Source organism: Protopterus annectens, chromosome 1.part2, assembly GCF_019279795.1.
Source record: "Protopterus annectens isolate FY-2018-M chromosome 1.part2, PAN1.0, whole genome shotgun sequence".
Taxonomy (NCBI): domain Eukaryota; kingdom Metazoa; phylum Chordata; order Ceratodontiformes; family Protopteridae; genus Protopterus; species Protopterus annectens.
The window spans coordinates 670,060,952-670,205,130 of NC_056727.1; positions in this window are offsets into that span (position 1 = coordinate 670,060,952).

Below are 144,179 nucleotides of genomic sequence, written 5' to 3' on the forward strand. Positions count from 1 at the left end.
GTAAGGCCATAATAAGTTAAATGCTACTGGCTGCCAAAAAGCAATTATTAGAAACTGGGAATTAAATTCTAAACCATATGCAAGCGAAGTACTGAATATTGTAAAGGAGAGAAAATAATTGGAGTTGACATCTTTAGAAAAGAAAAGCAGCAAATTACATAGAAATAAGTGGAATGTATGGGAACAATGCATATAAAATTATATTTAGAAGTAATGAAATTTAAAGGAAGGCAAGAATTCAGCACTTTATGCAATGCAGTGAATGAAAATTGTTAAAAAGAAAACATATTTGCATGTTGCATAAAATAAAGGAAACATTATTATGATTGTTTTCTTTGCCACTTTTTTAAAAAAATGCTGTTTAATAAAGATGTTTAAAAACAGCTTCATTGAGAAAAGAGCTTTGACTAGAGACAATAAATGTTAGTTATGCCTGAATTTAAAATAATTTTTCAACACTGATTTTAAACTAATTTCTCATGACCCACATTAATGTGTCTGTTTTATATAATAGGTTGCAATATTAATGTCATAATCATACTATCATTTTTAATTACTTCAGGAAAGGACACAGCCTTCCATACTGATTACTTTGGGCATTTAATTAATTTGTTAAACTAAGATTTAAACAGTATAATAACACACCATATACAAAAATATCAATAATTACAGTTTTAAATTACCCCTTTTAGGATAATTATAGAAACAGAATGAAAATGTTATATTTCTATTTTAAGTATAACATCAGCTGTAAGTCAGATGTTCTCCAACACATCACACATATATTCATATTTTTTTTCAAAATACTAATCATTTCTTATAGAAGAGTCTTTTTTAATAGCTAATTAGTTTAGCATTCTAGAGTTAACTATTGTCTGAAGAATATATTCCTAAGGCATATTGTAATTTTGAAGACAAATTCTAGAGACAACATAATTTTTTCTCTTTCTGTCTTTTACTCTTGTTCTCTTTGTCTGTCTCTGTCTCTCTCTGTCTCTCTCTCTTTTTTATTCATTTTCAGAACAAACCAGTGCGGGATGACATGGGTGCTTTGTCACGTAGTAGGTATAACAAAGACTTAAAAGTGTTTTGCATGTTTTTGCCTAAGCCAGGAATGATTAAGGTAAGATCATCACATTTTGGTTCAAATCAAAATTAGGTAATGACTGAATTGTGACAGAAAACTATATTACAGCAATAACCCATGTCTGGGTGTGGGTAATGCTGGATTTACCCACGGTTGGTGTTGTTTGGTCATGAGGGCGAAGCCCGAGTGGCCAAACAAAGACAACCGTGGGTAAATCCAGCATTACCTACACCCAGAAGTGGGCTACTGCTATTATACAATGACATTATTTAAGAAAAAAATACTTATTTTTCTTAAATAATGGCATTGCATAATGCCTCCTTGCTGCCCTTCTGCAGCTGTCTGGTATTCTGCAGCAGTTCTGATGTACTGCGCATGCGTATCCTTATGCAGTACATCAGAGCTTTGGGTGGAAGCAACGGAGAAAGCAAGATCTCCGTTGCTTTTTACAAAGTGTCTCGCTATGTTAAAGGAGTTTAACATAGTGAGACAGCTTTAAAAAAAGCAACGGAGAAAGGAAGATCTCCGTTACTTTTTTTAAAGCTGTCTCGCTATGTTAAACTCCTTTAACATAGCGAGACAGTATCTAAACAGTGACGGAGATCTTGCCTTCTCCATTGCTGTAAAAAAAGACTTATACTAATGGAAAATGTCCGGGCGACCAGACCTTTTTCCAGTAGTATAAGTCTGATTTACAACGTGCACGCTGACCCAATCAGTGTGCACGTTTTGGAATACTAATGGGGAGGGTCGTTGTATAATTGCCAATATCCTGACTAGTATGTGTTTTAATTACAATTATTCTGTTTTTACCCCATCATGAAAAGAGTCTGACAATTGCAACTTAACTATGGCCAACCATGGTTCTCCTTTCTGATCATTTTCTCACCTCTAGTGCTGGCAGGTACCCTGATCCAGACACACTTATCCTTACATACAGAGGTTTTCTGCTGTTTTTCTCCACAAGTACCTCTGTGCTTATGTCTGCTGTTTCATAATGTTTCATAATGTAGCTTTTTCTTATGGCTTCATGTTGCTTGTCTTTTCAAACTGTTTACATCAGAGTGGCATTTAATCACTTAATTTTTGCTTGTTTTCTGTTTCATTGTCATCTTTTCTTTGTCATTTTACAGAGTACTCCTTGTAAAATAAAGCCATTTAGTAACAAAGGAATCTGACCTGTTTTTACTGGGTCCTTCTTTAGATTGCTGTGAACCATTAAACTGCTGCCTTTTTTATTAACCACAGTCATTCTACACAGGGACACCATTTTGTAACTAGTTCAGTCTAACTCTAATCTATTTTTGTGAGTCAGACCTGCAATTTAATGCCACACCATTACCAGAAATGCAATTTGCTTACTAACTCTGCTAAATGTATGTCAGGAGACATTTAACTTTTGACTTAAAAAAAGATACAATTTTATTATTGAGGACTACTTGCCCAGCCAATGTACCCCTTTTCTCTTTCTAAGCAATTAACTGCAGATTCCTTGCTAGGCAATATATAATTCCTTTCAACAACAGCTACATTGTTTTCAGCACCACCTAAAATTGCTTCGTGCCTATCACACATATCCTCCATCAACTTTTTTAGATTCAAAAGCTCATCAGGAAAACAAATATGTTTTCAGAACCATCTTGATAAATAAAAATCTACTTTGTATCACCTCTAAACCCCATTCTCTGTATCTTCAACTTTATCACCTTTGTAGGTCCACAGCTTATTTTTTTATCAAGCTTCCTGAGTGCTACCATTTAAGTGCTGTCCCTATCACAATGACTGTCTTGTTGTCACCACAGACTGTGTGTCATTCCTCTGATTATCTGTTTGCTGCATTTTTTCAACAGTTCGTACTGCCTCAGTTCTTTATCCAGTTGTTGTATTTCAAAAGTGCTTTTACAGTCATTCATGGGGCTCCCATGCCTTTGTCTTCATTGCTTTTCCTATGCCATCCTGTTAATCTCCCCATCTACCATTACCGTCATGATTGTACCTCTTATTCCTTGTCTCCACACCTCTCTCATTTCCAAAGGGTACATTCCACATCAGCACGCCCATCCCTCGCTCTTCGTCTTTTCGCTTCTCTTTATTTTCTGTATTCATCTCTCAGCAAAACTGGCCTTCTTCCTAGCCATTATGGCTTTAGCAAATGTGCACTGTCCCTCAAAGCTTTACTTTTCCTGTTGCCAGGTATCTCTGGAGATACACACTTTAAACATGTTTCCATTTTGTCATTATGAGTTCAGATATGGAATATTATCTTCTATAAATGCAGCTTACTATTGAATAATCTGTACCCTGGATTAGTGTAAATAGTGTGATTCACTTAATTATGGACACCTGCACTTTTCTAACTGATGTAGCCATTGTTTTTGTCTGAATAATAATACTTCTGACCTAGTGATTAAGTACTGACTCATTCTTGGGACCTGTTTTTTAATTACAGAAATACATTCCCCTCAACTAAGCATTGTTTTCCAGTGCATATTTAAACAAGGGTAGCACTCCCCAGTTACCATACCTTTCAACCTCTTAGAGCAAGAAATCTTGAGAAAGCTATAAATAAAAGTTGGACAAAGGCCCAAAATAGGGATGATTTTTAAATATTTTTCTTACAAACATCGAAAGTTGATAGAATAACAGGTTTTGAATTAGCATGACATTTCTGAATGGCATGGAGTCTGAAACTCAAATGTCTGTCATTATTTTTTAACTTAAATCTTTAATGATTTGCCAGTAATTTGCCAGAAAACCACAATTTTATGTAAAATTGGCAAAAATATGAGGCAGAAATCTGGACGTTCTACAGGAGAGGTATGCCAGCTACAACTATTTCTACATTACTGTTCTTGGTCTCCACATTATTACATATCTGAGCTAGGTGAGATGTCAGCAGTTTATATAGTCAGTGCAGCCTGTGATAAGTTTGCTTGTTCTAACACGCCAGTAATGTTCTCAGTATATCCTTAAGCAGTTGAGGTATTGTGTTGTCTTGGGGAGTGCTCTACTTTAATCTTTGTTTGCAATGTTGACAGGAAAAAAAAAAAACGCTGATGGGTTAACAACAAATGTACCTGGGTGTTACTTATAGCTACTTCTGATACTACAGAAATTCCCTCTCTTTCAGTTACAGCTCTAGCAGTACATTTTGCAATGATATGAAGGAATTAAGTGAATGATTGTTTACTTACATGTTTACTTCTCATTATATATAATAACCTCTCTGCCAAAAAAATTATAATTACTAATGTCACAGATGTTTCACACTCTGAACTAAGAAGCATAATTTATAGCAACTTCTTTGATATCTCAGTTTTTCTATTGCATGTTGTCAGTTTAATCTTCTTTTTAGTTAAATAAATGAAAGAAAAAAATGTAAAACCCTCTCTAGAAGGGGGTGCAGTTGTGAATGACTAAACAGTAAAATTCTTCAGGTTGGTTATCTATAAGTACTACTTTCACCTTCCATAGCTAATAACAGTCTTTTCTTCAGTAAGTTTCCAACTACAATTTAATGCTGCAATAAGTACTTATTTGCGAAGTGATACTTTTGATGTGATCCAATAGCTAAACCCCTACATGTAATTTTTGTGACTCTCAAGTAGGTTCTTTCTGATTAACTTTGGGAAGTGCATGGAGTGCTCTGATTATGCTTCAATACTGGCAAAAAGACAAACTAATTAAGCGCTACAGTAATGTGAGACCAGATCTTAACAAGTATTAAGCATCCCCTAATCGCTGTTGAGATCATGTCTTGTACTACACACTCACAAATGACAGTGCCAAACCACAGTGGCAGAATTTGAAAAATATCTTTTTTTCTATCTGCTTTGCCTCCAATCTGTTTCTGACTTTTTCAAAAAATATTGCCCTGATGTGTTTTGCTGTCCATTTGACACTCACTAAGTGCTTTACTAGCTATGAAACTGAGCAAAAAACTTTCTGCTTTTATTTTCTTCTTTTTTTTTACTCTAACTAGTAGTACATGGAGCAGATAAAGGTCCATAAAAGAATTATGTAACTCTGTGTTATGTGTTCTCAACATGGATGCCAAGATTTACCTCTCGATCTTTGTTCTCAAGGTGAATTCCTTAGCATCTGTGTCTCAGACACATAATAAAGTAGTTATTATTGGCAACCTGATCAGAATCCACTGTCTCCTAAATGAAGAATTGTATATGATACAGAGCTGATATCCGTAACAGCTGCAGGAGCACCTTTGTTGTACCATCATTTTACAAGCAATTTACACCACCCTTTTAACAAAAAAAATAATAATCTGAGAGTGTGATTGTGGATTTATTTAATATATTTAGCACTGTAGCACACACCTGACAATGGTCCCAGAAATCCATTAACTGGTTACTATCTAGAGAAACTGACAAAACAAGAGATTCCTTCTGTGCTAGTCTAGTAATAAAATATAATGTATACCAGAGTTTGATCTTAGAGTCTCCATTCTGCAGGATTTAGCACAAATCCTACCTGCCACAAGTTCAGTCAACCTGTTGCAGTATGTTGATGATGTGTGTGTTACTGCTAATAGTCTGTACTTAAGTTTCCATGGTGCTTTCACTGAAGGGGGGTATCTTTCATTATTTGGCATCTGGTTTTGAATTACAGTTGATCAGTCAATCAATAAATCAGTCAATTAATGAATCAGTCATTTAGTAAAAACAAAAATTGTGTAACTCTAGACCGTGTGACAGTTTCTAATATCTACATCTACCTGCCAAGATAGTTAACATTTTCAGACATACATTGTTTTTGTCACAGTATTTGCCTCTTGCCACCATGTCCTTACTTATTTTGCATCTGTTTTTTTTTCCAGCAGTAGGACTTTTTTGCAAGTAAAAGCAAAGCTGCACCTTGATGCCTTTCACCTACCATTATCCTTGTCAGTTACATTTTGCGAACATATTCACGCTACAGTTCTACCCATTGCAGCAACCTAGAAGACAATTTCTGCACTCGTGTCACACAGCAGCATGTTTTCCTTAGCATCACTTCTCCTTCCTCTCAGCTTCTGTTAATCTTATTGCTGCATTGCAGAGAGGGGCTGTTTAGGTCTCTGCTGGCACCAGGTTAACTATATGCCAACTGGGATGAACTATTTCCAGTTTTTTTTCAAGAATTAGGAAAGGAATGGTCCCATGAAGTCTCCTCTAAAAATATTGTAATTGCACTGGTTTGTAAGGTCCACCTGTCTTTATCTGCATATTTATTACAAAACACCATCATGCTAGTGAATAAATTCTGGTGTCCACTGATACCTTCACCAGCCAGTATCACATGCCAAATGGTACCCCTTTGCTCACCCAGTCTCTGATGGACTTTACTTGCATCAGTTAAATAGCAGGAAAAGTTATACAGCTCCTTTAGCTTCATTCTGATAGGTGATCTGAACCGATTTAAATCTGAGTTCTCTGCATTTAACTGTGTTTTCACAGGCTGTTTCTAAAATTAAAAACATCTGAAACACCATCACACATGTCCCCAGGATTCCGCAGCTAGTGACCTCTGTACATACATTATGGTCACTCAGCAAGCTCTCACTGTATTTAAGAAGCACCTGTTGCAGACTTGTCCTGGAGAACTAGCTTAGTGCTTAGTTATTAGTTATTAGTTATTAGTACCAGTACAGTTTATCAGTTATCAGTTGTCATTACTGTGATTTGCATTATTCTTAACTGCTTTAAGAAACAATGTTGTTTTTGCATGATCTCCTTACTTGAATATGTTTCTGTGTTTCTTTCCGCTGTAAACAATTTATCTTTAGCAAGTAGTGCTGACATACAGATTGCAACATGCTCTGCTATTACAGTTTAGGCATACTGTTCTGATTTTCTTAATTAGCTGCTTGCAAATGTATAAGTCTTCTGCAAATCTTAACAACTCCTCAAGGGAATTACTATGTTGTGTTATGTGAAGGAGGAACATGGATAATTTGAGTGATTTTTTCCCTAGTGCTTAATGCTTATGTGTGCTTCTGTCTTACAAACACCACTTCAGTTTGAAAAGTAACACTAAATAGCGTTACTCTGGGCACATACAGAGAATAAGTTCCGGCAGCTGTAATGTCTCGGTGATTTCTATTGGCTTTGCTACTATAGAAAGGTATGTGCTACAGCTGTAAGGTGTATTTATGGTACTATTTTATTGTTAACAAGCCTTATGCTAATATGGTCTGATCAGGGATGACCTTAAGCATAGGTGAACTAGGCAGTTTTCTAGGGTAATATTGCCATACAGCTGGGGGTACCTTTTCATTTACTTTTTTAACATTTATTTTTACTTTGAAGCAAAACTCTTTAAATATTTTTCTCAGTTTTCTTGCCCTTGTTTTACAGTGTTTTTTTGTTACTATGGCAACAATTTCATAGCCCATAGTACTCTCACAAGAAAGTTTAAATTGACAGCAAAAAGAGATAGCCCGAGATGAGTGACTGCGTGCTTCTTCCCCTCTCAAAACAAGCTTTATGTTTACAGCAATAGTGGAGATGGCCTGCCTTACCCCCATTACTGATATTGTGGACTTGACTGACTTTTCATCCCCAACTGTACCTGCACTTGGACAATAATAATTGGCACATTGGTATTGCTAGTTTGCACAAGCAGGAAACAAGTTATGTTTAAATCAGGAGGTGTCTGATGTTATAAAAGTAGTCATTTGAGAATTATCTGGGCATATTATTAACCTTCTGCATGTCAGTGTAAAACTGTACTTCTTTTCTTTTGCTAGAGGTTATTTTGTGTCACCTATACATGTAGAGATAGTAAACATTTTCCTCACATTTGGAATCATTGTATTACATTGCTATTTTCACACATATATGGTTTTCTGTGGGAGACAGAGTATCTGGAGTGGGTCCCTTTCCTCTTTAAAACTGATTGGCTACTGATGAGACCCAAGGAACCATCACACAGCTGTGACTTACCAGCTGTGTTTACACAGCATTTATTTTATATGGACTTATAATTCCTCATGACAGTGTCCTCAGAGCAGTCAGAGAAAAAAATAACCATGTCGTTGGTGATTCCAATGCTGCAGTGTATTTTCTTGGCAAGTGGGAAATACTGTATTCAGAGAAACCAAGCAGGAATCCTAAACTAAAATGATGGGTATGGTTTCAGCTTTTCTTCCCTCTGCCATCTCATCATCTATTCTGTGTAGACTGCAGATCTGTATTTTATTTTCCTTTTCTATAATAACATTCCTCAACAAGGATGGTGTAGTCAACATTGCTCATCGAGGATGGTCTAGTCTCTGGATAATGCCTTAAAAGTAAGACCTAGAAGTTGGTAATCCATGAGGAAAGGCAGTAGTGGTCTGATTTGTGATATACTATAATATCACCTGCATAAAACAGGAAATGGTTTTCACTATATTAACAGTTAGTGACAACACTCTGCATAATTCTGAAGAGTCACTCTTTATAATAACACAGAAAGGGCAAAGCTGGTTTTGAAAACAGTATCTAAAACACTGCAAACAAGCTCTGCATGATACACAGTATGAAGCAAGACAGTAAATATAACAAGTATACCCTGAAAGAAACAGGCTGGAGATGAGGAACATGCTTGTAAAATATTCAAATAGCTCAAGGAAATGTACGAGTCACAAAATAGTTCTTTTTTTCAGAAAGCAGAGCTATGCAATGACAGAGACACAATTTTATGAGGACTTGATATTTTGTTGCATTTCTGCAATAATAATAGGGATGTATACAATACTTGTTAAAAGAGTGCATATTTTGAATGCAGACCAGGATTTCAGTGAAGGATATTATTCTATTGTATGTTTGATCAATTAATTTCTAATGTTACGGGATACGGTTGTTTATACTGCACATTAATTATTAATGATTATCAGAGTGCATATTTCTATTGTAGACCAGGATAACGTATCCTAGAATAGCAAGTATGTGTTGTTAGTCTTACCTTAAGAGGGGCTAAAATTACATGGTGTTTCTCTAATGGTTTCTTAATCTTCCAATAGTCTACCTAACATATTACTACAGACCTTCCCTTGTTCTCCAACATCTTACCTGCAGTGTCTTATTATATACAATTACTTGACTTACCCATCCTATTTTAGTGCACCACAAAAACAGGTAACTAGATACTGTAGATAGACAGATGGATAGATAGATAGATAGATGGATAGATGGATAGATAGATAGATAGATAGATAGATAGATAGATAGATAGATAGATAGATAGATGGATAGACAGATAGATAGATAGATGGATAGACAGATAGATAGATAGATAGATAGATAGATAGATAGATAGATAGATAGACAGACAGACAGATAGATATATAGATGGATAGATAGATGGATAGACAGATAGATACATAGATAGATAGATAGATAGATAGATAGATAGATAGATAGATAGATAGACAGACAGATAGATAGATAGATAGATAGATAGATAGATAGATAGATAGATAGATAGATAGATAGATAGATGGATAGATAGATGGATAGATAGATGGATAGATAGATGGATAGACAGATAGATAGATAGATAGATAGATAGATAGATAGATAGATAGATGGATGGATGGATAGATAGATAGATAGATAGATAGATAGATAGATAGATAGATAGACAGATAGATAGACAGACAGATAGATAGACAGATAGATAGATAGATGGATAGATAGATGGATAGATAGATAGATAGATAGATAGATAGATAGATAGATAGATAGATAGATAGATAGACAAAGTAAAATAATTAAAAACCTTTAGTATACTAACTTCTTTCCTACCTCTTCTCTTTTATCTCTTTCTTCCTGATAGTTGCTATATCAAGACACCTGTGCTTTTCCTTTACCATTTACTTATCAGTGTTAAATCTCCCTGCATGTGAAAGAAACCTTCTTTGCCAACTATGCTACCAGCATCAAGATAAAATCCTAAGTGTCTGAAAACACAGTAGCAGTCCAGAGGTCACCTTTCTCTCTCTCTCTCTCTCTCTCAGTTAGCAAGCTGTCCTGGATATGTATAAAATTATTGCATCTAGGCAGTGCATTTATGCTGTTAATATATTCGGAACAAGTGTATATACAAATGTATACATCTGTTGTCTAGCAGGTTTCTCAACTCCATAAGCAGTAGCATTCATTTCCTTGGAAGATGGATTCTAAGCTCTGTGAGGTTCTTTACTGATCCTTTAATTCCCTGCAGTCAGTAAACTGCAAGTTTATACATTTCCTGATACATTTATAGATACTTCAGCTTCTGTACCCTCACAAGTTTGATTTTTTCTGCTCTTTTTGTCTGCCTCCAAACTAAACTCTACATCTTGGTCCATAGCAGTAGTGTGCATGTGTGAAATGATTTGATACTGCTCAGCACTTTGATTGGCTGCTTGTTTCACTCGCCTCTCACCTCCAACTCCTACCATCCACAGGGTCTCAAAAATGTATACTCATCTATTGGATCCCACAATTCTCACACTCAGCCAATAATCTATGAAATCTTACAATGTGACCCAACTGCCCCAAATTACATATCATTCTTATAATTAATTCCACCAGCTCTTTCTATGACAATTCATTTCTAGTGAAAAACAAAATGTCTGCGCCTCTAGAACATACCCTCCTTCCAATGAGAAGAAAAAACATTACATCCTGCTATAAATTTTACATCACACAAAGTAAAACTAATCAGTGTTTCTGCACCCCCATTACAATTAAATGGAGTTGTGAAGCATTGTAATAGTTCTTTTATGCCTGTCACTCATAGACTCTCTTCCTTATACTATAGCTACAATCTCTCACTCTCCTACATAACTCTCAGTTTATAGTCATCCCCTTAGCTAAATTTATATGCATCTGACCACACCTCAAACAATTAAGCAGCACAGGTACACACATTTCACCTGATATCTATATAAAAATTCTGTCCAGTATACTCTCCTGCTGTCCCCTGTACTCTCCACACTTTCTTCTTTGTCCCACTGGCAAATCATATTACAACAATACCAATACATATCCTCCATAATCTGCCCCACTTGCTGGTCAGCCTTGCAGCTCCACAGTCACAGTGAAAAAAAAACGTTCTAAGCTTGTTTCCTGCCTTTCCTATAAGTCATCTAGTCCAGATACATATTTGCTGTATCCAGGACTGTTTGTAAGCTTCTGAGCCCTAAGTCTTTCTGTGTCGGAGGGAAGCCTTCTAGCTTAATTTTGTTTCTTAGAACTAGCCAGTTTTCTAGTTTCAGCACTGAAATCTGTTTGTTTAAGCGCAGCACTTGTTCAGAACTCATTGTAAACACTAAATAAGCTACAAATTACTACATCACTCAACTTTCCTCACTTGTCTAGAGGAAAACAGTTTTTAGTACTTAATAAATAAGCACCTATCCAGGCATGTCTAAGGCTCAGCTCCCGGTGTTTTCTCCTGTCTACCTGATGAATCTGGGCATCTTGGGGCAATGCAGCAATTGCCTCATGTACACAGACAACACTCTCCTCCTACCACTCAACACTACAACCTGTGAGAGATGCACTTATATAGCCAAACTGGAAGCAAAGCTCTCTTCACCCAAGACTGGACTAGACAGTCAAGAGGAGAAGGTAAACACTTGCACCACACCACACTCATCACACAGTCCCTCAAAACCTACACCACCAAAACACACACATAGAAACACAAAACACACACCTACATTCATGGAGGCTCTCAAAAGAAATCTACCCAAGCAACAGGGACCTCCAAAGCAGAAACGCAAGCAACCTCCACCCCCCCCAACCCAACCCAAATGACACATAGCCCACAAACTCAGTGTGTCACTCAATCACAGCCCATAAGACATAACAATGTAACCAACACTCTAGTCATAGGTGACTCTATAGTCAGGCTCACTGATGTTCCACTCACCAGGCTAAACAAGGAGAAAGTTACTGTCAGCTGCCTGTCAGGTGCCAGGATCCGCCACATAATGCATGCACTCAGGGTCACTCCACAACAAGTACAAATATGACTCTGTCATTGTCCATGTTGGTGTGAATGACCTGAGGCATACCTCCCTGGACTACATGAAAAGAGACATGGAGGAACTGTCCGATCTTGCAGCCCAGGCAGGTATGACCCTAGCCCTGAGTAGCATCCTGCCATCACCCAGAATGATAACACAGTACAAGGACAAAATGATTGACTTCAACAATTGGCTAAGCTTCTGGTGTCTTTCTAAGGGGATCCAGTATCTGTCTGCCTGGGATGACATGATCAACAAACCATGATGCTTTGCCAGAGATGGCCTAAACCTGTCGCCCTTGGGATTCCTGATACTGGCTAAGGCTCTTGCCACCCCTATAGTGCCCTTTTTAGGCAAGATTCAAATGACAAATTCACCACCATAACAGGTACAAGCAAGTAAAATCTGAGGGTAATGCTACTTAATGCTAGAAGTCTAAACCTCAAAATGCACTCACTCAAGGCACTGGAGAACATCGACATCTGTGCAGTGACAGAGACCTGGTTCAAGGCTCCAGAGAGCACCCCTGCATTACCAGGTTATAATTCATACCACACCTTTCAGCCATCTGACCTGGACCGAAGCACTAAAGGTGGAGGCGTGTCCATATTCATTAAGGATATCCACACCTCCAGGCTAATTGCTCAGCATAATGCATCCGAGATTATCCAAGTGCAACTAACTCTGGGCAAGACCGTAATCTAAATTGTAGCTTGCTACAGATCTCCCACCATGCCCCAGGATTCCCACTCCTCATTTCTTGATACACTGGAAAGTATTAGGGTACAACCTAACACCCTAATAATGGGTGGTTTCAACTACCCCGCCATTAACTGAGAAAACTACTCATGTACCAACTCTTGTGCTCAACGTTTTCTGGAATTCATAAATTCTAATGCCTTGGATCAACTTATCCACACCCCCACCAGGGGCAGCAATATCCTAGACCTGGGCATTACCAACATGGGCAACTGGTGTTCCACACCAGAGGTCAATTCCTCGTTGGTCAGATCCGACCACAAGCAAATCAACCTAGACATCCACATCCCACCCCCACCCCCCCCATTAGGGAAACCACCGTAAACAATTTCTCCAAAGCCAACTTCATGCTTCTTAAGACAGAAGTGGCAAACTTCACATCACCCATGCTGATGGACAATAGAGGTACGACTGCTGAATCCTGTACAACTGCACTTTATAAGCACTTACACGAGTGCATGGATCGTGCAATCCCTAACAGAACCAAGATGCTATCCTCCAAAAAAAAGGAAGCCAATCTGGTGCCTCCCTGCTATAAAAAAACTCTACAACAGAAGAACGAAACTGTGGCAAAAAAGAGTAAAATCCTGTGATTGGAGGAACTCCGTGGTCAGCCTCAGTAACAAGCTGAGATCCCTCATAAAATCCTCCAAAGCTAGTTACAAAAACAAAATTGCCACTGATTCTAAAGACAACCACAAAGCATTCTATAGCTATGTCAAGAATCTCAATGGCCACACTCAGATCTGCTCTGAGTTACAGCACAATGGCACTAAATATACAGAACCAACTGATATTGCCAACATCCTGGCAGATAGGTTCAGTGGTAACTTTACCCCTCTCTCTTCCCCCAAAGTGCCCATCTCTATACCGGAAGAATGCAAAGTTCCTGTAATCACAGCTGCACAGGTAAAAAACACACTCTCCAAAGCCAAGAACACAGCATCCATGGGATCTGACAACATCTCAGGCTGCGTTTTACATGAACTACAGAACGAACTGGCACCCCACCTAAGTACCATGCTCAATCATAGTCTCACCTCAGGTTTTGTGCCCACTGAATGACAGAGTAACAGTTATCCAACTCCACAAAGTGGGAGCCACCACAGACCCCAGGAACTACCGCCCCATTAGCCTGACAAGCCTGGTCTGCAAGGCTATGGAATGTATCATCATGGAATTTATAAACAATGACACTGGTAATCTCCAAACTCTAGACCCTACCCAGTTCAGGTTTGTAAAAGGCAGATCATGTCTCCTAAACCTGATAGACTTCTTTGAAGTGGTCACCAAAGCCATAGATGAGGGTAAGGTGGTTCACACAGCCTATCTAGATCTCGCCAAGGCTCTCAACTCCATCTCCCACTCTGGAATTATAGATAAACTCACTAAATTAGGTATAAATCCCTATGTCACAAGATGGGTTGCCAACTGGCTCACTGACAGAAGCCACACTGTGAAAGTAGCAGACTCTAAATACAACTTCAGACCAGTGACAAGTGGAGTACCACAGGGTTCAGTCCTAGGTCCTCTCCTGTTTGGTATCTACTTCTCTGAAGTACAGGCTAACACAGAAGGTCTTTGGCTAACAAAGTTCGCAGATGACTGCAAACTAGGAGCCATAATCAAAACTCCTAATGATGTGGACATCCTGCAAAAGGGCCTCACTGAGACAGATGCCTAGTGTCAAAGCCATGGCCTCAAGCTCAATGCCAAAATGTGCATTGTCATCCCTTTTGGTAAAAACTCTGTACCCATGAACTACCACATAGGCGGTAGTCTACTTAACACTGAACGTGTGATAACAGACCTTGGGACACAGGTGGAGTGTAGTCTCTCCTTTGATAATCACATCGCCACAGTAGTCAGGAAAACTTTCTACGTGGCACACCTCATCACAAAAGGTTTCTCATCTAGGAAAAAGGAGGTCATTGTTCCCCTCTACTCATCACTCATTAGACCCATTATAGAGTACAATGCCCCTTTTGGTATGTACCTCACAAGACATCTACAACAACTGGAAAGGCTACAGAAATACCTCACAAAGAGGATTACTGGCCTCAAACAGATGCCCTAGGCAGATCATCTCAAAAAACTCCAGCTTTACTCTGTCGCATATCGCCTACTCGAGGCGCTCTGCCTAACATACAAAGCTATGTCAAACCCAGAGCTGTTGGACATGCTCCACGTAAAGAAATCCCAATCCCTCTGAGCTACATGCTCTAGGGACCTAAACCTTGTCACCACAATAAACAGAACATGTTGGAGGGATAGATTCCTGTCCCAGAGACTTCCCATACTCTGGAACAAACTACCTATCTATATCAAACAAAGCTCCTCATTAGCACTCTTCAAGAAAAATCTTGATGATTGGATGGGAGATAGGAAATTCACCCTGGGGATCACTTCTGTGGCTCTGCTTGACAGGGGCACAGGAAAATAACTTTCTTGGGTGGCAAAAGTCAGGGTACCGTTTGGCTAGGCTTATATAGGCCCTAGGGCCAATAGCCTAGTACCTACCTACGAACCTATGAACCTACCTCTCATATATTTATCTCGGCCTACAGTACATCTTACCACATCCCTGCATTAACCCATTTCTCACCTTCAGCTCCTGAATATATCACATCTCACAATCAAGACTACCACCACTCCTTCTACATTTCCAATAATCTCTTCAGTGTGAGTCCCACCTGATGACTAAATGCTAAATACCTACTAATTAAGCCAAAACTGTATATCCATTGCCTAAAATATAAACTAAAACTAACAGTCATCCCAAACACACCCTCTTTACAACATATATTCCACTTTGGATATGTGGTGGCGTTCATCTCAACCTTGGACTATCAGTCAAAGTAACACATGCCATGCCTATATTTCCTATGAGTGCTAACTCACCATCTAAAGAGTTTGACAGCATAAAGGATTAAGGCTATGAGCTGTTAAGTAATTGCTTCATTTGGTGCAGAGGTTGATTATTTCACTCTTGAGTTGATTGACCCTCAGTAAGTCACTTAACTAGATAGTGCTTTGGGGCATTTCTGAAACTGGGCTAGGCTCCCCAGTGTTCTCCTCAACTGCATGCCTAGTAACTAGTTATGAACCTATGAACTTAAGAAAAACAGTGATAATACAAGCCTTAGACTCCCTAACATCGGTCTTTGAAGCATCTCCAACTAAACTCCCGATCTCCATTTCTGGGTTGCTCTCAGCTCTCCAGACATCCTGTTAGTAGCCGAAACCTGACTTAAACCAGGAGCTAAGAATGAGGAGACTGACCTGCAGGGTTACAACACCCTCACAGCTGGCAGGGAAAAAGGGTATTGTAATGCTGTAATCATATACCCAAATAACCTGCACCTATCACTGTACCCTAGTAAAATACCCCTCTTTAACTATTCTGAAATATTAATTGATTTCCTACAGCTAAACCAAAACAAATGTAAATGCATTTTAGCCCTATACATTCCTCCCAAACAGAAATAATAACCTATTTAGATAAGAAGACTTCAATTAATATTACCAGGAAACATGCATACTAGGTGATCTGAACTTAGATTGCTTCAGCAATGACCAGCAATCATTGTCATCACACTCTCTTAACTTTCCAGATTTACCCAACTTATCAATAGTCCTATCAGAACAGCATCAAGGACTCTATCCTTGACTGGATCTTACTAACCCAAAAATAGTACAGGCTGGAATTCTCCTTGACACCTTGAGTGACCATCACCTTACATATTCCTTTTAACACTGGAATATAAGTCTCTCAAAGAATGTGTAGCTGCACTGGCTTGCAGCAGTTGGATTCCCCTTAAAGTATCTCCCATGGACACTGTCATATTTGTGAAAATGCTATCTGAACAAGCCATAAGCAAAAGAAAAAGGGTTAAAGATAATCCATCTCTTTGGCTAACATGTGCAATTAAGCAAGTAATTAAAAATAAAGCAAGAAAATCCTGGCACAATAATAAATGTCAGTCTAACTAGCAAATCTACAGGCTGTAATGTACTATAACAAAAGAGCACATACATTCAGGCAAGAAAAATACTTCATTACAGTTCAGCAAACTCAAATCAATAGCTACAAACTCTTCTAGGCAACTATTAACATCCTTCTTATCTATCTAACAATTCTAATCTTAGCAATATGCCCAGTCTCTTGCCTTCTGAACACAATGTTAACATAGCCTATAAATTCAATACTTGTTTCATTAATGCAGCTCCCGTGCTACTTAAAAACAATAATACTGATAATACACCTCCTTTTAACCCCAAACCACAGCAACTAGACTCAACAGCTATCATGAGAAAATTACTATCTAAACTTAAACTCTCAGTCCTTGTAGCAGAGGGTCTTCCAGATACAGAAAACTTGCTGCCAAAGCTCTGGCTTATCCTGTTTCATTCCTCACGAGCAGAGCTATTACAGAACCATTTGCCCCCCCCCCCGTATGGAAACAAATGCATATAATACCATAGTACAATGGGCTAAATCCGCTAACCCTCTTCAATTTTAGACCTATTCCTCCTCAAGTCAAATCCCTATCAAGATATTGTCATTATCTGTTCCTAGATCATCTAGTATATAAATAATACACACAGCTTGGATTCCATCCAAACCATAGTACAGATATTGCATTATTAGCATTTCTTAACTCTATCAATCACAGCAGGAATGAAGGGAAACAAACCTCATTAACATTTCTGGTCCCTTGTACAGCATGTGACATGCCAAAACTACTTGACACACACTTCAAACTTGGTTTCTCCAATAGGAAGCAGGACTATTAGACCCCGGACGGTTTAACCCCAATGCATTTCTACACAATTTCATGTATAAATTTATATGTATTGTATATGTGATTTTTTAGTGGACAGTTCGACCCCGGACTATTTGACCCCAGACTGTTTGACCCCAAATATATTCTAGTAAGTACTTTATCATTATGTTATTATTTAATCAATTATTCAATAATAACACTGTTCATTTTTCATTGTAAATATATATATTTTTTACTTTAATATTTTTATTTAATTGAATTATTACATTGGTTAGTATAAATATAACACAAACTTTTAACATATAATAATTAGTGTTATGTTTTATCCCACATTGGTCAAGCCTAAATCATATAACCACTGACTAATTAACTAACCAAAACATTGCTGCATGTGCACATCTCATACAACATATTGAAAAATATAACAAATATATATACATGAATGACTGAAAACTAATTCACATAGTAATAACTACTAATTACTAAAAAAAAACCTTAAAAGGATTCCACATTCAATGACGTATTCTTAATGACTACTGCTTCATAATCGTGAAACTAACCTCCTGTACCCTCCTGTACGTGTACATAAAACACAGTGTGTCAGGTTTTAATGTCTCACTAAAAAATAACACATAAGCGATCAGATGTAACACTCAAGCATATGCTTGAGTGCATCACCAAAAACTAACATATCTAATATTAAAATATAATTTAATAAAAACCTTTAAAACATGTAAGCTCACTCAAATACTACTTTCTAATGACTGGACCGAACGTTTGAACTGGCAAATTATAAACATGTGCATCCGTATCATGTCTATATATTATCTGTGGAACAATGGATATAGTGCATAAGTAAAAATTATCTAAATGCAGACCAAACATCTGATGATGCAAAAGATATGATGTAAAAGAACTGGCTACAATAAATAACAACTAAACCTGCACCTACAAAGCTAAGACACTTGCACTGTTGTAGAGATAATAATGCTGCACACCGAACAACTAAACTATAAACTACAAATTAATTTAACTAATTGCATTTTTTGTAAAGTAAGTGTAGTCAAAGCACATAAACAGAAAAGAAAAAGACTGTCTAAACCAGTCTTTCCTTTCTATTTATGCTTTGATGTGCTTCGGCTTCACTTACATAATTTTTTTTATTTGGGTCAAACCGTCCGGGGTCTGGGCGTAGTACAAACTGGTCAGGGGCGAATTGTCCGGGGGTGAATCGGCGGGGTCCAAACATCCTGTACCCCTCCAATAGCACTAGAAGGTGGCTTAATAACTATCTTGCAGACAGAACTTGGTATGTGGAAGGACAAAATGTTTTCTATACTTTGTTGACTATTACTATAGCTGTTTTCCCTGTTTTCCCATGGATTCACCTTAGGTCTCCTACTATTCAATTTATTTACAAACAAGCTGCCTGTTGCCACAGGTCAGTCAACTCTTCTGTGAAACCATCACTATGCAAGAATTACAGAACATCACTCAGCAATTACATTTGTCCATTGAGAACTGGATAGAATAACCTCAGCTGCTAATTAATCTAAATAAATAAACAAATAAATAAATAAATAATGCTATCCATCACTAAAACCTACTCTGATGTAAAATTAGACATCCCAGTCACAACCTCATAAATTAGCCCATAGAACTAAACTTCTTGTCGTTATGATAGATAAGAACTTGTCATTTGACCTGCTCATACAAAATGCAATAAAGAAAACTTAACAGAAATTTCACAGGAGTCCTATATGGCGTAAAGACCTATCTCATAGATCACGCCTGTAAATCCACTGCTTCTGCTTATCTTCTAGCAACCTATCTTTATGCTTCTCCAATATTCACAAACCTTTATTTGACTCAGTCAAGCTGGAGCAATACTACAGTAACACAGCGAAATCTATGGCAACTCTCCCCAGTAGATCCCACCACCACATAGCCCTCATAAAATTAAACTGAATGCACTCTCCCTGCTACCTATAATATTCCCAGTTAAAAGTAGTCCATACAATTCTATATCAATAAGACAAATATCCCTCCCTAACCACTCTCCTGACATGGTATTCACCCAACAGAGGTCTTTATTCAGAAGACAAACACCTCGCCTGCACACAAAATCACACAACTGGTGAAACTCTGTAAGCCAACTACATCTCCTAACTATGGAATAACATTCCTTTATCTGTTGAACAGTAGCAGAAGTGCACAGTTTCAAATAAAGTCTGGGGTTATACCTAGTAGACAGCTAGTTATACCACTGTGATTCTCCTCCTGGCTATGTGCTATATGAATTGGTCAGATTAACTATCATGTCTACCACTTATATTTATTTTTTTCTCTAGTACAATCTTACATATATAAATCATCACAATTATGTCATTACAAGCACATCACACCAGAGGATTATGCTTTTCTGTTTACTAATTTTCTAATATACTTACTTACCAAAATCTTTAGCATTTTCTAACTTGATCTTACTATATATATATATATATATATATATATATATATATATATATATATTTATTTATGACATTTGTTTAACGGGAAAGTCCACTGGGCTGACAAGAGCTCATTTTCAGTGGAGGCCCGGGGAGAAAAGCTCCAATAGGCTAATACAATACAGAAAATTATAGTACAATGCAGAGGCGGCTACCACAAGGTAGTTACAAAATTTTCAAGAATACTACAATACCAACAATGGCAGCGAAGTGACGCAACTTAGAATTACAAATGTAGAATTAAACTGAAGCAAAAGACAAAAAAGGTGATTTAAATGAAGCAAAAATCATCTGTGAATTAAGAAGAAAGCTAGGTTTATCAGTTTATGTGTGGAGTGACAGTGTATAACTGTAAATGAATTAACAAATATATCTGAAATCATTTATTATATTTGTATGAACTGACTGCAAGTACTGCAGAATTATTCTGTTCTATCATGGGTATTCTAAAGATGCTTGTTATTCTGGAATCTCTCTGAAATAGTTCTATTCCTTCAAAAGTCTTTTAAGTGATTTTCTGTCCAGGCTTCCAATGAAATGGGATCTTTTATTGCCCCCATAGACTATTCCTGTAACCAAGTGCAAATAAATGAAAAACCAACAAAACGAATGAATGAATGAATGAATAAATATATAAATACATTTATAACAGTGAACTGCCAAATAGTAAAGTAATAAAAATGTCAAATAGTTGAAAACAGTAAACATCTAAAATGTAAATAATGCAGTTTATAATTCACAGAGAAAATATAAGGATCAAAACAATATAAAATCCTTTGTTTTATAGGGGTACTGTGCCCCCATACCTTCTTTTGCAGGGGCTGTATACCTCCCCACCTTTGCTTACTATATCTACTTACTTTGAGATTATATTACATTGGAATAAGGGAAATATTAGATCCGCTGTTGTCATTTTCATTCATTCTTCAACAAATGTGTCCCGGATCCCATCCTCATATCCGACTCAGCCTCTTTGCTCTAGATTCTAGGATACAACTCTCGAGCTATCTTTTTACGCATAATGCCCCTGAACACTACATTTCCTCATATCTCATTTGCCACTCTAATGATTCGGTCTGGAATGCGTTCTCTTGCGCTCTATATCTTCATTTTAGTGGGAAGTGTGAGTAAAAAAAAACTTCACAGAGTTTAACTTTCTTTCTTCATTACAAGTTTTATAGTATCCTCTCTTTACCTGGTAGGCTAGCTTATCCCTTTTGCCATCCTCTGGTATTCTTTTATTGTCATCGTTGGTATTTTACATTTCTTTCCTTTACTTTCTTTTACCTTCTCGGTGAAGTATTATTAGTGCTATCATTGCTGGTATAACTTTTCCATTAGTGTGTGTGTGTGTATATATATATATATATATATATATATATATATATATATATATATATATATATATAAATAGATAGATATAGATATATATAAAAATTCTTGCTTATAACTTTATTTTTCTCTTGATAACTATGCAGTTGGGCTTAGATCTGAACTATGGCCAACAAGCCTAAAGGATTTAAAAAGTGTACTTCGTGTGGGTTTTTCCCCAAAGGGATTGTGTCTATTGCTTAGGTCCTTTTCACCTTGAGACGTCTTGTCCTATTTGTGCTGGCTTCAATGCCAGAGCCATTAGCAGTCATCAAAATAAGCCAGTGCTTAAGGGCCTTTTACCTGCTTCTGTACTTTCTTCTGCCATTTCTACATCAGGGTCTCAACCCTCCCTCTCAGAAATCAAAATCTGTGGAGCCCAGGGGGCATAGAAAGCACTCCCCTGTCAGGTCTTTTAAGTCCACTCCAATATCAGAGATGCCTGCTAAAGTTCCCAAACATTCGGATCCTAAACCCTCAGATCCAATGTCTCTTACTTCTAACTATCCTCAGCTCCAAAGCCCCTACTTCTCTCCACAGCCAGTGTCTCCTAGGCTGATCCCCATTTTTACAGGAGACTACAAGAAAGTCTTCTCAACCTCCTTCTACTTCCTTTTTATTAAGGTCCTCCTGAAGACTTTCTGAAGCATGAGTGGATAGGATGATGAGAAAATACCTCAGAACACAGATCCAGATGGGGATCTTACCATCTCCATTTCCAATCAAATCTGGAGCCTTAAACCTCCCTCACATATAGTCATCACTCCTTTTTCAGTCTGGGCCTTTGTTTTACAGCCCCAGGATCTGAGATCTCCAAGAGCTGAACCATCGGATCCAAGGATGCTTTTGTCATCGACTCTGACTACTTCCCTGATCCATTTGGCTCCAACTCCCCTTGAGCAGGACATGTCTAGGAGCAGTAGTACTGGCATTGGATCTGAGGGAATGACTTCAGCTCAGAAGCTTTCTGAGACATCTCTTTCCCTTGGGGCCTCGCCGTTGGACAGTTTGGCTCAGACTCCTGCCTTGGAGAAAAGGGTCAGGGAGACACTTGGTATGTCTAATCCAAGATTCTCAGCTCTGGTCATATTGGCTTCAGCTTCTCCTTGTCCATCTGACTTTAAGGTGATAAAGAGAGTATTCTCTCACTGGAGAGAGGTCTCCACTCTTACTTCTTCAGATCCTATTTCAGTTCCCTCTTTGGATCCTGTATCTGAGTCTTTTCATCCTATGCCACAGGGACAGCCAGCCTGTAAGAGCTTCCAGGCAGCTCCAGTTAGGGAACTTCACACCTCTTCCGATACCTCTCCAGAACACTCCACTGATGAGGTCCCCAAAAGAGGTTCTGCAAAAGGAAATACTTAAATTCCCCTCAAGAATCTTTGATGGAAGACACCAATTTCGATGAATGGGAAGAATCCCCTAGATCCCCACAGAAAGATGTCTCCTCTGAGATGTTTTATAAATCCTATGCCAGAAAGGTGGTTGGCCTTCCCAAATCCCTTCCCAAGAGGAGTCTGTCTTGTAGAAGCATTTGGGTCTGGTCCATCTACATCTTGGGTTATCCCCCTGGTGGATGAACTTATTGATCTCATCTCCGATGGGCATGGAAGGAATCAGACACAGTCGAACCAATCCCCAGATGTCCAGACAAGATTCTTAAAGCACCTACAGATAGACAGTATTGGAGTAAGGGAATTCCCAGGGATGCCATGGTTGTTGTGGCAGCCACTAAAAAGGAGCTGGCTGAGAAGAGCGTCTCTTTCCATCCCCCTAATAGAGAATCTAGGGCATTGGACAGATATGGGAAGCGTGCTTATGCCTCAGTGACCTTTGCCTTACAGTTGCTAAACTACCTGGCACATTTCACTAGATTACAGAGGGACTTGATTAAGAAACTCTCTAACTCTACCCCTGTGTCCATGTCAGCGGAGGAAGAGAAAACATATTCTTCACAATTGGCCACCCTACAATCTATATCTAATGCAGACATGAGGTTAATCTCTCATGCAGTGGAAGGTTCCTCATGGGCCACAGGTTCAAGCATAGCCATTAGGAGACATACCTGGATGAGACTGTGTGACTTTGTGGAGCCCTTTAAGCCATCACTCATCTAGGCTGTCTTTGATGGATCTTCTCTGTTTGGGCTCACTGTTGAAGAGACACTTTCCTGGAATGAGCAAGATGGAAAGACCTTGTCTGCCATGGAAATCTGTTTTTCTACCCTGCAGAGACCTTTCTCTGGAATCAATGCAGTGGTAAGAAGATCTGGTTCCAGAAATTTCAAGACCTTTTCAAGAATCATGCAGAAATTTTTCTTCCACAGGCAGAGGGGGAAATAATAACAATGGAAGATGCTGCCCACTTGGCAGATGGGATCCATAAAAACAAGGGTTCCAAGAATCCTTCTCGGACAGACCATTTCAGTGCTCCTGAAAGGTTGCCTAATTGTTCTTCTCTGGAGAAAGTTGGGGGCACTTATTTTTGTTCCCAAAAGCCTGTGCAGCCATCACAAAAGACACATGGGTGCAAAGCATTTTATCCAGAGGATATGCCATTCCATTTTTACAAGTTCCCTCAGTGAAAAGTAAATGTCTCCCCAATGTTCCACCCAATCAGTGGGAATCAGCAGCTCTGGAAATTCAAAAACTGCTAGACAAAAGAGTCATCCAAGAGGTCCCACCAGACCAAAGAGGATCCAGATTTTACTAAAGGTTCTTTTTTTCATGCCAAAGAAAACAGGGAATCTGAAAACTATCTTGGATCTCAGCTATCTAAACCAGTTTGTAAAAATTCTGGATGGTCACAGTTCAATCCATTCTGCCTCTGTTACAGAATGATGGCTGGATGTGCTCCATAGATCTTCAGGATGCATATTATTACATCAAAATGAACAGATGCACTCGAGGATATCTGCACTTCTGGCTGGGAGCCAGACATTGTCAGTTCAGAGCCCTGCCCTTTGGTCTCACCACATCCCCAAGGGTGTTCACCAAATGCATGGCAGTGGTAGCAGCTCATCTAAGATTGCAAGGATTCAGGATGCTTCCTTATTTAGATCACTGTCTCCTCACTGCAGCAACAAGTCATCTGCTAGAAAAAGCCAGGGATTACTTACTCCAATTATCCCAATCTCTAGGAATCACCATCAATCTCTCAAAGTCCCATCTTCAACCAGGCTTGTATAGATACGGTCAATCCTCTCCCTCTCTTACCACAAGTCAGAATTCTCACTTTGAGACTACATGTCAGACAGGTTCTTTCTCAACCCTCTCCCCAAGCAAAACTGATTCTCAAAGCCCTAGGGTCAATGGCTGCAGTGATTACTTTGATAAATATTGCTCTTCTTCATTTGTGAATCCTCCAGTGGACTCTGGCAGTACAATGGTACATTCTTCAACACCCCTTGCAACATCCTATAAAGCTATCTCAAGTTTGCAGGGACTTCCTTTTGTGTGGGCTCAGTCCAATAAGATTTGTCAAGGATGTCCCTTTGTTCTTCTTGGACAGTGGACCCTGGATCTAACCTCCTTTCACATCTATCAGGGATGACTCATCCATACATAGCAGGTCTCAAGTTGATGGCATGTTTTCTCCAATTCCAATGAGGGCTGGACATCCCAGGCTTTCATCTCCTGTATGCCAAACTGTATTTTCATCTCAGAAGCCCTCTACAAGAAAGATTTATAAAAGTAAATGGAAAAAAGTTCTCTTTTGGGCTCAGGAGAGATAGATGGATCCTTTCACCACTCCTTTCCCTGCTGTTTTATATCTTTTGCCTCTATTTTTCAGGGTGGTGCAAGTTAAGTTTCTCCACCATCAAAGTTCAGTTGACAGCCATCTCTAACTTCCACAATGGTGATAATGCTTTCATTTAGCTTCATCCAAGTTATGTAAGGCATTTCTTGAAGGTACTTAGACCTCTGATAAATTATCCTACTTCACCAAGGAATGTTACTGTTGTATTACAAAATTTAGTACAATCACCCTTTGAGCCCTCAGCTAAAGTAGATCTCAAATTTATTTCTTGGAAAACAGTCTTTCTTGCCGCTATAGCTTCTTCAAGGTGAGGCTCTAAACTCAAAGCACTCACTTCAAAACCACATTATTTGATTTTCCATAAAGGCAGTACCTTACACACTTCCTTTTACCTGAAGTTGCCTGAGATACAAACATCAATCAATCATCAACTTGCCAGTTTTCTTTCCTAAATTTGACAATAAAGAAGAATACATGCTTCACATTTTAGATGTACGTAGGCTACTTTGTTTCTAAATTCCTAGGATGAAAAGATTTTAGAAAAACTGATCAATTATTTAATTTGTCAAAAAACTGGGAAAATCAATATCAAAAACTGTGATAACCAAATGGATAACAGATTGTATTTTCCATGTTTATTCTTTGAGAGGTTTAACCTTGCCAAGACAACCAAAAGCACATTCTACTATGTCAATGGCTACGTCAGCTGCTTTTTGGGCAAGAACTTCCATTGATGACATTTGTGCAGCTGCCACTTGGTCCAGTGCCCATACCTTTATTGTGCATTACAAGTTGGATATCATCTCTAGAAACAGGGCTGCATTTGGTTCTGCAGTTCGAAACATCCTTCCATGAGGGCCAGCCAAGGTTACTGTAGCTGGGCACTCTGTCCCATTTGTTGAGGAACGAATGAAAAATACAACATCAGACATAAACGTTATGTACTCACCATAACTATGCATCTGTGCTGTCTATTTTCATTCTTTCTCAAGTTCTCCCCATCTTTCTCCTTCCATGTCTTTGGGAGTGACCTTATGAAGTTTTTGGTTAGGTACCACAGTTCTGGTTTGAGCCCCTGTCCTGTTAGTATTTCACTTTTTCTACAGTACCATGATACTGTTTGATATTTATAAAACTGTATAACAGCAGCAAACTCGATCTGAGGAAAATCAGTGTTCAGGGGCATTGCGGGTAAAGGGAAAAGCTGAAGAACCGGGTCCTAGAATCTAGAGAAAAGCGGCTGAGTCTGATCTGAGGGTCAGATCCAGGAACTATTTGTTGAGGAAGAATGAAAATGGACAACACAGATGCATAGTTATGGTGAATACATAACTTTTATTTTATTTATACATTAAATATTTTCATGTCTTCAAGACAGTGCATTTTCTAAGTTAATATACTAGCCTTAAAACAGGAATATATATGTATAGTGCTTGCCTGTTTTTAAAAAAAAAAAACAAGCTTAACTTATCTGTCAAAGTAATCTTTCTTCAGTTTATGTTTATACGGATCTACTTCAGTAGATCGAGTTATAAGAACACCGAAGACAACATAACCAAGACTAAAACGTCGAAACCACACAAAACCGAAAATGAACATGCGCGAACCTCATAATACTGAATTTACATAACTGAAACAGCAAAAAACCAAAGCACAAAACACCAAAAATAACCAGATGATGTGACGTGATGTACCACTACCATCCAATGCCATAACGTATTAAAAACGCTCACACAACACCCATATGTGCATCGATAGATACGTATGTCTGTGTTGCAAAACAATTACTTGCAATACACCATATTGCCATTTTCCACAGTACATTTCCAACAGAACAGTGCTCAAAAACATGACATCTCCACAATAAAAGTACTCAGACCAATTACAATTCTTCCCATTAGTGCAGTACACGTATTTCATATCTTCAGTAGTGCTGCTATGGCTTTAAGAAACTCCAACACAGAGTATCTGCTTTGTGTTCCAACAAAAACTCAAGCTGTTGTTGCCTCTGCAGTAACTGGCATTTCTTAGGCGATGGTGGACAGCCTGCAGACATCCAGATTCTCAACTCATCCACTCTGTTCTGTTCCCTGGCTAAAGTGAACATCATAACACACAAATCCGTTGCATGATTCCTGAACAAACATCTCAGCCGCCTATGCCATGCCTCTACAAAGTTTTGGGTACGTGGCAGAAATAAAGCATTCAACTCCCACACATTCCAAAATTGTACAGGAAACAAAGGTGGAAATCTAGACACTACATTATGTCTAGTAGTGAAATTTCTCTGCTTCCCTAGTAAATACCAGTCTGAGAAATACTTTAGCAAATCAGAGCCCTCAGGAGGAAAATTAGCACGTAGTAACTGAAAGGCAGGCAACACCTCATCCTCTGGCAGAAACGCTAATGCTGCCAAACACTTCACTGACAATTGAAATCTATATGAACTGATGTACAACCCAGCTAACCCAAGAGACTGCAGTTTATGCCAGATATTCCTTCCATAATGGAAAAAACAGTCCTTTGAAACAGCCCCATTAATGTTCAAATGTTCTTTTAAAGCTGCTATTTCAAAATCACACAACACATAGTTGACATTGATTTCAAATCCTTCTGCTGCCATCAATTCAAACAGGCAGTTCCACATCATGTTGTATGATCTTAAGGGCTTCTTAGACATCAGTGAAAACATCAAAGGTACTGACTTACTGTAAGCTTCATACTTAACTAATCCATGAATGCTGTATAGTTGTCTACATACAGTCTCTTTACTAAAGTATATTCCATCCATTAGCCAAATTGTTGCTCTGGACATATCATACAGATTATTAATAGTGGTAAACACTATCACAACAGTATTACTGGCAACATCAACAGATTTCCTTTGCAAAAACATTCCGTCTTTCAACGGAAATAGCATAACATCTAAGGTTTCCAATGTTAAACAATCATCTATCATTGCTGTAAAGTGTTTCTTTCACACTCTTGTAATCTGTTGCAACAAACATTTCCTACTAGGCATACTTGCAGCTAAGTCTAACGATGTGGAAGCAAGCACATCATCCACAATTAAACACGGTGTATCTCTTGATAGCTCAGCCCTTTGCTTTAAGTTATTACACACTGAATACTTTTCTATCTCACAAGGGTCCCCAGCATGGTTATGGGTGCCCGACTTGCATAATTCCTCACCATCATTAACATAAATCGTTACAACCCTTCCTCTACATTTGTCTCTACATTTGTATTTATAAGCCAAGCATTTCTTAGACTTACAGGACTTTTCCAAATGATAGAGATAGCCGTCCACAACAAGCATATTCTTTCCTTTCTGTGACTGCATCATTTCATACACAGTTCCAATGCTTCCTGGAATGCCATACGTCACATCAGCCACCTTTACTTTCCAGTAACTTTCCGGTACGTAGTACAACAGGTTAAAGTGGTATACCCTTTTATAACATTGCACAGCTCAAATTACGTGCAATAAGCCACCTTCCATATGCTGTCACTGTCCAGGCCATAGTATAATCAGTTACTGTAGTATATATAGCATTACATCTTATGGCTCAACTGCTAACAAATTAAACTAGAAGGCAATGTTCGCAGATTCAAGTTTCAGCCTTTTACACTTTTGGTTAACTCAACCAGCGTAAGGGGTATACCTTTATTTTACAAAACACAGCGCACAGAACATAACATAAGACATCAGTAGTGTGAAATCAGACATCAGTAATGCGATTTATCTTTCTGATTTACCGTAGAACCTAGTGAACTGATATACAGTTACATACCATATTACTACTCACAGATAACATACGGTAGTTAGTAGCTTTCGAATATATACTATTCCACATTTTGCATTTTCGGTCATGTGTGGTTTTGGCGTTTTAGTCTCGGTTATGTTGTCTTCAACGTTCTTATAACTCGATCTACTGAAGTAGATCCGTTTATACATATAACACAAGCCCATTTCATTAGCTTATTTTGGTACAAATAATTTTCAGTTTAAAAGAAAACAAATGTCAAAATGTGTAACACTTGTACTAATTATCAGCTATACACTGTCACTGAAATATAGGCTGGTATTTGTTAAAGTTATGTGAACAGCAGCATGACAGAGAGGCATGTGTAGTTTTGCATAAAATTCAGCATGTGACCCCATGATGTGAAACTTGCATCATGAGTATTAGATAAAGAGATTACATGTTGTAACAGGATGGTGTTTACTGCCCAGTTTGATATTTTAAAAAATATCATGAAATTAATGGATTTTTCAGAAAGATGACTATTTACAAAGTAGACTATCCTTTGCATTCACAAGCAGCCATATGCAACTTGCTCAACGGCCATTTAAATCTCAGTATATTAGTTATGTGGGGCTGAGAAGACTGAGGTAATAATGCAGCTCTTAAAACGATATTCTGCAATGCACAGCTTTTCAGTGGAAGTCAAAACCAAGTGAAAGCACACATGCAATATTTATAGAATATTTTAAATGGAAATGTTGCTACCTATCATTTTATATAGTTTGTGACCCCCATATCAAGTTTCCCAGTAATGTACATCTTCCTTCAGACTCAGCGTTGTTGAAATAATGTTCAGGTATTAGTATGAAATCCCAGCCATTGGTGTATGTTCCTTATATGCATTTGCTCCCTTATTCATTCACAAAATTGGATGATAGAATACAAAAGTGTTTCTAGTCATTTTTATATTTCCTGTTTTCCTTTTCCAACATGAGACCAGTGCATTCTTGTGTCTTCTGACTTCAATGAGGGTGTCACGAGCTTGTGCTTACACTTGTATTCATTGTCACACAATAATATGTGAAGGTATGGGGTTTAAAACCACACCTCTGTTACCATATGTCAGGGATAAGGGCTACATTTTTTTAATCTACACCTTTGTCTCAAATAGAAACCACACATGAGGTATCCAGCCTTAACCACTTACAGCAGATGAGCACCGATGTTTTGGGATATGAGCTGCAGAAGCCATGCCCAACTCAAATTCACACTAAACTGCTGCAGAGAAGGGATATGAGCACAAATGTCCAAGGAACTCACCAACTGCAAACTCAGCTCACTGACTTTCAGTCTTAATTTCCAACAGTTACTTTATCTTGGCTTTAGGTATTGCATTCACATGCACAGTCATTTTCAGAAGAAGCTAAGAATGCCGTTGTATACCACAACTCTGTAAGTTGTTCACTACAACCAGTAGGAACAGTTTGACACACACAGGACACAATTATTGCACGATTGTTAAAATGAGCCAGTTATAATTTAACATGTTATGATAGTTTAGTTGAGTTAAAATTCACTACAGTATGCAGTTACCATCAATAACATTAACATGCCATCAGCAGCAAACTTTTGAAACTGAGTAAATAAAATGTTTAACTTAATAAAGAAATTAGACATTACAGTCTGAAAATGAAGTATACAAACATATATGTGACATCTCAGAGAAATGTGAAATAGCTGATCAGATGGCATTACAAAATGCATGGTTTACTTAGCTAGATAATCCTGACACTGACTCCAGGGAGAAATACTAGATTCTGTCTACTACCACCTATAATGTGCATTATATAAACAGGCAAAGTAACTGGAAATGAACTCAGTGATGCAGGGTAGCAGAGAGTTCTCAGACATATACTTCCAACTACTAACTGAACTGAAAATGTCTGCTGAGCCATTTTCTTTTTAATAAAAGTCACACATCCTGAACTGTGGAGGGGTGTTGATACTGGAAGATACAAAGTCAGCACAGTCTTTTTAGCTACTTCCTTTCTGCATCAGGTCATGAGGTGTCCGCCTCCTTCATATATGACAATATCTAAATTCCAGACAACACAACAGATGTTTGGGAAAATTCCAACTACATGATGTAATGCATTAATTTGACAGGAAGCAGGTGATAAAATGCAGAAAACCCTGTAAATGTGAATAATCATGTGTGTGTGTGTGTGTGTGTGTGTGTGTGTGTGTGTGTGTGTGTGTGTGTGTGTGTCTGCTATGGTAAGAGTCTCTTCTACAGAAATGAAAAAAAATAACTGTAAAGTTTCTGTAGATTTCTTGCATTCTACATTTTAGTGCATCTTTAATGAAAACAAATGCATGGTTTGCATTTTTACATATTTTATCACATTATTTGTATTTTACATTTTTGCTGCATATTTAGAGAAAAAAAGCAGTTTTAATTTAGCTTTGTCACAGATATTAATCGTTGCTTTTTCTCTTATGGAAAAATAAAACAGATTTTGTATAGCTTCTTACATTCCACCCCCATTTTTAGACCTAATGTGGGCTTTCTTGAGTCACGATCAACAAGTAAAACTTGAGTAGAAGGTTATTTCTTTTAGTTATTTTACCTAGTTCCCTGTCATAACAAAACCTTTGCATTTGCCTTACTGGCACCACTCTTATGCTAAACTGGCATGTTGTAGGTACAGCAATATTTAAGTATCTTACTGTTTCAAGCAATGTTCCTGCTTAACCCCTGTGAATTCTCTACCAAAGAAGTAGGGCTGAAGTGTTTGGCCATCCCAATCTGTCATTAAGCATTTAATTTTATAACTACATATGCTTCCTCCCTGGTTGAAGTCTGTGACTAAGGTACATTCTAGATGGTGTTCTCCCTTTTAAGAAACCTAATTAATTACAACCCGGCAGATGTAGTTTGAAGTATTCACTTGGAGTTCTCTTGGCGTCTCCTTGAGCTTTTGTAATGCTTGCTCACAGGGTAGTGTTCAGTCCATCTTTTATTGTTTGTTTTCAGGTAAAGTTTGTAAATGAAATAGCTATTGTGTTATACTGAGGTACAAATGTTCTACAGTCCATAACTATTCATATAAATGTTTTTCACATGGTGCTCCACTAGTTGGCATATCACTGAATGTGTCCCTAACTCCTGTTGTATGGCTCATATTTCCTGTACCTGAGTAGGATATAGCTGCTGGGAAAGTAGTACCTCATCCATTGAGCTGTCAGACAAAGCCTCACTAACAAGGTTTTCCACAGGATCTCCCTTGACTTTCTCCTTTAACCCACTGCAATACTGAGTACTAGTGTTTTCTATCATGATAAGTCTTCATCAAGGTCTGCATCTGGGCTCCCTATCTGGCAAGTCTGCCATGTAGAGGATGTCACTTACCCTCCTCATCCTTATAACAGTGAAAGGACCCTCCCATGCTGCCTGCAGCTTATTTTTCCAAGCAGAAAAAAGCACCCCTATCTTTTGTCCAACAATATATTTTCAGGCTGTAACTGTCTCGTCATATCAGAATTTTTGATGCTGTCGTGCTTGTGATAAGTGCTTGTATGTGCGCCCCATGAGTACCCTAAGCCCAGCCCTGAAATGTAGGACATACACCACAACAGACACCTTATGGGTATTGCTTTAATCTTCCCACTTGTCATGAATTAAATCTAGGAGGGCCCTCACCCTGGTACCATGAAGTAGCCTAAATGATGAAAAAATGGTGGATTTCTGTGACACCTCTCTGTTTGCAAATGGGAGATGGTTCAGATTTTTGTCCCTCTCCTGTTTAAACTGATCTGTAAATGCTGTCAGCCTGATCTTAAGATTAGATGTAGTCTTCACTTGTTTTACCCTACAATGCCTTCACAAACAGGTCAGCAGGTCTGACAAGAAATTAGCACTTCTGTCTTTTAATATTTCTCAGGGAAAATTACTTCTCGCTGAAAAATTCTAACAAAGCATTTGCCACTGTCTCTGTCTCAACTAAGTATAGCAACACTGCCTCAGGGTACTTTGTTTTATAGTCCACCACCATCAATATATATATCTTATCTGTGGCACTTTTGATACAGAATCACTCCAAAATTACTGTAGCTGCTATTTGAAATGATTTCTTAATAACAGTCAAAGGCAATAAAGCAGATTTGGTTTTGTTTCCTCCTGTTGCAACCTTTTGGCACTGCTCACACACCTTGCAGTACCCTCCCATATCTTTTCCAATGCCTTGTTAATAGCTGTTTTGCATACACCTCCTTTTTATGCTTTATGGCTGTGTTGCAGAGAAAAAGGAAATTCATGGACAATGGCCAGAAGCACCCATCAGTAGACCCTTGGGACTTCCAAATGCTGCATTACTTCAGGAGTCCTTTCTCTGTACAAGTCCTTGTCCCAGAGTATGGACTCTCCTGCCATTGAGAGTCAGGAGCTTTCTTGGCCCAGGTTTTTTAAGGTTGGATCTGAGAGTTGTGCCTGTTTCAATTCCTTCTCTCCAGTCCCACTTCCAAAGGAAGTCTAACATCTTTTGACAGCTGTGACTCAGGTTCGGGATCCTGGTACCAGTTGCTGATGCCACTAACTCATTTCCTGAAGTAACTTCTTCCAAAGGAAGTCCAAAATCTTTAACACATGTGGCTGTGATTCAGGTCAGCTACTACTACCCAACTCTACCCCTGAGGTAGCCACATTAATAGCTTCTGAGGGAGGTCTGGACAGCAAGTGGGTCTCTCACCTTCTGCTGTCCTATGCACTTGTATCTGGCTCCATGCAACTGCATGTATTCAAGGTACTATATCATCAAAGGTGTTAAAACATCTGCCTGCATATCATCAAATACTGCCAAAAGTTTGTTTCTTTGCCCATAGTCCAAGTCAAAGTGAACTGTCTGACCAAAATTAACTGAAAAGGTCTCCCCCATAGCCATAACTAGACTGGACTGGCTGGGCAAGTATTTCTCCTTTCTAAAACTGAAGGCTTAACAAGAGTTACATCTAACATAACTTGTTTTAATAGGCAGATTTAATTACTTCCAAATGAATCAAAGGTAAGAATTTTGTTAATAATTATGTTATGCTCTAGTACCTAGACAAGTATGCTGAATGCATAATCAGTATTAACCACACTATATCTATAAATGGCTGCTGAATTTAATAAAAAGTTACTTCTCTGTAACTGTAAACAACTCTGGATTCACTGTTTCACCAGGCAAAGGTTAAAGGCATATTTATTTTGTTTCAAATCAGTATCTAACTCTTTTTCAAACTGAGTAAAGTTTTCTTTTTTCAGAGCTTATGTAAATACTGCATATTTAATTGTACTAAAAACTTTGTACTAAAGCCTGTGTCTGTTGTCAGTGGTTGACAGAGATAAAGTCCAGAGTAAAACCCAGGTGACCTGATTTCAATTAGCAGCTTGGACATTTGACAATGCAGGTAGGACTAATGGAGTGTGCCCATCTTCAAGGGAAGGGACAGTGGTTCCTGTCCAGCTTGTTCCACTACTCTGATAACAAGGACTCAGCTAAAGAGTAGATGCCCATCATGATGCAGCAATCTGGTGCTAGGAAGATGGGGACATGGCCACCCAAGCTGGTAGCCCCTGTTAGTCAATTTGGGGAGCACATATGCATGGACAAGGGGGCATAGGCAGTCATTCAAACTTGACAAACTAACTACTACAAATCCATACATTGATGTAAGTGCTCACATCACCATCAGGGATGAGGTAAGACATAAAAATGAAAAAGCACTCATTGCTTGAAAGCTAGTGAGAGCACAAAGTACACTTGATGCCACCTAGATGATTGTCCTTTTCCCAGACAGGGTAGTATCTGATCAAGGGGAGGCTTGATGATTGGCAGGTACAGGAGAGAAAACCTTTACTACCTTGTAGCCCAAGTTGTTGCTAAAAACATCCCAGAACCAGTCCACTTACCCAGCAAAAATTTTGCATGCTTATAGATTCAGTGGACTGAGCTTTGACTGTACACATGGTAACTATCAAATTGTCCTTAGACCAACATGTGGGAGTCCCTTTAATTTACACTCTTTAAAAAGCTGTGACACTGACATATTGACATACTCTTCAAAACTCATTTGACTAATTTCTAACTCTTTCTAAAATGTAAAACAACTGTTGTGCAATTCAGAGCTACTGAATTAACCAATGAACTAAAATGCTGTAATTAGACTCCCCTAAAACAACTATCTCTTAGATGAAGCTGTGCAGTACTTTAACTCAACCTTCCTAAACATCTTAAACTACTAGAACTATTAGAATCAAAACTAACTATGCCCCATGGCTAACAAAAGATACTAAAACATTAATGAAAGAAAGGGACAAAGCTACAGTTTCACAAAAACAAAACCACTACCTTGAGACAAAACTATCAAGAACTCTGGAACAAAGCCAAAAAACAAATCAAACTTGACAAACTAACTACTACAAATCCATACAAGAAAAATATGCTAATAACCCACAAAAATTCTGGACCACAATAAATAATTTACTGCACCCAGCAAAATCCACCACCATCCCCTATATTGCCAAACAACCATGAAAACATTCCCACCCAATTTAATAAATTTTTTACAGCAACAGTCCAATCCCTAGCCAACACCCAAAATAGTACTTGTACCCCCATAGCAATAGATAACCCAACAAATCCCAGCACACAACACTACCTCTCCAGGTTTTCCCTCCACCCAGTCTCTACAAATACAATTGCTAAACTCCTCAAACAACTTAAACCAACCACACTGGCAGCTGATAATCTTCTAGCAGATTTCCTTCAGATGACATCTGAAGCAATAGTGTATCCAGTGTCTATCCTAATAAATAGGTCAATATCAGAATGTAAAGTTCATCACTCATGAAAAATATCACATATTATATCACTGCACAAAGGTAAATCCCTTGAGCTGACCAACTACCACCCCATTGCGATTCTATCTCCTCTATCTAAAATGTTGGAGAGCGTTGTTCATTCTCAACTCATGCAGTTCTTTCTAAAAAAATTACCTACTATCCGAATCACAGCTCGGCTTCAGACCTTCCCATAGCATCACCACAGCACTACTCTCATTCACTAACACTGTCAATCACCATAGAAACAAAGGACTATTCATATCCTCCATATTCTTAGACTTATCCAAAGCCTTTGATATAGTTAACCATATTATACTCCTAGAGTCTCTATCTACCCTTAACATAAGCTCCTCCACCATATCTTGGTTCAGTAACTATTTATCAGATCGTCAACAAGCAGTTCTATGGCAAGGCCAACTGTCCCCCTTATTACCAGTAGCCATAGGCGTCCCTCAAGGGTCTAGCCTCGGTCCTTTGATGTTCTCACTTTTTACTAACCAGACAGCCTCAGCCTCACTCTCACCCTCAGTAATGCAGTACACAGATGACACCACCATTATATGTGCTGCGCCCACCCTAAATGAACTTCAAACCATAAATCAAAATAACTTTACCCATGCAGAATCATGGTTCACTAACATCAAACTTATTCTTAATCCCAAAAAGACAAAACTCATTCTCTTCAGTCCAGGAAAATCTCCCCCTCAAAACAATGAGTTTATCATAAAATCTAAAGATAATATAAAAATCAACCCAACCACGCACACTAAATTGCTAAAAGTTAACAAAAAGCTTGGTCTCCTTTATAGGAACAAACAGTTCATCACCAAACATACCAAAGCCACTATTGCAAGGACTCATCTCCTGTCTATTCTCCTTTATGCCTCCCCTATCTTTACCAACCTTCACCACAGCGAACTAAACAAAATGGAATCTTGTTAAAACAAGATTGCCAAGTTTGCCACAGATGCCTCTCACAGATCCCATCACTGCCTTGCCCTCAAGCAACTAAATTGGCTTGACTTACCACAGCTACTCTTACTCAACCAACTCTTAATAGCACACAAGCTCTACTACCTTCCAGAAAAAAAACAGCACTTCAGCACTTAATTCATCCATATACCACCACTAGAGCCTTAAGATCTAATAATCAAAACCTCATCAATGTCATCAAACCTAAAAATGAAGCTGGGAAATCTCTTTTTGCCTACTCCATTGCCAACATCTGGAATTCACTCCCAAGCCAGTTAACTTCTACCACCTCCCATCTCCAATTTAAAACTCCTCAAAACCCATTACTTAAATAACTGATTTTGCTCATGCTACTCCCCAGGTTAATCCACACACTGCACTGTTGCTAGGAATCTGCCAAGCTCCAACTATTCCAATGATAAGTCCTTTACATTGCCAGTCAACCTGTTTAACTAATGTAAGGTTCTGAACAGAACTAATAATCTTCTTCTAGTGAAAAAACAAGTTGAAACTCTCAAGTTTTTCTAGCGTGTATCATTCAATATAGAAAATACCTAGAAATTGTTAATGCTTGCTTATGTATGCCTGTCTGTATACTTCCATGTATATTTGTTTGCTCATATGTTTTCTTATTGTTATGTGAAGCTTTTCTCCCCAGGCTTCTGCTGAAAATGGACCTGTGTCCAGTTGGACTTCCCTGGTTAACAAATGTAAAATAAATAAATAAATAAAAATTATTTTTTAAATTGATTTGTTAGTTGTAAGGGAACAAACAGTTTCTGGTGACAAAACTGTTTTGCAGGTTGTATAAGTTCAGTCTGAAAAATCCACAACATTGGTTATCAATAAATATGTAATATAGTTGGGCTATCTCATACACTTGATGCCAATAATATGTGAGGGAACATGCCTTAAACTGATAGCACTGCAGCCAAGTAATATGTGAGGGGCAAGAGATATGGAATTTTGATCCACATACCTGTCTTAAATGAAAATTATATTCATGAGGCGTTTGTCTTTATGAGTGTACAGAAAATTAACAATGCTGCCTTGGGATATGATCTATAAAAGCTACATCCACATAAAAATTCAGGTCTATATTAAATCAACGAATGCTTAAAAAAGCAAACACTGATTTATTGACCCAATGTAAGCAAAAGCTTACAATCCCGAACACTTACAACAGCAATTTTTTTTCCAGGAAAAAAAAAAATCACTGTTCCAAAAAAGAAAAAAAAAAAAACAAAAGAAACTTTAAAACATTACATAAATGTGCCCCCCACACCCCCCTGCTTAGATATACTAACTCTGAGATTGCACTACAGTGACGAAAACGGCAAAATAACAAAGGCGGCCAAGCGATTTCTTTCCCAGGGAAAGAATTTGCTTATATGCCGTTTCGGTATTTTGGCGTTTCATGCTTTCCAGTTTGATCAAGATGCATTAGAAAGAATGCGTCTTCGATCATATAATAGTGAACCAAAAATCCATACCAAGAACCAGCATAGCAGGGTAACTGGCTTTCCAGGGAGTTTCCTAACTCACTCTTACTGTCTTATAGTGCTAAATTAACAGCATTGACTATATCTTGGTTACAAATATTATACACACACACACACACACACACACACACACACACACACACACACACACACACACACAGTGATTAATAATATCACAGAGTTCCACAAACCCTCTTTCTCAAAATGTAGTTCACTGTCTGTCACCTACCCGTCCAGTCTGACACACCCAGGACAAAATTACTGTACCATTCTTAAAATGTGCCTAGTACTGCCTAATATCTTATGGCAATTTTGCTAAGCAGTCCTTTTCCCTGCTTGAAAGGTAGATGCCAATAGCTAGAATTCATCTTTGTAGTGCATTTACCCTTAAACACATTAAGAATTCAGCAACTGCAAACTGTTAGAAGTGAATAAATAAAATTCTTCCCTTAAAGTAATTGGGCAAAACAGTCTGAGAATTACATACATAGACAGATATGTGATTGAACATAGAAATATAAAATAAGTTTTAAACAGATAGATGTCATTAGAAAAGCATTGCATGTTATTTCTGCCCCTTACTCTAGGTTCATAGGTTCATTGTGTGTACTAAGCTAATGGCCTTGGAACCTTTACAAGCCTAGCCCATAGGATTCCCCTGGCATCGTGCCACCCAACCTTAGTTCCCAGTACCTCTGTCGAGTAGAGCCACTGGAGTGATCCCCGGGGTGAATTTTCTATTTCCCATCCACTCATCAAGATTTCTCTTGAAGAGGGCCAGTGAGGTGCTCTGTTTGACATGCATGGGAAGTCTATTCCATATCATGGGCAGTCTCTGGGTTATGAACCTGCCCCCCCAGCACAGTCTGCTGATTGTGGTAATGAGGTTGAGGTCTCTGGAGCATATGGTGTGGCGGGATTGGGATTTCTTTAGATGTAGCATTTCTAACAGAGCTGGGTCAGACATGGCTTTGTAAGTCAAGCAGAGATTGCCTCTAAGTAGGCGATATAAGAAAGAGAATAGTTTGAGTTTTTTGAGTCTGTCCATGTAGGACAAGTATTTAAGGCCTAGGATCCTCTTTGTGAGGTACTTTTGCAGCCTCACCAGTTGTTGCACGTGTCTTGTGAGGTACATGCCAAATGGGGCATTGTACTTGATGATTGGCCTAATGAGGGAAGATTAGAGGGAGACAATGACCTCTTTCTACCTGGATACAAAACCCTTAGTAATGAGATGTACCACATAGAAGGATTTTCTGACCACAGTGACAATGTGGTGGTCAAAAGAGAGGTTGCTGTCAACCTGTGTCCCAGATCTCTTAAAAAGACTTCTGTGTTCAGTGGACTACCATCGATGTGGTAATTCATGGGAACCAGGTTTTTCCCAAAGGGGAGGACGACACATTTTTTGGCATTGAGCATAAGGCCATGGTTCTGACACCAGTCATTGGTCTCAGTGAGGCCTTTCTGTAGGATGTCAACATCACTTGGAGAGTTAGTAATAGCTCTCAACTTGCAATCATCTGCGAACTTTGTCAGCCAGAGTCCCTTCGTGTTGGCCTGGGCTTCAGAGAAGTAGATACCAAACAGGAGAGGACCCAGGACTGAACACTGTGGGACTCCACTCGTGACTGGTTGCCAGTCTGACTTGGGGTCAGCTACTTTCACACTGTGGGTTGTGTGAGCCAGTTTGCAACCCGCCTAATGATATAGGGGTTAATGCCTAGCTTAGTGAGTTTTTCTATGATTCCTGAGTGGGGAATGGTATCAAAGGCCATGGCCAGATCAAGGTAGGTTGTATGAACCACCTTGCCATCATCCACAGCTCTGGTGTCTGACTCAAAGAAGTCTAGCAAGTTGAACAGGCATGATCTAACCTTCACAAAACCAAACTGTGTAGGATCCAGAGTTTGGAGATTCCCTATATCCTTGTTTATTAGGTCAAGGATGATGCGTTCCATAGCTTTTCATATCAAACTCGTCAGGCTAATGGGGTAATAGTTACCAGGGTCTGTAGTCATTCCTCCTTTGTGGAGAGGGATGACTGTAGCAGTTCACAATTCAGTAGGGACAAAGCCTAAGGTGAAGCTGTGACTGAATAGGGCACACAGGTGAGGGGCCAGTTCACTCTGTAGTTCATGTAGACCCTCAGATTGCATTTGTTTGTAGCTGTTATGGTGATAATTTGGTATTTGGAACACCGCCTAAAAAAGGCAATATAGGGGTGGCAAGAGCCTTGGCCAGTATCCGGAAGCCCAAGGGTGACAGATGCAGGCCATCTATGGCAAAGCATCAAGATCTGTCAATCATGTCATCCCAGGCAGACAGATACTGGATCCCCTTACAATGACACCAGAAACTTAGCCAACTGTTGAAATCAATCATTTTCTGCTTGTACTGTGGTAGCATTCTGGGTGATGGTAGGATGCTGCTCAGGCCTAGGGTCATACTCGCCTGGGCTACATAATCTGAGTGCTCCTCCATGTCTCTTTTCATGTGGTCCAGGGAGGTACATCTCAGGTCATTTACACCCACATGTACAATGACAGAGTCATATTTGTACCTGTTGTTGAGGGACCTGACTGCGTGTGTTATGTGGCAGATCCTGGTACCTGACAGGCAGCCGACTGTTGCTTTCTCCTTATTCAGTTGCTCAATTTCAATTAAAAAAAAGGCACACTAGTGAGTGGGACATCAGTGTGCCTCACTATCGAGTCACCTATGACTAGTGTGTTGGGCATGCTGTTTTGCCTTAGAGGCTTTGGTTGAGTGGCACACTGTTTAGGAGAGTTATGTGTCTCATGATTAGTGTTGTATTGTGGTGGTCGAGTGCGTTTCTGCCTTGGAGGTCTCTGCTGTTTGGGTAGATTTTTATTAAGAGCCTCCATAAAGGTGGGTGTGTGGTTAGTGTTTTTATGTGAAGGCAGTGCTGGTGTGTGTTCTGGAGGGCTATGTGTTCCATGTGGTGTGGTGCAAGTGTTGACCTTCTCCTCTTGAACAGCTATTCCAGTCTTGGCTGGAGAGATTACTAGACTCTATCCATCTATTCCAAAGACATGCATCTGGAGCATTTCTCGCTGGGCCTCCACTGAAAATAGGCTCTGTCCTAGTTGGACTTTTTTGGTCAACAAATATTAAATAAATAAATACAATAAATATCAGTAGTTGGAAAGTATAGATTATAAACAGTCAAAGCAACTGGAAATTAACTTACTGATGCAATGTAGCAGGCATTCCTTAGCCATACACTTCCAGCTGTTAATTGAACTGACTATAGCTGTTGGTCTGAATTCTCTAGGAGAAGAGACGTTCTACCTGAAATTTGGGGGGGGTATCTTAGAATAACAATACAATGGGAGAAACTGCATCACTGAAATCTTTTTAGTAAACCCATCCCCCTTCTTGCATCATGTAAATAATTTTGTCTTTTTCTTGTAAAATCAAATTCAAATTCCAAACAGGAGATGTTTTGGGAAGCCCTAGCAACATGACATAATCCATTAATTTAGTGTGTGTGTATGTGTGTGTGTGGAGGAGGATGTGAGAGAGAAAGAGAGATAGCATGCATATTTACATGTGTGTGTGTGTGTGTGTGTGTGTGTGTGTGTGTGTGTGTGTGTGTGTGTGTGTGTGAGTGTGTGTGTGTGTGTGTGTGTGTGTGTGTGTGTGTGTGTGTGTGTGTGTGTGTGTGTGTGTGTGTGTCTAGCCGCCACTGTTTCACCTTAGAACTCTTGCAGTCTTACTGAAAAAAACAATTACAATTTTTATACAGATATTTTATATATTGCATTTTATACTTTTCTGCAGCTTTAAGAAAAACATGACATGTTTTGTACAGTTTTTCCATAGGTTTTCACATTTATATTTTACATTTTTGCTACATCTTTACTAGAAAGAAAAAAATAGCAGCTGCAGGTTTTATGCAGCTTTTGCACATTCCTCATTCCTCATGATTTAAACAGTTTGTGATGTTTAAATGTTTTTTTGTAGATGTATAGTTAAAACTTTGAATAGGGTAACATTTCAATGATCCTCATCAGGCCTCATTGTTCCCTAGACTATCATGGTAGCACTTGATTTAGAAGCATCTAATTTTCACACAACAGCTGACAGTGAAATTCTGGTGCCACTGCTGTTAGCTAAAACAACTCTATTTTGAAAAAGTATTCAAATCAAAGTGTGTTGTATGTAAGGGTCGATATTATATCCTCGAAGAGGCATTCCATTGAATGCCTGTCCATCGACCCTTAAAACACGAACTGTCAGAACAGTGAACCACCACATCAGCGATTTCTTTCCCTGGAAAAGAAATCGCTTGCGCTAAAAAGAACACATCACTACAAACATCACAAAGTGGAGGGCTGTGCCCCACACGCCCCCCTAACAAAATATAACAACTTCAAGATCGCAGTACAGTGGGGAAAACGGAAAACTAACAAGGATGGCCAAGCAATTTCTTGCCCAGGAAAATTAAATCGCTGATTTGGCCGTTCACTGTTATGACAAGTTCGTGTTTTAAGAGTTGATGAAAAGGTGTTCGATGGAATGCCTCTTTGCGGACATAATATAGACCTGTATGGTAAAGAACATAAGCTTGATGTGTTAGTTTTAGGTTAAGTGACTAATATTCTTATTACTTTATTTATTCATGTATTACTTATTTATATTTTCAACAAAATCAATCCAGAAAGCAAGAACAGGAACACTGGTGGGAAAAGACTTCAGAATCAAGTACTGCTCAAAACATAAATTTATTACTTAAAAAAAAAAAAAAAAAAAAAAAAAAAAAAAACTCATAAAAACAACAATAGAGGTTAAGCGCTTTCATCCTCTGGTAACTGGACTTATCAGAAGAAAAAAATTTAGTTAAGAGTATTATATAAAAAAATTTAAAAAATTGTTTTAATTTTAGCTGCAGTAATCTTTTAAGTGCACTGCGTATTGCTGTAAATTATTTCTTTGCAACTGTTACATGTTTTTACTAGTTGGTTTGACAATATTGTAGCTGTTTATGCTGGCACTCTGAGGACATTTTACTACTTTGAATATTATGTAATCAATTAATTTAGTATGATGTATATAAAAAGGCTTCTTGACGTATGGGTAATTGTTCTGATGAAATCCAGTTACCAGAGGACGAAAGTAGTTAACCTCTATTGTTTTATGAGTTTTTTTAAAGTAATAAATTTATGTTTTGAGCAGTACTCGACTCTGAAGTCTTTTCCCACCTGTGTGACTTTTCTTATTTATATTTTCCTCATTTTTGCCTCCCCACAGGTGACTATCAGCTGCTTCTAGGACATCTCTTCATCCACTGGGTTTTTTAAACCCAACTGGCCTTCCCTGGACTAACTCTGACCTTTGTTCAGGGCTGGTGAGAAGATACAGACACCTGGAGTGCACTGTATTGCTGCCAAGATGAGTTTTCTTCTCCTACATTCTCATCCTTCACTATGTCCAGCTCCTAACAGCTGACCATCAGCAACTCCTTGGATTTAACTTCATCCACTGTGTTTCCTGAACCTAACTAGCTTCTTTCACACTTACTCTAACCCATGTTCAGAGCCATTAAGAAGTCTCCTGGTTCATGTCTTACTGCTGCCACGGAATGTTTTCTTTTCCTGCATTCCCACCCCTTGTATTGCCCAGTAACACCATCTGGGTTGGTGGATTGTACAGTGGGTATCAGTATTGATCTACCACTTACTTTTCAAGGGACTACCAGTGGTAGGACTATCTTGACCATCCCAAGACAGCATGGGTATGGTTGTTACCCTGATCTCCATGAGGGAAACCAACCACTTGAATGCATCCCAGGTATGTGCCACGCGACTCAGGATGAATGTGCTCTTTCTTCCCTTCCATGTGCCATCAAGTGGTCAGATACTAATTAAATTTGGGTCACCTGAGTCATAATCAGGGTTTTATCCCTCCATGTCACTGGACCAGGCTGCATCATTATTATTATTATTATTATTATTATTATTATTATTATTATTATTATATCTGTAGCTAACATTTTAGTGATATTCTCATTTCTCTGTTGAACAAAATATATGTCTGGTTGAAAATGATATGCTTTAATTTACATTGCTTACTTTGTTGCAGTTGTACAAAAGCAACACCTTGAGTACACAGGCAACATAAACAAATGTGCTTGCAACTAAATTGTTTTTGTGCAAAGGTAGCCAATAAAATCTGAATAATTTGTGTTACGGGGAACAACTGTTCTAGCTACACCCTCTCTTCTGTATTTTTATCTTCTCATTTTGAGGTGGTTGCAACTTGGAGAAAGAGCAATTTGTAAAACACAGAATGTTATACTTTTTCTGTGATGTTACCATTTGAAACTTGTAGACTAACACATCTGAGCACTCAGATACTGTTGCTATACAGAGCAATGAAAATGAATCTAACTATTCAGTGTTTCTTATCAACACTGCACTAGTTTTATTTATTTGCTTATCAGTACTGCACTGTTTATTTATTTGCTTAAACAGTACTGCACTGGTTTTATGTTTTTTTATTAAGAGTGCTGCACTCTTTTTATTTATTTATTTGACTGAATTATTTATTTGTCTGTGTCTCCATTTATGTATATTTGCTGACCTCTGGTTGAATTTTTGTTTTTCTCCAACCCAACTGCTGTTGTGTTCTTAAAGTTGGTGGCTTTTGCTGTTGCCTGCCCTTACAGTAAATTTGATAAGGGACCCATCTCATTAGTTCATTGTACCTAATACAGAGATTATTTGGGAAGGCCAAACCCCTTAGTTCCTTAACCTTGAATTTCCATCTGTTCCTCCTCTCTCCCTTTCCACTTTACCGGAAAAAAAACACTTTATTCAGCTGCTTTTTACTGTATGTGTGTTTCCTCCTCCTGCTCTATTACTTTATCTTGCTTTTTCTGCTACTTGCTGTGGTGTGTTTTCTAAAGTGTTCAATTGCATCTTTTCTGTTGCATTTATTACTGCCTGTTTATAGCCTATTTAAATTGTAAGTGTTTTCTAAGCCTCTTAGTTTTGGTTTAAGCACTTGAGCTTTAGGCTTACCCCTTAGCTCTCCCTGGCCTTTCTCTCTCAGATTCTGACAAATATGGATGGATGATTTCCTACAGTTTCTCCTGCCAGTCTGGCTGATATGGGCATCCTGAGACCATGTAGCAACTGCCTTATGTACACAGACAACCACCTACTACTACCACCTTGGAACACAATTTTCAAGAGATGTAATTACATTAGGAACTTTGAGTCTATGCTCTCTCCCTCACAAGACAGTCTATCTGGCACTGAGAAGGTTGTCAACACAATCACTACACCTCAAACACCATCCACACGTACACAACAAGCACCCACATATGTGGAAGTCCTCTACAAAAACATACGCAAACAAAGGAGACCTCTGAGGCAAAAACACACACAATCTACACAGCCATCCACACCACATACCATGCATAGTTCACACACCTGTGTCTCACAACCACTAAGGCTTAACCATAAACCAACATATTAGTCATAGGAGACTCCATTGCTCGACACAAAGATATGCCTTTCAACAGGCTTGATAAGGAGGAAGTTGCAGTTAGTTGTCTGTCAGGGGCCAGAATCCACCATATCACCCATGCACTCAAGTCTCTCAACAACAGGTACTGTTATGACTCTCTCATAGTCCATGTTGGTGTGAATGACTTGAGACATACCTCCCTGGACTATATGAAGAGAGACATGATTGAACTCACTGAATATATGTCCCAGGCGGGTATGTCCCTAGCCTTAAGCAGCATTCTACCATCACCCAGAATGATGTCTCAATACAAACAGAAAATGACTGACTTTAGCAATTGGCTTTAGTTTCTGGTGTCATTCCAAAGGGATCCAGTACTTGTCAGCCTGGGAGGATATGATCGATAGACCACGATGCTTTGTCAGAGATGGCCTGCATCTGTCTCACTTGGGTTTCAGGCTCCTGGCAAAGGCTCTTGCCTCTTCCCATAGTGCCTTTTTTAGAAAAAGTGATGAGGTTAAAACTACCAACATAAAAATTTCAACAAAACGCAAATTAAAGGTCATGCTGCTAAAGGCTAGGAGTCTAAACATGAAACTTAATTCATTGTAAGCATTATTAATCATAGAAAATGCTGACATCTGTGCAGTCACAGAAACCTGGTTAAAAGCTGCAGAGAGCATCCCAGCCTTACCTGGTCATCCTATCATACATTCAGACCCAAAACTCTTGGTAGTAAAGCCATAGGAGGTGGAGTTTCAATATATATTAAAGACATACATGCCTTCAGGCTGGTCAAACAGTATGACGCACAGGAGACATTCCAGGTGCAGTTGACCATTGACAAGATCCCTTTACAAATCATAGCTAGCTACCAGCCCCCAAATCTACTCAAGATGCCTAATCTGCCTATCTGGACCTATTCAAATCTGTCAAGATTCAACTCTTTACCTTGATTCTGGGTGACTTTAATTACCCAAACATAGAATGGAAGAACTACTCATGCCAGAACACAAATGCCCAGAAATTCCTCAATTTTGTCAATACAAATGATTTGGTACAGCTAGTTGATACCCCCACAAGAGGTGATAATATCTTGGACATGGTATTAACCAACATGAGTAATCACTGCTGTATCCCTGCAGTATCATCCTCCCTGTTAAGATCTGACCATAAAGCAGTCACTTTTGAAGTCACCATCTCCCCCAACCCCTCTCTAGCTAGGGTCAAACAAAACAACTTCTCCAAAGTTGATTACAGCCTACTGAGGGATGGTGTAAAATGAATGGTGCATGGCCAACAAAACTAGTACTGCAAAAAACAAAGAACCATGACTTGGCAAATAAACCATAATTCAACAGCTGTTCAACAATTGTTTTAATAATCATAAAAACACAGAATAATAAGCGTTGTCGTCCCATATACAGAGACTTCATAAGATAAAGTTCAGTGCTCAACCACATCTTCATGCACCCTTACCCTCCCATTAACTATTCAATTCACTAATTAAATTAACCATCAATCATCCTTAAAGTGATAAAAACATTTTTTCCCTTTTCATTAAAACATTATATATAACACATGTTAAGTCATTCAAACATACTTAAATGTCATTATTTTTCACCAAACACACTCTGAATACATTTTTTTTTAATTTAATCTATTACCTCTTCTAAATTGAAGCTGCCCTCTCATTTAAAACAGGTTTAAGAGAAACCTGATCATTCAACCCTGGGAAAAAACTGGCATTCAATATTAACTGCCACATTAACTCACGCTTCATTAAGTAACCCTTCCAGTCACCAACTCTGGGGTTAACTGTTATGCTTTCTAAAATACCAAATACAAAATGAGAAAATTTTGTACATATAACAGAATGCCTGTACAGAGTACTAGCCTCTCTTTTGCAAGTTATAAATATGCTCATAAATTCTGTTTTTATGTGCTTTCTCCATCTTCCCTACATAAAAGGCAGAACAGGCATTACATTTAACCAAATAAACAATTCTTTTACTATCACCCTGCTCCCTAACTTGTTATCCAAAATCAACCTATCCTCATTAAGTAGATACAAACACTGGTTACACCTACCACATGGACCTGTCCCCTTACTTATAACTGTAGCACTGACCCCATTATTCTCAAACATACTTTTGAGATTCTTCCCAGTCTTGTATGTGAACACATGGTCCTCACCCAGTAGGTCATAAAGTTCCTTATTAACATTAAAAATATTCCAATTCTTTTTTACTATAGACCCAATTTCCCCCGTATATTGTTTAAATTCAAGCACAAATGCCTTTTCATGTTTAACATCTTCCACCTTTTCCAAAGAATTCTCCAAACTTGTTCCCAAAAGGGATTTATATCTTGACCCCTAGCCCTGATAAACTTCCCTAATAATATCATCCACCATTTTATCAGGGTAACATCTTCTTCAGTTTAATAAGCTCATCCCATACCTCAGCTTGTTCTGAGGTCATACTAGCAATGTATATAACTTGTCCTTTCATCAAGTTTTTCTTGTAAAAATGAGGATGATTACTTGAATAATGCAGATAACTGTTACAGAAAAATATCCTTCCTAAACAAGTTTGATTTAAACCCTTCTGCAGTGTGGGAAATGAGTGTGGTCAAATAACTAATCATTTCCTTATCCCAACATTTAGTAAAATGAAAGTATTCAATACTACTATTTAAATATTCCACAAAATTGGACATCTCCTCAAAAGGCCCATCCCACGAAATAAATATATCATCCAAATACCTAACATATAAATGCAAATACCTGGCAAAAGGACTATTAAATGCATACTCATTCTTCCATCCCAGCATGACAATGTTTGTGAACACTGGGGCACATGCTGCCCCCATTACCACACCAGCAATTTGCTGGAAATATTCTCCTTCAAACTGTATATAATTGTTTTCTAGCACCAATTCCATCAACTCAACAATAGTCGCTATCAACTCTTTAGATAAAGTGGACTATTAAAACTGCAAAAGGATGCATCTTTGACCCCTTTGCAGATACTATGGGTCTAAAAGGTGGATTGGCCACTCTTTTGTGTATTTTGGGAATCCCAAAGATATTAGGAATAATCGGATTGGGCTGTTTTAGAAATTTATATATTTCTAAACAAATCCTATTTTCCAAGAGAAATTCTTTTAAATATGAGTCTACATGCCTACATGCAATTTAAATTTGATTTTTGAAATGAGTGAATAAGTCTCATTATTATGCAACAACTTTGTCATAACATTCTTATAATCTTCCAAATAAAACAACATCCCTCCACCCTTATCTACTTTCATAGCCTGAATATTTTTGTTGTGCCTAAGCATGTAAAAAAATTCGCTTTCCTTCTTAGTCAAGTTTACATAAATCCTTTTATCCTGGGAGAAAACTTTGTATAGATCCTCCATAATTGCCTTCTCAAAAATCTGGATTATGGGATTAAGGGGTGGGTTGAAAGTGCTACATATCTTGAGGTTTGATAAAGTACATGTCCCTCTGTCTTTCTCATTATGTTCTTTAAAAAATACTTCAAGGTTCAGTTTTCCAAAATAGAGTCTGCAACGTCTACCCTCCTAGTTGAAATAAACTTAAAACAGTTCATTAATAGTGTGAAATACTCTACAGTAAGGAAAATCTCAGTGTAGCTGTAAATCTTAAAATCATTATAACAACATACAACCCTATCGTCATAATAATTTATCACCTCCTCCTTGATCCCCTTCACAGCCCCACCCCCCTCTCTAGGAACTGGCACCAATATCCAAAACTATACGAAAGCACTATACAAACATTTATATAGCTGCATAGAATCAGGAATACCTGACAGGACTAAATCATCCTCTGCAAGAAGTGTAAACCTGTCTGGTGGACACCTGCAATAAATAAACTTTATAACAAAAGAAAAAAATTACTGTCCAGGGTCAAGAAGGAGCAGGTGCCCAATTGGAAGCAGTCTCTCCTTAGCATGAGCAAGAAAATAAGAGCTCTAGTGAAATCCTCCAAAGCAAACTTCAAGTCCAAATTGGCCAAATCTACTAGAGACAATTATACGGCTTTCTTCACATATGTCTGCAATCTCAAAGGAAGCACCCAGATCTGTTCAGAACTGGTGGTCAAGGACACCACATATACAAATGCCATAGTTATAGCAAACTTGCTGGCTGGCAGATTCAGTGAAAATTTCACCTGTCTGCCCCCCTATCAGTAAATCAGGGCATTGCCAGTACCTGCTCCCTTCCCCTTATATCTAGGGATCAGGTCATCACTGCTCTCTCAAAGGCAAAAAATACAGCCTCCATGTGACTCGATACCATCCCAGGCTGCATCCTATATGAACAAAGGCAGGAACCTGTAGCAGCACCATTAGACACCCTATTCAACCAAAGACTGAGTACCGTCTTTGTCCCAGCTGAGTGGAGGACAGCCACTGTCATCCCTTTGCACAAAAGTGGAGCATTCATCAAGCCAGGAAATTATAGACCCATCAGCCTAACTAGCCTGATGAGCAAGGCCATGGAACGGATTATCACGGACCTCATTAGCAAGGACATTGGCAACCTCCAAACACTCAATTCCACACAGTTTGGCTTAGTCAAAGGAAAGTTATGCCTGTTAAATTTGGTTGACTTTTTTTGAGACAGTCACCAAAGCTATGGACGAGGGGAAGATGGTGCACCCAGATCTGTTCAGAACTGGTGGTCAAGGACACCACATATACAACCTGGCCAAAGCCTTCAACACTATTCCTCACTCTGGCATAATAGACGAACTCTCTCAACTAAGCATCAATCCATATGTTACCAGATGGGTAGCTAACTGTCTCACTTATAGAACCCACCTAGTCAAAATAGGGGAAGCCACCTCAAGCAGTAGACCCGTATCGAGCGGGGTACCCCAGGGTTTGGTCTTGGGGCCTCTGTCATTTGGGATATACTTTTCTGAGGTGCAGGCCAAAACCAGTGGGCTGTGGCTGATCAAGTTTGTAGTTGGCTGCAGGCTGGGCGCTGTCAAAAATTCCCCTAGTGACGTGGACATCCTCCAAGAGGGTCTCACCCAAACAAATGACTGGTGCCAGAAACATGGCCTCAAGCTGAATAATAAAAAATACATCATCATCTTTCTACATGGCCCATCTCATAAGTAAGAATATCTCATCAGGCAGAAGGAGGTTATAACATCCCTGTATTCTTCCCTTATAAGGCCCATTATTCAGTACAACAACCCGTTCAGCATGTACCTCGCAAAGCACATGCAGCAGCTGGAGAGACCACAGAGGTTCCTCACTAGGAGAATCCAGGGCCTCAAAAATCTACCATACACAGATAGGATAAAAGCTCTATGCTTCTATTCAGTTTCATACAGGCTCCAAAACGGTGACCTCTGGCATTCAAGGTGATCTGGGACCCCACCTTGATGGGAATGCTGCATATCCGCAAGTCAAGCTCCACTCGAGTAACCCACACACACGGCCTCAGCATGGTCTGTGACATCAACAGGACTTGGTGGGACAGATTTGTGTCCCACTGACTCCCCCATCTGTGGAATAGACTCCCTCTCCACATCAAGCAGAGTATCTCTTTACCCCTTTTTAAGCACAACCTAGATAACTGAATGGGAAATAGAAAATGCATCCCCGAGATTCCACTTGTATCCCTGCTGGACAGGGGCACCAGCTGCTGATTTGTCTAAACGTGGGCTAAACTCTTGGCTAGGCTTATAAGGGCCTCAGGGCCAATAGCCTAGTAACTTCCTATGAGCCCTATAAACAACACAGTCTTCAGCAATGGAGGTCAAGCAAATGTGGTGTGGAAAGTAGGATTAAGCAGCTGAAGAACTCAGACCCTGTCTTTTATCGTCAGTCGGAAGAAACTGCACCAATACTACACCATTCATACATTTGCTACTAGTCTCACCAGTGGCACTCTAGGAGACATCCACAGCTGTTTCATGCCGCAATCTCTTAGTAACCTTTATCTTGACAAATAAATCCATTTTTACTCCTTTCCAAATTGCTCAACTACAGCGGGAAGGGTACTCTTTACTAGTGCAGACAGGAAGGGCACTCTTTGCTAGTACAGATGAAGAATTTCACACCCTTTTTATTTCTACACAGAGTCCAAGGCAGCTGGAAGAAGAATGCAGTCCTTGTACTGCTACCCTATTAGAACATTAATGACACATTTATTCAACCATTCAGGAAGCTGTGTTTCTAATTCTATATTCAATTAGCATTTTTGCACAATATCCTAAAATACTGATATGCCCAGTAAGAAATAAAGTACAATACTTAATTTCTAGTTCTTACATTAATACTTACAGCGTCTTCTAAAACAAGTGTTTAATGCAAAGCCATCCTAATGCTTGCCTGAGTTTCTTCCTAGCAGGTGAAATACGTGCTGATGAGGTAATAATGCTTTTATGTTCACTTTCCTCTTGTGAGGCACTGCTTTCACTTGAAGTGGCAGGCTTTTCTGCCACATTTTCTATTCTTGCCATGGCAGTGCTGGCATTTGAAGTCACTTGTATTGCATAGATTTCCTTTGTAATCCCTTATATGATTGATTTAACCAAATAATGGTAACTCGTTTTCCAGCAGATGAAACGTAGCTCTTCTGGTCTCTTTTACAAAAAAGGAGAGAAGACAAGACAGGGAAACAAAAATTGAAGTTTATCATTGGTTTCTAAAGTTGATTCTTCAATTATTACAGGCTTTCTGAATAACAAAGCCTCAAATGGCAAATTAAAATGCTAATCTGTGCTGGTCTGCTGACTCAGCTTAGCTCAGAACTTGTGTTTTCTTGATAAGTTTTCAAATATTTTAAATATTACATTTTTAAATGGCTCATTCTTTGTAAGTATTGGCACAGCTGAGCACAAACATAAGAGATAAAAAATTCAGTACATTCATAACTACATCACAGTCATTACACAGGAAGTTGTCACTCTTTAACTTTCCTGCATTTTTAGATTCTGTCAAGATATCTTGTAGGCATGAGTAGTAGTGTCCTTCAAGCTGACCTATATGCAAAAACAGTTATTCCCATAACCATTGTTCAGGTTGTTCTTAAATTATCTAAACTATTGCTTGCTTTAATGTAATTTGGTAGTTTATTCCCTGCACCTGCTACTCTCTCAGAGAACTAAATAGTACACTTCTCATTCCTATATAGTCTTTTGCTGTTTTTAATTTCGCCAAGTCATTTGGGTTTCTAATACCATGACTGGAATGGACCCCATTCCTAAGTCAAAGTATGATTAAAGTTCATGAAATTAGTATTGTTTCACTCTTTGATGTTAGCCAAAAGTGCTCTTCGCAGCACCCGCAATGTGCCCAGTAATGACTTCTTCTGCAATTCGTACGGTGTTACATGAATTGGTAACATACCTAAATAAGATTGTAAATTCTTTTTTATAAGACCAGTTGCTCCTACTACTATTGGAACTGTCTGGGTATCTTTCTTCCACATGGCTCTTGTTTCTGCCTGCAGCTCGAGGTATTTTATGACTTTGTGTCTCTCTGTACGCAAGCCACTGTAGTCACTAGGTATGGTAATTTCAATGAACAATGCTACTTTTGTCTTCTTTTCTTGGACCACTATATCCGGTTTTCTAGCCTCTATCTTTTGGACTGTTGGTACTGGGTGATCCCAAGTGATGTAAACTTCATCATTTTCTATGATTCTCTGCTGCTCATGTTTCCAGTGTTTTTCAGCCACTTTGATACCATAATGTTTACACACTCTCCAGTGTAACAATCTCACCACATTAGTATGCCTTTCAGTATACAGTCCCTCTGTCATTAGAGAGTCGCAACCAGCAATAAGGTGTGTGACTGTTTCCAATTTGGTTCCACAAAACCTACATATGTCTGTTTCTCCCACATGTTCAATGGACTTAGTAAACCAGTGTGTACATAGCCCACTATCTTGGGCTGCCAATATTAACCTTTCCTTTCTTGATGTAAATTCACCTCTCATTAACCATTCCTGCATTTGTTCTTGATCAACATGAGGTTCTTCCAGAAGTTTTCTATACTTGCAACTATATTTATATTTTTTCCACATTTCTTGCCTTCTCATCTCGCCCTTCACCTTATATTCTTTCTTTTATTTTTTAGCACATTCAGTTGCTGCCTGGTTTTTATCCACTTCTGGTTTGATTTCCATTCCTGCTTGACGTCGATATGCTTCTGCTAAATTAAGCAGAGATGTCATCTTAAATTTATTCTCCTCATGTTTCAAAACTTTCACCACATTTGGATCTTGTGAGGTCAGTAGATATGTGTGGAGTCCCACAATTGCAGATCTCTACATGTAATCAATTTCAAGGAGGCCCATCCCTCCTTCAGAACGGGGAATATATAATCTTGGTATACACTGATTTTTATAAATCATTTGGTGAGCATGAAGCATCCTTCTTGTTTTAATATCCAATCTATCCAACACTTTTTGGGGCCAGTCAGTCACTCCAAAACTATAAGTTAGGACAGGAAGAGCAAATTGATTTATAGCTTGGATCTTGTTCCTAGGTGTCAATGCTGTTTTCAGGATTAATTTAAGTCTTCTAAAGTACTCCTTACTAAACTTTATTCACATTTGTTCATGTTTTATTGCTGATCCTTCATCAATTCCCAAGTATTTATATACCCCCTCTTGCTCAAGTTCTTTTATATCACATTCTTGTCCCAAACTGATGTTTTCCTGGTGCTGCAATTTTCCTTTTTTAAAGGTCGCTTTTGCACATTTTATGTAGGTGGTCTGATGATTCTCTAATACTTTCAATAACCCTAAACATTCCCAGAGGTAGTTGTCTCTAAATGCCCTCTATACCTGAATAAGGTCTCCTCTTAAACATCTGTATGAGACTCTGAGATCAGAGATTTCAGTCTTTCATAATAAATTATGGATACCCTTGATATATTTCCACTGTTCTCTTTCTAATTTACTAATCTGGTTTCCATGCTGTTATTCCATACTCAAGTCTGCGTTTAATGTAACTGACAATGATTTCCTAGACTTTATAAATCTTTTTATACAACCTATAGTTCTATAACTATCATTAACCAATTGGTTGATATTGCTAGAAAGACGTAAAGCTGGATCTACCCATATATCCATGTCCTGAATCTACAGTTTCAATCACTGTGTGCTGTAGTAAATATTCACCTTTCAATAATGTCTCCCAAATCCAGTATGCTTAGTTACTGATGTGTTTATCAGCATATTATTCTCCTGTGCCCAAATGGTCAACTTAGTCAAGTTCTTTTGCAGACATGCCTTATCTGTAACACATGTAATCAGTTCATCCATTTTCAGGTCATCTGCATACAGATTGTAGAACACCTCACATAAAAAACATAGATTTGAAATAAACAATCTAAACAACTATGGGTCTAGGACAGTGCCATGTAGGGCACCCTGACTCTAACCAAAGAATTGTACCTGTCCAGTTGCTGTATGATACTTATCATGTCCTGTTTGTAAGCCATGCAGCTATCCATCTTATCAAGAGTACCTCAATACCCAGTTGTTCTAATTTACTGATCAGAGTTTTGTGCATGACCCTATCAAACACTGAAGTTAAATCTATATAAATTACATCATAATACACTTTTTCATTTATAGCTGTTATTATATTGTTATAGAGTGTCATGTTACAGGTGCTTATAGATCTATTTTCAATGGTTTACTATTAAAATGTCAAATGGAAAAATATTTTCCATTTGACACACTGAACCCCCCCCCCCCCAAAAGCCAAAATGTACAATACGGCACAATGTCAAATCAGCTGAATGAATTCAGCAGATTTGACATTGTTGCCGAAGAGTTTATGTGATGTCTGTATAGGAGCTCAGATACAGTAAACTCCTATACCTAACATCACGTTTTTGCAGAGGGGGAAAGCCCCCCTGTACCCCCCACACCCCCTGCTTAACTACATATTCCAACTCCGAGATTGCACTAAAGTGAGGAAAGAGATGACTTTCCCACACAGCTCTGTACCACAATCGCTGTACAGTACTTTGAGTTTATATTAGCGAATGCACTGTGCATTCTCTGATATAAACTTTTGAGCACGGAGATGTTCAGCAAGATAGAAATTCGAGCTTCCATGTTTTGATTTTCCATCTGCGAAGATTCTCCCATCCACCTTTTGATAGTAAACTATTTTCAACATATGCATGCTGATATATGTTTCCAGTTCTGACAATAATTTACCCACTATAACCTTATCCATTATTTTTCCACAACATGAAAGTAAACCTATGGGCCTGTATGACAATGGGTTTGTCCTTCTCTCCTTAAACTTAAAAATAGGCTTAACAAGTACACGACTCCAATCTTGAAGAATCTTCTCATGTTTAAATAACCTAGTAAATAACAGATACATGGTACTTTGCATGCCAAAGTGTTCTCAGGTCATTATTACTAATTCCTTATCCTCCCTGTAATTTGGTTTCAGTTTGTGTAGTTTTTTTTCAATATAATATAATTTGGTTTCAATATCTGAGGTTACCTAGATGTTACTAGGACAATTTATCACCCCCTTTGTGGAGCCTAACTGCTTTATGTAAAATTTCGTAAATATGTCTATAAGCTGTTGTGTCTGAGAATAAATTTTAGAATCTGCATACATCAATGAATTGGTATATCTTTTCTCCTAACACACTTTATGTATCTATAAAAATCATTTCCTATTATGCTCAATATCTTCATATAAATTTTTCCTCAAACTTTTCTAGAGCTTGACTTACACTGTATATAAATTGTCTCTCTAGCTTGTTTATTTCAGTTTACAAAGTTACACTTCAACATCTTTTCCATTTCTTATACTTTTTGTCTAATATTTTAATCAAGTAACTTGTTATTACAAAAATATATCCTCCTGACATTGTGTACCTAGATCCTGATGTTAAACATTTTTTGACTTCTGTCATTCAAACAATTTATCTTTCAAAACTTGTCACATTCCTTCTGTGTTTTTTCCACTGAACACATCACTCCAGTTAGTTTTACATAGTGACTGTTTTGCATCTACATAATCTGTTATTAATCATCTGTGCATTGGTTTAGATTTCAGTTTGGCCAAATTATCTAGCAACAACTTAATCTTCAGAACCCCATAATCACTGCACATCAATAGTGGTAAAACTTGACATGAAGTGCAGGTAATTTCTTTAGGAACACAAACAATGTCTAGTATGTTATGTTCCCGGGTAGACTTTTTTTTACAATCTGAAGCAATTGTTGTTCCTGAACATACATTGTAAATAATTCCTTACTGATGTTGTTGAATCGATATTATCCCGGTCTGTTTCTGGTAAATGTAACTCCCCAGCCACTATTATTCTTCCCTCCTGTGTTGCATGCAAGAAAGGTACGAATTTGTCTAAGTCATCAGAACTTGATATTGGTGGTCTATATACTCCAATATTTGTGTTATGTTCCAGGGCTGTCATTATTGTCACAGTTACACAATCTATAGTATTTGTGTTATCACCAAACATGTACTAATTTATTTATTTATTACTTTATGTATTTATCATTTGTTGACCAGGAAAGTCCAACTAGGACAGAGTCTATTTTCAGCAGAGGCCCAGGGGGAAACACTCCAGATGCATGTCTTTTGAAGGTGGGAGGGAACCCATGTGAATGCAGGGAGGACATGCAGACTCTGCACAAAAGGCACCCCAGCCAAGAATCGAACCAGAAAACCTCTTTCTGTGAGGCAACAATGTTAACCACTGCACCACTCAATAACAGGTCTCATAACTCCCTATCATAACACCTTCATCTCATTTTTTGTTAGAATGTCTGTTACAGTAAAAACATTTATACACTGAAAAAATTGATTGCCAGTCATTATTCCTTAACCATGTTTCACAAACAATAACATCAGTCTTGTAGGAATGTAGCAAATGTTCCAATTAAAAAAAAACATTATTACTAAATCTCCTAGTATTAGCAACCATCAGAGATGAATCAAATGCTGCTATCTTTGAACTGTTCAATTTTCAAACTGGCAAAAATCCTGCCTTGTGTTTGTCAATTATTGAACTATATCAGCTGCAGAAATTCTCCTCCCTGGTCCTAGCAAGTGCATGCCATCCTGTTTAAACATGTGTGTCCAAAATTTAGCTTGGATGCTGTATTCTTTTCCGTGTTTTAAAATAGGCCATTTTTTTCATGTAGGTATTTACCCCCAAAATCTTTTCATTCATGGTGACCTGACTCTCCATTCTATATCCAATTTGTGAAAAGCATGTTCTAGTATCTCTACAAGCTATGCTATCCAAGAAGGCTGTAATTCCTTACTAAGAGTTAGAAAGTCCTTGCAGATGAGATAATTTGTAAAACACGAATAAAGATGGATTCATACTTCCTTGCATTAAAGGCATTCTAAGGCATTTCTGACATCCTGCATTTTTGATCCTGGCAAGCCTAACACCATTCAGCATTCATTATTTTTTCTGAAAATGAAATTATCAGTTTCTCTAATAATGGAATCTTCAGTTATAACTATATAATTTCTGACCCCATCTGAAGACTCTTCAACTTCTAATTTAGTAATAGCTATTCTATCACTTGTTACAAAGGAAAGATCATCACCGTTAGACTATTAATCTCACTCTTTACATTGCTTATTACATTTCCAAGCATACAATTCTCATCCAACTGGCTTTGTACATCCACAGCTTGAGCCATGTTGTCAACTTCTGTCTTTATCCTCTTTTTTCTTACAGTAATGTTCTTCAGTCCTTCCAGGTTAAATTTTGATTTCTTCCTTCTCACCTGCCCCTTGCCTCACTTTTGGAAAAATGATGCCTTTTCCTATAGACTGAAGGTTTTCCAAAAGAAAAATGCTACCATCCCTTGTAATCTGTGCATTATATAATAAAGTAATGTCCTTTTTAATAGTATTCTCTTTGCATTATCACCATTATTCAGTTTCTTTTTCATCCGTGTTATTTGTTGTGAACATCTTTCTTTAATTTTCTTCTAAATGATTTGGATTCTCAGATTACTTGCTCATAGGTAAGTACTAGGGCAGATGACATTCGGAGATATTTTAAACTTAGCCAATTTCCCTTGGTGAGAATCAAACCCTGCACATTTTGTCTCTGAGGTAACCACCTCAACCATTGTGCCAGCCCTCAACCCTTCCTGAATTCCAAACTTGTCACTGGTATTCGTTTAAAAGTTGAATGATCTTCACTAATAATAGACACTTCCTTTTCTATGTGAGTTCTATTTGCACTTTGCCTAATATTATTTCTCATCAGTCCAGTGATTAACATAGATTAACATATATAGCAACAGTTCTCCAGGCTGTGCCAATTTCACAAGTACAATCATCATCAGTAAGTGTATATTTACTACTAATAATGGTAAGCAAATCATGCAGTTTTGACATGAAGAACACAGGTCACTAGTGTTATCAAATGTTATCTTTAAATATACATAGGTTCATAGGTTCATAGGTTGGTACTAGGCTATCGGTCCTAGGGCCTATACAAGCCTAGCCATAACAATTTCCTGGCTATTTCTTCCCACAGTATTTACTTCCCTGGACCCCTCTCTAACAGGGTGACTGACGTGATCCCCGGGGTGAATTTCCTATCTCCCATCCAATCATCAAGGTTCCTTTTGAAGAGGGCTAAAGAGGCGTTCTGCTTGACATGTATGGGCAGTCTATACCAGAGTCTGGGGAGTCTCTGGGTCAGGAACCTATCCCTCCAACATGTTTTGTTCATTGTGATGACAAGGTTTAGATCCCTGGAGCGTGTGTCTCTGAGGGATTGGGATTTCTTTAAGTGTAGCATGTCCAACAGCTGTAGGTTTGACATGGCGTCATATGTTAAGCAGAGATCACCTCTAAGTAGATGATATGCGACAGAGTATAGGTGGAGTTTTTTTAGACAGTCAGCATAGAGCATCTGCTTTAAGCCTGTGATTCTTTTAGTGAGGTATTTCTGCGGCCTTTCCAGTTGTTGAAGATGTCTTGAGAGGTACATACCAAATGGGGCATTGTATTCTATAATGGGCCTAATGAGGGATGAGTACAGTGGGACAATGACCTCCTTTTTTCTGGATGAGAAGCCCTTAGTGATGAGGTGTGCCACATAGAAGGATTTCCTGACTGTTGTGGCAATATGGTTATCGAAGGTCCACCTGTGTCCCTAGGTTTCTTATCACATTTTTGGTGTTTAGTGTACTGCCACCTATGTGGTAATTCACAGGTACATGTTTTTTTCCCAAAGGGGATAACTATACATTTCTTGGCATTGAGCTTGAGCCCATGGCTCTTGCACCAAGTATCTGTTTCTGTAAGGCCCTTTTGTAGAATACCCATAGCATTTAATACAGTGTACAAGAGAGTTGTGCTTTAGCAAATCATTAATGGCATACTCATTTAAGGAATCTGAACAAAGAATTCTAAAATAAAAGTCTAGTCAAAATCAGTTATCATAGCATTCAAAAAGATTTTAAGTCAGCGTCTATGAGAAAAATATTGGCAATATCAACTAAATATTAAATTAGGTACAATTAAATCATTGCTCTGAGTGACAGTATCAGTGTGACAATCACACAAAAAAGCTGGATTTCCTTTACATCACTGTTGCTTGCAGTCACACCTCGTTATAAGAGTAAAGATTAATAAATCATAAACCAACACAGGACTTTTTCAGATAAGCTCTGGATTATCCTTTCTGGAGTCTATGTGAATTTATAGCCTTGGGATGGCTAGAGTTTGTGGGTCTAAAACCTATCTCTTTCTAATAACAGACAATGAAAATTAGAGGTAAAGCAACAAAATGTAAATCAAAGCAAATAAATCTTACTGTCTACAAGATATTTATTTCTTCCTACAAACAGTGAAAAATACAGGGAAAAAATAAATTATAAATCAAAATAAATCTTCTCTTACCAAGCAACTATATACCAACATAGGATTGTTTCAGATAAACTCTGGATTGTCTTCTCTATAGCCTGTCTGAATTTATAGCTGACTAGGCCCCTTGGGATGGTTAGAGTTTGCCTGCATTTGGCACTGAGATGATAATGCAATAAAAACTGCTTGCCTGTGGGTATTGTTAGGTCTAGCTACACAATGTGTACTTTACCTACAAGAGCAAAGTCCATAAGTGGGCACATTATATAATTCAAGGAAAATCATAATTATACCCTTGAATGAACTTTATTTATTGTTATTATACAATAGGGTATATAAAGTAGGTTTTCTTTTAAATAATTCTGCTGTATATTACTTTGTCTATTTTTTTCTAAGTAGCAAACATCAGAGTGCACTATCCTTCATGTGTACATCAACAGATGGGTGTACACTAATGCAGCATGACAGCTTCAGCTAATGTTTCATATGCACTGGCTTTTTATCTGTTTGCAATTACATTTTTATTCTGGTCACACTGATCACTTACATTTGGTTTGGAGAGTTTTCTTTCTTATTTTCAAAAATGTATTTTGGATTTCTACTCATGAACTTGAGGCTTATAGGTTTATAGATTCATTAGTTCATAGGTAAGTACTAGGTTAACGGTCCTCGTGGGCCATTTTAAGTCTAGTCAGTTTCCTTTTTTGTGCTTGAAATAACCGATCCCATTTGGTTTTAGATTGGCATTACACATCCCATTGTTGATAATTGTATATTACCCCTAATAAAGATAATAGGATCATACCATAGATGATTTGAGGGCACCCATGCATGGGATAAAGCATTCAGGAGCTGCTTCTGTCCATTAGTAGTACAGAGGCAGTCCCAGAGTAAATTTTCTGTTTCCTATCCATAGATCCAAGTTGCTCTTGAATATGTTTTATGGGGAAAAGCAGTCTGTTCCAGAGCAGTGATATCCTCTGAGAGATATAACTGTCCCATCCAAACTGTTCTGTTGATGTTGCAAAAGATGTTTAGATCTCTAGACCAAGTAAGTATTTCTGATGCCATTTTGACTATCTGAAGTGCAGTAAATCCATCAGTATTGGGTTGGAGGATGCCTTGTATGGACACAGGCCACCTCTTAACAGTCTGTAGGATATCAAGTATAGTGACGGCTTTGAGATGGTGTATGTAGGACATGTTGTTTAGGTCTTGTATCCTTTTTAGTAAGTTAATCCTTTTGATCAGTTAATTGTGATAAGAATTACTCTTATTTTCAAGGTGACCTTTTTTCTTTGTAGCGGTAATGGAGCGTTGTCAGGGGAAGGTCAAAAAAGTCAAGGTGATGGGGTCTGGCATAATGATTAAGGTGTTTACTTTACAGACACAAAGTCCAAGGTTTGTGTCTCACATTTGAGAAGCATGGTTAGGTTTATTCATAGGTTCATAGGTTCATAGGTAGGTACTAGGCTATTGGCCCTAGGGCCTATATAAGCCTAGCCAAAAAGGTACCCTGGCTTTTGCCACCCAAGAAAATTAATTTCTTGTGCCCCTATCGAGCAGAGCCACAAAGGTGAGTTTATCTATAATTCCAGAGTGGGGGATGATGTCAAAAGCCTTGGCAAAATCTAGATAGGCTGTGTGAACCACCTTACCCTCGTCTACAGCTTTGGTGACTTCTTCAAAGAAGTCTATCAGGTTTAGGAGACATGATCTGCCTTTTACAAACCTGAACTGGGTGGAGTCCAGAGTTTGGAGATTACCAATGTTTTTGTTTATAAGTTCCATGATGATACGTTCCATGGCCTTGCAGACCAGGCTCATTAGGCTAATGGGACGGTAGTTCCTGGTGTCCATGGTGGCTCCCCCTTTGTGGAGTGGGATAACCGTCAATGTACGCCATTCAGTGGGCACAAAGCCTGAGGTGAGGCCATGATTGAACATGGTGCTTAGGTGGGGTGCCAGTTCATTCTGTAGTTCATGTAGAACGCAGCCAGGGATGTTGTCAGGTCCCATGGATGCTGTGTTCGTGGCTTTGGAGAGTGTGGTTTTTACCTGTGCAGCCGTGATTACAGGAACTTTGCATTTTTCCAGTATAGAGATGGGCCCTTTAGGGGGTGAGAGGGGGGTAAAGTAAACACTGAACCTATCTGCAAGGATGTTGGCAATATCAGTTGGTTCTGTATATTTACTGCCATTGTGCTGCAACTCAGAGAATATCTGAGTGTTGCCATTGAGATTCTTGACATAGTTATAGAATGCTTTGTGATTGTCTTTAGAATCAGTGGCAATTTTTGTTTTCGTAACTAGCTTTGGAGGATTTTATGAGGGATCTCAGCTTCTTATTGAGGCTGACCAGGGAGTTCTTCCAATTATGAGATTCTACGCTTTTTTGCAACAGTTTCTTTCTTCTGTTGTAGAGTTTGTTTATGGCAGGGAACCACCAAATTGGCTTCTCTTTTTTGGAGGACAGCATCTTGGTTCTGTTAGGGATAGCACGATCTATGCACTCGTGTAAGTGCTTATAAAGTGCATTTGTGTAGGATTCAGCAGTCGTACCTCTATTGTCCATCTGCATGGGTGTTGTGAAGTTTGCCACTTCTGTTTTAAGAAGCGTGAAGTTGAAGTTGGCTTTGGCGAAATTTTTTACAGTGGTTTCCCTAATGGGGGTGGGGGTGGGATATGGATGTCTAGGGTGATTAGCTTGTGGTCGGATCTGACCAATCAGGAATTGACCTCTGTTGTGGAACACCGGTCATCCATGTTGGTAATGACTAGGTCCAGGATATTGCTGCACCTGGTGGGGGTGTGAATAAGTTGATCCAAGGTGTTGGAATTTATGAATTCCAGAAAAATGTTGAACAAAAGAGTTGGTGCATGAGTAGTTTTCCCAGCTAATGGTGGGGTAGTTGAAATCACCCATTATTAGGGTGTTGGATTGTACCCTAATATTTTCCCATGTATCAAGAAATGAGGAGTGGGAATCCTGGGGCATGGTGGGGGATCTGTAGCAAGTTACAATTTGAATTGCAGTCTTGCCCAGAGTTAGTTGCACTTGGATAATCTCAGATGCATTATGCTGAGCAACTAGCCTGGAGGTGTGGATATCCTTAATGAATATGGACATGCCTCTGCCTTTAGTGTTTCGGTCCAGGTTAGGTGGCCAAAATGTGTGGTATGAATTATAGCCTGGTAATGCAGGGGTGCTCTCTGGAGCCTTGAACCAGGTCTCTGTCACTGCACAGATGTCAATGTTCTCCATTTTAAGGAGTGCCTCGAGTGAATGCATTTTGAGGTTTAGACTTCTAGCATTGAGTAGCATTACCCTCAGATTTTGCTTGCTTGTACCTGTTACGGTAGTGAATTTGTCATTTGAACCTTGCCTGAAAAGGCACTACAGGGGTGGCAAGAGCCTTAGCCAGTATCCGAAATCCCAAGGGTGACAGGTGCAGGCCATCTCTGGCAAAGCATTGTGGTCTGTCGATCATGTCATTACAGGCAGACAGATACTGGATCTCCTTAGAATGACACCAGAAGCTTATCCAATTGTTGAAGCCAATCATTTTGTCCTTTTACTGTGGTATCATTCTGGGTGATGGCAGGATGCTACTCAGGGCTAGGCTTATACCTGCCTGGGCTATAAGATCGGAGAGCTCCTCCATGCCTCTTTTCATGTAGTCCAGGGAGGTAAATCTCAGGTCATTCACACCAACATGGACAATGACAGAGTCATATTTGTACTTGTTGTGGAGTGACCTGAGTGCATGCATTATGTGCTGGGTCCTGGCACATGACAGGCAGCTGACAGCAACTTTCTCCTTGTTTATCCTGGTGAGTGGAACATCAGTGTCCCTGACTATAGAGTCACCTATGACTAGAGTGTTGGGTACGTTGTTATGCCTTATGGGCTGTGGTTGAGTGGCACACTGACTTTGTGGGATATGTGTCATTTGCATTGTGTTGGGAGGTGGAGGTCGCTTGCGTTTCTGCTTTGGTGGTCTCTGTTGCTTGAGCAGATTTTTATTGAGAGCCTCCGCGAATGTAGGTGTGTGTTTTGTGGCATTTATATCACGTTATTGAAAGATGAAAATAGCGAATGCTATTTCCTCGGCCCCAAAACATCTAAACATTAAAATATCGAACATTCAGAACAGCAAATTTTTTCCCATGGAAAAAATTTGCTGCTCTGAAACACATACACACAAGACAAGCACATCAAACAAACAGCAACCACACACATACACTTAAATTCCTACATCTAATGTTACACTAAACTAAACATACACTACTATCTACCCACTTACCTTAACCCAAACCCTAACCCTAAGGTCCATCACTATCGCACACTCACCTAACCTGCACCTTAACCCTAACTCAGTTAAACCGCCCCCTAACTCTAAAGTCTGTTACTATCGCACACACGCCTAACCCGCACCCTAACCCCAACTCATTTAACCCGCCCCTAACCCTAACGTACAAACAATCACACACTTACCTGAACCCAACCCGTAACTTTCCACCACAGCGCTAAGAATAGCAAAGCCACAGAAACGGCCAACCAAATTCTTTCCCGAGGAAAGAATTCACTGTTCTGCAGCTTCACTATTCTTAGCATTCACTGAATAGTGTTCAATATCAGAACATTCAAAGTTTTACTACTTCGATGTTCTGATATAGACCCGTTTTGTGTTTCTATGTGTGTGCTTCGGTGGTGGAGGTTTTGAGGGACTATGTGATGAGTGTGGTGTGGTGCAAGTGTTTACTTTCTCCTCTTGACTGTCTAGTCCAGTCTTGGGTAAAGAGAGCTTTGCTTCCAGTTTGTCTATATAAGTGCATCTCTCACAGGTCATAGTGTTGGGTGGTTGGAGGAGAGGGTTGTCTGTGTACATGAGGCAATTGCTGCATTGCCCCAAGATGCCCATATTCATCAGGTAGATGGGAGAAAACACTGGGAGCTGACCCTTAGACATGCCTGGATAGGTGCTTATTTTTTAAGGCCTAAAAACTGTTTTCCTCTAGACAAGTGAGGAAAGTCGAGTACTGTAGTAATTTGTGGCTTATTTAGTGCTTACAATGAGTTCCAAACAAGTGCTGAACTCAAAGAAACAGATTTGAGTGGTAAAACTAAAAAACTGGCTATAAGGGAAAATTTGAAGAGCAAACTTTATGGCGCCAGGAATAGTTTAACCCTTGCTAAGCGGCAATGCATAAAGTGTATTTTTTTTAATATAACAGTAGCAAATGAGCAAACTGATTTAAACAATTTAACAAATTAACCAATAACATTAGATTATAAATACCCCCCTGAACCACTGACTTAAATATTTTTCTAACAAGATTTGTTTTTTATAAACTTCCTATATATATTATGTCCCTGGTGTTGCCATCTCCAAAAGGCCTTAATAAATGTCCAACAGAATTAAGTTATGGACCTTACAGATATGTTTAGTGAAGGTTGGAGACTGGAAAATCAATAGGCCTGACAGATGGCTAATTAACTCTCCAGGATTATTAGCTATACTGGAAGAACTCTGAAGTGGATAGATTCTAGCCTGCTAATAATGGGTGAACTCCAGCTTTATTCACTTACATTGACTTAACTGTAGCTTCCTGACCAGTTCTTTACTGCTGGTCTACAAGGTTACTGGACTAGCTTACTGTAATGCTAGCTGTTTTCAGTCCACTAGCAAAGTCCAGCATATCAGATGACAGCTGATAATTAATGAACATGCTTGATGAATGCTATTTGGCCAGAGATCACATGCATGAGTTCTGTTAAACAGTGATCCTCAGACTGAAATGTCCAACATGTGTACATGAAGTACATTCATTTAAAAACTTTACTGATTTACTTTATTATATATTATAATCAATTAAATGAGTTATTCAGTAATTTAAAGAAGCTGTTTTTGCTCAGAACAATTAAAAAGAGAAACTGCTTGTTACTTTTACCATGGAGTCTCTGACAAACATAAATTTGCTCTCCCCATGTCTTAGGTAATCATGACAAAAAAAAATGGAAGACATAGAGACAAATCTGATAAATATGTTTCTGATGAAGTTTCTGCAGTTCACAAGCTTCCTATGTTTGAATCTCTCAGTTAACCAGGATTCAGACGTATGTATTCTCATGTTATAAATATAGATAACTCCCATCTATTATAAATATAGATAATGCTCCATTAAATCGGACTCACTTTTCTTTGGCAACTAGTAAAAAGTAAGAGGAAAAGTGTGATCATATCCAGTACCAAAAATGTATTCAGTTAATGTGGGAAAATTGCACATATGGGAATTCCACAAGCATAGAGGGATGTCTAACCATTAAAGGGCAGGTCATTACTATTCCCTGCACATAGAACTGGGGAGACTGCATCTGGAATACAAAGTGCAGTTATGGAGACATACTTCCACAAAGTCATAGAATGGAGGTCATTCGTTGGACAGCAACAAATATGATACAAGAACTGTGTCAGAAAGTCACATAAGACACATTCAAGTAATGACTTATATAAAGACACAAGTAATGCGTCAAGCTTGCTATGTGGCATATTGGGATCCAGGTGGCATGGGTTTAACTAGTTAACCTAGTATCCAAGGAGTTCCCCAGCTGAGATGGGGGGGTGGTGGATTTTTCTAACTTCCCAATTCCAGAAAGAGGGAGAGGGCGTACAACCAAGGACAAGCAGTAATTGTAGGAAACCAAGTACAGTAGTCCTTAGGCAGATACATATACAAGTGACAGTGAGTAGGGCATACTGAAACAAACTGCCATCAGCTGTCAGGATGGTATCACTCAAGAACACCCTGAGCTCATGTCTGTACAATTACCTTGAGTTCTTATAGGTCTAAAGGTGTAGCTCAGCAATGTGTCATGAAAGGTAGGGTGAGTGTTCAAGGAAGAGCTTTGGGAAATAGCTGGTGGCTGACAACAGTGGTGGAAACAAAACAAAAAAAATGATACATTTATATATTTGAGTGAATTAGAATAGGCTTTGAACTGGGGCTGGGCTCTCTATATGGATTTGAAACCTGACATGCCTTCTACTGAATATTGTTTAGTTAAAAGTTTGTGGGGGTGAAATTTGGAGGATAGCTATTAAAATTGCATATATCTATCACTTAATCGAACTCACTATTTACCAAATCCCTATTCATCAGCCCCTATTCATCGAACACACAAATCAGCGAACACACTTTTAAATGAAGCTTTTCCTAGGGCAAACCAACAGCTGGCCCCATCTGGAATATGCCCTTTTCCCCACTGTAGTGTGATCTCAGAGTTGATATTTATTTATTTATTTATTTATTTATGTTATTTTACATTTGTTGACCGGGCTAGTCTAACTGGATATATATCCATTTTCAGTAGAGGCCCGGGGAGATAAGCTCCAAGACATGGTCCAAATACAATAATACAATAATACAAGTACAAACAAATAAAAAATAAGAAATAAAATATAATATTCTAGTAAAAATAGCAATTTTCCTGGTATGGAAAAAAAAATGCATCAACAATGGTAACGTGTATTTTAGCATAGAGGTTGTAAAAGGATGCAACATTGAGGTAAAAAGTCACAAACAGTGCAAATTGAAAGAACTTAGACAACAATGCAGGTTAAGTCAGAGGTAGATAAAAGGAAATAATCATAGTAAAAAAGGAAAAGAAAAAAGAAAGAAAATTATCAGTACTTGCAACATGTGAATTACAGCAGAAAGGTTAGGCATGATCTAACACTGAGGACCTGCAGTATAATATAGTGCTATTTTTAAGTATGGTGACACAGTATAGGTTAAGTCAGAAGTGAAAAAAAGGGAGTTTGATGTGTAGTATTGTAGCAAAGGATTTGCTTAAGAAAAGATATATGATAAGGTGGGAAAATGTAGTAGAGGATAGTAGGGAGAGGATAGGTAAGTCAAGTTAGTAGAGGTAGATGACTTGTCTGGTCTGGAGCAGGGGCATAGCCAGTATGTTTTGAGGAGAAGTTTAATTCTGTTTTTAAATAGAGATAGAGAGGTGAGTGAGGTGATGTCATTAGGGAGAAGATTCCAGGATTTACCTACTGTATTAGAGAAAAGAGAATCCCCAGCTCTGTTATTAGGTTTTGAGGTGTGGATAAGAAGTTTGTGAGATGATCATAAGGACTTTAGGTTTTTATAGGGGGTGATGAGGGTAGATAAACTTGGAGTATTAGAAGGTTTGTTTAGGATGTTTGGGGCAATGGTTAGTTGGTGACATTTAAAACAGCTAGTTCTAACCATCCTAGCTGTTTTAAGTTTATACAATGATGGGTTTGGAATGGGTTGCCTGTAGCAAATCATGCAATGTTATTATAGGTCACTTCCAATTTACTGAGGTTATTCTTGGAGAGATTAGTAAAGATAGGAGAGGCATAAAGGAGTGTAGAGATCAAATGGGTGTGGGCGATAGTAGTTTTAGCAGTAGGGGAAAGGAATGGTTTAACCCTATAGAGACAGCCAATTTTTCTATTGACAGTCTTTATGGTATTATTGATGTGGATATCGAAGTTCAGATTATTGTCAATGGTGACACCTAGTAGTTTGGTGGTATAGTCAGAAGATATTATAGTACCATTGATAGATGTCAATGAGAATTGAAGAGGAGAGGACTTCAGAGTAGGAGTGAAGAGGAGGAGTTTGGTTTTCTTTGGGTTTAAAAGAAGGCAATGCTGAGTGAACCATTGTTCAACTATGTTAAATACTTTTTGGGTGAGAGCATGAAGGTCATGGGAGGATGTAGCTGAACATAATAGTGTGGAGTCATCAGCATATTGTATACACGTGGCTTGTGGGATAGCTAGATGAAGGTCATTAATAAATATGGAAAAAAGAAGGGGTCCAAGTATGCAACCCTGAGGGACACCTAAGGTGATGGGTAAATGGGAGGATAAAGTATTATACCAAAGTACTGCTTGTTGATGTTTGTCAAGGTAGGATTGGAACCATTTTATGGAAAGTGGGTCTAATGACAGAGATTTTAGGATGTTTATGAGAATCTGATGGTTTACCATGTCAAATGCTTTAGACAGGTCAATAAATAGTGCCGAAGAAAGATTATTCAGGTTTTGTTGTTTGTTAATGTAGTCATTAAAGGACAGGAGGGCAGTGGTAGTGCCGTGTGAGGGTCTGAAACCATGTTGACAGTTGGAAAGTAAATTGTTTTCGATTAAATGGTGAAGAAGTTGTTTATGGATACATTTCTCCATGATTTTAGCTAGGGGAGAAAGTAGGGCAATGGGGCAATAGTTAAATATTTCTGTGGACTGTCCACCTTTATATAGGGGGATAATATGGGAGATTTTCCATAAGGTGGGGATGTAACCCTCAGTAATAGTACTGTTGACCAGTATGGAAATAGGATAGGCTATGGCATTGGATGATAGTTGTAGATATTCAGAAGGCAGTAGGTCTGCAGAAGGAGAGCATGGTTTCAGTTTCTTCAAAAGGGTTTGAATAAATGCAGTTGAGACAGCTTTGAGATGAAAGGGGGTGGGGTTGAGGAGTGTGAGGGTAATGTGAAGGTATTTGATGATAACTGACTAGCTAGTGTTTGGACGGCATCTGTAAAGAAGGTATTGAAGGTATTAACTGTATGGATGGGATTTTTCTGGTCTGTATTTTGAGGGTTTGGTGTTGTGGATTGACCTGGGTGGAGTAATTTCTTAATGCTGGCCCAGAATTTCTGTGGGTTGTTGTAATTAGGTTGTTGATACTGTACAAAGTATTTTTGTTTGTCAGAAAATATGGCCTTTTTAGTGTCATGTCTTAGCTGTGTAAAGGTTAGTTGGCCAGCAGTGTTTTTTGTTATTCTCCATTTGGCCCACTATTTATTTCTGGTGTGAATTTTGTGTTTGGTTTTGTTAGACAGCCATGGAGCAGACTTGGTCTTAATTCTGATAGCTCTGGAAGGAGCATGATGGTTAAGAATGGCAAGAAAGGTAGAATTAAAGAAATTAACGGCTTCATCTAGAGGCAGTTGTTTTAAGGGAGCCCAATTGCATGCTCTTAGTTCCATTTGGAATAGATCAGGGTTAAATTTCTTTTTGGATCTAATATGTCTAATGGAGGTTGGGGAGGAGGTGTTAGCTTTATATCTGATGATGTAGGTAAGTCAGTGATCACTGATATCATCAGGGAGAGTTCCAGAATCATAGTAGAGAGTATGATTGTTTGTGAGAATCCAGTCTAATATGCTTGCTTTTTTGTTAGCTTTATTTATTCTGGTGGGGGAGGTAATGGTTTGAGAGAAACCATATAGGTTTATGTGTGTGGTAGGAAGGCTACTACTATAGGAATTCCAGTCTAAATTTATGTCACCTAGAATTATGGTTTCTTGAGGCAGGTGTTGGGATAGCCAGCAGAGTATATTTTCCAAGGTGGCTATGTTATTTCCAGGGGGCAGATACATGCAGATTATATAGATTGATTTAGCTTTGTTAAATTCAAGTTTAGAGATGAGAATCTCAGCATTGGAGTCATGAGGTAGATTACAGTTGTAAGTGGTTCATTGAAAGCCAGATTTAAATAGAATAGCCACCCCACCACCTTTCTTAGCTACTCTGTCAACTCTTAGGATATTATATCCAGGTGGGATAATTTCATTGTCTTGGATGACAGGTTTTAGCTAGGTTTCAGTTAGGCAGATAATGTCAAAGGAGTACACTTCTAGGAGAGCATGGAGTTGAGTCACCTTGTTGTTAATGCTACGTATGTTAAGATGTGCTAGTAGGAGAGAGTTAGAAGGTCTTGCAAGGGGAGAATATACAGACTGAATATGGTTTTGAAGAGTGATAGGGGTAACAGTTGGGCCAGGGTTTGGATGAATATCACCGTCCTTTACTGTGAGGAGTTGTAGTGGATAGCTTGGATTAGGGAGTTTGCTGTAGAGAAGTAATACTCTTTTGTAATATTGTGTATTATATTTCATGTGTAGTGTTCTATGATACTTTGATAGTAGGTAGCTAGGTGTCTATGGTATGTTTGCATGGTTATGGAGGTGTGGTAAGGGTTGAGAGTTGGTTTGTTGGTTGTGGTAAGTAGTGTCTGGATATATTGGGTGCTCATATGAGGATAGTAAATATACAAAGGTTAGTAGTAGTAGTGGTAAGAGAGTGAAGTAGAATCGGATTTGAAGAGAGATAGTTAAATAGGCCATTGTGAGGGAAATAGTTTATTGTTGTATATTTGTGGGGATAGAAGTATATAAGGTGGGACTGTGTAAAGATGGAAGGGAGTGTATTTATACATATATATTTATATCTCTGTGTGTGTATATAAATATATATATATATATATATATATATATATATATATATATATATATATATATATATATAGTTCAAGCACAAACATTAGAATCCAGCACCCATAAATGTATCAAACCTGTGGCATCGCTACCTGGACGACTGCTGGGGCATTTGGTCAGGAGCTGTTACTAATTGGTTAAAATTTATTAAATACTTGAATTCAAATGAGTTTGGACTTGTGTTTACTGACAGAATTGAAAAAATAGTATTGATTTTTTAGATGTTAAGATAAGCAAGAAAACAAATGGCTGTAGGATCACCAGCCTATATAGAAAACCGTTCACTAAGAATGCCATTTTAGAAGCCAGCAGCTGTCACCCTAAACATATTACTGCCAGTATATTGAAGTCACAATTTCAAAGACTTAGGCGAACTTGCAGTGAAGATGAGAGATACAAACTTGAATTAGAGGATATGGGTAACAGGTTTATAAGAAGAGGCTATCAGAAAAATAATATTGTGAAAGAACAAATTAAGGCATCTGGTTATGTCAGAGACAACTTTCTGAAAAACAGGAATGTTGATTCATTACAAACTGTAAGACCAGCAACATCAGATATAACCAATTCCAAACTCAGATTTGTTATAAATTATGGCACTAACATTTTTAAAATTAGGGAAGTTATTGCCAAGTATTGGTAAATTTTGAAATGTGACCCATTCTTTGACCAATGCCTAGAGGCTAGATGTTCGTATAGTTATAGATGAGGGAAGAATATTGGTGAGTTACTTTCTTGGTATAAGAAGATTGACTGGCCCAAAGGGAATGAAGATAACCATGCACCTAGGGGTAGCAATGCTTGTGGTAATTGTGTGTATTGTAGGGAAGTGTCACGGACCAAGTCATTCACATCTATTAACACTTCAATAGTATTTGACATCAGAAATTTGATAATTTGTCATACAGAGTGGGCAGTTTATATGGTGGTCTGCCAATGTGGGGCATTGCATGTCGGGTAGACCTCCAGGAATCTGAAGAGTAGAATTGCAGTGCACCTTAGTGATATCAGTTGTAAACGTCAGAGAAGTGCACTCAATAAACATAAATTAGAACATACCTCAGCACAATTCTTTTTTGTAGGGATTGATGTAGTGAAAGGGGACAGAATGTCAGACACTACCAAACATGAGCTTTTAGATAGAAAAGAAAGGATGTGGTTGGTCAAGTTGGGGGTTTTATACAAGCCTGGACTTAATAATCATTGGTGATGTTTGACTTATATTTCACTGTCTTCTTTCTCAACATTTTGATTAACATTATGTGTTTATATGTTAAGTGTATAATGTTTTTATACACACTAGCCTTAGCCCCAATAACAGAATATTATTATATATTGTGGACATACCTCTCAACCTTGAAACATCAAAAATCTGGACAAGGCCCATGAAAAATAGGTACAAATCTGTATGCTGTTTAACATAAAATTTGCATACATAATTATGTAACCCCACACCTCCAAAACATTCATAGCATACTGTTCCTTCAGGATAACTCCTACACCATTTCTCCTCCCATCCACACCATGATAAAACAATTTGAACCCACCTCCGATACACCTAGCCTTACTCCCCTTCCATCTGGTCTCTTGTACACACACTATACCAACCTTCCTTCTGTCCATCATATCGGCTAGCTCTCTCCCTATACCAGTCATACTGCCAACATTCAAAGTTCGGACCCTCACTACCACAGTCCTAGCCTTTCTCCTCTCTTTCTGCCTTCGGCCATGCCTTCCCCCTCTTTTCCTCTTTCTGCCAACAGTAGCCCAATTTCTGCCAGCACCCTGTTGGCTAACAGTACTGGTGGCAGTCGTTGTTAACCCGGGCCTCGACTGATCCAGTATGTAAATATTTACTGCTGTCCACATGAATGATTTGGTGAAGTTTTATGCTGGATGCCCTTCCTGACGCAACCCTCCCCATTTATCCGGGCTTGGGACCGACACAAAGAATTATGCAGAGCTTAATTCCGATAGGCTGGTAGCGCTGACTTCATTGCAGCAGCAACATTTGAACAGCCCAGCTGGAAATGTGTGTAGAGCTTAATTCCGATAGGATGATAGTGCTGACATCATCGAGCATGGGATGACTTCAGCCAGAACAGTGCGAAATGTAAAAATAAAGTGGAAAAAAATCGGAAATGATGGAGTGTCACTCAGGAATCGTGGCACTACAAAACTCAAGACTTGAACGAAAGCAGCAGCATTTGGGCATTTGAACAGAAGCCCGCTTGCAGCATTTGAACAGCCTAGCCAGAAATGTGTGCAGAGCTTAATTCTGATAGGCTGGTAGCGCTGACATCATCACGCACGGGATGACGTCAGCCAAAACAGCGAGAAATGTAAAAATAAAGTGGAAAAAAATCAGAAATGATGGGGTGTCACTCGGGAATCATGGCACCCCAAAACTTGGTAAAAAACGAGTAATTCAGGATGGTTGGGAGGTATGATTGTTGATGCTTATATGTGCTTAATTGTATATGTAATAAGCTGATTATGCTTTTTGAAAAATATGCCATCTGGATGTGGATTCCATGTTAGGGAATGTGTACTTCTAAATGTGTATGCCTTTAACTGGGCCTATATTATAAACCTGAAAGCCGAATTTAGCGAATCTGAGTTCATCGACACATAAAGGTCAATGACTGAAATGAGCAAACACCGTAAACGCCAAAAGAGAGAACGCCGAACATGATACCAGAAGCAACAGCACCATACAGGTAAGATAAACCCAACCCAAAAAACCTAAAGTAAAACACTTTTAAAATGTTTTTGCAGGGGGGGGGGAGCTCACCTGCACCCCCACACCCCCCTACTTAAATATACCAACTCCGAGACAACACTACAGTGGGGAAAAGGATTTACTTCCTCATCCCCATGATCACCCTGCTGGCAGAGGAAATCCATTCGGCGTCCTCCCTTTCGGTGTTTACGGTGTTCACTCATTTCGTACATCGACCTTTATGTGTCGATGTACACAGATTCGCTGAATTTGGTTTTCAGGTTTCTGATATAGACCCCTTTAACTGAATGGGGACTATGACATATAAATACTGCTGGTTGCTGTATTGTAATTTCACACTGATGATGCCAGGGGGTGAAATCAGTCATCGGTCTGTGTTGTTGGAGCTGAATGGCTGCTACAGAAGCTGCTTGAATGTTTGTTCTACTGGAATAAAAGTTTTTCTACACATGTATTTAAGTGTTTTGGGTGCTTTTCTTCTGGATTTGACCATGAGATTTGATACATTCATGGGTGCTGTATTCTAATGTTTGTGCTTGAACTGTGTATATTCCGAGCTTATTTAAGCATGCACCAGTTTGTTTTTGGATTATATGTATATATATATATATATATATATATATATATATATATATATATATATATATATATATATATATATATATATATATATATATATATATATGTATATATATATATATATATATATATATATATATGTAAAACCAAGTGAGTGAACTGGTCCAACAACCCCTTTCAGCCATGACTCAAGCCATGAGGACAAATACAACAATCAAGCATGGAGTGGTACAAGGTCAGCTAACAAGAGAATTTACAACAGAGATATAATGTATATAAGCCATTAATAAAAATGTATTATATCAAATATAACTGCAACCATTAATATGTAAATTGAGTTAGTAAGGTACAATGTTATATATACAGAAAACATAGTAAGTAATCATAACAAATTATAAAAAATATATAGAAGATGGGGAAAATACATCTTCTAAATAGCACCTCATTGTAGTGCCAAATTCAGAAAGATTACCACAAAGTGTACACAAGGTATGCCCCTCATGGTAACTATTTCTGATTCAAAGACAGCCTTACTATGGTGCTGTACAGAAAGACCTGCAGCACTGCAGTGGGATGTCTCTGTGGCTGTGCTGCATGCTAATGAGGCAGTCTGGGTAGGAGCATATGCTAATTAGCCATGTGGTCTTCCCTTGGAACTATCTATGGTAAGGCATTTATGCAGCCACTCTGGCTGCTCAAAGTAATAATCATGGTTAAAGACAGATAGTGCAGTATTACTATATGAATAGACTGCAGGGTGCACATTCACAAATTGAAGGGAATGGTACATATAACGGTATAAGTTGATCTGCTTTTCATTTGGCCTAATCTTGGAATAGTGATTACAGACTTGAGAAATAGACAGCGGGGGGGGATTCAGTAATCCTCCATGTAAGACTAACTAAGTCTTACTCGGAGGCTGCCGTCTAAGAGTATGATGTCAGCATGTCATGCATATGCATGAGGGCGCTGACTCAACTGTAAGGCTAAGACAGAGCGTGTAAGACTGCAGGGGGCGTGTCGGACTGCCGAGCAGTCCAAATATCCATGCCCCTGCAACTATATAAATGTGAAAATGACAAGTGCAATGAGCAAGTCCGCTGAAATGTACACATAGCAAACACTACACATCCCCACATACTAAACCCCTTTGTAATTGTAAAATGTAAACTTTTTATCTTTTTTTTTTTATAATTCCTGATATAGCTGCCCGTATTTGCGAGTGTTTGAGCGGGTGTGCCCATTGCTTAGCTACAGTTAGCAATTTTGACATCGAAGAGCATAATAAGAAATGTTTATGCAAATTAAGCCGAAAAGCAATAGCGTAGTGGTAGAGCCTTCGCACAAAGAGGAGGCCTTCCCGCTTTTAGTCCCACCACTCCCCTTTCTATTTTATGTTTTAAATTAGTATATAAAATAATTTCTGACATATATGAATGAAATTTTAGTAAAAAGCATTGAAATGGCCTATGTATTAGTGAACAAAATGTATATATATATATATATATATATATATATATATATATATATATAAATATAAGAAGGTGAGCAGCATTAAGGATATTGACATATAATTACCCATAGCTAAGCAGCGTTGTACCCAGTGCAATATAGTTGCCCATAACTAAGCAGCGTTGTACCCAGTGCAATATAGTTGCCCATAGCTAAGCAGCACTTTACCTCGCGCAATAAGTTTGCGTGGAGCTGTGCACAGTGCTAACCAGCGCACCGTCGGTCAACGTCGGGCAACGTGGAGCAACGTAGAGCAAAGTTGAGCAAAGTCGCCTAAACACAGCCACACCCCCTAGCCTGTCTGGATAGTAGTAAAATAAAAAGCAATGACAAGGCTCGAACCCGGGACACTGTACACCATAATCAAAGTACTGAACCACTAAGCCATGACAGCTTAGCATAAACATGCACTGTTAACATACATATACTTATAAATGGAAATTTAACCATTGCTAAGCAGGTTTGCTGTTAGCTGAGAATTTTCAAAAACAGCCAATCACAAATAAGTGTGAGAAATGAGGCATATTTAAGCTCCATAGGCGGGAATATTCGCCATAACTGATTGTAGCTCCCATCTGCAGTCAGAATGGCTGGTGCTGAAGAGGGTACTCGCTTTCAAGAGCAAAGCTGGGGCATCGAGGAGTCAAAATACATGGTTTGTCTCCTTGTCCACCATCATGAGTCAATACTCCTGCAGAGCCAGTTTCAAGGGATGGAGTACAAAGCGGAGGCTTGGAACCGGTTAGCTCATGATCTCACCAGTGCCATAGGCATCCCTCGGACTGGTGAGCAGGTCCATCACCACCATGCAGACCTGAACAGACGGAAGCAGGACCTACTGAACCGATGGATACAGGAGGCCGTGACATGCAAGATGCCCCACTACTGAGTAGGTAGCCATGGAATGAAGTATGTAAGAAATGCTATTGTAGTCTATATAATGGATAGGTATGTCTCAATATCCCTTCATTTACTTCACAGCTGCAGGTTTCTGTGCTACGAATCAGCAAGCCTATGCAGATAGGCTGCTAAGGCTGTGCCACCATGTAGGTTAGTAATTATTCTGCATGTATTATTATATAAAATAAGTGAGAGAGCCAGAAAAAGAGTGTTGTAATCCATTAATAAAGGTCTAATAAGTCTTGAATAACTTCTCTGCATGTCCTGTTATATAAAATAAGTGAGAAAGCCTGAAAAAGAGTGTTGTAACCCATTAATAAAGGTATAATAAGTCTTGAATAAAGTCTCTGCATGTAATGAAATATAAAATAAGTGAGAGAGTGTGAAAAAGTGTTATAACCCGTTAATAAAGGTATAATAAGTCAGGAATAAAAGTATTCTTCATGCACCAAAATATGAAATGAATGAGAGAGCCACTACAAAAGTGTGTAATGTAATTAATAAAGGTATAATTCCTGGACTGTGTCCGTGTCACTTTCTTTGATATGTTGTTGTACCCTTGCATTATGGAAATAGTACAGTTGTATTAAGTGCTGTCAATCCACACTTGGGTAGGTCCATATAAAGTGGATGAAGGGAATGCCAGTAGCTCTTAAGCATATATACAGTCCTCAACTGTTGGTTCATGGCTAGCATGCACAGGTTAATCTGGCACATGAGTAGCTTGTGATTGTGTTCCCCAGAAATGTCAGTGTGCTGTTAGAAATTTAGGGGTCTGTTTAAATGTAGCTGATAATGTCACCTGAAGACAGCCAGATATGTAGATATATGAATATAAAGGAAATATATAAATACATAGCAATAACATCTGCATCCTGAACAGTTTGTATGTCAGATACAGGTCAGGTATATAGACAACTATCAAAACCCATTTCACAATTTAATGGACACTGCCTAGTGTAATAATACATGTAGGGGATATATACCTGCAGTCAGTAGGAATGTAGAGTAAAGTTATAAGTATATATAAGTTGTTAATGGAGTGATCTTTTTACACCCTACTTTATGGTCATAAATAATGCCATTCCACACCTAAATGGGTATGTGTAATCTAAAAAACCTTGGTGGGACATATGTCCTATTGGTTTATAAATATCTGCATGTACTTTGATGCATGTGCCTTGTTCACATACCACAGTCTTGGTGGCCTGTTGCCACCAATCAACCCTGCATGCTGTTGGAATGTCCACTGTTGTTCTAAATATGCATGTGTTATGCTTGCTGTTCAACTGTTGGAATTCTTGTGTGTTGGGTTAATGGGAATATTACTGCATGCTGTTACAACTAATTTGGAATGCTGTTGTCTGTTACTAACCCATATTGTCATTAAATCCTGCTAAACATAAACGTACGGGAAGGCCGGTCCCAGCGGACCCTCCTCTTCCACCTCAGCTGGCGATGACACCTGGCACCAGCATGTCTGGTGCCCAGCCCGGGACCTCCTCCTCCGGTGGCCCTGTGCCAACTTCAGGTGGAAGTGCTGCAGGGGATGGGGCTCGCCCCCCATACAAGCGTGGCCAGAGGAGGGCCACCTATCACCCTCCGAATGGTCCAGGCTGTGGTGCATAGGGAGATCAAGAGTTCGGTCGCTGATCCTCTACGCCAGCTCGAGGCACAAGTGGCACGACTCACGGATGAGCCTGCCCCCCCTACTCAGCCCCCAGTACAGCCAACCTTCGGGCTGTGAAGGTGTAGTGGTGACTGTCCATGGGTGGGGATCTCAGTTCCACTGTTACCATCTGTGGGCTCATGGGCTTGCGATTTCCAAACATCCTTCCCCGTCAATTGTGTTCACCCACCCCATGTGTCATATTCTGCCCCTATATGCGTCTTGTTTGTCTTGTCTGTTTACCTCCCCAACCTACCTCCCACAACATACCTACTTCCCCTACCTCACATTCCACTCTCACCTGAAAAAAAAAATGGGCAATCTGCTTCCGCAAAAAAATCACGACCCATACATTGCTGCCCATTTCGCACACATGTCCACTGGACATGTAAACTGATAATTATAATTGGCAGTACAACATACTTTGTTGTCCTCACCCCTCTCTCAGGGGTGGAAGGTTTCAAATTTCACTCCAAATTTCTAACATATGCTCAGCTGTTGCTGGTAAAGAAATGGGCAGCTATGGACCTTCCCTACACCCGTCCTGCACATCCCAAGCTGGTTTCCCTATTGTCTTTCCCTCTTTGTGCCCCCTTTTTCACCACTTTCCTATCTCCCCATTTTCTTTTCTTTCAAAGAAATTTGCATGGGGGTTAGCGGGAGTAAGCACTTTTAAGCAGTAGTAAGTGGGTTTGAGCGAGTGTGAGCATGTGTGAGCTTAGCTAAATATTGCTAAGCATCGCACAAGTCCATGCAAACCCGCTTACAACTGCTTAAAAGTGCCTTAGTCACTCTGCATGGCAGGGCCCTTTTTCTGCTGAGCAGCAAAATAAAACACCTCTGCCAGTCTCGAACCCCGGACACACTACACTGCATGAAGTACCACTAAGCCACAGTAGACATACAAGTTGGTGCTGTAATAAATATATCATGCATTACAATGAGTGAATGTAAAGGGAAAATAGGAATGCCATAACACAAATCTTGTTCTGTGGATCTTTACCAGCAGTTGTTGTGGAATTGCATGACATGACTGTGAAAAGTGAACCAGCCATTCTAGCAGGAAATAATGTTACAGTAGCACTTTACAAACCCCACACAGTATCAGAGCAGGATCAACACTGGCATATTTGAATAGGGCAGAGACCATACTTCCCAACTGTGACTGCTTTTCAGGGATGTCCCTGATTCGTAAACAAATGTTAGCTGTGTCCCTCTGAATCCCTCTGAAAAGTACTGATGTTAGGCAGAAAAGTGGGGAATTACACTTAATGAATAAAGTCAACAAGTAAGAGTAGACACTGCTTGCACATCAGAAAAGGTGTATTAATACATATGCTCTGATTCTCTCACAGTCTCAACTTAATGTCTGTAATATATTACAGGTGTACCCCACTTATATGTACCTTACCCTGAGGCTGTTCAAATATATACCTGAGTGTATCATAGGCATGGCAGAGGCAGAAACACACAGGCATTTCAGCTTTTCTGCTGTTACACACTCTGCAAATAGCTTTGGACGTAGTCCCACAAGCATAGCCTTATGTAGGAGTACAACACAGAAATATCAAAGGATGTAGCCATTGTTCCAGTGCTAAAAAGACCAGTGTGGTGCACAGACAAAAAATAATAGGCTAACCTCTGGCTACCATCTGGATATGTCCACAGGTGGGAGCTACGCAGACAGACTACTTGCCTTGATAGACTAACAGGTACACAGCAACCCTGTATGTTCAGCAAGATAAACATCACACAATAATAAATAATGCTCTCTGTACTTCTGCACCCCTACCCAAAAGAACAATATACCTGTGTATTCAGGCTCTACCAAGGATGTAGGTAGGCATACTTAGTACTGAAATTTGTCCAGTTGTCTTGAGCAGCCTGTGCTAATGTCAACACAAATAAACCACAAATTGTTCAGAAGTGAGTAAATTAATACTTACAGTATAGTAGTTCACAAACAGTTCATGTGCCAGAAGAATACACTGCAATAACTACTTTTGTATGGCAGTTAATTGTCTAATTAGAAAAGAAAGTACATACGCCCATGTATCTTGTATTAGCATTTGGAGGGGTGAGTAAAATTCTACACTGACAAGTTTGTACTAGAAGCAGCAACATTCAGGTTTGAGTACAACATGCAAATCACTGGCTACAAACCTAGCTTCAGATATAAGAAGTATACCAACCTTCTGACTGACACAATGGTGTCCACAACAAACAAGCATGAGCCCCACTTTAGAAAGCTGAAAGGGCTACACCTACCTAACTTAGCATTTTATAGCAGTGGGCTGCTATGACAGTCAGTACTGCAATTACCACACAGCAGGCTGCATGCAATTAGTAAATGGTGGGCACCAATTGGTGCAGAGGCCATCACATGCACATGTGCAGATACCTAGAAAAGCAGGCTGTACTTGCTGTCCACACATGCAATAATATCATTGCAGCAACAGACAGAGAGAGAGAGAGAGAGAGAGAGAGAGAGAGAGACACAGACAAAGACAAAGTGACAGAAACAGACACAGGAAAAAAAAGAGAAACATCAACAGACAGAGAAACCCCCCCCCAAAAAAAAATTATTTCCTTTAAAAACAGACGGAACACAGAAATACAAAGGAAAGCTATGTAACACACATGTATTTGCTGGCATGTAGTAGGTGTTTTTGAAGAGTACTCTACATACTGTGAATCATCCATATGTGGCAGCAGTACGTATCTATATGTATCTGTACATGTGCATAGGGCAAGGGACATACTGCAGCTGTTTGTGAAGGGTGTATATATGTATGCTGTTGAAGGTTGTTATGTGCATATTACTATGTAGGTTGTAGTGTTTGGCAAAGAAAACAGCATGCAGTGCTGGTATATGATATGTGGTGGTTAAACGCTGTGGGTATGCTTCGTCAGTTTTGCAGTGTTGCAGCCAGTGAGGCCTGCTAAAGCTACATGAGCTGAGGACACCTTCAATGCACCCTGCACTACACTGTGCAATATTATTACATAACTGTATATCTCACAACTGTTGCATAATTGATATTCCCACCATGAAAAGTGGACTGTATATGTGCCTATATGTACATCTATATGTACAGCAATGGATGTTTATATGTATGTGTGTATCTATGTGTGTATATATATATATATATATATATATATATATATATATATATATATATATATGTGTGTATAAAGAGAGAGAGAGACACACAGGGTCATACTTACTGTGACAGGTGACTGGTGACCAAGGCATGGACTGAAGCTCAGTGTTGATACTGCAGTGCCATCCCTTCTTGCCAAAACACTGTACCCATTAACTGCCACATAGCTGGTAGTCTACCTAACACCGAAGGTGTGATAAGGGAACATAGGATACAGGTGGACAGTAGCCTCCCCTTTGATAATCACAGTGCCACACTAGTCATGTACTCTGACTACATGGTACACCTCATCACAAAAGGTGTGTCATCTAGGGAAATATAGGTCAGTGTTCCCCTCTACTCATCACACTTAAAACCCATTATAGAGTACAATGCCCCATGTGGTATGTACCTCACATGACAACTACAGCAACTGGAAAGGCCACAGACATACCTCACAAAGAGTAATACCGGCCTCAAACAGATGCCCTATGCAGACCGACTCACAAAACCACAGCTAGACTGTGTTGCATACCGCCTACCCAGAGGTGACCTCTGCCTAACATACAGAGCTATGTCACACCCATAGCTGTTGGACATCCTCCGCATAAACATATTACAATCCCTCCCAGATACACGCTCTAGGGCCCTAAACCTTGTCAGCTCACTAAACAGCACATGCTGGAGGGATAGATTCCTATCTCAGAGACATGCCATACTCTGGAACAAACCACCTATTAATAGCAAACAAAGCTCCTCATTAGCAGTTGTCATAAATACTCCAGATGATTGGTTGGCAGATAGGAAATACACATTGGGAATCACCTCTGTGGTTCTGGTTGACAGCGGCAAGTGAAATTAAATTACATGTGTGTCAAAGGCCAGGGTAGCATATGGCTTGGCTGCTGTAGGCCTTAGGGCCAATAGCGTATTACCTACCTATGACACGATGCACACACACATGTACGTAGTGCAATAATTGCTATATGAGGTTGACTGAGTGTGATGGTGAATGTGTTGGTGATGTGTGCAAGGTCTGTAAAGGTGTGATAGCTTAGTGTGAAATTGTTTCTGTCATGGCAGTTTGTGTCCTAGCTGTGATCCCAGCAAAAGATGTGTATGCTATTGCTAGGCAGAAAAAGTAGTATGGCATACAGTGTGACGTATTCCCTTGTTGTCGACTGTGGTGTCCCATTGTAGGCTAAAGCAATACATGTATGCTTAGTGAGTGGTACTGCTGGTGAATCCAACTCCCATATGAACTGTAGTACTACCTGAAGCTGTAGGCCTAAACAGTACAGTATGGTGTATGTTCACATTGCTTGGTAACACTGTTTTGTGTGTTCCCTGTAGTCCTCACAGATTACAAACCTCAGGCATAAGGTTTTGTAAGTAGTGACCCACAGTACTGTATTGTACACAGGTAAAGCTCATCTGGGTTGGCATTCATTTGTGTGTTGTATGTATGTCTGATGTGTGTGTAATTATGCCTGTATCATGCCCTCAATCATATGTGTGTCACAGGGTATACATGTGTATCTAGCAGCATGTATAGTCTAGTACAGCAGTATGCCACCTATATTAACAACTGTGCACATATGTTAGGCAGGGGGTTGGCAACAATGACTAGGGTGGTATACTGGTAATACTGAAACTGTACTTTACATTCTTTGCAATGGATGACATCTTTCTTTATGCATTAGCTTGATTATACCTCCTGTGGCTAGGTGGTGCATTTTGTCACATACAGTGTGCCATGTACTGGTGTATAGTCTTACATACTGGCTTCTCTTTGCTGCTGTGCAGAACATGGTTTGATATATAGAGCATGCCAGGCACTGTCAGCCAGTTGTGGCCTGAGCACTAATATGTGGTATTGAACGTGTGTATCCTCTGACAGCCAATTGGATGCTATATATGGCAGTTAATTGATATCTGTACTTTAGAATGTAAAGTGTGCCACATGACTTGCTCACACATATTGTTTAATTGTCTTCCAGGGGCATGGCTCACCAACGAAACCCGTGTTATACAGCTGCAGAGGAACAGGAAATACACAGTAGCCTGGTGCAGCACTACACCCTGCAGTTCTCTAGAACCAGCCAGGACCAGCATGAGCGGACTGCACTGTGGCAAGACCTTGTTCATCGGGTAAATGACATAGGCATGCATAACTGGACATATGAGCAGGTACGCCATCACTGCAGTGATTTAATTAGACATGTCCGGTGGCATGTGTCTGATATCCTTAGACAACAGCTTGCCACAGGTGGTGGGGTAGCCATTTATCCCCCCCTCACCAGAGTGGAGGAGCTGCTCATAAGCATGGTGGCTCCTGGCCAACAACAGGAACAGCAACATACATGTCACATCATGGAGGCTAGAACCACCCAGCATGTTGACATGGAGCGTGCAGGTAACATGCCCTATCTGTAGACTACTGTTACCTGTATTGGTAGATTATGCATATGTGACATGTGTACTGTGTGTTTAGCAGTTGTGCTACCTAGTGTTGTGCAATACTGATATTTGGAATATAATCTGTACGCCTGTGACTGTCAACTGTTGTACTACTGTAGTTTAGCAAACTCACAGTAGCAATGCCACAGTTATGGCCACTGACAAACTGTCTCATATTCTTGTAGGTCCCTCTGGTGTGACAGCAAGGCAGCCAGTCGATGGTGGTGAGTGTGTTATAAATTTAATATTGCTAATGAAATGTGCATGTCATAGGTGAGGTGTAGGCCATGTACACGTAACACACCTACTCATAATGCATGCTGTGCATGTTTGCTGTGAGACTATGCACATCTCAGTAATGTCAGTAGCTGCCTCAATCACATGCAATACACAGAGCATCACACACAATTGTGGCAACACCGTACTGGACATTGGATAGGCATAGTTGATCCACATGTACACAACATACACAACTTTGTCATATGCAGGACACCTTAACATGCTACACATGGCGTATCCAGACATCTGCTGTAAGGTCACACTTCAGTATCCCACATGTCATCCACACAGCAGACATAATATACCCGAGCCATAGAGGCCTGTCATGGGGCTGTGCAACACTCTTCAACACATAACACATTCATGTTAGGCAATGCTCCCTATTGGGCACCTTACAAATCCATGTAACAAGTGGCTGTGTAATTGTGAATGTAGCCATGGTACTGCAGTTCAGGTACAGCATGCTAGGTGGCAGTCTAGCACACATTAGTAGTCTTGAGTGACCACATGATGCATGATGATGGCTCATAGGACTACACTCCATCCAGTTACAGTGACCACAGTACTACACATAGCAGTCATTGCTATGCACCTCAATGTTGTGTGTGTGCAAACATATGCACCTATACACAATATGCATAGCAATCACCATTTGTACAAAGTGTCACATATATTTCTTGTAATGCCATTGAGTGTATAGGTCACATGACACACATTGGGTATGTGTAATGTTGCAGTCATGTTGTAGCATGCCATGTCATGGCTGGCACTGGCATGTCCACAAAATGTCCTACACTCCCCATAACCCCTGTACAATGGCCATGTTGAGCAATGGTGTTCCATCACGTATACATGCACCACTCATCCTGTGTGTATACATAGCATGCATGTGCTAAACCTTTGTCCACAATAATCTTTTACAGACACAGACACTGTAATCAGAAATGGATATCTATGTGACACACAGATACACATCCAGCCATGGTATGTATACCTGTGAGTGATGGTGCACAGGACATTGCAGACCTTTTAATACTTGAACAGCAACGTTGTGTCCATGTACACATTGCGTTCCAGGGTGAGGCCAATCACTAAACAACAACACACATGCATCAAAGCCATGTATACTGTTATTAACAAGGGCTGTCTATACTCGCACTGCATGGTCTTGAGCAACAAATTTTCTGCATGCTGGCACGTGTGATATGACTGTTTGCCTTGTGATACTGTAACCCGCCTTCAACCACTATTGAGTATGTTTTGGATTGCTGGTGGTGTGTGTGGGCATCTGCTGTAGTGAGGAGTGTATTTATGTGCATGTGTGCATGTGTTCATGTGTGCATGTATGCATGTGTGCCGACATCATGTACAGGTCGTAAAGTGTGTTTCCTGTCTTCCTCCCACAGGTGCTGTGTTAGGGCTGGTTCACTGCAGCAGGAAAACTGATGTCACTGAGCCACATAGTGATAATGAAGATAGATGTGTTAAGGCACAGGTGTGTTTACCAGGGTCTGTCATTGGGCCACCAATCGACAGTACACAGATGTCCACCCCATCCATGCATACACTCATACTGCCAATACATCCACCACCAATGACCATAGCTGAGGGACAGCATACAGTTGGTATTGGCCAGGACAGTGTGGTATCCATGGCTCATGCATCCCACACAGCAGCCATACCCAGATGTCTGGAAGGGTACCACATAGGCACATGTCCAGGGGTTCTTGTAGGAGCACTGCTGCTCATCATGCCACTGGCAGACGTGCCACAGGTCTGACAACATCACACATGTTCCAGGCTATCATGGAGGCACAGGCACAAATGGAACGGTACACCAGACAGGGACTAAGGGCACAGAGGGCACATAACACCACCAACATTGACAGTATCTGTGACCTAGCAGGTGCCATCCGTCATTACACCGAGGTCACTGATAGACGTTGGGGAGAGACATTAGATATCCTCGGCAATGTCATGTCCATGTGTCAGGACAGTGCGGGACGGTTGAGATGTCGACATGGATGTATGCCAGCAACATCAGCAGCTGGCAATCGCTGCGGATGACCCTCAAGCCACAGCCGCTCCTGTAGTGCCAGTACCAGTCCCATACAAGTTAGTGGCATTGCACATTGCATCGGAGACCATCCATGTGCAACTAACAGTGGGCAAAACTGCCTTTCAGTTTGTAGCATGCTACAGACCACCCTCTCAAACTCAGGAACCCCACTCAGCCTTCCTGAAGACACTGGAGAATATGAAGGTCTCTCCAAACACCATCATATTGGGGGACTTCAACTACCCAAACATAGACTGGGAGCATTACTCAAGCCCCAACACCCTAGCCCAAAGGTTCCTAGAATTCATAAACTCAAATGCTATGGAACAACTAGTCACCACTCCCACAAGAGGGGAAAACATACTAGATCTGAACATCACCAACATGGGGACACAATGTTCCATACCAGAAGTATGCCCCTCATTGGTAAGATCGGACCATAAATTAATCTCACTGGAAATTCACATCCCACCCCCACCCCCAGCACAGAAGACCACAGTGAAGAACTTCCCAAAAGCTAACTTCACACTTCTTAAAAGCCAGTGGAAACTACAGCCCAATCTGCTGAATCCTTTATAAATGCATTCTATGGACAACTCCAGGAATGCATGGATCATGCAATCCCAAATAAAACCAAGACCAAATCCCCCAAAGGCAGTCGTCTTGTCTGGTGGACCCCAGCCATAAACAAGCTATACAACAGAAGGAGGAAGCTACTACATGATAGAGCAAAATCCCTAAAAGGGAAGGCATCTCTGATCAGTACTAGCAAAAAACTACGATCACTCATAAAATCATCCAAGGCCAGCTTTGAGAGAAAAATTGCACAAGACACTAAAGATAATCATAAGGCTTTCTTTAGTTATGTTAGAAACCTGGATGGCAACTCCCAGATATGCTCAAAGTTAGTCCATAATGACAAAACATACACTGAACCCACAGACATTGTCAACATCCTGGCAGACAGGTTCAGTTCAACCCCCCCCCACAAAAGGACAAATATCTATCCCAGCAGAGTGTTGCCTCCCTGACATCTCAGATGCCCAGGTGAGAGCCACACTCTCCAAAGCAAAAAACACAGCATCAATGGGACCAGACGGTGTCCCAGGCTGCGTGCTACATGAACTCCAAGAAGAGCTAAACCCTCACATAAAGCTGCTGTTCAGTCTCAGCCTTACTACGGGATATGTACCCAAAGAATGGCGTACAGCAACAGTGGTCCCATTCCACAAAGGATGTGATTCTACGGACCCTGAAAACTACCGCCCCATAAGCCTGACTAGCCTGGTCTGCAAAGCTATGGAGAGGATCATTATGGATCTCATAAACAAAGACATTGGGGACCTACAGACACTGGATCCTACCCAATTTGGCTTTGTTAAGGGCAGATCCTGCTTCTTGAACCTGGTCAACTTCTTTGAAACAGTCACCAAGGCCATTGATGAGGGAAAGGTAGTTCACACAGCCTACCTGGACCTCACAAAAACCTTTGACACAATACCCCACTCGGGCATCATAGACAAACTCTCCAGCTTAAATATAAACCCCTATGTCATAAAATGAGTTGCAAACTGGCTCAAGGACAGAACCCACATGGTCAAAATTGCTGGAGCCATGTCAGACTCTAAACCAGTTACAAGTGGTGTCCCATAGGGCTCAGTCCTGTGACCTCTCTTATTCAGTATATATTTTTCTGAGGTACAGGCTAACACGGGAGGACTGTGGCTGACCAAGTTCGCGGATGACTGCAAACTGGGCCCCATAATTGACTCCCCAGCCGACACAAGCATCCTCCAAAAGAGTCTCATAGAGACGGATAACTGGTGCCAGAGCCATGGCCTTAAACTAAATGCCAAAAAGTGTATAGTCATACCCTTTGGCAAAAACCAAGTGCCCACAAATTACCACATAGGTGGTAATCCATTAAGTACGGAAGAAGTAATTAGGGACCCGGGGACCTAAGTTGATAGTAACCTGTCCTTTGACAACCACATTGCCAAAGTGGTTAGAAAGACCTTCTATATAGCCCACCTTATTATGCAAGGATTCACATCTAGATCAAGGGAGGTCATTGTGCCCCTTTACTCATCCCTCATCAGGCCCATAATAGAGTACAATGCCCCATTTGGGATGTACCTTACCCGATATCTGCAGCAACTAGAAAGACCCCAAAAGTACCTCACAAAGAGGATCAAGGGATTCAAACAGATGCCATATGCTGCTCGGCTAAAGAAACTCCAGCTCTACTCAGTTGCATACCACCTACTCAGAGGCGATCTATGCCTGACGTACAAAGCCATGTCCATCCCGGAATTAATGGACATGCTCCACCTCAGAAAATCCAAATCCCTTAGAGCTACGCGCTCGAGAGACTTGAACCTCAGCACAGAAATAAATAGGACATGCTGGAGGGACAGATTCATAACACAGATGCTCCCTTCACTCTGGAATAGAATCCCAGTCCATGTTAGGCAGAGCCCCTCATTGACTCTCTTCAAGAAGAATCTTGACGAGTGGATGGGAGATCGTAGGTTTACCCCAGGGATCACTTATATGTCACTGCTAGACAGAGGCACAGTAAACTAACTTTAATAAGGGCACAGTAAACTCACTCCAAGGGGTGGCGAAAGCCAAACACACTCTGGCTAGGCTTGTAAATGCCCTAGGGCAGATAGCCTAGTATGAACCTATGAACCTAAGTAACCTGAAAGTGTGGATATCCATAAGGTAAATGGCTACACCCCTTCCTTTTGTATTTTGGTGACTTTTTCGAAACAGTCACCAAAGCCATTGATGAGGGAAAGGCAGTCCATACAGCCTACCTCGATCTGGCGAAGGCCTTCGATACAATACCCCACTCGGGTATCATTGAAAAACTCATCAGCTTAAATGTTAACCCATACATCACAAGATGGGTTGCAAACTGGCTGAGTGACAGAACCCACAGGGTCAGAGTTGCTGGTGCCATGTCAGACTCAAAGCCTGTCACAAGTGGTGTACCACAGGGCTCAGTCCTGGGGCCACTCTTGTTTGGCATCTACTTTTCTGAAGTACAAGCAAACACAGGAGGGTTATGGCTGACAAAGTTTGCAGATGACTGCAAACTGGGCGCCATAGTAGAAAACACATCTGACACAGATATCCTTCAGAAGGGTCTCACAGAAACGGATAACTGGTGCCAGAGCCATGGCCTAAAGTTAAATGCCAAAAATGCATAGTCATACCCTTGGAAAAACAGGGTTACCCCTAGCTACCAAATAGGTGGCAATCCACTGAGCACAGAAGAAGTTATCAGGGACCTGGGGACCCAGGTTGATAGTAGTCTGTCATTCGACACCCATGTAGCTAAAGTAGTTAGGAAGACCTTCTACATTGCCCACCTTATCATGAAGGGATTCTCATCTAGATCAAGGGAGGTCATAGTCTCCCTATACTCATCACTCATCAGACCAATGATTGGGTACAATGCCCCATTCGAATGTATCTGACCCGAGCCTTGCAGCAGCCGGAGAGGACACACAGGGCCGTCACCAAAAGGATAAAGGGTCTCAAACATCTGTCCTATGCTGCCCGACTGAAAGAACTCCAGCTCTATTCAGTCGCTTACCGCTTGCTCAGAGGTGACCTTTGCCTAACATACAAGGCCATGTCAAACCCAGATTTGATGAATATGCTTCACCTCAAAAATCTAGATCCGTCAGAGCCACAAGGGCGGAGACTTAAACCTCGACACGCTATTAATAGGACGTGCTGGAGGGATAGATTCATCACCCAAAGACTCCCTATGCTGTGGAATAAAATCCCGGTATATGTGAGGCAGAGCACCTCGCTGGCCTTGTTCAAGAGAAATCTTGACCAATGGATGGGAGATCGCAGATATACCCCAGGGATTACCTCAGTGTCACTGCTCAACAGAGGCACAGCAAAATAATGGGTATAGTTCCCCATACTAAAGGGGTGGCGTAAGCCACAAAACTATGGGCTAGGCTTGTAAATGCCCTCGGGCAGATAGCCTAGTATGAACCTATGAACCTATTTCACTCGTGGTTTTGGGTCCAAAGGTCAGAGTAATTGTGAGTGTTTTACGTGGATCATATCCAGCAGCTCTATGTTTGACATAGCTTTGTATGTTAGGCAGTGAACACCTCTGAGCAGGCGATATGCAAGGGAGTACGGATGGAGCATTTTGCGATGGTCTGTGTATGGCATGTATTTCAGGCCACTAATGCTCTTTGTGAGGTATTGCTGCTGGCTTTCCAGTTGTTGTAGTTGTCTTGTGAGGTACATAGCAACAGTGGTGTTGTACTCTTTTATAGTTCTAGTGAGTGGTGAGTAGAGGGGAACAATGTCCTCTTTTATTCTGCATGAGACACATTTTGTGATGAGGTGTGCCACATAAGAGGGTTTCCTGACTACTGTGGGAATGTGCTTATCACAGTTGTATCCACTGTCCACCTGTGACCCAGGGTCTCTTGTCACACTTACAGTGTGAGGTATACTACCACCTATGTTGTAGTTCTTGGCTACAGAGATTTTAACAAAGGTGATGATAATGCACCTTTTGGCATTGAGCTACAGCCCATGTCTTGGACAACAGCCATCTGTCTCAGTGAGGCCCTTTTGTAGGATGTCCACATCTTTAGTGTTTACAATGATGGCTCCTAGTTTGCAGTCCTCTGGAAACTTCAGTAGCCACAGAACTTCCATGTTAATGTTTACTTCAGAGAAGTAGATACTACACAGCCTGGGAAGTTATTTAGTCCCATGACTGCTGTGATACTGGCTTTGGAGAGTATTGTTTACCTGTGCAGCCGTAATGACAGCAACTTTTCAGTCTTCCATTATAGACATGTGCTCTTTCATGGGTGAGAGGGGGGTAAAGTTAACACTGATCCTATCTGCCTGGATGCTGCCAATATTAGTTGGCTATGTACATTAAGTGCCATTGAGCTGTAACTCAGAACAGATCTGAGTGTAACCATGACATGGACCTGAATGTTGGGCAGAGATCTCCTACGTAGACAGTATGCAACAGAGTACAGCTTGGGTGACATTCATTCTTGTTGCATGGGGCAACTATTTGAGGCCAGTAATCCTCTTGTTAAGGTATTTCATTGGTCTTTCTAGCTGCTGAACGTGCCTAGTCAGATTCATCGCAAGTGTGTTGTGGTACTCTCTGACAGGTCTGATGACTGCTGTGTAGTGACAACCTCCTTTGACCTACATTCACAGACCTTGGCAGTTTGTGTGAACACATAGCAGGATTTTTCAGACCACTTTGTGAATGTGTTTCTGGAAGTAGAGATGACTATACACATTTGTCCATAGATCCCTTATTATCATATCCGTATTTAGCCTAAGTGTGTGAGCATGCCTAGTATGACCTTTCAGTATCTTCCTGCCTGACATTTGCTTCGTTTCTTTAAGTGTGTGAGCGGGCCCAGTATGACCTTTCAGTATGATGCTGAATGAAATCCACTACATTTGTTGCAGTGTGTGACCACGCACAGTATACACATTTATACTATATGTGTATGGTAAATAAGGTGTATTTTTACAGCAGGGCTCACCTTTGTGTCATAGATCAACAGGGATCATGCTGTGCCTGCAGGGCTTCCATGAGACACTTTGCATAGACCTATCAACATTTCTACATACAGGGGGGATAGCTATTCTTTGTACATTTCTACTCGTGGGCACACCGGATTGTTACCGTGGGTGTACATAGGATGCGGGTTTCACCTGACACTTATACACATTTACTGTGCCTGCACTGCTATGTAAAGGACACCATTACAGTCTGTACTGTTGCCTATCGTACTGGCTTGAGGCATACTACCGTACTACAGATCTTAGCGTCCATTGTTGCATATATTAGCTTGCGACTTCATAGTCTACATAACCCACATCACAACGCCTGGCCTGATGTTCTCTGTCTGCATAGGCATGTGGGTGAGGTTACCCATTTGCCTCATCAGGGGCATGATACAGCATTGCTTTGTGTTTGTATTAGTGTACAATTGTCCTGCTGTGTCTATGTCACTGTAATGCTATCATGGCTTAGTGGTTTAGTACTGTGACTATAATGCACAGTATTCTGGGTTCAAGCCCTGTCACTGCTTTTTATATTCATGCTGGCCAGACCAAACTGCTTAAGGAACAGTAAAGCAGATATGAGCATGTTTAACTGACTTTGCTCAACTTTGCCCGACCTTGGCCAACATTGCACGAGCAATTTTGTTTACATATACTAGATATTGTTAAAAGCTGCTTAGCACTGCTTTATATTGCTTAAAACATGGCAATCATGCCTCAGGTGGTGCTGCAGGGCTGCCTATGTTGGATGCACATGCTACACTCCCTATACATGTTTGGAAACAGGTAGTATCAGGTTAGGCATCCCTTTTATTTTATGTACGAGTCAGAGAGAGGTATCATTTCCAGGGTTCCTACTGAGCCAGTGTATGTGCTATGTGTTGCCTCTTTGCCAAGGACAAGGCATACTGGGCACGCCTCCTTCTGCCTACTGGGGCAGGCTCAGGTTGTTCCTCCTCCGAGTCACGCTGTGCCTGTGCAGGCCTTGGTAATGGTGGGGGGCTGTTTGGCCCTGCCCCATGCTGTTCCTGCTGCAGCTGTTTTTGCAGGATTATATTGTGTAGCATGGCAAATACCATGACAATTGGGTACATGTAGTTGGTGAATACTGCAAGGCTCCACCAGATGTGTCCAGGCACTGGAACCGTGACTTGAGCATCCCAAACACACGCTCGATTACATTTCATGTTTGTGCGTGTGCCTCATTATGGAGTTCTTGTTCAGGTATGTGTGCATTTCTGATGGGTGTCATCAGTCATGGCTCCAGTGCGTATCCAGCATCCCCCACTAGGTGACCGTCAGGGATGTCCCCATTTGCAAATGTCTGGTACAGCTGCGACAGATGCCAGATATGGGAATCATGGTAGCTTCCAGGGCAGCCAGCACACACATTCAGTATTATGCCCTGAGCATTGCACACGACCTGGCAGTTGATGGAGTGGAAGCCCTTGCGGTTGATTTAGGCCCTACCCCGCTCACCAGCTGGTGCTTTGATATGTATGTGTGTGCAGTCAATTGCACCCACTACCTCAGGGTATTCCGCTATTTGCTGGAAGAGACACATATTGCTGGCCATTACCTCATGGGAATTGGGGAAATATACATGATCACCGACATGTGTTGACATGGCATTCAGGAACTGGTGCAGTACCCTTGATGCTGATGCCTGTGAAATCCCCATCATATCACCAGTTGGTCTCTGGAAGGTACCTGTTGCTAGTATTCGTAGGCCAACACATACCTTGGTTTCCACTGGGATGGGTTCCCCTCTGTTGGTTCTGTGTGTGAGCTGTGGCCTGCACAACTCAACAATTTGCTGCAGGAGCTCTTTGTCCACTCTATAGTGCTCCACTATCTCCAGCTCATGTAGCCCCTGGTAGATTACCCTGGGTCTGTGCACTCTTCTTCGTCTCCTCACTGTGGGTTGCTCAGCAGCATTCGCAATGGCACCACCCTCAGCATCTTGCACATGTTGCTTTATTACAGCAATCCCAGCCCCTAACATTTTTATGTCTCAGTTTAAGCTTTTTAAGTTTTCACTTCTCTTTGTTGACTGCAGTGTTGCAGTGTTTCTGAGAAAAACATGGGGGAGTGTTGTTTACAGAGTTTTAGGTGCTGGGCTGGGCTGGTCTACTGTACTGCTTGTGTAATTGGCTGGTTCTGATTGATTTCACCTGGCAGCTCTGCTAGTTCTCCTTGGTTAACTTCCTACTGCTTCCTTTCCTTCCTTTTCCCATTTCTGTTTCCACAAGGGGTAGCGCCACGCAAACAAGTGCAAACACCTGCACACGCATGCACACAGGCTTACACAAGCTTACACAGGCTTAGGCGGGTGCACATTCATGTATACATACTTAGACGGCCTAACACAGGCTTACATGGGCACACGCCCACACACACAGGCTTAGACGGGTTTACACGCGTGCACACATGCGCACACGTGCGCACACAGTGTAAGCAGCTTTGCAAGAAACTTCAGTGATAGCCATGGCATACACCTTCAGTTTCTGGATTTCAGTTTAGACAACTGTAGACACACCTCTTTTAGTCCTGAGTAACTCACAGCAAAAACATGCCACTCTGCTCCAATCAGCTTACAGTCTGTTTGATACATACCCCCTCATGATGTTACCCATCTTCTACTCTGTTACTCCCCTTATCCTACTCTTACACTCTAGGGACATGATTCACATAGCAGGAAAAACTGGGATTCACTATCCTTATCCTCATTTGCATAGGATTGCCTACTAATGCTTGGTTACATCTCTCAGACTGAGCCTCCCCCCTTAGCAACCTCTACTCAGTAGCCATGTTGTCTTCAGCCTGCCATTCATTTGCATGGCAGATGAATATTTTAAATAAAATCCCTATTTGTGGCTTTTAATTTTTGTTTTTCTGGTTTTTAGAGTACAGCACATTTGCGTGGCACTGCGCTACATTTAAACATCGGAGATCGAGAAAAAAAAATGTTTTTTATTTTGCAACGGAAAAAATGCCAATGGCCGTATATTTGGCCATTGACATGCTTCCTCAACTGGATGCATCCTTTATTTGGAGCTGTCATGGCTCCGTTTTGCTATTTGCAAAACGGTACTCAGTTGCCAACTGAGTACATTTCTGCAAATAACACTACTCTTGCTTGGACAGGTTAATGTTTCCTGGACTGCAAATTTACCTCATTTGCATAGCTTTCAGCAGCAAATGAGGCAATTTGCATAAACTCACCCTGTCTGTGCAAGAGTCGTTTTAGCAGCTCTCTTGCACGCCCCTGCCGGCTGTTCCAGGATTGCTTGGCAGACATTTTGGCTGCATGGAGTCTTACTCTAGTCTTAGACTCCGTGCAAGCCTTCGTGAATCCGGCCCAGCATCAAGCATCCCTAATAAAAATATATGTGGTATAGATCATGTCAATCTGGAAGCTTGGGACTTCAGTCCTTTAAAAAAGAGTTCAGTCTAGGACTGACCCTTTCACTAATGCAGCTCAGACTCTTTTCTTTACAATGTTATAGTTATAGAAGTACATATTAAACAATTATAAACTATTTTTTATGATAGCACACATTATATCATCTAACTATTTGTGGAAGAACAGAGCCAGGAATTATTGGAAGGACTGCCTTGGAGTGTGCAATGAGTGTGGGCTTTCTTTTACATGTAAATATTGTAAAACTGAAATGGTTTTTCACACATGAAAATGAAGACTGAGAATGGTAGACTACAGGCCACCATAAATAGGACTGTAGCAAATTTCTTCTTACACACAGATAGCTTTCATCCAAACCATATGGTAATGTTCATCTCCTATGGAGAATGCCCTAGAACATATTGACACTGTTCTGATATAAAATACTTTGAGTGTCTGACAGTAATTTGTAATGGGGGGCTCCTCTTTATACTTATTTAAGTCATCATGGAAGAAGGTAGATAGAAGCTCTTACTTTTCAGTATAATTGGCCTTATGTGCTTAATTCTTTGAGTGATGTATATATTTGTCTCTAGGTATGTCAAGTTCATAACATTGTGAACAGCATTAAAAGGCATTGGTACTGAATGGTAAGGTTAGTAGAAATGACACCTTCTTATAGGAATTCTCCTTATTTTCATAACAGACTTGCTCATACGTTAAAAAATATACTTGACTATTGATTTTTGCAATCAGGTGAGTAGGGCCTTTAAGTTACTTAATCCCCCTGACAAAGCACCTTTTCATTGCTCTATGCACATCTCCTGCTTAAAGCTCCTCTCTCATGGTAAAGGACACTTAAACTATTAAAGAATGTGAAGCTTAGAGTCAGAAGCTGGAGGATATCTCTGTTCTCATACGTATGCAGAATGCAGCTTGCTTCAATGTTTTTGCCTTGATTTATTAATATCTACATAAAAGCTGGGTCTGCGCTAATCCTGACCATGCTTGGTCTCCATCTCTTCATAGGTTCATAGGTTCATACTAGGCTATCTGCCCTAGGGCATTTATAAGCCTACCCAGAGTGTGTGTGGCTTTCACCACCCCTTAGGATGAGAATGCTATACCCATTAGTTTGCTGTGCCTCTGTCCAGCAGTGACACAGAGATGATTCCTGGGGTATAGGTTCATAGGTTCATACTAGGCTATGTTGCTGCTACTCCTTATCTCCGATCACCTTATAATCTTTAGCCAAGATGCTATCCTCCAAAAAAGGAAGCCAATCTGGTGGTCCCCTGCCATAAACAAACTCTACAACAGAAGAAAGAAACTGTTGAAAAAATAGTAAAATCCCATGACTGGAGGAACTCCCTGGACAGCCAAAGTAAGAAGCTGAGATCCCTCATAAAATCCTCCAAAGCTAGTTATGAAAACAAAATCACCACTGATTCTAAAAACAGTCACAAAGCATTCTATAGCTATGTCAAGAATCTCAATGGCAACACTCAGATCTGCTCTGAGTTACAGCACAATGCCACTAAATATACAGAACCAAATGATATTGCCAACATCCTGGCAAATAGGTTCAGTGCTAACTTTACCCCCCTCTCACCCTCTAAAGGGCCCATCTCTATACCAGAAGAAAGCAAAGTTCCTGTAATCACCATACTCTCCAAAGCCAAGAACACAGCCCAGAATGATACCACAGTATAAGGACAAAATGATTGACTTCAACAATTGGCTAAGCTTCTGTTGTCATTCAAAGGGGATCCAGTATTTGTCTGCCTGGGAAGACATGATCGACAAACCACGATACTTTGCCAGAGATGGTCTGCACCTGTCACCCCTGGGATTCAGGTTACTGGCTAAAGCTCTTGCCACCCCTATAGTGCCTTTTTTAGGCAAGGTTCAAAGGATAAAACCACCACCATAACAGATACAAGCATGCAAAATCTGAAGGTAATGCTACTCAATGCTAGAAGTCTAAACCTCAAAATGCACTCTCTCGAGGCACTCCTAAAAATGGAGAACATTGATATCTGTGCAGTAACTGAGACCTGGTGCAAGGCTCCAGAGAGCACCCCTGCAATACCAGGCTACAATTCTTACCACACTTTCCGGCCACAAAACCAAGACCGAAACACTAAAGGTGGAGGAGTGCCCATATTCACCAAGGATATTCACACCTCCAGGCTAGTTGCCCAACATAATGCATCTGAAATTCTCTAGGTGCAACTAACCACTAGTTAAGACTGCAATCCAAAGTGTAGCTTGCTATAGATCCCCCACCATGCCCCAAGATTCTCACTACATCAATCTAAACATACTGGAAAATATTAACATACAACCAAACACCCAAATATTGGGTGATTTCAACTAACCTGCCATTAACTGGGAAAACTACTCAGGTGCCAACTCCTTTTCCCAACGGTTCTTGGAATTCATAAATTCCAATGCCCTGGATCAACTAATCCATTGTCCCACCAGGGGCTCCAATATCCTAGACCTGGTCATTACCAACATGGGAGATAGATGCTCCACACCAGTGGTCACCCCATCATTGGTCAGGTCTGACCATAAGCAAATCACCTTTGACATCCACATCCCACCCCCATCCCCCAGTAAGGAAACCTCTTTAAAAAACTTCTCCAAAGCCAACTTCATGCTACTGAAGTCAGAAGTGACAAACTTCACAACACCCACGCAGATGGGATCTGGAAGTTCGACTGCAGAATCCTACACTAAGGCACTGTACGAGCACATCCACTCGTGCATGAATCGTGCCATCCCAAATAGAACCAAGATGCTCTTCCCCAAAAAAAGGAAGCCAATTTGGTGGTCCCCTGCTATAAAAAAACTATACAACAGAAGGAAGAAACTGTTGCAGAAAAGAGGAAAATCCCAGGATGCAAAAAACTCTCTCACCAGCTTCAGTAAGAAGCTGAGATCCCTCATAAAATCCTCAAAAGCTAGTTACGAAAATAAAATTGCCAAAGATTCCAAAGACAACCACAAGGCATTCTATAGTTATGCCAAGAATCTAAATGGTAATGCTCAGATCTGCTCTGAGCTACAACAGAATGGAATTAAATATACTGATCCCAAGGATATTGCCAATATCCTGGCAGATCGATTTAGTGCCAACTTCACCCCCCCCCTCACCCCCTAAAAGGCCCATCTCAATACCAAAAGATTGCCAAATTCCGATAATCACTACCACACAGGTAGAAACCGCACTCTCCAAAGCTAAGAATACAGCATCCATGGGACCAGATGACATCCCAGGCTGTGTACTACATGAACTACAAAATGAACTGGCACCTCACCTAAGTGTCATGTTTAAACATAGCCTCACCTCAGGCTTTGTGCCCATTGAGTGGCGCACAGCTACAGTTATCCTGCTCCACAAGGGAGGATCCACCTTGGATCCTGGGAACTACCATCCCATCAGTCTGACAAGCCTGATCTGCAAGGGCATGGAATGCATTATCATGGAACGTATAAACAAAGACATTGGCAGCCTTCAAACACTGGACCCCACCCAATTTGGGTTTGTGAAGGGCCGATCTTGTCTCCTGAATCTGACTGACTTCTTCGAATCAGTCTCCAGAGCTGTGGACGAGGGTAAGGCGGTCCACACAGCCTATCTGGACCTCGCCAAGGCCTTCGACACCATCCCCCACTCTGGAATCATAGATAAACTTATTAAGCTGGGCATAAAACCCTACATCACTCGATGGGTTGCCAACTGGCTTACTGACAGAACCCGGACTGTAAAAGTAGCCGACTCCAAATTCAGCTCCAGACAAGTGATAAGTGGAGTACCTCAGGGTTCAATCTTGCGACCACTCTTGTTTGGCATTTACTTCTCTGAAGTACAGGCCAACACTAAGGGACTCTGGCTAACAAAGTTCGCAGATGACTGCAAACTGGGAGGCATTATTGAATCCCCAAATGATGTGGATATTTTACAAAAGGGCCTTACAGAAACAGATGCCTGGTGCCAGAGCCATGGGCTCAAGCTTAATGCCAAGAAATGTATAGTTATCCCCTTTGGAAAAAAACATGTACCCATGAATTACCACATAGGTGGCAGGACAATAAACATCGAAAGTGTGATGAGAGACTTAGGGACACAGGTGGACAGTGGTCTCACTTTCGATAACCACATCACCACAACAGTCAGGAAATCCTTCTATGTGGCACACCTCATCACTAAGGGCTTTTCATCCAGAAAAAAGGAAGTCATTGTCCCACTGTACTCACCCCTCTTTAGGCCCATTATAGAGTATAATGCCCCATTTGGTATGTACCTCACAAGACATCTGCAACAGTTGGAAAGACCACAGAAATACCTCACTAAAAGAATCACAGGCCTAAAGCAGATGCCATATGCTGACCATCTAAAAAAACTCCAGCTATACTCTGTGGCATATCGTCTACTCAGAGGCGATCTCTGCTTAAAATATAAGGCCATGTCAAACCCTGAGCTGTTGGACATGCTCCACTTAAAGAAATCCCAATCTCTCAGAGCTGCACACTCCAGGGATCTAAACCTTGTCATCACAATGAACAAAACATGCTGGAGGGATAGGTTCCTGACCCAGAGACTCCCCATACTCTGGAATAGACTGCCCATACATGTCAAGCAGAGCACCTCATTGGCCGTCTTCAAGAGGAGCCTTGATGATTGGATGGGAGATAGGAAATTCACCCCAGGGATCATGTCAGTCACCCTGCTAGACAGAGGTCCAGGGAAGTAAATATTGTGGGAAGAAATATCCAGGGAATTGTTATGGCTAGGCTTGCATAGGCCCTAGGGCTGATAGCCTAGTACCAACCTATGAAACCTATGAAAGCATGGGAGCTAACAACATCCCAGGCTGCGTTCTACATGAACTGTAAAATGAACTGGCACCCCACCTAAGCACCATGTTCAATCATAGCCTCACCTCAGGCTTTGAACCCACTGACTGGTACACAGTGACAGTTATCCCACTGCAAAAAAGGGAGAGCCACCACGGACCCCGGGAACTACCATCCCATTAGCCTAATGAGCCTGGTCTGCAAGGCCATGGAACGTATCATCATGGAACTTATAAACAAAGACAATGGTAGTCTTCAAACTCTGGACCCCACCCAGTTTGGGTTTGTAAAAGGCAGAGCATGTCTCCTAAACTTGGTAGACCTCCTTGAAGCAGTCACCAAAGGTGTAGACGAGGGTAAGGTGGTTCACACAGCCTATCAAGATCTCGCCAAGGCTTTTGACACCATCCCCCACTCTGGAATTATAGATACACTGACTAAACTAGGTATAAATCCCTATGTCACAAGATGGGTTACCAACTGGCTCACTGACAGTACCCACACTGTGAAAGTAGCAGACTCCAAGTCCGACTTCAGACCAGTGACAAGTGGAGTACCACAGGGTTCAGTCCGGAGTCCTCTCCTATTTGGTAGCTACTTTTCTGAAGTACAGACTAACACAGAAGGTCTTTGGCTAATGAAGTTCGAAGATGACTGCAAACTAGGAGCCATAATTGAAACTCCTTACGATGTGGTCATCCTACAAAAGGGCCTCACTGAGACAGATGCCTGGTGTCAAAGCCATGGCCTCAAGCTCAATGCCAAAAAGTGCATTATCATCCCCTTTGGTAAAAACTCTGTACCCATGAGTTACCACATAGGTGGTAGTCTACTTAACACCAAAAGTGTGATAAAAGACCTTGGGACACAGTCTCTCCTTTGATAATCACATCACCACAGTAGTCAGGAAATCCTTCTACATGGCACACCTCATCACAAAAGGTTTCTCATCAGGAAAAAAGAGGTCATTGTTCCCCTCTACTCGTCACTCTTTAGACCCATTATAGAGTACAACGGCCCTTTTGGTATATACCTCACAAGACATCTACAACAACTGGAAAGGTCGCAGAAATACTTCACAAAGAGAATTACCAGCCTCAAACAGATGCCCTATGCAGACCATCTCAAAAAACTCCAGCTTTACTCTGTTGCCTAACATACAAAGCTATGTCAAACCCAGAGCTGTTGGTCATGCTCCACTTAAAGAAATCCCAATCCCTTTGAGCTACACGCTCTAGGGATCTAAACCTTGTCACCACAATAAACAGAACATGCTGGAGGGATAGATTCCTGTCCCAGAGACTCCTCATACTATGGAACAAACTACCTATCTATATCAAACAAAGCTCCTCATTAGCACTCTTCAAGAAAAATCTTGATGATCGGATGGGAAATAGGAAATTCACCCCAGGGATCACCTCTGCTCGACAGGGGAACATGAAAATAATTTTCTTGGGTAGTCAAAGCCAGGGTACCTTTTTAGCTAGGCTTATATAGGCCCTGAGGCCAATAGCCTAGTACCTACCTATGAGCCTATTTGAATACCCTTTTCACCACGAAATGAAATATAATGATAGAAAATACAGTAAGAAGATGAATGAGAAAAGTGTATTAAAAATGAATAGATTGCCATCATTGCTGAATATGCCATAAATGTACGGCTTTGTCATACTATCAGTTTCAACATACTGTGAGTCTGGGAGGGTAACTAAGCAATTCTAGTCATCAAAGGTGCATTGTTGTGTCTAAGGAAGCCTTTACTGCCCAAAATGTGAGTATTTAGTGTTGATGTTTGGAATGTTTCTCCACAATTCATCCCAGGTGCTATGTGTTTAGAACGTGGGGGTGATGGTGCATAAATAGGTTCATAGGTATGTACTAGACTATCTGCTCGAGGGCATCTATAAGCCTAGCCAGAATGTGTTGGCTTTCACTGTCCCCTTAGATTAGTTCCCTGTGCCTTGGTCCAGCAGAGCTATTAGTTCCCTGTGCCTCTGTCCAGCAGAGCCACTGCAGTGATTTCCCAGGGTAAATTTTCTGTTTCCCATCCACTCGTCAAAGTTTCTCTTGAAGAGTGTTAGTGAGGGGGCTCTGCCTAATGTAGATTGGAATCCTGTTCCAAAGCATGGGGAGTCTCTGGAACAGGAATCTATCCCTCCAGCACATCCTATTTATCATTGTGTTGAGGTTTAGATCCCTAGAGTGTGTGGCTCTTGGGGATTTGTTTTTTTAGGTGGAGCATGTCCATCAATTCTGGGTTGGACATGGCCTTGTATGTCAGGCAGAGATCACCTTTGAGTAAGCGGTATGCAACCGAGTACAGCTGGAGTTTCTTCAGCTGGGCTGCATAGGGCATATGTTTGAGGCCAGTGATCCTTTTGGTGAGGTACTTCTGTCGTCTTTCCAGCTGTTGCAGGTGTCTGGTAAGGTACATCCCAAATGGGGCATTGTACTCTATGATGGGTCTGATGAGTGGTGAGTAGAGGGGCACAATAACCTCTTTTGTTCCAGATGCAAACCCTTTTGTGATTAGGTGGGCCACATAGAAGGATTTTCTAACCACCTTGGCAATATGATTATCAAAGGAGAGATTACTATCTACTTGGGTCCCCAGATCCCTTATTACATTTTCTGTATTTAGGGGACTACCACGTATGTGGTAGTTCGCGGGTACTTTGTTTTTTTTAAAGGGGATGACTATGCACTTTTTGGCATTTAGCTTGAGGCCATGATTTTGACACCAGGTATCCATCTCAGCGAGACACTTCTGGAGATGTCTGTATCAGCTGGAGAGTCAGTTATGGCCCCCAGTTTGCAGTCGTCTGCAAACTTGGTCAGCCATAGTCCATCTGTGCATGCCTGTACCTCTGAGAAGTATATACTGAACAGGAGGGGTCCAAGGACTGAGCCCTGGGGGATGCCACTTGTAACTGGTTTACAGTCAGACCTAGAGCCTGCAACTCTCACCATGTGGGTTCTATCCGTTAGCCAAATGGCAACCCATCTCGTGACATAGGGGTTTATGTTCAGTCTGGTGAGCTTGTCTATAATACCAGAATTGGGAATAGTGTTGAAAGCCTTTGCGAGGTCTAGGTAGGCTGTGTGGACCACCTTTCCTTCATCTAAAGCCTTGGTAACTGTCTCAACAAAGTCCACCAGGTTTAGGAGGCATGATCTGCCCTTAACAAAGCCAAACTAGGTAGGGTCCAATGTTTGAAGGTTCCCACTGTCTCTGTTAATGAATTCCATGGTGATGTGCTCCATAGCCTTGCAGTCCAGGCTAGTCAGGCTTATAGGGTGATAGTTCCCAGGGTCCGTTGTGGTTCCACCTTTGTGGAGTGGGATAACTGTTGTTGTGCGCCACTCTATGGGTATGTAGCCTGTAGAGAGGTTGAGTTTGAACAGTGTGTTTAGGTGAGGGGTTAGTTCATTTTGGAGCTCGTGTAAGACACAGCCTGGGATACCGTCTGGTCACATTGAAGCTGTATTTTTGGCTTTGGATAGGGCTGTTTTCACCAGTGTGTCAGTGATTGCCGGGGCACTACATTCTTCTGGTATGGTTATGGGCCCTTTAGGGGGTGAGAGGGGGGTGAAGTTTGCACTAAACCTGTCTGCTAGAATGTTGGCAATATCAGTCGGTTCAGTGTATTTTGTGCCATTCTGCACTACCTCAGAGCAGATCTGAGAGTTTCCACTTAGGTTCTTGACATAGCTAAAGAACGCTTTCTGGTTATCTTTGGAGTCCTTGGCAATTTTTTTTTCGAAGCTAGCCTTGGATGATTTTATGAGGGATCGTAGTTTCTTGCTGCTACTGATCAGGGATGTCTTCCCTTCTTGGGATTTTACTCTTTTCTGCACTAGTTTCTTCCTTCTATTGTATAGCTTGTTTATGGCAGGGGTCCACCAGACTGGTTTCCTTTTCTTGGAGGAGTGAGTCTTGGTTTTGCTTGGGATAGCACGAGCTATGCATTCTTGCAGGTGCTCATAGAGTGCCTTTGTAAGATAATACTAAGATAGTTGTTATAAATTTATAAAAAATGCTTTATTCAGTCACATATACAAATATGCAGCAACATAGTGCTTTTTAAACTGCAGGCAAATTTTAAGGGATGACTGCTCACTCTTATTCTTTGTGGAATGCTGTGTGACTCAGTCTAGATTATGCCACTAGATCATTCCAGGCAGTTATTCAGTGACAGCATAGATCTAAAATGGCAGGCACCTGATGGATATCTAAGTGTATGGGACACTTTTACTGCTTCCACATTTTGCTCATGAATCAAGCCACAAACCATTAATGTGGAAAGTGGTGCCCTGACAGTTAGGCAGATGGCACCAGCTGAGTTTGTTGATACAAGGAAGAGTGGCAGAGTGGGTAATTGATTACAGCAAAAATGCTGGTCATCTAGCTGGCCACTGGGACTACAGTGTGGGAAGGCACTGCATTATATATGGGCACATAGCATTAAATGCTAGTTAGCTTGCTACAGGAAGTTGCATGCCATTTTACAGTCTAAGTAAGTCATCATGGAGGTTAAACTACATCTTCAGTATCTTTTTGCTATTTCTTGTCAACTAGACCCCGCATGGTGTCACAAGTGTAGAAATATTTGCAAAACTGGGGAACTATATCTACAGAATGGAAGAAATAATTTTGCTCTGGAGAACTGTAGCTGCAGAAATGAACTAATATGTTTGTTTGTAGGAGATTATGCATTAGGGAGAAGAAAAGTATGATTTACAGTGAAAAATGGGCAACTATAGCCACTAGAAATTCATTAATTTCAAATAAATTTAGTTAAAATCTTGGAAAATTTTGACTGATATATTAATTTATACCTCACTGTAAGTGGATAGGTGAGAGTCCTGAAAAGGTCAGTGCTCTCCTCTATTACATGCCACTGTGAAACAATATTTAATATTTAATATTTAACTATATTTTGCTATTCTACTTTTCTTAAAGAGGAGAAAGACAAACTAGCAGCAGTAAGAAGTCCTGGCATTATTGTAAGCCTAAAAAGACTATACCATTTGTTCACAATTTATTTATTTATTGACATTTGATTACTGGGAAAGTCCGACTGGGTAGAAGCTCATTTTCAGCTGAGGCCTGGGGATAAAAGCTCCAAATTATTACAAAACATTTTAAGAACAATAATTATTCAGTCTTCAAAAATAAAACAAAAACATCTGCAGTTCATATAATTATAAGAGATTAGACATAATATTAAAACATTGGTTAAGAATCGATACAAGGTATATGACCATCATTTAATATTTAGAGAAATTTTAGACAGTTTGTAGAAATATGAAAGATAAGTTAGTCTAATATAAACAAGATCTGCAATATGAAGTAAGGGGAGAAACAGGATTATAGTATATTTAGAGAGAAAGTCAGGGAAAAGAATTTGACAGCAGTAAGGAAGTAAGTGAAGAAGGGAGAGTAAGGAAGTATAAGGAATGATAAGGTACTTGTTCACATTTAGAGATATAGCTATCCTGGTTTTGAGCAACAACAGAGCCAGATTTTAGCTAGAAAGTCTTTCAGAGTGATTTTGAAAAATGGGAGGGAAGGTATAGACCTGATGGATATAGGTAAAGAGTTCCGGGCCTTAGCAGTCTTGTATGAGGACAGACAGTGCCCAGCAGCAGATTTGTTAGGTCTGTAGACAGACAGGAATTTTTGGTCACTGGATCACAATGACCAACCGGGAACATAGTTGTGTAGAATGTCCTTTAGTTCTGGACAGGCAGATGGATGGTGGCTAATTTTATAGGTGGTAAGAAGTTGTGTATATGTTAGTTGATGCAACAGTTCTAACCAATTTAGGCTTTTCAGTGCTATACAGTGATGGATTCTGAAAGGGCTATGTGCTGCAAATTTAGCAACTTTGTTATAGCATTGTTCAAATGTTCATTTTTGTGAAGTCTGAACGTTAGTAAGGATGGGAGCACCATAAAGAAGAGTGGGAAGGAGATAAATAGTGATAAGTGTAGTTTTACTTGTGACAGTGAGAAAGTTTTTGGTTCTGTAAAGCATCCTTAATTTTTGATGAGTTTTTCTTATGTGATTTTGTATTTGCAGGTCAAATGTAAGATTATCAGCCACTATCAAACACAATTGTTTGCTATGAGAAGTGACTTCAATGATTATATTATCAAGATAGAGGACTTTAAATTTTGCTTTTTCATGAGAGAGGGATTTGGGGGAAAAGTGATAGTTTGTATTTTTTTGGGTTGCGTATGAGCTGTGAGTTATGAAACCATATTTCAGTGGATGTTAAAACTTCCTGAGTAATGTTTTAGAGGTGCACCATATTGTCAGATGTGCAAATTAGAGTGGAATCATCTGTGTATTGTATTAGGGGGGTCTGTTATGTGGAGGTATAGAGGGTGTTAATGAAAATGTTAAAGAGGAAGGGACTAAGGAGAGAGCCTTGTGGTACACTGATGGTGACTGGGAAGTAAGGCGAAAGCATGGAGAGCTATTTTGGTGACTGATACCTATTGGACAGGTAGGCTTTGAAAAACAGAAGGGTGGGCTGAGAAAGACCTAGTGAGGACATTTGAAGTAGAAGTTTGCTTGTGACAAACTGTGTTAAAGATTTTAGACAAGTCTATGAATAAGGAAGAGTCTAGTTTGCCATTATCTCTAGCTTTATTGACATTATCTATATAGGCTAGAATGGCAGTGCTAGTAATGTGGGAAGGATGGAAGCCATGTTGTGTAGGGAATGTTCTTCCTGCAGGAGAGAGTTCAGCAGTTGTTTTGGAATACATTTTTAAAGTACTTTGATGAGGAGAGATATGACTGCTATAGGTTTAAAGTTATTAATGTCTGTTGAGTTTCCTCCTTTGTACAAAGGGATAATGTGTGACTTTTTCCACAGAGAGGGAATATGTGATTCCTAGATTGATCTATTTATAAGGAATGAGACAGGATAGGCAATCATATTGGTTGCTTTCTTTAGGTACTCACTTGGAAGGTCATCAGCCGAAGAAGAACATGGTTTATGTTTGTTTAAGAGTAGTTTTATATAGGATGTGGGCACAGGTTTAAAGGCAAAATTGGATGTGGTAATATGTGGCTGTTGGGCAAGGTTGGGATTAGTTACTGAAGAATCTTTGGTTAGAGATGCTATACTATCTATAAAATAAGAGTTGGACTGTATTGCAGTTTTCAGTGGTGAGTTATCTGGAGAGGGGTTTTGATTGAGTTTTTGGCCAGGATGTAATATTTCTTTAATGGATGTTTACATTTTCAGGGTTGTGTTTAGTATTATTCTGAAAGTTATTATAGTATAGTTTTTTTTTGTCTTTATTTATTTTCTTTTTAGTCCGATTGCGAAGCATTCTGAAGTTTTCAAGATATTATGGGGTTTTATATTTTTTCCATTCTTTCCATGCTTTTTGTTTATCCTGCATTAGCATTCTACTCTTCTTGGACAGCCAAATTGCATTATTTGTTTTCAGTCTCTTCCTTCTAGGAGGTGCAAGACTATTTAGGGTATTTAGAAAGGGTGCATTGAATTTAATTACAGTATCATCTAAGGGGAGTATTTTTAGGAAGTTCCACTTAATTGATGATAGTCTAGTATGAACATTTCTGGCCTAAATTTGGAAAGGATACATGTTCTTTTATAAATATGCCATTTAACTGGATGTATGTGTTGTCTAGTTGTATAAAATGGGAGATGATCACTGACAGAGTCTGGCAATGTACCTGTGGTGAAATATTTGCTAGGTCTGATAACAGGATCCAGTCTAATAGAACATTTGCCATCTTGCTACAATGTGTGGGTCTATTAATTATTTCTGTGAAACCATATAAGTTCATGCTAGAAATAGGGTGGTTAGAGTTTATGTTCAACCAACTGACATTCACATAACCTAGTAATATTTTTTCTAGTGGAAATGTGATGGATATCCAGTTTAGGATGTCTTATAGTATAGCTGTATTGTCACCAGGGGGGATGTAAAGGACAGTAATACATATTTGTTTATAATTGTTTATTTTGTGAAAGGCAATAAGAAGCTCTGCTGAACTGAATTTTGGTATTGACTTGTTGTAATGGGAAATGTGGTAGGTACTAGTAAATATTAAATCAATACCGCCACCTTTCCTCTTTATACAGTCATTACAGATGATATTATAGCCAGGAGGTATAACCTGGGAGTTGTTTATGCTCGGTTTAAGTAAAGTTTCAGTTACAGGGAGAACATCAGGCTTATGTTGGGTGATCCAGGCATGTAGTTCAGTAATTTTATTTCTTATACGTCTAAGATTTATTGCAGCAAAAATTAGATCACCAGGGTTGGGGATTAGCTGTTGTTGGGTTAGAGAAGTGTGTGGGAGAGAATTATCTTTGTGTTCACTGTGATATGTGGGGCCAGGATTAGGGTGTGTATCTCCTCCTAGAAGGATTTTAATATAATGGAGAATTATGCATACTTGTTTTTGGAGAGGATTCTTGCACTTAATTTTGTTGTTGTTTGAGCTGAAGTGCAATTAATCAGCCTACATTTGGAATAATTGTGAGGGGCAATATTAAATAGATTTGGTGCAATGTATGGAGAGTGTAAAGGGGAAGTATAGTTGAGACAGAGTTGGAGAGATGTTGTGAGATATTGAGTCATGGTAGGATGAAAAATTGCACAGTAGGAGGAGAAGAATACAGGATAAGCTGAAGAGTGGCATAATTAAGTACAGGTATCTGTATTTTGTAGATGTCAGGAAGGAAATAGCACTGAAGAAGGAAACAAGAAGTTGCAGTGGTAGGAAATTTACTGATGGTCTATTCTGAGAGCTGGAAGAGGATAGGTAAGGAGAGAAGTATTCTCTATAAAAGAAGAAAAGTAGGTTATTCTGTTATCTTCTCCAGAATGTAAGGAATAGAGAGTTATTAAAAGCTAGAGTATTAAGGCATAGTCAAAATAAGAAGAAATCAGGGTTTATTTGGGAAAAGAAAAAGATACAATGTGGAATAGATAGGTACTATTTGGGAGGGCTGTAATTATAAATGGATATTGTACAAAGCTGTATGGGGGGAGAAAAATAGTTAGGAATGGGGCTAAAAATTAAATACAGATCGGGAGGTAGGAAACAAGAAACAGAAATGTATGTGTAGAAGTAGTAATGTCAGTTGGGGAGGGTTTTGGAGTAATAGTCACAAGTGAAATAAGTGTAAGAAGTATAACATTAGAGTAAGACAGGGTTGGCTGGAATTGGAGGTAGGGTTGGGTGATTGTAGTGGGCTTCCCACTCTCAGGTCAATTTATAAATGAAAGCAATAAGTTTATATCCAGATCAAAGCAATTAAAAAAGAGATGTGAGGAAAACAGGTTGTCTGTCATTTCCTGAGACTAAAGGACTAGCATATGCGTTATAGTCTACTGGTCAAGTAATAAATGCCAGTGGCCAGCTTAGTAAAAGGTCCTTAGAGTGCAAAGACTAGTTACAGAGAATTTTGCAGAGAAGTTTGTTCTTTACAAGAGCACAGGTTCCAATGAATACTGTTAATGTTATGTTAATGACCTGAAAAAAAAAAACAGAATGAAAGACAATGAATTTTGTGAGTTTCAGTCATTAGTAACATCAACATTACTTAAAAAATAACAATTAACAGAGAAGATTGATGAGGTTAAGAAAAAAATGTAAGTTATATAAAAAGTAAAAAGGGAGAAATATAGTCAAGTTGTGTTGTAGCATTAATAGATAAGAAAAGTAGAAGCATGAAGGGCTGTATAGTGACAGTGATAAAGAACAGAGAAAAGCTTGTGCAACTGAAATTTAAGCCTTGTGTAGGTGGCTATAAGCAGAAAGGGAACTGCTGTCCAGCTTTTAATATATTTTCTAAAATATCTGTGTGAAAAGAGCATTTTGTACGATATAAAAAAGAAAAATTGCTTTCAACATATTTTGCATATTGTTAAATAAAAAGTAATTAAAGGAGAAGTGCAGAAAAACAGTTCTGGTAGATACTATTAAGGTGAAAAAACTTAATATGGTAATGGTTAAAAATGTAAATGAAGTACTGGGACCAGAATATATTTCAGTATATTGGAAAGTGATGCTGAAAATGAATAAATAAAATATTGAAGTTAAAGTAAGCACAGACTCAAAATCGAATTCTATGGAAATATTTTTAAAGCACTGAGTTCAATGGCACTAAATGTGCGCATATTAACATTTTATATCCACTGGGTGAAGACACTGATCAAAAGCTACTGATATGAAAAATAAGAAGTATGAAATCTTTTTTTCAAACTGTAGTACTTAAAGAATTTTAATTATATTGATATTTTTGTCATTTTTAATGTTCTAACCTTACAAAAATCCAAAATTTCTTCATTTAAGTATAAAGACTAATCAGCCCATCTATTTTTAAATAATAAACTGGAAAGTTGTAATGTCACTCTGAATGAAAAGGCATAATTGCCCACAAATGACATCCTAAAGAAGCATGATCTGAAATAACAATGGGGGTGTGTAATAATTCTGGCTACCAAATACAAAAATATATGTAATCAGTCCCAGAATTCCTTCTATATATTTAAAATGATAGCTCTATTGAGAAGGCCCATATTCTGATATAGAATCATTATGGTTCCATAATTCAAGTATAAACCTCTTCATATCTCCCCAGACTTGGAAAGTATTCAAGCTTAGGGTCACCTGATACATTGCTAGAACTTGTCAGCATTATCCATTTCATCATATATTACACTAAAGCCTTCCCAGAAAGCAGATTGTTGCTTCAGTTTATAATTAAAATCTTGTGAGGTACCTGGTGGGAAGTGCACACTAAAGATGATGCTTGATTCCTCCCAAAACTCTTGTTTTCATTTGTTATCATTTCTTTAATGATTGATGGGTACATTCCTGATATGAGAAGAATCAGTCTTCTTCACTGCACTGGCAAGGTGACAGGCACATACCTAGATAATACCCTCCTAATTAACACTATTCTCTTCCTTGTGAAAAGACATCTTCTGTAGAACCAGTATCAAAGTGACAATTACATTAAATATGTCATATGGCCATTATCTTGATTGGTCAGTCCATTCATATTCAGTGAAAGCAATTTCATTTAACACCACCATATTGATCACCAACGTCAGTCTTCCTGTGCAAGCTATCCATGACTTATCTATAGGGGTTAACCAACTTAGTATGTTTACATTACCATAAATAAGAATTTGTAATCCAGCAGTAAAAAATGCAGCAACTATTTGAAATGTTGGGGCATCCTAGATCAAGTCCTGAAATAAGCAGGCTAAATGGCTGAAAGAATGGACTTACAGTACATATACTAAGTCTGACCACTTCTTGCAATATTCTTTCAGGTATGGCAGTGTTGGAGTTGGTGTACATAAGTTCAGAGGATGTGGGGGTGCAGGGGGAGCTTTCAAAATGTACACTTCTTCTGTGTTTTTGGTCTTTTTTTTCCTCTTGTCTAGTCATTCATTTTCTCTGAAATAAAACTGGTTAGTTATTCAACCTATTTTTTTTCTAAAATTGAAATCAAAATGCTTACAATTATTCTAGAGAAACTTGGATCAGTTGAAGTGGATATTGAAAATGTATCCCTTGTTTGGCACCTTTGTCTTTGTTAGAAAGAGGAAGCTTGTAAATGCTGGAACACCCATGTCCAAATTTATATATCCCCCACATAACATATGGGACCAATACCTCTCTACTATTTCTGGGAATCATGGCTAGGCTTAAAAAGGCCCTTTAGGGTTATTAAACTAGTATCCTGGTATGACCTTATGATATACAGCAGGAATAGGGAAGTGCAAGTGCTGGAGGATGCTAACAACTTCCAAATGTTTAGGAAATAGCCAAACCAACAGACCAATGAAAAATTGTATGCTGGAATTCAGAAAGGATTACTGTGAGTGTTAAGTTTTTCTGATTCCAGATGGCTGGGGTAAAGTGTAATAGGTCAATCCAAGGGAGCAGCAAATGTGTTTTCCCCTGGAAATGCCTACAGCTACCGATTTACACTGCCGCATGATTCAGAGAATCGCTTGAAAGCATAAATTACCACAGCTGGTAAAGAAATGTAACTTGGTCAAAAGGATGAGGTTACTCATTGATTTCTATAGGGGTATGAAGTAAAATGGCTGCGTGTATGCGTGTGTGTATACGTCTACCTGGGTTATCATAGTAGTAGGGGAGTTAAGCTGGAAAAGGCGAGTGTGTGTGTGTGTGTGTGTGTGTGTGTGTGTGTGTGTGTGTGTGTATGTGAGAGACTGGGTGATTGTGTCCTTGAGTCCAATTGAGTGTATGGGGTGGTGAAGTTGAGTGTGTGTGTGTGTGTGTGTGTGTGTGTGTGTGTGTGTGTGTGTGTGTGTGTGTGTGTGTGTGTACATATAGGGGGAAGAGCTGAATAGAATAACCACTTTGGACATCTACTGTGGTGCGCAGTATCCTCAAAATAGGAGAAAATGGATCACAGACTGTATGTCATGTCAGGGCTGGCCACTTGATGGTGTAAAATATGGCACTAGATGATACGGTCATGTTGAACAATGTCACCAAATGGGCATGGGTATTTAGGTTCATAGGTTCATAGATGGTTACTGGGCTATTGACCTGAAGGTCTTTATAAGCCTAGCTGTGTGTACCCAATATAATACTAGAGAAACCCAACATAAAGGATCTTGCCTAAAGTCAAGAGCTTAGTTAGCAACAACTGCCTATATCTAAGAGGGCCATAGGCGAAATTCCCAGCAGAAAGTTAGAGTTTTCCATCCAGTCAACTAGGTCATGCTTAAACAGGGTCATAGAGGGGCTTTGTATGATATGAACTGGTAGCTTATTCCAGAGCACTGACAACCTCCAAGAGACATATCTGTCTCTCCAGCAGGTCCTATTTATGTTGCAGGCCAGGTTAAGGTCCCTGGAATGGGTCACCCTTGTCCCATTTGACTTGCAGATGTGCAGCATTTCTATTAGGCTTGGATCTGAGATTGCCCTGGAGGCCAGGTACAAGTCTCATGTAAGTAGTCTGTACACTACAGTGACAGTAATTTCAGTCTGTCAATCTATGACATGCTGGAGACCCTGAATTTTCTTGGTTAGAAATCTCTGAGGTCTCTCAAGTTGCTGCAAGGTACATACCAAAGGGTGCACTGAACTCAACTATTGGCCTGATGAGGGTTGAGTACAGGGGTGTTATGATCTTTTCACTCTTGAAGCAATGCCTTTGCTAATGAGGTGTGCAATATAGAATGCCTTCATTACCACAGTAGACACAGGTTCATATCATAACAAAGGAACGAATCTCGAACGGCTTAAAAATCAAAATTGCTGTTCATCGATCTGTTTTTTGTGAGATTGTGGTACAGTGAAGATCGGGATTTTGCCCTTTCCTCACTGTAGTGTGATCTTGCAGTAGGTATACATAATTGGCGGGGGGTGTGGGGGGTGCAGCCCCCCACAAAAGTGATTTCAATGAATGGCAATTTCAATATTTATGCCTTTTGAGATTTGTTCCTTTCGATGTTGTGATACAGACCCAGTAGACACATGGTGGTCAAAGTTTAGGCTACAGTCAACCTATGTTCCCAAGTCTCTCACTATTGATTTGTTACTTAGGGTAGTATTAATTATATGATAGTCTGCAGGGATATTGTTTTTACCTAAGGAGATGATAATGCATTTTTAGCACAGAGTTTGAGTCCATGGCTTTGGCACCAATCATTGGTTTGTGTAAGTCCCTCTTGAAGGATATTGACATTGTTTTGGGATTCAACAATTGCACCTAATTTGCAGTCATCAGCAAACTTAGTCAGCCACACCCACTCTGTTTTGGCCTGAACTTCTGAGAAGTATATTCCAAACAATAGGGGGTCCAGCACTGATGCCTGTGGAAACCCACTGGTGACAGGTCTTCTGGTTGAAATAAAGTCCCCAACTTTGACTGAATGTGATCTTTTGGTGAGCCAGTTAGCAACTCACCAGATGACATTAAAGGTTGATATTCAACTGGGAGAGTTTATCAATGATGCCCAAATGGGGGATTGTGCTGAAGACCTTGGCTAAGTCAAGGTTGGCTGTATGCACAGATTTGCCATCACCAGTGGCTCTGATGATGTTTTCAATGAAGTCCACCAGGTTTAGCAAGCATGACTTGCCTTTGACAAACCAAACAGTGTCAGATCAAGGGTTTGGAGATCACCTATATCCTTATTTATATGGTCAGTGATAATTCGTTCCATGGCCTTACAGATAAGGCTGGTTGAGCTTATGAGTCTGTAGTTCACAGAGTCTGTTGCTGTACCCCCTTTATGAAGGGGGATGACAGTTTCTGTTTTCCATTCAACAGGGACAAAACCAGCATTCAGGCTGTGGTTCAAGAGAGTACCTAATGGAGTTGCGAAATCATGTTTTAGACCATTTAAAATGCAACCTGGAATGCCATCCAGTCCCACAGAGGCTGTGTTTTTGGCCCTGGAGAGAACACTAATGGCTTGCTTTTTGGAGTTGCAAGGTTGGGGAGATGTAGAGGGAATGCTGTGTGGAATGTTTGGAGGGGACAGGAGGGTGAAATATTCACCAAATCCGTCGGCTAATAGGTTAGCTATTTTTTCAGAATCAGTGTGTGTAATGCCATCCACAGCTAGTTCAGCACACATCTGGGTCCTGCCTTTTAGTTTACAGATATAGCAGAAGAATACCTTTTGGTTATCTTTAGCTATGGTTGCTATATTTTTTCAATGTTGCCCTTAGAGGATTTTAAAAATTGTCTTATTTGTTTGTTGAAGCAGTGGAGGGTGTTCTTCCAGTGCTGGCAACCTCTCTTTTTTATTTTTAGACAGCAACCTTTTCCTCTTGTTGTATAACTTATTAATGCTAGATGTCCACTAGAGAGGCTTGTTTTTTCTTGAGGATCTTGTTTTGATCCTATCAGGTACAGGTGCGTAAGTGTTTGTACAGGGCATTTGTGTATAACTTAGCATAATTGTCCATTCCATCTGTGGGAACAGGAGCTTGTAAATTATTTATGCCATGCATTAGGAGGGTATAATTAGCTTTAGTGAAATGTTTTAGCCTGATTTCACCTAAGAGGGGTTCAGGTGTTATAGCTACTTCAAATGTGACTGATTTGTGATAAAATTTAATCAGTGAGGGTTCTATATGTCTGTTGATGCAACAGTCACCCATGTTGATGAGGACCAGGTCAAAAATATTTGAACCCTTTGTGGGGTTGCCTACTATTTGTTCCAGGGCATTAGTGTTAACAAAGTCCAGGAATCTTTGTGCGAGCATGTTGGTACTCATATAAAGTTCCCAGTCTATGGAGGGGTAGTTAAAATCGCTCATGACCAGAGTGTTTGGTTGGAATTTGATTGACTCAATTAGATCCAAATAAGTAGTGTGGGTATCTTGGTTCATTGAAGGAGGCCTAAAGATGACTTGAAGGGGGGCTCTTACCCACAGTTAGTTGAACTTGGAGTAACTCCATGGAGTTTTCCTGTCTAACCAGTCTAGAGGTTATTTATCTTTGATGAAGATAGATACTCCTCCTCCTTTGATTCTCACTGGTTTATTTTGGAGTCTGAAAGTGTGGAAGGCATTGTAGCCTTGCAATGCCGGGGTACTCTCTGTGGCCCTGAACCAAGTTTCTGTGACTGCATAAATGTCAATATCCTCCAGAGAGAGGAGTGCTTTCAGAGAGTGCAGCTTCTGATTTAGACTCCTAGTGTTTAGCAGCATGACATTTATTTGTGAATGATATTTTCATGTAAGAAATGTTGTTCTTGAGACCATGTCTAAAAAAGACACTATGAGGAAGTCAAGTGCCTTAGCCAGTAATTGAAAGCCTAGAGATGACAGGTGAAGATCATCTCTGGAAAAGCAGTGTGGTCTATCAACCATGTCATCCCAGGCTGACAGGAATTGGATTCCCTTAGAATGACACCAGAAACTTAGCCAGTTGTTGAAGTCAATCATTTTTTGTTTCTATTGTGGTATCATCCTAGGTGAGGTTAGAATGCTGCTCAAGGCTAGGGATATAACTGCCTGGGACACATAATCAAAGAGCTCAATCATGTGTCTCTTCATTTAGTCCAATGAGGTACACCTCAAGTCATTCACACCAACATGAACTATGATGGAGTCATAACAGTACTTGTTGAGAGACTTGATTGCGTGTATGATCTGATGGATCCTGGCACCCAATAGACAGCTGATCATGACTTTCGCCTTGTCCATCTTGGTGAGTGGGACATCTGTGTGTCTCACAATGGCGTCACCTATGACTAAAAAAATTGGTTTTGATGTGCTTTGCCTTAGGGGCTTATTTGGTGAGACACTGGTGCTTGTATTTTTATATGCATTGAGTGCTGCAGGTGCTATATTAGGTGTAGCATATTTGTATTCATAGGTTTATAGGTTCAAAGATGTTTACTAGGCTAACAACCACAAGGGCCTTTTTAAGCCTAGCCATGTATCTCAAATCTCTGACAAGTTCTGATACCCTTGATAAGTGTTAGCATGGGCCTAGGAGATTAACCATTTACAGGTTACCTGTGTCCATTAGAGACATAGGTGCCAAACCAGGATGAATTTATGGTTTCCCATCCAATTGTCCAAACTGCACTTGAACTGGGTTAGGGAGGACCTCTGCTTCACATGGATGGGGAGCCTGTTCCATAGACATGGTAGTCTCTGGGATACATACCTATTTCTCTAGCAGATCCTATTCATATTACAGGCAAGATTTAAGTCTTTAGACTGGGTAATTCTGGTGCTGTTTGTTTTGTGGATATGCAGGACGTCCATCAGAATGGGGTCTGACAATATCCTGTATGCCAGGCATTGATTTCCCCTCAAAAGCCTGTAGGAGACAGAATATAGGGATAAGGCCTTGAGGTAGTCTGCATAGGATACTTTATTTATGCCCTGTATTCTTTTAGTGAGAAACCTCTGTGGAGATTCCAGTTGTTGGATATGCCTGGTTAGGTACATACCAATGGGGGCACTGACCTCAATGATAGGTCTGATGAATGCCAAATAAAGTGGAACAATGACTTCCTTGGACTTAGATGCCATACCTTTGTTTATAAGTTGTGCAACATAGCATGATTTCCTCACCACTCAAACACATGATGGTCAAAAACTAGATTACTATTTATGTGAGTCCCTAAGTCCCTGACTACCGGATCAACTCTAAGGGGTGTGTTGTCAATATGATAGTTACCAGGGATGGATGACTTCCCAAAGGATACTATTATGCATTTCTTGGCATTTAGTTTTAGTCCATGCATCTGACACCAGCTGGTTGTCTGTGTCAGCCCCTCCTGGATAACATTTGTGTAAGTGCAAAATTTAATTTCAGCTCCTAATTTGCAATCATCTTCAATTTTTTTCAGCCAGAGACCACTGACATTGGCCTTGACTTCTGAGAAGTAAATGCCAAAAAGGAGCGGTCCAAGGATTGATTCCTGAGGGACTCCACTTGTGACTGGCCTCTTTGTAGAGGTGGACTACGCAATTCTATTTCTGGATCCTGTTTGTGACCCAGTTGGCTATCCACTGGGTGATATATGGGTTTGTACTTAACCTTTTGAGTTTGCCAACAATGCTCGAGTGGAGTTTTGTGTCAAATGCCTTGGCCAGGTCAAGGTAGGCAGTGTGAACAATTTTGCCGTCATGCATTGCTTTGGTGACTTTCTCAAAAAAGTCCATCAGGTTGAATAGGCATGATCTGCCCTTGATGAAAATAAACTGGGTTGGATCCAATGTCTGCAGGTTTACTTTATCTCTGTTGATCATCTCCATGATAATTCTTTCCATGGCTTTACATATAAGACAAGTGAGACTTGTGGGTCTGTAGTTTCCAGGGTTTTTAGTTGACCCACTTTTGTGCAGAGGGATAACTGTTGCCTTTCTCCATTCATGAGGCACAAACTCTGTTTGGATCCTACAGTTAAAAGTAATTCCAGAGGCCTTGATAGGTCATGTTTCATGCTATTTAGAAGGTATCCTGGGATATTGTCTAGACCCATTGATGCAGTGTTCTTGGTGGAAGGTGTCTGGTGTTTAGGTTGCTTTCTGGTGAGTACCTCCGCATATGATGGTTTATGTGTTGAGTGCATGGTTTGTGTAGGAGGTGTAGTATGTGAGATGACAACCTTTTCAGTGCTACTGTTCTGTGTATGAGAGAGCAAGGATTCCAGATTCTTAGTGTAGATGCACCTCTCAACAAATTGTACTTGGGTGATTTAGGAGTAGAGGGTTGTCAGTGTCCATGAGGCAGTTGCTACACTGCCTCAGGATACCCATGTCAATCAGGCTGGTAGGAGAAATGGCTAGAAATGGTGTGGGAATTTTGGTGAGACAGACGCTTCAGAAGGCAGTCAGGGATATTATCAGAATTAGTGACAGACTCATGGCAATCAGACTCCAGGCTAACAATAGGGCAGTATTCATAAGCTCAGCCTATGCCGCACAGCAAGGCTGTGATAGTGAGAAGAAGAGTGCATTCATGCAACAGTTACAGGACCTAATAGATAAAGCAGGATAACATGAACTGGCGCTGATAATGGGTGACTTGCATGCACATATCAGGACAGATAGAACATGATATGAGCACTGATGGAGCCACATGGATGTGGCAGCAGGAATAAAGAAGGAGAGGCCATTCGAGACTTCTATCTGGCAAATGGCTTGAAAGTAGCCAGCACATGGTTCAGAAAGAGAGACAGTCACAAGATCAGATACAAGAGTGGCCAACATGCAGCTCAGGTAGATTTCCTCCTAGTAAGGAAAGGGCACTAGAATAGAATCAGTGATAGCAAAGTCATCCCCAGTGAAACAGTCAGCCTACAGCTTATGCCACTGGTTGCCACAATCAGCTGCAAGCAACAGTCAGAGAAGACTCTAAGGTCAACAGAGACCAGACTAAAGACCTGGAAGTTGAGTGGAGAGAAAGTACAACAGTTAAGGAATTACTCAGGGCTATAGCACCCCAAGAAGTGGAAGAATAGGTGGAGTTGAAGGAGAATGACAGCGCCTCAAAACAGCATGTGTGGGAACAACAGAACAGATATGTGGCTGAGTTAGGTATGGAAATAAGGTACATAATGAAAACTGGTGGTGGAATGCAGAAGTGCAGGAAGTTGTCGAAAGAAAGAAGGAGAACAGGAAAAAGTGGGAGATAGAAAAGATGGATCAGGCTTGGAAGGAATACTGATTGGCTAACAACGCAGCTAAGAAAGGAGTTGCAATAGCAAAGAAGAGGGCATCAGAGATACTCTACCAGCTTCTGGAAAGTGACTCAGTAGGTGGCACAAAGAAACTGTATCAGGTTGCAAGACAAAGACAGAAAGATAAAGAAGATAGTCTGTCACCCTTCATAAGGAATGCCAGAAACAACTTGCTCAGCAGTCCACAGGACATCAAAGGCAGATGAAAGGAGTATTTCCAGCAACTTCTGAATGAAGAAAAACTCACAGAAGTTCTACTGCCCCAGACACGGCCTACAACGAGAGAAGAGGATGAGCCCACCCTAAAAGAAGTAAGAATAGCAATAAGGAAAATGATGTCAGGGAAAGCAGCAGGATCAGATGAGGTCACAGCAGAATAAGGTAAAAATGCTGGGTGAGATACGGGAGAAATGGCTCCTGAGGGTACTCATAGCAGTGTGGAGAGAAAGGCGTATCTGCGATGACTGGAAAATAAGCATACTCATGACAAAGGGGACATCCACAACTATGGCAGTACAGAGGTATCAAACTCCTGTCACATTGCATGACAGTTCCGGAGATGGTGCTTGATAAATAGATATGCAGAGTAGTAGAAAGTAAGATGGGAGGAGAGCAGTTCAAGTTCAGGTCTGGATACAGCACAATTAACCCAAAGTTTGCAGTGAGACTGACAGCAAAGACAAAGATAGAGATGAGGAAAGAGTCCAAATGGGCATTCCTAAACTTGGAGAAAGCATGTGACAAGGTCCTAAGAAAGCTGATCTGGGCAGTATTGCCATGGTTCAAAGTCCCAGAAACATTGGTAGAATTAGTGCAAGGACCCAATGACTCAAATATGAACAGTGTTTGGTCTCACAGAGGGGTTTCCAGTGGGAGTGGGTGTGGACCAGGGCTCAGCTCTGACCCCACTGCTGTTCATAATGGTGATGAACTACATTAGCAAACAGGTCAGAGGGGACATATTAACAATGCAGCTGTATGCAGATGATGTGGTATTACAGGCAGACTATGAGCAAGAACTTCAGCAAAGGATAGAGGAATGGAATGCAAAACTGAAGGCCCATGGGATGAAACTAAGTACAGATAAGACAGTGGTAATGGCAGCAAATTGGGGAAATCAGACATAGCTAAGAAGTGAGAAAGAAGGGAAGATAGTGGAACAGGTTAACAGCGTCAAGTATCTGGGAGGAGTGGTTGAGGAGAAGGGAAGTCTGAATGAAAAGATCAAAGCTAGAATTAGAGGGGCTGCAGCCAACTGGCATAGAGTGTCAGCTATAATGTATGACAGAAGAATGCCAAAGAAGCTAAAAAGTAAGGTGTACAAAGCAATGGTGTGACCAGTACTACTGTGTGGTACAGAAACCTGGGCAGTAAAGGCAGATCAGATGATAAAGATAGAGGTGATGAAAATTAAGTGCCTGAGAAGGGTGGTATGATGCACACTGTGAGACAGATGAAAAAATAAGGACATAAGAGCAGAAGGCAAAGCAGCTCCATTTGCAGGAACAATCAAAGAGAACAGATGATGGTGGGTCAGGCACATGTGCATAAAAGCAGAATACAATCTGGTGAAGAAGATTTGGGACAGAAATGATGAAGCTAAGAGGAAACTAGGACATTCAGCAAAGAGGTGGATGGATTGTGTGAGAGAAGATCTGCGACTGTCAGGCAGGAGTGTCGAAGAAGCCAGAAGTGTGGCACTAAATTGAGATAGATGGTGACAGTTAGTATGACAGCCAGAATTTATGTAGAAAATGGCAAGAAGGTGGTTGATGATGACAATGCAATGTCACACGGTCATCACTATTTGCAATGCTCTTCAGTCACACATTTTCTGCACTTTTTAGGTCAATGTCAGACCAAATGTTTGGTGCAGAGATTAAGTTTGTGAGCCTTAGTTCCTGTGGTACAGGGTTTGATTCCCTTGGCCCTCCTTTGAATACTGTGTGACCCTGAGCAAGTCACTTAATCTGACACTGCTCTAGTGAGCCTACCTGGTTAACAAATATGTATTATATCACCACTCCCCCTACACTGTCTTATGACATTTTTCATAAAACACTGTGATGTGATGCTCTGTGTACTGAGCCCCTTCCTCTCAAGAGAGCTTTTGGCTTTCAGCCTCTCTGTTTCCATGGTTTATGCTGCCTCACAGGAAAGATAATCAGTTTCAGGGACTTCTGCTGAGGTCTTATAAAGAAGCAAAGCAAACATGTTTCGTTGTTTAGACTAAAATTCCATTTTAACTAATTACTTCTTCACAGTGGTGGGCCCCATTCTTTCCATAGCTTGCTCTGCTGAAAATGCTTTTGTTTCCAGTGCCCACCATGCTTTTATATATTGTGCAAACTTTGCTCTTTCTCTGTCTGCCCCTCTGTTTCTCTGTCAGTCACTATTGTTTTTAATCTTTCTATCCATCCTCATCTTTCTCTATTAGTATATTAATTTGTATTAGATCCACCTTAATAAATTATTTTCAGTCATCTGAATTATCTGTTAACTTATTTTGATTTTCATTATATTTCATAGATTGATACGTTTACTTTAATATTCTGTCGCACTCTGACTTGATCATATTGGGAACAAAGCATGGCTGTTCACTGAAGGTTTTTCAACTTGAGTGTTCCTGCTTACCCTCAACACTCTCACCAATATTTGGTAGTCCAGACAAGCATTATTTCATCTTTTTTTGTTTTATCTTATTTCCATGATTATTCACATTCTTACTACTTTTATTCAGCAATATTTCCTTCAAGGAAATCTGACTTCAAACATTAATATTTGTATCATATGCCCTTTGTATTTCACCTTACCTACATATTGCAGCCTACTGATCAAAACCCTCATTTTCATTGATGACAGTGGCCTGATTGTCTCCTGCCACATACCAGTTAACGTAGTTATACCTGCACGCTCCCTCTCCTGCATCTAACATGCAATCAGACACTGTATCACCTAATGCTCCATCTCCCACAGTCAATGTTCTTTTACCATCTCCATCATCTGTTACTTATTCCTGTACTTGAGGTTGATTGTATAACTATCTATATTTTACATCTCAAAGTTCCTGAATAAATTATGTTATTCAATACAGCACATGCAGACACTGTGTCATAGATATTATACCCATTGAGCTCTCTTCTTGTGCTGGATCCAATAGAAACTTCCACATGGGTTCCTAGTACCATCCCAAATTCCCCAGCTCCCAACACTGTTACATACCTTTTTACCAGGTCTTCTGTTTCTCTGCCTTCTAGTGACAAGTTCAGAAAGGCTTTCATCTCATTCATCCATGTGATCATGCATTGTTTAGACTCTAAACCTTCAATACAAAATCCTTTTTATATATATTTCTTACCCTGGACACCTGAACATTTTGCCTTATCCCTCTCTCTGAATCAGTCAGCTCTTCCTGTTTCACAGTGGCAATGGGTTCTTTCATTGCCTGTTTTTTTTTTTTTTTTACTTTTTTTATTTGGTTTTAAAACAATAAATAAACAAATCAATTATAAAACAAACAAATAGCTATCTACATAGGTCCACAGCTGATCAATATATCAAAGTTAGACATATCAACAACAATTAATATTTTTCAAGCAAATCTTTAAGTTTAAGCCAAGGTTTATATGAATGTGCAATATTAGAATTTCTCATCTTTATAGTATGCAATTCAGTACTGCAAACAATTGTTGCCATACGAATAAATTCAACACTAGAGGGGGTTAACTTTACTTTTACAATTTTTAGTAATTGCTTTTCTGGCTATAGCAGGAATAGAACAAAGAAGAAGCACTTGGATTTTTGGAATTATCTCGGGAATTGGGGCATTAAATAAAACTAAAGATTTAGAAATATTATATCTATCTGATCATAGAGCTTGAATGAAGTTATTAATTTCTTTCCAAAAAGAGGAGATGGCTTCACATTCATATTCCATATACATCCAATAAGCTATTATTTAAGAATCATATCTCCAGCATTTAATTCTATTTGATTTATACATAATAGTAATTTTGTTAGGAGTGACAAAAGCTCTGTTTAAAAATTTCCAAGTAAAAAATCTTCAGTATAATACAGATGTAGTTTTATCTGTAGATTTTAATTTCATTTTCTTTTATTCTTCAGAGAAGTATTCATTACTAATTTTTGAAGCGTACTCCCAATAGGAATTATCTAAATATGTGAAATCTAATTTAAGAATTTTATAAATTTGTGAGAAATATGATTTATTTTTCATTGCATTATTATTTATTAAGAATTCCAATAATTTGGGGAATGATTTCTTATCTAGATTAAATATCTTGTTAATATCTATGTTCACAAAGTCTCTAAATATTTGCAAAATTAACTGATTCTCAGAATCTTGATTGTATTTGAACATGAAATTTTCAACAATATATATATATATATATATATACTAGCATTTTGTTGAAATTATGAAATTCTAAGGAGTCATTTGTATATGCAATTATAAACATAGAAAATATTAAGTCTTTAATACAATGGTTAGAATACGTGAACTTTTGGAAAGAGGAATTTGAGAAGAGGGTGTAATTCCATTTAAGCAAAATTTCTTAATAACTAGATACAGTTATTAGGGACTATTTGTTTATGACTTGTGATATATTTATTATTTACTAATAATATTTCTTGATGTATTTGTTTCCATTTTGAATCTTAAGATGAATTTATCCACAACATTATAACTTTTAGTATTGGTGAAGTAGCATACAATTGAATATCAGAGAATCCTATTCCACCATTATCCCAACCCTTTCCGTGCCAGTCAAAGGAAAGTCTTGGTTTATTAGGATGCAAACACATTTAACTAGAATATTATTTATATTCTTCATCATTTTTTGTTGGAAATAGTACTAAAGATTATAAGACAAACAATATTTTAGGGCGCATTACCATCTTAATAAAGATTAATCATGCTTCCATGGTAAAGAACAATTTGTTCCAATTTGTGAGTAAACTTAAAATGTTATCAACAACCTGTTGGACGTTTGTTTGTATCATTTCTTTACTATTAGACATAATGGTTATACAAAGGTATTTCATTTGATTGCTATTCCAATTGAATTTAGAATATTTTTTGTATTTTTTTTAATTTTTTATTAATTAATAATGTACTTCTCTAATTATGATTAAATATTAAGTTTGAGATTTCTTCAAACTGACTCATGGAACTAATTATATGTTCTAAGGAATTCATTATATTTCCTGTTGGAATTACACATACAGATTAGCAGCACATTAGTTGGGTTTGTAGTTTGGAATACTGATGTTGTCTGGCCAAATGCGGGCAGACCACAAAGGTCACAGGTATGAAGTATTGAGAAACTGCTGATGTCCCTGCACAAGCCAGCATAAGCTGAATGCCCCATGTATATCTGTGATTCAGCTGCAAGTAGCTTCCATAGCAAACATGCACCCAGCTTACCCCACCATCAGCCACAAGTACCTCACAGGTCTTATCCCTGCTGTTGGGAATGAGTACAATATGACCCCCACCTCTGTATGGAAATAGCAATAGAATGCAGCATGCTGAAGAGGTGTCCCATGCAGGTGTGTCCCTAGCTGTAAGCGGCACCCAACCAGCATCCACAACACTGGATCAATAAGGACAGAAACTACTGACATTAACACCTTGCACACCTACCCTCTCACCCCAGGGAATATAGTGGCTTGCAGCCTGGGACTGTAGGAGTGACACAATGCAATGGCCTGCTAAAGATGGCCTGCATCACTACCAAATGCCCTACAGTCCTCTGTCAAAGGCCTGTGTCTCACCTGTACTGCCATTTTTAATTTCTCCAAGTCTTTTGGGTTTCTAATACCATGATGGGAATGGACCCCATTCCTAAGTCAAAGCACAATTAAAGTTCATGAAATTAGTATTGTCTCACTCTTTGATGTTAGCCAAAAGTGCTCTTTGCAGCACCCGCAATGTGCCCAGTAATGACTCTTTCTGTAATTCATATGGTGTTACATGAATTGGTAACATATCTAAATATGATTGTAAATTATTTTTTATAAGACCAGTTGCTCCTACTACTATTGGAACTGAGTATCTTTCTTCCACATGGCTCTCATTTCTGCCTGCAGATCGAGGTATTTTATGACTTTGTGTCTCTCTGTATGCAAGACACTGTAGTCACTAGGTGTGGCGATTTCAGTGATCAATGCTACTTTTGTCTTCCTTTCTTGGACCACTATATCCAGTTTTCTAGCATCTATCTTTTGGACTGTTGGTATTGGGTGATCCCATGTGATGTAAACTTCATCATTTTCTATGATTCTCTGTGGCTTATGTTTCCAGTGTTTTTCAGCCACTTTGAAACCATAATGTTTGCACAATCTCCACTGTAACAATCTCGCCACATTATTATGCCTTTCAGTATACAGACCCTCTGCCATTAGAGTCACAACTAGCAATAAGGTGTGTGACTGTTTCCAATTTGGTTCCACAAAATCTACATATGTCTGTTTCTCCCACATGTTCAATGGACTTAGTAAACCAGCTTGTACACAGCCCACTATCTTGGGCTGCCAATATTAACCTTTCATTTTTTTTTGTAAACTCACCTCTCCTTAACCATTTCTGCATTTGTTCTTGATCAACATGAGGCTCTTCCAGAAGTTTTCTGTACTTGCAACTATATTTATGTTTTTTCCACATTTCTTGACTTCTCTCCTGGTCCTTCACCTTATATTCTTTCTTTTGTTTTTTAGCACATTCAGTTGCTGCCTGGTTTTTATCCATTTCTGGTTTGATTTCCATTCCTGCTTGATGTCGATATGTTTCTGCTAAATTAAGCAGAGATGTCATCTTAGATTTATTCTCCTCATGTTTCAAAACTTTCACCACATTTGGATCGTGTGAGGTCAGTAGATATGTGTGGAGTCCCACAATTGCAGATCTATACATGTAATCAATTTCAAGGAGGCCCATCCCTCCTTCAGAACAGGGAATATATAATCTTGGTATACACTGATTTTTATAAATTATTTGGTGAGCATGAAGCATCCTTCTTGTTTTAATATCCACTCTATCCAACACTTTTTGGGGCCAGTCAAACACTCCAAAACTATAAGTTAGGACAGGAAGAGCAAACTGATTTATAGCTTGGATCTTATTCCTAGGTGTCAATGCTGTTTTCAGGATTAATTTAAGTCTTCTAAAGTACTCCTTACTAAGTTTTATTCACATTTGTTCATGTTTTATTGCTGATCCTTCATCAATTCCCAAGTATTTATACACCCCCTCTTGCTCAAGTTCTTTTATATCGCATTCTTGTCCCAAACTGATGTTTTCCTGGTGCTGCAATTTTCCTTTTTATAAAGGTTGTTTTTGCACATTTATCAAGACCAAATGACATTCCAATATCATCTGAAAAAGTTTTGACAACCTGCAACTGTGCTTTCAGTTCCTCATCTGATGAGCTATAGAATTTTAAATCACCGACAAAGAGAAGATGAGAAGTCATTAGACTTTGTTGTTTTCTAGAAGCCAAATTATCGCCATGACCTAAGCTGTTAAGTAAACAGCTTAATGGATTAATGGTAAGGCAAAATAGCAATGGTGACAGGGAGTCACCCTGGATTTGTATCCCTAGGATAATAATCTGTCCTTTATCATGGCTTAATTGCAAAGTGGTCTGCCACTGTTTCATGGTTACTGTAATGTAATCAATCAGTTTAGGATGTACCTTATACATTTTTAAGCACTCTTTTATCCATGAATGTGGGATACTATCAAATGATTTTTTATAGTCAATCCATGCCATACTTAGATTCTTCCCTTTCTTACAGTTCTCCACTATAACTTCATTTAACAACAAGTGATCCTTTGTTCCATATGACTTTTTTTATCGCCCTTTTGTTCTACTGCCATAATTGAGTTTTCTTCTAAATGACTTTAAACTCTGTCGGCGTCAATCCCCATGTATAGCTTATATGTCGTCGGAAGGCAAGTTATTGGTCTATAATTTTTAGGGTAGCTTGCAGGTTCACTCTTAAGTAAGACCATTGTTTTTCCTGTGGTTAACCAGTGCGGCGTCTGTTCGGGATGTGCATATAAATAGTTTTTACTCATGGCTAGATCCTCATGTAAAGAAGTTAATACTTTTAAGCCAAAATTTAGGTACTGCATCTGGGCCTGGGGTTTTCCAATTAAAGGCTTTTCTCAACTCTGTTTCAATCTCTCTGGCTGTTATTTCATCCCATTTCATATCCTGTACCTTTAAACTTCTTATTCTTTCTTTCACTTCTTCTATCCATGTAGCATCTATGTTATGTTCCACAGGTTCGTCATGCTGCCAATGTATATTATCTCATGGACTCCCAAATAATAACATAACACAGTCCACAGAACCCAAATGCAAAGCCATGTCGACAAATCCCAGTAACATGTCCACCATGTCCTACTGCATGAATTGTGGACCAACACCAAATTACTGCTGGGATGAGGTGATAACTATAGGGAACATATCAGATAATGTTTACATAATGTTTGGAAGAGGATAGAATAACGGAGGGGGGTATGGGCATGGACGCCATGAAGTGTGTGAAGTCTGAAACTCAGCCATGTGCACATACTATCCCCATCTGCAAACACAAGAATGGATGGCTACAAACCTGCTTGTAAACCACAATGTGAAGGAGTAATGACCAGAAATATGAGCCCTGCCTCTGGGTAATCTGTGTTAATCTGTACAGCCGTGAGGCATGGCCACAGCAGGATATGGCCATATGGTCATGTCGATGATGTACAAGCATGGTATCCTCAGCCACCACTGTACCAAGGTGCTGAACAATTTACACAGACACATCAGCAAGTGTCTGCAGCTTCCCCTCCAGAATGGCATGATTGTGTAAGAATATGTAGGCTGCAGACAACAATACTGGACACAGCTTCATTCACCCTATGTTCCCCAGGAAATTACTGCAAGCAAATATGTATACCTGACAGTAGTTGATGACATAAAACATCACAGTGTAAAACAGTGCATGTGTCTGAATATCTCTGCTAACACCAAAACCATGTAGCAGAAGCAGCACAGACACAATTACCTACAGTAACCCACTATCCTTTGCCCATTTTAACCCCATATTGTCAACCGATCTACAGATATCCCGCAGAAACAGGTTTCTAGCTGTAGGTGTAGAACACAAAGCCTGCACTGGAGCACAACCTACCTGGAATGGAGTCACACATTCAATACAGAAGGTCATACTGGGCATGCCCCCACACTTAGAGAAATGAAGCCCATGTCTGACAACAAAATAATGAAAGGTCATACTGAGCATGCTCCCACACTTAAATGAAGCCCATGACTGGCAACAACAGTGGACTATACATATCTGACAGTCACAGATGTTTGTGCACACACTCCACATTGCACACCAATCATGCTTTGCACACACACACACACACTGGATAGAAATACACACATATATCCAAGGACAACAAACTATAATAGGCCATACTTATACATACATAGATGTGTGGAAGAGAGTGACAGACAGTGACAAAGAACCTCCCATCATGAGGCCTGTCCCACCCAGCACACATCCAATTGGCAAAAACCACATGATGTGCAAATGTCAATCACTGTAGACATTTGCCTCTGGTATCCCTCAACACTATAATGTCTGTGGTGCTTGTGATAATTGTGTAACATGACTTATAAGTCATTATTCATCTAGCAGTTGTATACGCGTACCTGTTAAATTTAAACCTGTGTGTGACCGAGTGCTGTGCACTCCCTATTGCCCTACTTTGGCAAGCCTGCTGATGTAATTCACCTTGAAATACACCTTTGGTGAAGGAGTAGCCCTATAAGTTCCATGGCATGTGCTATAACTGCGTAATGCTATAGTGTGATGTACTAGTTAGGTAGGAGTTCTAATTCCAGACATGGCAACTGTGAGACTGTGTGGTTGGTTGTGTGCATGGGTAGGGATCACTGCTTTTGTGGCCATTCACAGTCAATACACTCCCCATTGTCCTACTTTGGCAAGTCTGCTGATGTCATTCACCTTAAAATACACCTTTGGGTAAAGAGTAGCCCAGTAAGCTCCATGGCGCATGCTATAACTGCATAATGCTGTAGTGCGATGTACTAGTTAGGTAGGAATTCTAATTCTAATTCTAATTCATGTCTAACCAGACATGGCAACTGTGAAACATTGTGTGTGTGTGTGTGTGTGTGTGTAGGCATCATTGCTTTTGTGGCCATTCACAGTCACTAGGCACTCCCAAAAGTGGAGAACATCGATATCTGTGTAGTAACAGAGATCTGATCCAAGGCTCCATAGAGCACCCCTGCAATACCAGGTACAGCTCTCACCACACCTGTTGGCCACCAAACCAGGACCAAAACACTAAAGGTGGAGGAGTGTCCATATTCACCAAGGATATTCACACCACCAGGCTACTTGCCCAACACAATGCGTCTGAAATTCTCCCAGTGCAACTAACACTAGGTAAGACTGCAATCCAAATTTATAGCTTGCTACAGATCCCCCACCATGCCCCAAGATTCCCACTACACCTTTCTAAACATAGTGGAAAATATTAAGATACAACCAAACACCCTAATACTGGGTGATTTCAACTACCCTGCTATTAACTGGGATAACACTTCATGTACCAACGCCTGTGCCCAACAGTTCTTGGAAGTCATAATTCCCAATGACCTGGATCAACTAACCCATAGTCCCACCAGGGGCTCCAATATCCTAGACCTGGTCATTACCAACATGGGAAATTGATGCTCCACACCTATGGTCACCCCATCAGTGGTCAGGTGCGACCATAAGCTAATCACCCTTGACATCCACATCCCTCCCCCACACCCCGGTAAGGAAACCTCCATAAAAAACATCTCCAAAGCCAACTTCATGCTAGACAAGTCAGACGTGACAAACTTCATAACACCCATGCAGAAGGGAAGTGAAAGGTTGACTGCTGAATCCTACACTAAGGCACTGTACAAGCACTTCCACTCGTGCATGAATCGTGCCATCCCAAATAGAACCAAGACACTCCCCTCCAAGAAAAGGAAGCCAATGTGGTGGTCTCTTGCCATAAAAAACTTTACAACAAAAGGAAGAAACTGTTGCAGAAAAGAGAAAATTCCCAAAATGCAAAAAAGTCCCTTACCAGCCTTAGCAAGAAGCTGAGATCACTCATAAACTCCTCCAAAGCTAGCTACGAAAATAATATAGCCGAAGATTCCAAAGACAACCCCAAGCAGTTCTATAGCTATGCCAGGAATCTAAATGGCAATGCTCAGATCTGCTCTGAGCTACAACAGAATGGCAATAAATATACTGATTCCAAGGATATTGCCAATATCCTGGGAGATCGATTCATTGCCAATTGCACCCCCTCCATCCCCATAAAGGGGCCATCTCAATACCGAAAGATTGCCAGATTCCAGTAATAACCACCACACAGGTAAAAAACACACTCTCCAGAGCTAAGAAAACAGCATCTATGAGACCAGGCAACATCCTGAGCTGTGTACTACATGAACTACAAAATGAACTAGCACCTCACCTATGTGCCATGTTTAATCATAGCCAAACCTCAGGCTTCGTGCCCACTGAGTGGTGGCACACAGCTACAGTTATCGCAATCCACAAGGGGGGATCCACCTTGGATACTGGGAACTACCGCCTCATCAGTCTGACGAGCCTAATCTGCAAGACCATGGGACGTATTATCATGGAACTTATAAACAAAGACATTGGCAACCTGCAAACACTGGACCCCACCCAGGTTGGGTTTGTGAAGGGCCGATCATGTCTCCTGAACCTGACTGACATCTTTGAATCAGTCTCCAGAGTTGTGGACGAGGGTAATGCGGTCCACACAGCCTATCTGGACCTCGGCAAGGCCTTCAACACCATCCCCAAGTCTGGAATCATAGATAAACTACTTCACTCAGTGGGTTGTCAACTGGCTTACTGACAGAACCCACACTGTAAAAGTAGGTGACTTTAAATCCAGCTCCAGACAAGTGACACTTGGAGTACCTCAGGGTTCAGTCCTGGGACCGCTCTTGTTTGGCATCTATTTCTCTGAAGTGCAGGCCGACACTAAGGGACTCTGGCTAACAAAAGTCACAGATGACTGCAAACTGGGAGTCAATATTGAATCCCCAAATGATATGGATATTCTACAAAAGGGCCCTACATAAACAGATGTTTGGTGCCAGAGCCATGAGCTCTAGCTCAGTGCCAAGAAATGTATAGTTATCCCCTTTGGGAAGAAACATGTACCCCTGAAATACCACATAGGTAGCAGTACACTAAACACTGAAAGTGTGATAAAAGACTTAAGGACACAGGTGGACAGTAGTCTCACCTTCGATATCCACATCACCACAACAGTCAGGAAATCCTTCTATGTGGCACACCTAATCACTAAGGGCTTTTCATCCAGAACAAAGGAGGTCATTGTCCCACTGTAGTCATCTCTCAGTTGACCCAGTATAGAATATAATGCCCTGTTTGATATGTTACCTCTCAAAACATCTGCAACAACTAGAAAGGCTGCAGAAATACCTCACTAAAAGAATCACAGGCCTAAAACAGATGCCCTATGCTGAACCTTCTGAAAATCATCCAGCTATACTCTGTCACATATCATCTACTCAGAGGCAATCTCTGCTTAACATACAAGGCCGTGTCAGACCCAGAGCTGTTGGACATGCTACACATAAAGAAATCCCAATCCCTCAGAGCCACATGCTCCAGGGATCCAAACCTTGTCATCTCAATGAACAAAACATGCTGAAAGGATGGGTTCCTGACCCAGAGACTCCCCAGACTCTGGAATAGACTGCCCATACATTTCAAGCAGAGTGCCTTTTTGGCCCTCTTCAAAAGGAACCTTGATGATTGGATAGGAAATTCACCCAGGTGATCACATCAGTCGCCCGGCTAGACGGGGGTTCCAGGGAAGTAAATATTGTGGGAAGAAATTGCCCTACTTTGGCAGGCCTCCTTATGTCATTTACTTTGAAATACACCTTTGGGAAAGGAGTAGCCCAGTAAGCACCATGGTGCATGCTGTCACTGCGTAATGCTGTAGTGTGATGGACTAGTTAAGTAGGAGTTCTAATCCCAGACATGGTAACTGTGAGACTCTGTGTGTGTCTGTTTGTTTGTATGTGTAGGGATAAATGCTTTTGAGGCCATTCACAGTCACTACAATTTCCACTGCCCTGCTTTGGCAAGCCTGCTGATGTCATTCACCTTGAATTACACCTTTGAGGAAAAAATAGCCCAATAAGATCCCTGGTGCATGCTATAATTGTGTAATGCTATAGTGTGATGTACTAGTTAGGTAGGAGTTCTAATCCCAGATGGCAACTATGAGACTGTATGTATGTTTGTCATCAGTGTCTTGTGTGGAGGTAGCAGTGAGAGTGTAATAACAGCATTTATTGTTAGCTGTATATACCACCCCCAGACCTATCAGCCATGTGCCACATGCAGTAACTGTTATACAGACCTGTGACATGTGTTCACCTGTACCCAGAATATGGCACAGCCAAGGTGTCACCACAGTGCCATACCCCTTGTAGGATATGACAGCAGACTATCCTCCTGCTGACACATGGACACCTACAACACAAACGGATTACATTATTTTGACCACAATCACTCAGTGTTAATAACAGCTATGATGCATCATGGCTGGGCAGCTACACTTCTTGACATGTAAGCATTAAACTTTACTGCTGACAACATGTTACACAGCAGTACATTGGTACACCATAGTACAGTGACCATGTGCATCAGAACCATATTAGCCTGTCCCTGCATCGATGTTATGGATGACAGGGATGTGGCACAGGTATCATCATATGCACAAGGTGTGTTGCTGGTTTGCCAGAGACTTAGGCTGAGCCATACGTTTGACACCATGTGTGTGAATGAGGGGGTTTAATTATTGGTATGGTCATGGTGATGTGGTGTGTGTAGGTATGGGGTAGCCCTAGCTGTGTTTGTATTGTGTGCGAGTATGCATGCACACAATTCTGCCATGTGACTGCCCTATACAGGTGTTTGTTGTTCAGCTGCAGGCCATACCTGGCAGGGTGTGCAGTTCACCACCTCTGGCCATGGACACAAGAATTGTGCCTGTCAGGGGTTCCATGGACAAGGAGAAAATTACAGTCAGCTGCCTGTTGGGTGCCAGGATCCGCCACATAACGCATGCACTCAAGTCACTTCACAACAAGTACACATATGACTCTGTCATTGTCCATGCTGGAGTGAATGACTTGAGACGTACCTCCCAGGACTACATGAAAAGAGACATGGAAGAGCTCTCAGATCATGTGGCCCAGGCAGGTATGACCCTAGCCCTGAGTAGCATCCTGCCTTCACCCAGAATGATACCACAGTATAAGGACAAAATGATTGACTTCAGCAATTGGCTAAGCTTCTGGTGTTATTCAAAGGGGATCCAGTATCTGTTTGCCTGGGAAGACATGATCGACAAACCACGATGCTTTGCCAGAGATGGTCTGCACCTGTCACCCCTGGGATTCAGGTTACTGGCTAAAGTTCTTGCCACCCCTTTTTTAGGCAAGGTTCAAAGGACAAAACCACCACAGTAACAGATGCAAGCATGCAAAATCTGAAGGTAATGCTACTCAATGCTAGATGTCTAAACCTCAAAATGCAGTCTCTCGAGGCACTCCTAAAAATGGAGAGCATCGATATCTGTGCAGTAACTGAGACTTGGTTCAAAGCTCCAGAGAGCACCCCTGCAATAACAGGCTACAACTCTTACCACACGTTTTGGCCACAAAACCAAGACCGAAACACTAAAGGTAGAGGAGTGTCCATATTCACCAAGGATATTCACACCTACAGGCTAGTTGCCCAACACAATGCATCTGAAATTCTCCCAGTGCAACTAACACTAGGTAAGACTGCAATCCAAATTTTATAGCTTACTACAGATCCCCCACCATGCCCCAAGACTCTCACTACACCTTTCTAAACATAATGGAAAATATTAAGATACAACCAAACACCCTAATACTGGGTGATTTCAACTACCCTGCCATTAACTGGGAAAACTACTCGGGTACCAACTCCTTTTCCCAACAGTTCTTGGAATTCATAAATTGCAATGCCCTGGATCAACTAATCCATTGTCCAACCAGGGGCTCCAATATCCTAGACCTGGTCATTACCAACATGGGAGATAGATGCTCCACACCAGTGGTCACCCCCTCATTTGTCAGGTCTGACCATAAGCAAATCACCCTTGTCATCCACATCCCACCCACACCCCCCCCCCAGTAAGGAAACCTCCTTAAAAAACTTCTCCAAAGCCAACTTCATGCTACTGAAGTCAGTAGTGACAAACTTCATGACACCTATGCCGACGGGATCTGAAAGTTCGACTGCAGAATCCTACACTAAGGCACTGTACTAGCACATCCACTCGTGCATGAATCGTGCCATCCCAAATAGAACCAAGATGCTGTCCTCCAAAAAAAGGAAGCCAATCTGGTGGTCCCCTGCTATAAATAAACTATACAACAGAAGGAAGAAACTGTTGCAGAAAAGAGGAAAATCCCAGGATTTAAAAAAACTCCCTCACCAGCCTCAGTAAGAAGCTGAGATCCCTCATAAAATCCTCAAAAGCTAGTTAAGAAAATAAAATTGCCAAAGATTTCAAAGACAACCACAAGGCATAATATAGTTATGTCAGGAATCTAAATGACAATACTCAGATCTGCTCTGAGCTTCAGCAGAATGGCATTAAATATACTGATCCCAAGGATATTGCCAATATCCTGGCAAATCAATTTAGTGCCAACTTCACCCCCTCTCACCCCCTAAAGGGCCCAACTCAATACCAAAAGATTGCCAAATTCCGGTAATTACGGCCACACAGGTAGAAACCGCACTCTCCAAAGCTAAGAATACAGCATCCATGGGACAAGATGACATCCTAGGCTGTGTACTACATGAACTACAAAATGAACTGGCACTTCACTTAAGTATCATGTTCAGTCATAGCCACACCTCAGGCTTTGTGCCCACTGAGTGGTGCACAGCTACAGTTATCCCACTCCACAAGGGGGATCCACCTTGGATCCTGGGAACTACCGTCTCATCAGTCTGATGAGCCCTTATCTGCAAGGGCATGGAACGCATTATCATGGAACTTATAAACAAAGACTTTTCCAACCTTCAAACATTGGACCCCACCCAGTTTGGCTGATCTTGTCTCCTGAACCTGACTGAATTCTTCAAATCAGTCTCCAGAGCTGTGGATGAGAGTAAGGCGGCCAACACAGCCTATCTGGACCTTGCAAGGCCTTCAACACCATCCCCCACTTTGTAAGCATAGATAAACTTACTAAGCTGGGCATAAATCCCTACATCACTTGATGGGTTGCCAACTGGCTTACTGACAGAACCCAGACTGTAAAAGTAGCTGACTCCAAATCCAGCTCCAGACAAGAGACAAGTGTAGTACCTCAGGGTTCAGTTCTGGGACCACTCTTGTTTGGCTTCTACTTCTTTGAAGTACAGGCCAACACTAAGGGACTCTGGCTAACAAAGTTCACAGATGACTGCAAACTGGGAGCCATTATTGAATCCCCAAATGATGTGGATATTCTACAAAAGGGCCTTACAGAAACAAATGCCTGGTGCCAGAGCCATGGGCTCACGCTTAATGCCAAGAAATGTATAGTTATCCCCTTTGGAAAAAAAACATGTACCCATGAATTACCACATAGGGGGCAGTACACTAAACATCGAAAGTGTGATGAGAGACTTAGGGACACAGGTGGACAGTGGTCTCACTTTCGATAACCACATCGCCACAACAGTCAGGAAATCCTTCTATGCAGCACACCTCATCACTAAGGGCTTTTCAGCCAGAAAAAAGGAGGTCATTGTCCCACTGTACTCATCCCTCATTAGACCCATTATAGAGTATAATGCCCCATTTGGTATGTACCTCACAAGACAACTGCAACAGCTGGAAAGGCCACAGAAATACCTCACTAAAAGAATCACAGGCCTAAAGCAGATGCCATATGCTGACCATCTAAAAAGACTCCAGCTATACTCTGTTGTATATCATCTACTCAGAGGCAATCTCTGCTTAACATAGAAGGCCATGTCAACCCTGAGCTGTTGGACATGCTCCACTTAAAGAAATCCCAATCCCTCAGAGCCACATGCTCCAGAGATCTAAACCGTGTCATCACAATGAACAAAACATGCTGGAGGGATAGGTTCCTGACCCAGAGACTCCCCATACCCTGGAATAGACTGCCCATACATGTCAAGCAGAGCGCCTCCTTGGCCATCTTCAAAAGGAACCTTGATGATTGGATGGGAGATAGGAAATTCACGCCAGGGATCATGTCAGTCACCCTGCTTGACAGGGGTCCAGAGAAGTAAATATTGTGGAAAGAACTATCCAGGGAATTGTTATGGCTAGGCTTGTATAGGCCCTAGGGCCAATAGCCTAGTACCAACCTATGAAACTATAAACCTATGTCCAGGTACAAATCACAATATGGTACTCTTCCCTGATGATGACATATGTCCACTTGAACCATGTCCCTCCTGGAACTGGCCAGGACCACATGCATGTGGCTTGCTTTGGTGTGGTGTGGACAACAACCCCTGCAGTGCTGGGGATGGTACTCCCACTACAGGAGTGGCTAGGTGTCCTTGCATGTCCATGTCAACTTCCAGCTGTTGGTGTTGCTGGCCTACGTCCACATGGCCATCTCACTACTCCCACCACATGCACAAGGATGGACAATCCACGGTCGAGGAGTCCCACCATCTCACCCCACCATCTATTCATGACCTCTGTAAAATAACGGAGGGCACCTGCAAGATCATGGATGTTGTCAGTAGCAACTGAATGAGTAGCTTTCAGCAGCCTCAAAGCCTTTCTGGTGTACCATTCCATACATGCCTGTGCCTCCATGACAGCCTGAAACATGCATCTGGTGGTACCAGATGTGGCATTTCTGCCAGGGGCACGATGACCAGCAGCCTTCCAATGAGCACCCCTGTACAGCTACCTATGTGGTACCCTGTCGGACATCCGGCTATGGCTGCTGTGTCCAGACACATGTGCTATAGATACCACACTATCCTGTTCCATGCCACCAACCGCCAAATGTCCCTCTGCTATGGCCACTTGTGATAGGGTATGTATTGGTATTGTGACTGTGTGCGGGGATGGGGTGGATAACAATGGGATGTCAAATGTTGGCACAGCTTCAGCTTCTGACAACCCTGCATGTGCCTCAACACACCTATCATCATTTTCAGTGTCTGTATGGACACCAGCATCAGATTGCCTGCAGGAAGGACCCTGACTCACCTCGCTACCTGTGAGGGGAAAACAAGAAATGCACTTTAAGACCTGTACATCATTGCTTAACAGTACACACACACACACACACACACACACACACACACACACACACACACACACACACACACACACACACACACACACATACATACACTCTGACATTCCACCATAATACTTACCTGTCCCTGAGTTTACAGACTGTCCCTAGTTTATTCTGTTAAATTCCCTATCCTGCATCAGTCTTGGATAATTAAAGTCAATAATACCAGTCATTAATGTATCATTCTTCTAATTGCCTAGAAAAGTGATCACAAAACATGACCTGTTGGTCCATTACCTCTTTGATTTGATTGGAGACTTTTTTCAAAGACTCCCTGATTTCATCCAGTGTACACCCTGGGTTTGTCCAAACATCTTGAGCATGGCCCCCATATGTTAGAGGCTACTACAGTCACTCAATATTGTCATGCACTGGAATGTCATACATAACTATTAACTTTTTATGTGGACTACAGTAATATTTGGAGACACTCTCTGGTGTTGTCTAGTAATTCCCCAATGCATCTGTAGTGCTGCATATGTGGGTATTCTTTCACCTTTCTGCTGATTGCAATTATAACAATATCACTGGTGTCTAGTTTCCCTCCCAATGCATGTTCATTGCTACAGGCCATATTATACTATCAGCTGTCCTGAGATTACATGTCAGAACAGTATTCCTGGCATCTCATGTGTCTGTCCATGTCCATGTACTGCATGATTTCAAAGGGAAGTTGAGAGGTATGAACAACCCCACACTCACACATGTGCATACATGGACGCACACACAAACACACACACACATACACACATACATCCAACATACATGAACCCCCCTCCACTCCACCAGATTGCACTTACAGACAAAATAGCCCCCTCCCCCACCCCCCACAAATGCACTTACAGGTGAGGTTGCACAAAGATATTACACACAGACCTCCCATTACCCATCTGTCAACATGCATGACATATGGCACTCAGCATGCAGTGCAGCTATAGTCAATCCCTACTGACAATGTTATACATCTCTGTGATGCATGGGTTGTGTTAGTAGGTGATGCCCCTTCCCCTGGAACACAGTTCACTCATGTACACAGCATTGCTGTGCACCTGTTCAGCACCCTGGCATGTACTGTGCACCATACCTCACAGGTGTACACACCATTGCTGAATGTGTATTATTGTGTCAGGTTTGTTTGCTCTGCTGCTCACAGCCCCTGTGTGTTTGTCCGACACATTCCTGGGATGATATGTGGACAGATGTCATTTGTGAATGCCTGATGTCTGATTTACAGATCTCATCATCAGCGGTGCATGTATGGCCAATACGATACAATTACACTGACAGCCTTCAAACCTTAATGTGGCTATTAGGAGTGTACACACCCTTAATGATATGACGCCCTCTTCCTTGATATGTCATGGGACCACATTACTGCATATGTTAACATTACACTAACCTAATATGTGACATATGACCTGTACAATCAAATGCAGTGTCAAACAAATGTGTTAGTTGTGGAGATGATGACTGAGATGCATACACATTGAGGGTGAATATGTGTGCATGTCCTTATCATGATGGCTTGTTGCACCTACTGTTATGTGTACTACAGCAGTCACTATTCCTGGCAGGGGTATACTAGCATGGGCCATCTGCATTTGTCAGTATTTGGTCAGTCTGCCCTACAAATGTCCCCCAACTATGCATGATTGCAAGGTCAACTCATGTGCAAATCCCTTGGAGGTCACACAGTACCGTCACTATTGCTGTGGAGTCAGGGTTATGTCTGCCACAGTTCCTGACCTTGACTGTATGCGGATGCAGCCATTTGTAGCATCCTTTGGATCAGTGCTTCAGTGCACTGTTGTGTCATGATGACACATCCTCCCCACCCTCAGCCTTTTTGCAGATGCTTGACAACTATGACCTACACATGTGTCATTTTTCAGTGTCCCAAACACTGAACACCATGTGTACCAGCCTAGTCCCAGCTAATGAATGGCAAACATACAGGTGTACTCCTGAGGTGGGATGAGGTGTTGGTTGTGCAGCACATGTATCTTAATTGATACTGTCTGTAGGTTTCCAACATGGTCTTGGTACCCCAGTACACACTGCAACACATGCCTTTTGGGGACCTTTTCTGTTATGCATGTGCTACCTGTATAGAGGCCTGGCTGATGTTTCCTGTGGTACAACTGTCCCATCTGATTACCCTAACCCATGGGCCACACTTATGCAGAGTCCAGGCAATTGCTGACACTGGTACAGCACAGCTAATACTTGCTAGACATTCCTGCAACTCTCTCAGTGTTGCGGCATGTTACTAGGCAGCCTGCATGACTGGTTTGCAACATGTGACATCATCTGTCCTGGATGGTCATCTGTTTATCTTCTACTTTAATCCTGTCGCATACATTCTCACCAGATACATGACTTTCTTCACTGTTTGCCATGGTATATGCAGTGGTGAGGTATGGCTACATGTCTAACTCCTGGGTGCTACCTGTTGGGTATGGGATCCATGCCATGGCATGTAAGATGTGTGGAAGCCACGGCCACCTCTGTTGCAGGTAAGTGGGCACATTTGATGGCCAAATGTCTTGGACAGCAGACCATTTATTGGTGTAACATTGAGGACCTGTACTTGCTGGAAGGTCCATACTCATGAGAATGCATGCTGTCAGTACCTCAATAGCTGCTTCCACTATATGTTATCTGGACTGTATGCACACATATGCTTCCAGTGTTTGTGAAGGTATGTATTCCCCATATTTGCTGTCCTAACATAGGATTCCATATTACACATTCATTGCTCCTGTTAGGACCACATTGCAGGTTGTAAGGGTTGTGGATTGCAGTATTGTGATATGCTGTAGTGTAGATCTGTAATAGTTGCCATTGTAATAGTGGTACTGTTGTAGCACTGTATAATGGTGATGTTTCAAACACATCCATACTGTAGGCCATTTATCCCACCATTATGTTCATCTCTGTGCACACATTTTGCAATGACAGGATGTTAGTTATATTGCAGGACTCTGACATACCCTTCAGATACACCATCATGGTGACCACTGTGATGCACTGCAGTTAACAGCAACAATACATGAACATGTACAGCATGCATTATGGGTAGGTGGGTTAAATGTGTGCATGGAATATACCATGGCCATAACATGGCCGGTATATTGGTAAACCTGAACAAACACCATACTTACCAGCTACACGCTGCTGTCCTGGAGGTATACCAGAGGGACCTAAATAATTGTGTGAGAGATGTGATGTCAGTAGCCACACCTGTGGCATTGGTACAGGGTGGGTGCAGCATTACAGTACATCAACAGTACAAACCCACAATACTGCAGATTATGCACATCTGTTTATTACTACAATGCAGCAACAGACTATATATATATATATTTCATCTCACATATGTATGATCTAACTCTACAGATAAGGATGTATACACAACAGTGGTCTACTGATGTGCCCTGTGGCCTTACCTGCATGCTCCTCTGCCATTGTGTGGGTAGCACCCACCTCCACTATGCTGTCCACCAGGTGTTGTGTTTGCGGGTGGGCAGGGGCCCCGAGACTGGCCAGGAGCTCTTCAACATGTGTCAGGGGGGGCTGGATGGCATGACCCCCCCGTTGCAGCAGCATGCTGATGGGCATGGTGGAGTAGATCAGTGCATTGATGATGGACCTGCTCATAACTGCGGTTATGCAGGCCGACATCTTTTACCCTGTGGACAAGATCGTTCCACAGGGTGGTACACTCCTGCAGATCATGGGCTGTATGGCCAAACAAGGTGTTGTAGTGCTGCACCAGGTATGAGATGATGACATCATTCTCCTCTGCTGTGTACATTGACAAGCATTCCCTCGACATATTGCCTGAAAGACATAAAAATGGAAACAGGTCTGAGGACCTCATGCTGCAAGGTTATCATAGTTGTTAATACACATCTCTGTCTCCCCCCCCATCATATCTGCAACAACAGTCTGATCACACAACTCAATGGGTATGTCTACAGATGACCTACTGTTGGGACATATATCTTATTGTACAACAATTTGTGCTATGTGTGGGACATTATCATTGGTGGCCTGTTATAGACAATGTCACCTGCATGCCATTGTAAGGGCCACTATGGTTCCATATATGCATTTGTTCTTTTTGCTATGCGACTGCTGCACATCTGTTGTTTTGTGTTAATGGGGATATCTATGCATGCTGTTAGACATAATCTGGGAATGTGTGGACTATTACTACCCACATATGTTCCATAACAGTGATACAATAGCATGTTTGGGAAACAGTTACCAGCAGAACCACCTCTCCCACCTCATCTGGCCATGTTACCAGGATACATCACATGTGGGACTCACCCTGGGACCTCCTCCTCTACTGGTCCTGCACTAACTTCAGGTGGAACCACCTCAGGGGATGGTGTTCACCCCCCTGGAGCACACACAGACAGGATCCTGTCACCTGAAGTCAGGTCCAATGTCTGGTGCATAGGGAGCTCCACAGAGACTTGGGGGATGTGCTACAGCACCGTGAGGCCCTCAGTACACACTCACTTGTAGATGGCTTCATCCATTTGTGTTTCTGGCAAACCTGAACAAACACCATACTTACCAGCTACACGCTGCTGTCCTGGAGGTATACCAGTGGGACCTAAATAATTGTGTGAGAGATGTGATGTCAGTAGCCACACCTGTGGCATTGGTACAGGGTGGGTGCAGCATTACAGTACATCAACAGTACAAACCCACAATACTACAGATTATGCACATCTGTTTATTACTACAATGCAGCAACAGACTATATATATATATATATATATATATATATATATATATATATATATATATATATTTCATCTCACATATGTATGATCTAACTCTACAGATAAGGATGTATACGCAGCAGTGGTCTACTGATGTGCCCTGTGGCCTTACCTGCATGCTCCTCTGCCATTGTGTGGGTAGAACCCACCTCCACTATGCTCACCACCAGGTGTTGTGTTTGCGGGTGGGCAGGTGTTGTGTTTGCTCCTCCTGCTCAGCCCCCAACCCAGGCACCTTCAGGGCCATGAAGCTGATGTTGTGACTGCCAATGGGTGGGGACATTGGTCCCATTGTTTCCATATGGGGGCTCATGGGCTTCTACA